Source organism: Tenrec ecaudatus, chromosome 15 (genome assembly GCF_050624435.1).
Source record: "Tenrec ecaudatus isolate mTenEca1 chromosome 15, mTenEca1.hap1, whole genome shotgun sequence".
NCBI classification, from domain to species: domain Eukaryota; kingdom Metazoa; phylum Chordata; class Mammalia; order Afrosoricida; family Tenrecidae; genus Tenrec; species Tenrec ecaudatus.
In genome coordinates, this window is record NC_134544.1 from 84,362,092 (window position 1) to 84,506,270 (window position 144,179).

The following is a 144,179-nucleotide window of genomic DNA, read 5'->3' on the forward strand; positions in this document are numbered from 1 at the left end:
AAAGGCAGCAAAAGAGGAATTCCCAAAAAGATTGATTTGCACAGTGGCTGCAACAATGAGCGCAAGCAAACAACCACTGATAGGATGGCACAAGCCTGGGCAGCATTTCTTTATATTGTGTAAAGGGTTGCTATGGACAGAAACCCACTCCAAGGCACCTGAAAATAATAACAAAAGGACTTGTGCATCTAACAATGTGCCTAACTATATCTTAAGAAAATCTCTACTTAGTTTAGAGCAGCAGTTCTGAACCTGTGGATCACGACCCCTTGGGGGGTAAAACGACCTTTTCACAGGGGTGACCCAGTTCAAAACTATAGCACAATTACTGTTACAAAGTTGCAATGAAAATAATTTTACGACTGGGGGGTCAGCAATACAGGAGGAATAGTCTGAAAAGATCATAGCATTCAGGAGGTTGAGAACTACTGCTCTAGAGAAAGAAAGAAGTCATGGTAGAGTAGAAGGTCAGCAAACATAAGGCTGTCTACAAAAGGATGGATTAGCACAGTGAATGAATTAATGAACGAAAGCAGAAGAAAACTGTGAGGATGGCATAGGATGGAACAGCATTTCATGATATTGTGCATAGAGTTGCTATGTCCAAATCCAGTCGACAGCCTCTAACAACAATAGTACTCATATGTCTAACAATATGCTGAACTAGATCATTGGAGAAACTACACATAGTTTAGAGCAGCTGTTCTCAACATGAGAGTCATGACCAATTTGGTTGATCAAATGGTCCTTTGACAAGGGTGGCCTGATCCATAACAATAGCAAAATTACAGCTATGAAATAGCAATAGAAAATATTTTATGATTTGGGGACCGCCACTACACATTGGAAAGTAAATAGAAGGGTGCTGGAAATAGGAATGTTGAGAACCACTGTCCTAGTGGAAAACACAATACAGTAGTAGGGCAGCAAAAGAGAGGAAGCCTCTGCAAGAGTGATTAACACAGTGGTAGCAACAATGAGTGCAAACAAAGAACCACTGCGAGGATGGAACAAGCCTGGGCAGTTTTCAATATAATGTGCACGGAGCTGCTATAAACCGACATCCACTTCTGGGGACCTAAAAATGATAACAACAGGACTTGTGCATCTAACAATGTTCCTAAATATACCTTATGAAATACTCCACTTAGTTTAGAGCAGCAGTTCTAAACCTGTGGGTCACGACTGCTATGGGGGCAAATGACCTTTTCGCAATGCTGGCCCAGTTCAAAACTGTAGCAAAATTACAGTTATGAAGTAGCAATGAAAATAATTTTAAACTAGGACGTCACCAATACATGAGAGCAGTCGGAAAAAGTCGTGGCTTTCAGAAGTTTGAGAACCACTTCTCTAGAGGAAGAAAGAAAGCTTGGTAGATTAGAAGGTCAGCAAACGAGAGGCAATCCCCAAGAAGATGGATTAGCACAGTGACTGCAACAATGCGCGAAAACAAATGAAAACTGTGAACATGACAGAGGACGGGACAGCATTTCATGATATCGCGCATAGAGTTGATATGAGTCAAACCCACTCGACAGCCCCTAACAACAATAAGAACAGGACTCTTGTGTCTCACAATATGCTGAACTAGACCATAGGAGAAACAACACTTAGTTTAGAATAGCGTTTCTCAACCTGTGAGTTGTAACCTCTTTGGTTGTTCAAATGACCCTTTCACAGGGGTGGCCGGATTCATAACAGTAGAACACTTACAGTTATGAAATAACAATAGAAAAAATTGATGATTTGGGGACCACCACTATACATTTCGAAGTATATGGAAGTGTCATGGAATTAGGAAGGTTGAAAACCATTGTCCTAGAGGAAGACACAAGTGCAGTAGAAGGGCAGCAAAAGAGAGGAAGACCCTATAAGATTGATTAGCACAGTGGCTGCAACAATGAGCGCAAATAAAGAACCACTGTGAGGATGGCACAGGCCTGGGCAGACTTTCATTATATTGTGCACAGGGTTCCTATGAACCGAAACTCACTCCAGGGTACCTAAAATAATAACAACAGGACTTGTACATCTAACAATGTGCCTAAGTATATCTTAAGAAGAACTCCACTTAGTTTAGAGCAGCAGTTCTGAACGTGTGGGGTGTGACCATTTGGAGGGACAAACGATCTTTTCACAGGCATGGCTCAGTCCAAAACTGTAGCAAAATTACATTCTATAGAGCAGTGAAAATAATTTTCTGACTTGGGGTTCACCAATACATGCGGAACACTCTGAAAAAACCATTGCATTCAGAAGGTTGAGAACTGCTGCTCTAGGAGAAGAAAGAAATGTGGTAGAGTAGAAGGTTAACAAACAGGAGGCAGTGCCGGAAAAGGTGGATTAGCACAGTGACTGCAACAATGAATGAAAGCAAATGAAAACTGTGAGCATGGCAGAGGACGGGACAGCATTTCATGATATTGTGCATAGAGTTCCTATGAGCCAAACCCACTCGACAGCCCCTAACAACAATAAGAACAGGACTCCTGCATCTAATAATATGCTGAACTAGACCATAGGGAAACTACTCTTAGTTTAGAGCAGCAGTTCTCAACCTGTGAGTCCTCACCAATTTGGTTTGGTCGAATGACCCTTTCACAGGGGTGGACGGATTTATAACAGTAGAAAAGTTACAGGTATGAAATAGCAATAGAAAAACACTTATGATTTGGGAACCACCACTACCCATTGGGAAGTATATGCAAGGGTCGTAGAAATAGAAAGGTTAAGAACCACTGTCCTAGAGGAAGACACAAGTACAGTAGAAGGGCATTAAAACAGAGGAAGCCCATACAAGATTGATTAGCACAGTGGCTTCAACTATGGCACAAGCAAGGAACCACTGTGAGGATGGCACAAGCCAGGGCAGCGTTTCATTATATTGTGCACAGTGGTCCTATTCACTCAAACCCACTCCAGGTCACCTAAAAAACAATAGCAACAGGACTTGTGCGTCTAACTATGTGCCTTACTATATCTTAAGAAAAACTCCATTTAGTTTAGAGCAGCAGTTCTTAACCTGTGAGTCATGACCACTTTGGTTAGTCGAACGACCTTACAGAGGGGAGTATGAATTCATAACAGTGGCAAAAATGCAGTTATGAAATAGCAATAGAAAAATTGATTATTTGGTGATGACCACTACACATTCAGAAGTATATGGAAGGGTTGTGAAAACGGAAGGTTGAGAACTACTGTTCTAGAGGAAGACACAAGTACAGTAGATGGGCAGCAAAAGAGAGGAAGCCCCAACAGATTGATTAGCACAATGGCTGCAACAATGAGCACAAGCAAAGAACCACTGTGAGGATGGCACAAGTCAGGGCAGCGTTTCATTATATTGTGCACACGATTGCTATGAACCGAAACCCAGTCCAGGTCACCTAAAATAATATCAACAAGACTTGTGCATCTAGGAACGTGCCTCAGTATATCTTAAGAAAAACTCCACTTACTTTAGAGCAACAGTTCTGAACCTGTGCCTCGTGGCACTTTTTGGGTAAAAAACCGACATTTTCAGTGTTGGTCCAGTACAGAACTGTAGCAAATTACAGTTATGAAATAGCAATGAAAATAATTTTATGACTGGGGGTTCACCAATACATGAGGAAGAGTCTGAAAAGGTCGTGACATTCAGAAGGTTGAGAAGCACTGCATTAGAGGAAGATTGATATCTCAGTAGAGTAGAAGATCAGCAAATGAGAGGCAGGACCCAAGACTATGGATTAGCACAGTGACTGCAACAATGAGAGAAAGCAAACGAAAACGGTGAGGATGGCAGAGGATGGGACAAAGTTTCATCATATTTTGTATAGAGTTGCTTAGAGCCAACCCCACTCGACAGCCCCTAACAACAATAAGAACGGCTCTTGCATTTCGCAATATGCTGAACTAGACCATAGGAGAAACTACTCTTATTTTAGAGCAGTGGTTGCCACCTGTGAGTCTAGATCACTTTGTTTGCTCGAACAACCCATTTACAGGGGTGGCCGGATTCATAGCAGTAACAAAATTACAGTTATGAAATAGAAATTGAGAAATTTTTATGTTTGGGGGACCACCACTTCTCATTGGGAAGTGTATGGAAGGGTTGTGGAAATAGGAAGGTTAAGAACCACTATCCTAGAGGAAGACAGGTAAAGTAAAAGGGCAGCAAAAGAGAGCAAGTCCCCACAAGATTGATTACCACAGTGGGGGTAACAATGAACATAAGCAAAGAACCATTGCTAGGATGTCAGAAGCAGGGGAAACATTTCATTACATTGTGCACAGGGTTGTTATGAACCAAAACCCAATCCAGGTCACCTAAAAATAATAACAGGACTTGTGCATCTAACAACGTGCCTAAATATATCATAAGAAAAACTACACTTAGTTTAGTGCGGTAGTTCTGAACTTGTGGCTTGCGACAATTTTGGAGGTAAAAATGACCTTTTCACAGGGGTTGCCCAGTACATACCTGTAGCAAAATTACAGATATGAAGTAGCAATGAAAAAAATTTATGACTGGGTGCTCACCAATACATGAGGAACAGTCTGAAAAGTTCATGTCATTCGGAAGGTTGAGAACCACTTCTCTAGAGAAAGAAAGAGACCTTGGTAGAGTAGAAGGTCCTAAAACAAGAGGCAGTCCCCAAGAAGATGGATTAGCACAGTGACTTCAACAATGAGCGAAAGCAAAAGAAAACTGTGAGGATGGCAGAGGAGAGGACAGTGTTTCATGATATTGCACATAGAGTTTCTATAAGCCAACCCTACTCGACAGCCCCTAACAGCAAAAGGAACAGGACTCTTGTGTGTCACAATATGCTGAACTAGACCATAGGAGAAACAACTCTTAGTTTAAAACAGCGGTTCTCAAGCTGTGTGTCATGACCACTTCGGGTGGTCGATTGACCCTTTCACAGGGGTGACCGGATTCATAACAGTAGCAAACTTACAGTTATGAAATAGCAATAGAAAAATATTTATGATTTGGGGACCGCCACTACATATTGGGAAGTTTATGGAAGCATCATGGAAATAGGAAGGTTGAAAATCACTGTCCTATAGGAAGTCACAAGTACAGTAGAAGGGCAGCAAAAGAGAGGAAGCCCAAACAAGATTGATTTGCACAGTGGCTGTACCAATGAGCACAAGCCAAAAACGACTGTGAGTATGGCACAAACCCAGGCAGTGTTTCATTATATCGTGCACAGAGTTATATGAACCAAAACCCATGCCAGGACACCTAAAAATTATAACAGGACTTGTGTATCTAAAAATGTGCTTAAGAAATACTGCACTTAATTTAGAGCAGCCGTTATAAAACTCTGTGTCGCGGCCCATTTGGGGGGGGGGCAAATGATCTTTTCACAGGGGTGGCCAAATTCAAAACCATAGCAAAATTAGTTACGAAGTAGCAATGAAAATAATTTTATGACTGGGGGTTCACCAATACACGAGGAACAGTCTGAAAAGGTCGTGGCATTCAGAAGGTTGAGAAGCAATGCACTAGAGGAAGAATGAAATCTCAGTAGAGTAGAAAGTCAGCAAATGAGAGGCAGTTCCCAAAAAGATGGATCAGCACAGTGATTGCAAAAATGAGTGAAAGCAAAAGAAAATAGTGAGGACAGGACAGCATTTCATGATATTGTGCATAGAGTTGCTTTGAGCCAACCCCACTTGACAGCCCCTAACAACAATAAGAACAGGTCTTGTGCGTTCCACAAAATGCTGGACTAGATCATAGGAGAAACTACACCTTTTTTGATAAACAGTTCTCAACCTGTGTGTCTAGACCACTTTGTTTGTTCGAACAACCCTTTCAAAGAGATGGCCTGATTCATAACAGTGGCAAATTTACAATTTTGAAATATCAATAGAAAAAATTATGTTTGGGGGACCAGCACTGCACATTTTGAAGGGTATGGAAGGGTTGTGGAAATAGGAAGGTTGAGAACCACTGTTCTAGAGTAAGACACGAGTACAGTAAAAGGGCAGCAAAAAAGAGCAAGCCCCTGCAAGATTTATTAGCACAGTGGCTGCAACATTGAGCATACGCAAAGAACCATTTCAAGGATGTCAGAAGCCGGGGCAACGTTTCATTATATTGTTCACAGGGTTGCTATGGACAGAAACCCAATCCAGGACACATAAAATAATAACAACAGTATTTGTGCATCTAACAATGTGTCTAATTCTATCTTAAGCAAAACTTCACTTAGTTTACAGCAGCAGTTCTGAACCTGTGGGTCGTGACCATTTTGGGGTGGACAAATGGCCTTTTCACAAGGGTGGCCAAGTTCAAAACTGTAACACAATTACTATTATGAAGTTGCAATGAAAATAAATTTATGACCGGGGTCGGCAGTACATGAGGAACCGTCTGAAAACGTCATGGCATTCAGGAGGTTGAGAACCACTGCTCTAATGGAAGAAAGAAATCTTGGTAGAATAGAAGGTCAGCAAACGACAGGGAGTCCACGAAAAGATGGGTCAGCACAGTGAGTGCAACAATGAGCAAAAGCAAAAGAAAAGTGTGAGGATGGGACAGCGTTTCATGATATTGTGCATACAGTTGCATTCAGCCAAACCTACTCGACAGCCACTAACAACAATCAGAACATGACTCGTGCATCTAACAATGTGCTGAACTACACCACATGATAAACTACTCTTCGTTTAGAGCAGCAGTTCTCAACCTGAGTCATGACCACTTTGTTGGTTGAATGACCCATTCTCAGCGGTGTCCAGATTCATACCAATTACAAAATCACAGTTATGAAGTAGCAATAGAAAATATTTTATGATTTGGGGACCACCATTACACATTGGGAAGTTTATGGAATGGTGGTGGAAAGAGGAAGGTTGAGAACCACTGTCCTAGAAGAAGAAACAAGTACAGTAGAAGGGCAGCAAGAGAGGAAGCCCCTACAAGATTGATTAGCAGAGTTACAGCAACAATGAGCAGAAGCAAAGAACTACTGTGACGATGGCACAAGCCAAAGCAACGTTTCATTATATTGTGCACAGGGTTGCGATGAACCGAAACCCACTCCTTGGCACCTAAAATTAACAACAGGACTTGTGCGTCGACCACTGTGGCTACCTATATCGTAAGAAAACTCCACTTAACTTAGAGCAGCAGTTCTAAACCTGTGGTTTGCAACCCCTTTGGGGGACAAACGACCTTGTCACAGGCGTGGCCCAGTTCAAAACTGTAGCAAAATTAAAGTAATGAAGTAGCAATGAAAATGATTTTATTACTGGGGGATCACCAATACCTGAAGTACAGTCTAAAAAGGTCGTGGCATTCGAAAGGTTGAGAACCACTGCTCTAAAGGAAGAAAGAAATCTTTGTAGAGTAGAAGGGCAGCAAACAAGAGGCAGTCCCCTAAAAGGTAGATTAGAACATTGACTGGAAAAATGAGCGACGGCAAATGAAAACTGCGAGGATGGCATAGGATGGGACAGTGTTTCATATTATTGTGCATAGAGTTGCTGTGAGCCAAACCCACTCGACAGCCCCTAACAACAATAAGAACAGGAGTTGTGCATCTAACAATATGCTGAACTAGACCATGAGATAAAGTACTCTTAGTTTAGAGCAGTGGTGCACAACCTCTGAGTCCTGACCACCAAGGTTGGTCGAAAGACGCTTTCATAACGGTGGCCGGATTCATAACAATAGAAAACTACAGTTATGAAATAGCAATAGAAAAAATTATGATTTGGGGACCACCACTACACATTGGGAAGTGTATGGAAGGATCGTGGAAATAGGAAGGTTTAGAACCACTGTTCTAGAGGAAGACACAAGTACAGTAGAAAGGCAGCAAAAGAGAGTAAGCCCAGAAAATTGATTAGCACAGTGGCTGCAACAATGAGCGCAAGCTAAGTTCCACTGCGAGGCTGTCCAAAGCCTGGACAGCATTTCATCATATTGTTCACAGGGTTGCTATGAACCAAAAACCACTCCAGGGCACCTGAAAATAATAACAACAGGCCTTGTGCATCTAACAATGTGCCTAACTAAAGCTTAAGAAAATTCCACTTAGTTTAGAGCAGTTGTTCTGAACCTGTGGGTCACGACCCCTTTGGGGACACAACCTTTTCACAGGGGTGGCCAAGTAAAAAACTGTAGCAAAATTAAAGTTATGAAGAAGCAATGAAAATAATTTTATCACTGGGGAGTCACAAATACATGAGGAACAGTCTGAAAAGGTCGTGGCATTCGGAAGGATGAGAACCACTGCTCTAGAGGAAGAAAGAAACCTTGGTAGAGTAGAAGGTCAGCAAATGAGAGTCAGTCCCCAAAAAATGGATTAGCACAGTGACTGCAACAATGAGTGAAAGCAAATGAAAACTGTGAGAATGGCAGAGGACAGGACAGTGTTTCATGATATTGTGCATAGAGTTGCTATGAGCCAAACCACTCGACAGCCCCTAACAACAATAAGAGCAGGACTCGTGCATCTAGCAATATGCTCAACTAGACCATAGGAGAAACTGCTCATAGTTTAGAGAAATAGTTATCAAGTTGTGGGTCGTGATCACTTCGGTTGGTCGATCGACCCTTTCACAGTGGTGGACGGATTCATAACAGTAGCAAAATTATAATTATGAAATAGCAGTAGAAAAAAATTATGATTTGTGGACCACCACTACACATTGGGAACTATATGGAAGGGTCATAAAAATAGGTTGAGAACCACTGTCCTAGGCGAAGACACAAGAACAGTAGACGGGCAGCCAAAGAGAGGAAGCCCCAACAAGATTGATTTGCACAATGGCTGTACCAATGATCGTAAGCAAAGAACCACTGTGAGGATGGCACAGGCCTGACCAGTGTTTCATTATATTGTGCACAGGTTTGCTGTGAAACAAAACCCACTCCAAGGCACCTAAAAATAATAACTGGATGTGTGCTTCTCAAAATGTGCTGAACTACATCTTAATAGAAACACTTCTTCTTTTAGAGCAGCAATTTTCAAACTCTGTCACAACCATTTTGGAGGTTGAACAACACTCACAGGTGTGGCCCATTCATGACAAGAGCAAAATAAGATTTATAAAGTAGCAATGAAATTACTTTTATGATTGGGGTCACCACTACATGAGGAATGGTATTAAAGGGCTCTGACATTAGGAAGGTTGATAACCTCTGCCCCAGAGAAAGACACAAAACGTGGTGCAGGAGAAGGGCAGCAAAAGAGAGGCAGTCCCCAGCAAGATGGATTAGCTCTGTGGATGCAACAGTGAACACAAGCAAGGACCACTGTGAGAATGGCGCAAGACTAGCCAGGGTTTCAATATATTGTGCATGAGCTAAAACCCACTCAATTCCCCGAACAACAATAAGGGGACTCATGCATCTAACAATATACTGAACTAGACCTTGAGAGAAACTCCTCTTAGTTTAGATCAGCGGTTCTCACCTTGTTAGTTGTAAATTCTTTGGTGGGGTCAAGTGACCCTCACATAGGCATGACCCAATTCATAACAGTAGCAAAATTACAGTTATGAAGGAGCAATGAAAATAATTTTACATTTGTGGGTCACCACTACATGAGAAACTGTATGAAGGGTTCATGGTACAGTAAAAGGGCAGCAAACGAGAGCCAGCCCGAATAAGATGGATATGCACAGTGGCTGCAATAATGAGCACCAGCAAATAAAGCACTGTGAGTATTGCAGAGGAGGGGCAGCGTTTCATTGCATTGTGCATAGAGTGGCTATGAGCAAAACCCTCTCAACAGTACCCAACAACAATAACAACAATACATGTGTTTCTAACAATATGCTGAAGTAGACTTTAAGAGAAACTCCTCTTAATTAGAGCAGTGGTCCTCAACCTGTGGGTCATGACCTTTTAGGGGGCCAAACAACCTTTTCATAGCTGTGGCCCAATTTATTACTGTAGCAAAGTTACATTGTGAAGTAGCAACAAAATAATTTTTGGTTGGGGGTCAAGACTACATGAGCAACTGTATGAAAGGGTAATGGCATTAGTAATGTTGAAAACCACAGTTCTTCAGGAAGACACAAATCTTGATGCAGTTGAAGGGCCACAAAATATAGTCAGCCCGAATTATTAGAATAGCAGTCGCTGTAATAGTGAGCACAGCTAAGGGAACACTGTGAAGATGGCACAAGATGGTCAGCATTACATTATATTGAGCATAGAGTTGCTATGAGTCAAACCCACTCGACAGCACCTAACAACAAAACAACAGGACTTGTGTTTCTTACAATATGCGGAAGTAGACCTTAAGAGAAACTCCTATTAGTTTAGCACAGCGGTTCTCAACTTGTGGGTGATGAGCCCTTTGGGGGATTAACGACCCTTTCATAGTGGTGGCCCACTCATTACAGTAGAAAAATTAGAGTTATGAAGTAGCAATGGAAATAATTTTATGATTTAGCAGTCACCACTATATGAGGTACAGTATGAAAGGGTCGTGGCAAAAGGAAGGTTGAGGACCATTGCCCTAGAGGAAGATGCAAATCTTGGTAGAGTAGAAAGGCAACAAATAAGAGCCAGCACCCCAAAATATGGTTACAATAGTGGCTCCAACAATGAGGACTAGCAAAGAACCACTGTCAGGATGGCACAGGTCTGGGCAGCATTTCATTATATTGTGCATAGAGATGCAATGAGCCAAAACCCACTCGATGGATCTTAATAACAATTACATCAGGACTTGTGTGTTTAACAATATGCTGATGTCGATCTTAAGAGAAACGCTTCTCAGTTTACACCAGGGCTCTCAACCTTGCGCCGTGAACACTTTCGGGTGGGGGAGTGTGTAGAAACACCCTGTCACAGTGATGCCCTGATTCATAACAATAGCAAAATTACAGTTATGAAATAGTAAAGAATATAATTTTATGATTGGGGTCCACTACTACACCAGGAACTGTGTGAAATGGACACGGAATTAGGATGTTTGAGAAACATTGTCCCAGAGGAAGACACAAATGTTGGTACAGCAGAAGGGCATCAAAAGTTAGGCAGCCCCTACAAGATGGAATAGATGCAGCAGTGAGCGCAAGCAAAGGACCACTGTGAAAATGGCAAAGAATGGGGCAGCGTTTCATTGTATGGCACGCAGAGTTGCTATGAGCCTAAACCCACTCGACAGCATCTAAAAACCATAACAAAATGACTTATGCGCCTAACAAAGTGCTGAACTATATCTTAAGAAAAACTCCTCTTAGTTTACAGCAGCAGTTCTCCACCTGTGGGCGGTGACCACTTTGGGGGGACTAATGATCCATTCACAAGTGCGAGCCAATTGATAACAGTAGAAAATTACAGTTAATGAGGTAGAAATGAACACAATTTTATTGTTGGGTGAGCACCACTCCATGAGGAACTGTATGAAAGGGCCGTGGAATTAGGAAGGTAGAGAACCCCTGCCCTGGAGGAAGACAGAAAGCTTGGTACAGTAGAAGGGCAGCAAAAAGGAGGCAGTCCCAATAAGATGGAATAGCACAGTGGCTGCAGCCATGAGTGCAAGCAAATGAACCACTGTGAGGATGGCAGAGGAGAGGGCAGCCTTTCATTATATTGGTTATAGAGCTGCGATGAGTAACCTCCCCCGCCCCCGACAGCACCTAACAACAACAACAAAAGAATTTGTTCTTCTAATAATATGCTGCAGAAGACCTTAAGTGAAACTCCTATTAGTTTAGAGCAGCAATTCTCAACCTGTTGGTTGCAACCTCTTTGGGGTGTCGAATGATGCTTTAACAGGGGTGGCTCATTCCTAACAGTAGGAAAATTACCGTTTTGAAGTAGCAATGAAAATAATTTAATGTTTGGGTGATCATTACTACATGAGGGTCGGTATGAAATGGTTGTTGCTTTAGGAAGATGGAGAACCCCTGCCCTAGAGGAAGACACAAATCTTGGTACTGTAGAAGGGCAACAAAAAAGTGGCAGCCCCTAGAAGATGGAATAGATCAGTGGCTGCAGCAATGAGTGCAAGCAAAGAACCACTGTGAGGGTGGCACAGGATGGGGCAGCATTTCATTATATTTTTCACAGATTTGCTATGAACTGAAACACACTGGACAGCACCTAACAGAAATAACTACAGTACATGTGCTTCTAACTATAAGCTCAAGTAGATTTTAAGAGAATCTCATCTTAGTTTAGAACAGTGGTTCTCAACCTGTGGGCCGTGACACTTTTGAGGATGCTGAAATACCTTTTCACAGTAGTGGCCAGAGTCATAACTGTGGCAGAATTACCGTTAAGAAGTAGTAATGAAAATGTTTTTATGATTGAAAATTCATCATTATATGAGGAACTGTATGAAAGCGTTTTGACATTAGGAAGGTTGAGAACCACTGCCCTAGAGGAAGACACAAAGCGTAGTACTGCAAACGGGCAGCAAATGAGAGGCAGACCCTACAAGACGGAATAGCACAGTGGCTGCAACAATGAGTGTCATCAAAGAACAATTGTGATGATGGCACATGATGTGGCAGCATTTCATTCTATTGTGCATAGAGATGCGAAAACTCCTCAACCTGTGGATCATGAACCCTTTTGGGGAGTGAGTGGGTGAACCTTTCACAAGTGTTGCTTGATTCATAAGAGTAGCAAAATTATAGCTATGAAATAGCAGCAAAGAAAGTTTTATGACTGGGGGCCCACCACTACATTGGGAACTGTATGAAAGGGTCATGGAATTAGGAAGGTTGAGAACCACTGCCCTAAAGGAAGACAGAAATATTTATAGAGTAGAAGGGCAGCAAATGAGAGGAAGACCTGAAAATGATGGATTAGCACAGTGGCTGCAACAATGAGCGCAAGCAAAGAACCACTGCGAGGATGGCACAGGTGGGGGCAGAATTTCATTATATTGTGCATTGAGTTGCTGTGAGCCAAAACCCTCTGGACAACACCTAACAACAATAACTACAGGACTTGTGCTTCTCACAATATGATGAAGTAGATCCCAAAAGAAACTCCTCAATTTAGAGAAGTGGTTCTCAACCAGTGGCTCGCGACACCATGGGGGTTTGAATAACCCTTTCACAGTGGAGGCCCAATTCATAACTGTAGCAAAATTAAAGTTATGAAGTAGCAATGAAAATTTTATGATTGGGGGGTTCATCACTACATGAGGAGATGTGTGAAAGGGTCATGGCATTCGTAAATTTGAGAACCACTGTCCTAGAGGAAGACACAAATCTTGGTACAGTAGAGGGGAAACAAAAGAGAGGCAGCCCCCCGAAAGTGGGATTAGCACATTGGCTGTAACACAGCACAAGCAAAATAACCACTGTGAGGATGGCACCAGATGGATCCTCGTTTCATTATATCTTGCATAGAGTTGCTATGAGCCAGCACACACTCAAAGGCACCAAACAATAAAAAAACAGGACTTGTGCTTCTAAGAATATTCTGAAGTAGACCTTAAGAGAAACTCCTGTTAGTTTAGACCAGTGATTCTCAAACTGTGGAGACTAACGAACCTTTCACATGGGTGGCCTGATTCATAACAGAGACAAAATTATAGTTGTGATGTAGCAATGAAAATATTTTATGCTTGGTAGTATGTCACCACTACATAGGAATGGCATGAAATGGTTGTGGCATTAGGACATTTGACAACCACTGCCCTAGAGGAAGACACAAATCTTGGTACAGTAGAAGGGCCACAAAAAAGAGGCAGCTACCCACAGTTGGATTCGCACAGTGGCTGCCACAATGAGCACAAGCAAAGAACCCCTGTGAGGAGGGCACAGGACAAGGCGGTGTTTCATTATATTGTGCACAGAGTTGCTATGAGAAGTACCTACTCGACGGCACCACCACCACCACCAACAAATGGACTTGAGCTTCTAACAGTGTGGTGACATAGATCTTAAGAAAAACTCCTCTAAATTTAGAGCAGCGGTTCTCAACATGTGGGTTTTGACCCCCTCGGGGGTGAGCTGACCCATATACAGGGGTGGCATGATTCATAACAGTAGCAAAACTAGAGTTATGAAGTAGTAACGAATATAATTTTATGGTTAGGTAGTCACAACTACATGAGGAAGTGTATGAAAGGGTCGTGGCATTAAGTAGGTTGAAAACCACTGTCCTAGAGGAAGACACAAATGTTGGTACAGTAAAAGGGCAGCAAAAAAGAGATAATCCGCAACAGGACAGAATAGTACAGTGGCTGGAGCAATCAGAGCAAGCAAAGGAACCTCTGTGAGGATGGCACAGGATGGGGCAACATTGCATTGTATTCTGTATAGAGTTGGTAAGAGTTGTTAAGAGTTGAAACCCACTCGATGGCAACTAACAACAACCAAAACAAGAATTGAGCATCTAACAATATACTGAAATATATCTTAAAAGAAACACCTCTTAGTTTAGAGCAGCAGTTCTCAACCTGTGGATCGGGACCGCTTTTGGGGGTCGAACTACCCATTCACAGGGGTCGCCTTATTCTTAATAGTTGCAAAATTACAGCTATGAAGTAGTAATGAAAATAATTTTATGGATGGATGTTCACCACAACATCAGGAACTTCATTAGTGTGCCAAGGTATTAGCAAGGTTGAGAACCACTGGTTTAGAGCATAGTACATTCTGATGAAATACTACATATTTTTAACACATATGAAGAAGGTGAAAAATAAAGGAAATTGGGAGAGGACAGTAGTAGAAAATTCCTATGAGTCAGAATTGCTCTACATCATAGAGTAGCTAAGATAATTAGAAGAAATGATGAAGTCAAAAAGCTGAAGAGAAAATTCCGTAGGACACGTGGCAACAGCTTTATGCTATTGTTAGCCCCTTGGGGCCTCCCTATCTTTTGTTGGTTTCCTTAACCCCATCCCCACCACCGTGAATAGACTTCATTAAACTCTCTTTAATTAAACCTCTGCATGGTTTGTTGTCTGCGGGACCCCTAAGATATATAATTTAATTTTCTTGATTGCAATTCATCTCTCTAGCATACAGAAATCATTCAAGAGTTTGTCTTTTGTTTGGTTTTCATCCACAATTGCATTTCCTTTCAGATTTGTTTTCCCTTGAAACATGATCAATAGTTCTTTCCTCTCCAATGAAACCCAAGCCCTACACTGCCTGTCTATGAAGTTCATGTGTGTCCTACATGGGGATCCCAACCATTCCCTAGACCAGTGGTTCTCAACCTTCCCAATGCCGTGATTTTTCATATAGTTCCTCAGTTTGTGGTCACCCTTGATCATAAAATTATTTCATTGCTAATTCATCACTGTAATTTTGCTACTGTGAAGAATCAGGCAACCCCTGTGAAAGTGTCATTCGACCCCCAAAGAAGTCACAACCCGCCGGTTGAGATCCATTACCCTAGACCAACGTATGGCCCAAGGGTTGTATATGACCCCACAAATCATCAATACCTGCCAGCATCACATATATCACCAAAGAAAAGCATTTGTAGCCATCACATTAGGGGTGAGTTCGATAAATATTTTACCTGTATGCCCCCCATGAATGATGTTATAAATCACCACATGCTCCTTGGCAGAAAAACAGGTTTCTAGCTCCCGCTCTAGACCCAACTTATTCTTCCTACTGCCCTCTTTTCAGAAAAAAAAATATTACTCAGGGCCCCCGGCAATGAAAGAATTTTGTACTATAGCCCACCATCCAGGATAAAATGTAGTTATCTGCTTTGTAGATCCCTGGATTTGTCAGTGCCCAGCAGGTGGGTGGTGTGGCCTGCTTTGGGAAACGAGACTCTAGGTAAATCAGGTGTGCTTTCACTCTCTCTGCAAGAATTTCAGTTGAGGATCAAGATCTGTCTTGAATGAAGTGCATCCAGAATGCTCCTTAGAGGAAACACTGACTAGACTTTGTCTCACATACTTAGACATCAGGAGTTATTAGAAGCAACATCATGGAGAAGGCCATCATGCTTGGTAAAGGGGCACCAAAAAGAGGAAGGTCCTCACCAAGATGGATGGACACAGTTTCTGCAACAATAGGCAAGACATAATGTGATAGTTTATTCTACCAGCCTGGCCGATAAACACAAGTAGGTTTAATTGAAGGGCGGAGAAATAAATGGCTCCGTGAGCCTCACCTTGCTAGCTCTGTGCCTCAAGTTAAAGGGTACACTACCTGTGGGACACCTAGTCTCTGGACTGTGTCACTGTAAGGTAAGGTCCCTTTAAGAACGCTCGATTGGAATGCTCATTTCTGGAGCTGGGTACTGACAGTTGGTGACAGTTGGTGATCTGCCTTGCTGTTTGCTGCCTGGGTATAAATAGCCCAACTCTCGTTACAGAAAAGAAACTGGCAGCTCTCAAGACTTAAAGGACTGCTAGTGTCTCACTGCTTTATAATTTAGAATTTAACTGTTAATTTCTTGTATTATCTATCTATCTATCTACAATATAATGGTTCATTTTCTTGTTATATATCCATCTTTATAAATATATATATAATTTATAAATATATAATATATATATAATTACTAGTAGTCTGGTTTTGTCTCTCTAGAGAACCCTGTCTAACACATATAACAATTGTGAGGATGGCACAGGAGCAGGCAGTGTTTCTTTCAGTTGTACATAGAGTCGCTATGAGTTGAAACCAACTTGACCGCATCCAACAAAACTAGATTTGGAGAAAGCATGGCCTGGTCTGTTTACAGTGATCCCACAGAAGTTCCTCATCAGTCTTTGTGCTTGAATGGGCCAGGTGCTCTCACAAACCACCTCTTCAATGGAAAACTTAGATTTTTTTCTTTCTTCCCAGGAACCATCCTGAAATTTAAAATGACTATTTGACACAGAGTTGATTGTGATTCATGGTGATTCATAGGATATTCAATGGACATAACCTTTCAGAAACAGATGGCTAGGTTTTTCTTCCAAGGTATTTCTGGGTGCGCTTGAACCTCCTAAGTTTCTGTCAATGGACAAGGGATTTAACCATTTGTGCTATCCAGGGATGACTTACATCTCTATATATCCTTAAAATTGGCATCTCTCCTCTCTTTGTAAAGTCATGACAATTGTTCTGTTTCAGTAGATTTACCTTCTTTAAATATAAGAATGGCATATAATTCGACCACCTCACAGAAAAAGCCAGAAACTTGTTGCTCTCATTTAATAGTGGTGTGGGCGATTACATATTGGGCTGCTAATCCCAAAGTCAACAATTCAAAACCACCAGCTACTCTTAGGGAAAAAAGTGAGGTTTTCCAATCCTATAAAGTTACAGTCTCAAATACCCACAGGAGCAGTTGGACCCTGTCCTATAGGGTAGAACTCAGGTCATGGTGAGTCAGAGTGGATATGATCGCAGTGAGTTTGGTTTGGTTTTTGGACTCCCCTCCTACCACAATATCTCACAATTACTAAGTGCATGTTATGTACTAGTGTTCTAAGAATTGCATGTATATTCACTCATTCCATCCCAATAGTGGTGGTGTGGGTGAAGCATTAGAACTGCTAACCAGAATGTTGGTAGTTCAAACCTACCAGCTGTTCTTCGGGATCAAGATGGGGCTGTCTGCTCTCATAAAGATTTTCAGGGTTGGACATCTGCAGGGACAGTTATTCGTTTATCCTGCTGAGCTGCTATGCATCTGGGTAAACTCAAGACCAGTGGAGTTTTGGTGGCTTTTGTGGGGCAATAGAGAAGCCCTTGACTATTTACCACAAGCTCAGAGAAACCCTCAGCAGCTTCCCATGAGAATGATGCATCAATTTGCTCCAGTACCAGGCACAGACTATGGGAACGCCTATAGAATGGATCCACTCTGTTCTACAGGCTCACTATGATTTGGAATTGACTGACCCATTGGTAGTGCATCAGCTCCCGTCTATAGGTGAGAACATGAATGCACAGAGAAGTGAAGCCGTCTGGCCCAGGAGTGACAAGGTTATCAAAGGGGGAGCTGGAATTCAAATCCCAGCAGACCAGTCTCAGAGACTACGGGCTTAGTTCCCCCCTCTGCAGAGACTACGGGCTTAGTTCCCCCCTCTGCTGATGTCTTGATTACGAGTGGTTGAATTTTGCCTCCTTTCCCCTACACATAATCTCCACCATCCCCTATCAAGCAAAATTAGCTTAAGCATTGAACAGGCACACTCCAGCCCTGCCTGATTCCACACGCACAGGTGAGAAAAGGATGGCGCGACCATTGGGTTGCTTTAGCTGCCACCTCTACTCCCACTGCCCCAACACAACCACAACGAAGTCAGAGAAAGCATTCTTGGCCTTGCCAGTGCTCCTCAGCCCTGACATGGTGGAGCCTGCCAAAGCCACTCTCTTGGAAACCCACTCGACTGCTCCCTGGGAACTTTCCCTGGAACACTTTGGGACAAAGGAGAGGGAACACACCTGCAATGTAATTAACACTGTAACAAACTTGTTTCCCCCTTGGATAATGACACCATTAGCTGCTTCAATTGTGTATGAAATATAAATTACACGACTCAGAGGTATCATGCCTGAGCAGCCATGATGCTAGGTGAAGAGGCTCTCTATAAATGGCCCCTCCACAACTAGCAGGTCCAAGAAACCCAAGCCCCAATGCCGACAGCTAAGACCAAGGCCCTGTGGTCTTTGAGTGTGCCTGCTTCACAGATCCCACAAGGGAGAATATTTCTGGTGGCCCAGGATGCCAGGCTGGAATGTTCCAGCCATCTGCTTTCATCACCCTGGATCTCCCATTTTCTTTCAATGGAGCTGAATGCTGGACAGCACTCTTTCCTCCCTATCTCTCAGAAAAGTAGAAAAAAGGGGTGGTGGCTGTGGTTGTGGTAATATCCTTCTTGCTAAGGAGCTTAGGTGATGCTGTGGGTTAAGCATCCCACTACTAATCACAAGGCAAGCAGTTCAAACCTACTAGCTGCTCTGAGAGGGAGAAAGATGAGGCCGTCTGACAATGGACAAATTTATAGTGTCAGAAACCCATAGGGTCAGTTCTACTCTTTCATCTAGGGTTGCTATGCATCTGAATTGGCTGGATTCACCAGAAGTAGGTTTTGCTTCTTGAGCGTGTATTTGTACATGTGTGTGTGCACGCCTGTGTGTGCGTGTGTCTGTATTGATGCTTGCGTGGTTTGGAAGCTCAGAGCAGGCAGCTTGAGGCTGCATTGGAAGCAGGTGGACAAGTCCACTTGAAAAGAGAGAATGGTGAGATCCATCAAGAGGCAGATCCAAACTCATTCCCCAGATTCCTTCCATATCCATCCTGCCTCCCATTCATTACTCTGTCTGGCTCAAATTACTCCGTATTCTCTCGCTGGCCAGCCCCCCACAGCTTCCTACCCCCTTTCACCACTAGATCTCTGGACACTACTCTAAATCAGCTTGAGATACTCACTGATTGATTAGCTACTGAAGGGTTGGATCACCCACCCTTCTTTGTGGCCAATGAAAGAATTTTCTAAAACCTCATGTCACAAGCAAGTACACTTGCTTTTAGAGAAGAGGCATAGGTGAATTTGTATGTTTCCACCTTGAGAGGGGCAAGCACCACCATGTACAATTAGTAGGTGACCACAAGTATGTCATTTTTGTGATCACTACTCATCTCCCTTGGGGGACCCATTTGCCCCTCTCCTAGCACCCCGTTCCCCAGTGCCATGGCTACACTGGGATGGGACATCCATGTGCTCAACCAGGAACTTCCAGGTGGAATCAGAGCCATTTCCCCCTCTGCAGAGTCTCTGTGAGGACAGGGAGTTTGGAAACATAGCCTAAAGCTGCAGGAGGAGAAATTTAGGAAATTATCATGCATTTACCCTAATGACAACTGTACAAATCCTACAACCACCCTTCAATCACCCTGCCACTGAGCAGAGCCAAAATGAGGAAGAGCCAAAACCCACATATGGGTACAGGAAGAACTCTGGAAGGTGTACCTGTGGAGGCCGGGGAAGGGGGAGCGTGGAGTTGAGGAGGCTCAGGGGCTCAGGCTCAGGCTGGGAAAGAGCCAGAGTTCCTGTCTACAAAACCCTTTAGACCAGACACAACCCTAGGAAGTTCAACTCTGTCTCTCTGCCTAACCACCCACCTCTTACCCAGTCCAGGGTAAGATTCTTTGAACAGAGTTCACAGGGTCAGAGGTGAGAGCTGTCAGCTCCTGTTACTACCCTGGCTTGGGAAACCTCCCCCACTCTGGAAATCCAAATATTTTCTTGGACATTGATCAAGACCCAGGTCAAGCCTAACCCCGCCCCGCCCTTTTCTCACAGAGGCACTTGGTCAGAATAGCAAATAGCCCTCAATTGTGCCATGCACTCCGCTTCTTCATTCCCTGTTCCCTTTGAACCATATGCTGCAAGAAATTACAAAACTACCAGATGGAGGGCAGGGCGGTGCTTCTTTTTCAGACTTCCCTCTCATTCTTTCTCTGGTTGCAGCAAACCCATTGCTGTCCAGTCAATTCCAACTTGTGGAGACCCTATGTAAATGTGTTGGACAGGGTTCTCTAGAGAGACAAACCAGATTGCTAGTAATTATATATAAATATATTTATAAAGATAGATATATAATACAAGAAATGAACCGTTAAATTATATACAGATAGATAATACAAGAAATTAACAGTTAAATTACAAAAGCAGTGAGACACTAGCAGTCCCTTAAGGCTTGAGAGCCGCCAGTTGCCAGTCCCTTCCTGTAGAGAAAGCTGGGCTATATATACCAAGGCAGCAAACAGCAAGGCAGGTCACCAACTGTCACCAACTGTCGGTCCCCAGCTCCAGAGACGAACATTCCAATTGTGTGAGATTAAAGGGACCTCAACTTACAGTGACACAGTCCACAGGCTAGGCATCCCACAGGTAGTGTGCCCCTTTAAATTGAGGCACGGAACAAGCAAGGCGAGGCTCACCGAGCCATTTATCCCTCCGCCCTTCAATTAATCCTATTTGTGTTTATCGGCCAGGCTGGCACAATAAACTATCACAGTAAGTTTTCCAAGGTTGTACAACATTATTGGAACATACAGCCTCATCATTTTCCCTTGAAACAGCTGGTGGGTTTGAACTGTCAACCTTTTAGCTAGCAGTTCAACATTTACATGACAGTGCCTTCAGAGTGGTGTGTCATAGTCTGCAGACACCGTGGGAAGGAATCATTGTTCTGGCTTATTTTCATAAGGTGGGGTTCTAGGTAGGCAGGTATGAGGTAGGTGTAAGTGGAAATCGGCTTGATGGCAACAAACAACAACACTGATGTCATTGTTTTAGGGCTGGGGGACTGAGGCCTATGAGGCATGGAGCTAAGTAACAGCTACTTCAGGTTTGTTAGGTACTTCGTTGCTGAGCTCTGTTCTAGATACTGGGAATACAGCTACAAAGAAGGTGGCATCTCTGTTCCTGGGATTGAGAGATGAGAGGGGTTGGAAAACTTCCAGTCCTGTTAGTACTGGGTGGAAACATTGTTTCTGCTGTTAGATGCCATTGAGTCAGTTCCAACTCCTAGCTACCCTATGGACAATAGAACGAAACAACACCCAGTCCTGCACCATCCTCTCAATTGTTGTTATGTTTGAGCCCCTTGTTGCAGCCACTGTGTCGATCCATTTACTGAAGGTCTACCTCATTTTCACTGCCTCTCTCTTCACCAAGCAGGATGTCCTTCCTCCTCCAGGGACTGGTCTCTCGTTAACAGTCTGTCCAAGGTAAGTGAGGGGAAGTCTCACCATCCTTGCTTCTAAGGAATATTCTGGCTGTACTTCTAACCCAAATTTGTTTGTTCTTTTGGCAGTTCATAGTAATTTCAATATTCTTCACCAGCATTGCAATATAAATGCATTGGTTCTTCTTTGATCTTCCTTTTCAATGTCTAACTTTCACGTGCATAGAAGGCCATTGAAAATATGACCAAGATGGCTTTAGTCAGGTGCACCTTAATATTCAATATAACATCCTTGCTCTGAAATACTTTGAAGAACACTTTTTAAAGAGGTCTCTGGTGCCAGCACGTGGCCCCATTAAGGGTGAGGAGGCGGGGCGCACAGGTGGAAGTCCATGGCCCCTTTAAGGCTTGGCCTACTTGGTAGCAGCTGGAGCCACTATTAAGGACAAGGCAGGAGGCCAGCCAGCATTTCCTATGGAGGCCAAGGCCTCAGAAGCTGAGCAGTCTAAGCGCTGAGTGAGCCAGCCTCTGAGCCGCACCATCTCCATGGGCCAGAATGACCTGATGGGCAAGGGTTAGGACTTCACAGACCAGGTGTGACCTGTGTGGCCTCCCTGACCCCTCCCAGACTCCTGCCCACCCGGGCCTTGCCACCATGATCCATGATGTGAGTCTGCATCCAACCTGGCACCTGCCCAGCCACCAGTACTACTGCCCTGCCCGGCCCACCCACCTGGGAGCACACTCTAGGCCCTCTGCCCCCACCCTCCCAACCCAGGGTCCAGTCCAGGCCAGGCACATGCCTAGGATCCCTGTTCCAGTCCCCTGCCCACCTGTGCCTGGGCCTGCCACAAAGACCTTGCCCCAGACCCTCTGCCTACCCAGGAAACACCCCCTGCCCAGCTTGCCCCTGGCTCATGTGGGCCCTGCCCCTGGCCCCCTGCCTGCCCAAGACCTTGTGTTAGTCTGGCTGGCTATGGGGGATGGAGAGGAGGAGGGACCCTGCCCAGGCCCCTGTACCCCATCCCACTTGGGATACCCTAGGTTGGTCCAGCTCCCAAGGCGGCTCCCCTCCCCCAAGCCAACATACCCAGAACCCTATTGGGCCCACTGGGTACCTGAGGCCTCCCCATCAAGTGCTTGCGATATGTACCCCCAGCCTGGAATGGGCTCCTAGATTGCTAGAGCCCTATCCCCCTCTTCTTAAGCCCCAACTACGTAAGATCCCTAGAAAGTGTCTGTTTGTGGGGGCCCTTGTGCGGTCACACTCTGGCTGTAAGGGGCTAGGCTGTGGCTCTTGGAACTTGTCTTCTCATTCTGAACCTTTAGGCCATTGTTCCTTCCACAGGGCAGTTCTACAGGAGTGGCAGGGAACTCTATTCTGGAGTGGAGTTCGCCAGAATTGAGTGGGGGGTGCCCTGGCAGGGATGCCAACTTGGGAGAAGAACCCGTCTCCCCTTTCTCTTTCCCAGCTACAAAAAAATTTAAAAAGGAAGAGGTCTCATAGAGCAGATTTACCCAATGCAATACGTCCCTTGAGTTCTTGACGGGCTCACATGATCATTTATTGTGGATCGGAGCAAGAAGATAGCCCGGAGCACTTCAGTCTTTTCTCCATTTATCATGATCATGTTGTAGATGACAGGGTCATAATTACGTACAATATGTCCCTGGGACCCAGCTCCTGGGGAGACCCAAACAACTTGATGAAAAGAAGACAGAGAGAAGACAAGCACTCTGAGCCCTTGTTTGGAAGGAAGTCCTTTGTGAATAGAGAGCTGCAAGGATATTGGAGTTCCTGAAGGGGGGCAAACAGTTCCACATTCGACTATTTAACAAATCATTGGCAGTTGGAACCCACCCAGGGACACCCTGGAGGAAAGGCCTGGCAAACTGCTTAAAGCCTGTAGTCTTGAAAGTCCTATGGAATGCACACATGGCGTCACCATGAGTCAGAATCAACTCTCTCGTGCCTGTTTTGGTATGGGGAGAGGAGCGATGGGGTATAATGTTGAATCCAAGAAGAGGAAGGATTTGGTCACCATTAAAGTGACTTCTGACCGAATTAATAACAATAATATGCACTTTTGTGGGAGAAAGATGAGGATTTCTACTGCTCTAAATATTTAGTGTCAGAAACCCACAGACAGTTCTACCCTGTCCGATACTGTCGCTGATTTGGTGTCAACTGGATGGCACTAAGATAGCAACTATCTGCTGAAAGGTTGCCATGTGGCAGGGCTTGTGCCAAGTCTGTTATGGTTATGCCTATGATCTTTGCGGAAGACAAAGACCCTGCTTATGATTACTGTTTCTGTTGTCAGATCACTTCATTGTCCAGTCTTGGCTCTATATCCATGTAGCTCCATGACTTTTGACAAATCATTGAAACCCTTTTGTGCTGCTGTGTGTAGAAGGGAAGTGAAAAATAGTTCTTAGCTTGAGTGTTCGAGGTTGAGATTGAATGCTAGAAATACCTTCTTGTTAGTCGCTAGCAAATCAAATTTGACTCCTTGTAACCTTACGTCTGATAGGACATATTACTGCCAGATCCTATGCAATCTTCCTGCCCATTGGCAGGTTTGAGGTCATTGTTGCGGTTATTGTGCCAGTCCGTGTCATGAAGAATTTCCACAGATCCACTACTTTACCAAACATGATGTCCTCTTCTCGCAATTGGTCTTTCCTAATGACATGTCCAAAATCAGCATGACAAAATGTTGCCATCCTCTCTTCTAGGAACATTCTTTGAAGAATGTCCTGGCTCGATTTCCTCCAAGACTGATTCCCATTCTTTTGGCCACCCACAGTATGCTCAATACACAGTCTTTGCCATCACGGTCATTCAAATGCCTCAATCCTTCTTAGAATCCTGGTCCTCACTGTTGTCCTGGTTAGAAATTCCATTTCAGATCTGCTGAAGTGGAATCTGAGTTTCTGTTAAGCCCCAAGGGCATTGCATTTGTGTGCCTGCTAGAAGCACAGATGGGGAACAACATCTGGCCAATAGTAAGTGCTATATAATTATTGCTTGTGATCAGTGTTATTATTTATAATCCCATCTAATCTTTCCAGCACACTCACATGTCAGGAAACCAAGATTCTGAGCCTGACAGTGCCTTCGCTGAGGCTACCCCTCAGGAGAGGGCAGGGGCTTTATGCAAATCGAATATAAGATCAGAACAGTTGGCCTGAGTGGAGGGACTTTCAATGCTAAAATAGAGGAACGAGTTGTTGGGTATGTGGGAGGAAAGGCATCTAAAGAAAATCAGCAGAGTGCTCTGAGGCTCTGGAGTTCTGACTACAAAGACACATAACCTTGCTCCCAAACCTCCTCTTTTCTGGCAGTGACATAAACCAAGCATTTGCTCTTTTGCCCTGTACAATCCAGTGGCCTGAAGAACATTCTAATTGATGTACAACCATCACCCCCATCTTGTTTCAGAACATTTGGATCACTCTGAATGGAGACACAGCCAGTGCTCCTTAACCAGTCACTCCCCATTGCCTTCGTCACCCAGTCCTTTTCAACCGTGACTCTGCTTGCTGTCTCAATGGATTTGCCTATGGATTCTGCATATTTCATATCAAGCTCTCATTTTGGTCTGACTTGTTTCACTCAGGTTTTCAAGGGTCCTCCATGGTGTAGCATGTTCCAAAACATCATTCCTTTTTAGAGGATGAATAATATTCCATTGTATGACTTAGATATTGTTTGGTTTATCCATTCTTCGGGCCCCAGGCATTTTTGTAACCACCACCTTTCAGCTATTGTGTGTAGTGCTGCAGTGAACTTGTATACTACTATCTCTTTGAGTCTCTGTTTGTTATTCTTTGAGGTATATACTTAGATGTAGAATTGTGAGGTGGTCAAGGATTTCCTCTTCCTTGGATCCCTGATCAACGCTCATGCAAGCAGCAATCGAGAGTTTAAAAATGCATTGCATTGTGTTCGGTATATATTCACAAGACCTCTTTAGAGTATTGAAAAGCAGGGATGTTATTTTGAGAACTAAGGTTCAGACACAAGCCATAGTATGTTCAAACACTTCCTATGCATGTAAAATTTGGATATTGAATAAGGAAGGCCAAAGAGGAATCGATGCATTTGAATTTTGGTGCTAGGGGAAAAAAAGTACCATGGACTACCAGAAGTACCAAGAAACTTGTCTTGGATGAAGCACAGGCCAAATGCTCCTTAGAAGTAAGGATGGCCCGATTTTGTCACCCTTTGGCCATGTACTTTCAACATGTTGTCAGAAGAGACCAGGCCCAGAAAAAGGACATCATGCTTGGTAAAGTGGAGGGGCAATGGAAAAGAGGAAGGCTCTCATGAGATGGAAGGACATGGGGGGTGCAGTAATGGCCTCAAACATAAGAATAATTGTGATGATGGTACCGGGGGGCATTTTGTTATGTTTTACATAGGGTTGTTATGAGTGGGAACCAACTGGACCGAACCTAAGAATAATAGTAAATCTCTGGCTGGTTAAGAAGGAACAAGCATTTTTCATTTTCTCTATGAGCCAGGCACTGAGAAGACCCTGAAGGTCCAGACAGAAACAGCGCTTGGCCCCTACCCATGATGGGTTCTCTGTCTAGGGGTGAGGCAGCAGACTCCCACTTTTGGTTGAGACCTATTGCAGCCTCCTTGGGGTGTCAGTGCATGCTGGAGAGACTCCAGTTAGAGACTTTTCATTTCTCTATACCCTCCTTTAAGGAACTGGAAGAACATTAGAAAAAAAACAATCCCCAGAGATTTCTGTTGCACAATTAGACAAAAGGAAAACAGTGGGGCCTAAAGAGAATGAATGGAGAATACAGAGCTGTGTCTGTGTCCTTGGCCATGCAGCTATCAATCAGCACAGTTGAGTTCCGGAATCAGGAAGGGAAGATCCTCAATATCTGGATCTACCAGGTGTAGAAGGAGTAGCTTCAAAGCTAAAGAAGGATAAGCCCTCTTTCACTTCTAGGAGGAACTCACCTGGGGAGAACTCACTCAGGTGGGACTGCACTGAAGCCTTAGAACTGGGAGGGTCCATAGGAGCATGTTCAATGCCAGAATGGTGGCTTCCCATTCAAGAGCTTCTAGCATATTCCAGCTCATGAATGGTCTTTGTGGAGTCGCTTGGTTCTTTTTCTGTGACTTCTGTGACATCACTCGAGCACATCATCCCCTCTAGCCAGGAGCAGTGGCAGGAAAAACCTGTTAGGGAGAATTGGGAGAGTGAACTAGGAGATATTCCCTACCCAGATTGCAGCACAGATCTGGGCTGTCTCCTTCAGCAAAGGCCCCGTGGGGTTGGGGCTTGACTTTTCTGATTCTCTCCAGTTAGAAGTCAGCATGGAGCTAAAGAAGTGTGAATGGAAGAAAGCAGGATGATGAGCTGACAGCTTTGTCATGAGGAAATAATAGCCAGAACGGCTCCAAGTGGGGATGAGCAGATGGTGGGTAAGGGGACACACATTCTGCTACCAAGGGGAGAGTGAGGAGCAAGAGACCAGCAAAGACTAGTCTCAAAGCCATCTCCAATAATATTTCCCCAACAGACTGTTTTCCTCTCTCCATTCTAAACACGTCAGCCTTCACCTGCACCAAGCACCGAACCCCTCAATGCGGCCTTTATCTGCCCATTCCTCCCACCAATTGGTCCCGGCTGCTATGGAAACTATCGGGGTGAGTAATATGATCCCGCTATTAATATAAACCTCCCTGATTTCAGCACAGATCAATCAACCCCTCCCCCAACCCCATATCTAAGGGGAAGTTCCTAGGGGAAAGTAAGGAAAAAATAAATTCAACACAGGACAAGAACAACAGTGAAAAATGAACAAAGAGAGGGAGTGATGTAATTCCAGAGTGTTAATCAATTCCTTTTGTCCGTTCAGCAACCATCCTCTCCCCCAGCTTAACTCCCTGAAGGAGGAAGGAACTCTCAGTAGGTGTCTGCCAAGGTGAGGTTTCAGGCCACTTGGGGGCTTCTGAGGGATCCCTTCCAAATTTGCCTTCCCTCCCTTCAAAAGAAAGTCACTGCAACTCACCAGCCAGAGTGGGCAAGGCTATCACTGAGTTGCACGTTTAAGGTTTATGTCTTGGGGCAGATTGTAGCTCACAAAATGCCTTCAAGGGATTGTTTCTTCCCTACAAGCTCTTCCAGAATCTTGTCATTCCGCATCCAAAGTTGGAGTCTATGTTTCCTCCCTTGAACCCATGCAGGCCTTATGGCTCTCTAGGAATAAAGTATGGCTGGTGAGGTGCGATGCGACTTCTGAGGTAATATAGCTCCCACCTGGCTCTTTCTCTGCACAAGACCCTCAGAGTCCAAACCCCTTGCTGTGAGGAAGTGTGGTGAAGAGGCCACATGCAGATGCTGACAATAGTTCCTCTTAAAGTCCCAGCGAACACTAGTGGCCATTGTCAGGTACACCAGTCGGGAAGCTGTGTGAGGTGGCTTCATCATCAGCCATTGCCGGATGGAAACTCCACAGAAGAGTCTGCTAGCTTCGTACTTCCAATCCCCAGAACCATAGGAAATAATGACTGATAAGGAAGATAATAATTGACTGCAATTTTGTTTCACACCAGAAGAAATGCACTGGGGTTATAGCTCTGGAGCCACATTCCTGACGCAGATGTATTAAATAATTTATTGATTATCTAGTGATTCTTCCTGGTCCTCACCCTTCCCAGCTTCCCTGTGCCCATCCAGTCCAAGCAGCTGCTTCATGACTTATTCTGTAAAACTATGTACGGGTAAGTCAGAAAGCATTGCTCTAAAACCACAGACACTTTATTAAACAAAAACATCCAAATGTGAAGCGACTGTTTCTAGACATAGCCTCCTTCTTGGTCTACATCCTGGGAGGCAAACTTTTGAGACAGAAGAGCCAACTTTGTCCCTCACAACAATTGAAAGATTCTTTGAGAGAGATAAAAATATATTTTTTTACAAATTCAATCACCATTATCTGAATAATAACTGTCCTTGGAAAGGTTTCCATTTTACTTCAGAGCCACATGCGTGGACCGAGAGCCCCGCAGTATATCCCTGATCCCTGCTCTATAGACTTATGTAATTATTCTCTGAGGTCTTCTCTGCTTATATACACTTCCAGTCACACGACATACCATGACCAACAGGGTCGTTTTGGTATCATTGAAGGACATGGATCACTTGCTTTGGCATGTTCTTTGATCGTACTGTGTCCCTTGAGAAATCTATCCAGATGATCCCTTTCAGATCCCCAAACCAAAACAGTCACCATCACCTTCTGAGCTGCTGTCTCTGTTTTGAATTTCACTGGCAGAGCAGATCCCTTCAGAAGCCACAGTTTTGATTAGAAGCTTTTTTTTTGGGGGGTGGGGTCACACACCTAACAAGATTAAAACAAAACAAAGAAACAACAACAAAAACCCTCACTGCCATTGATGCCAATTCATAGCAAACCGATAGGACAGTGTTAGAACTGCCTGTCCTTTGAGATTCTGAGACTAACTTTACAGCAATAGACAGCCCTGTCTTTCTCCTGCGGATTGGTTGGTGGTTTTGAACGGTTGACCTTGCAGATCAAAACTGAATACGTAGCCACTACTCCACTGGGGATCCCTCTAAGACAAGTGTACTAGGGAGCGAACTTACCCGTAGCCATCACCTGATGGCAGAGACATGTTTCCATGTGTGTTATTGGAATAAACCTGTGCATGACCAGGATCCCAGGGAGCAATATTCCCTTATTCTTGCACATACACAGCCCTGGCTGCCCTCCATAACTCCCTATCCTCATTGTTCTGGGCTCCCTGTGTCTTCCCAAGATGCCCTCCACAGTGCTGCCATGTGGGCTAACCAGAGAAACCTTTGCACTTCCGCACCCACAGAATCTTTCCATTGCTCAAGTTGGGGGTCTCAGAAGCGGATTTACTCTTCACCACCCTCTGTGGCTGAGCTACCCACCTCAACTTCTTCGTGTCCAAGGGCCATCTTCTCTTCACCAACCACATATCCACGATGTGCCACTTGCAGCACCTGGTCTAGTGGTTCTGGAACAAGACCTTGACTTGACTCTTGGTCCTGCTCAGGAAGCAGGCAAGCCAGGCACTCCTGGCTCACCAGGTGCTTGAGCTGCTCACAGGTCCCCTCCAGCCCAATGAGTTACTACTTGCCATCCGTCTCCAGGATCACCTCCCACTCCCACCCTTATATTTTATGCGCTAGGTTGGGGTGGATGGTTTTACAACAAACATAATAATAACAAACTAGAGTGATGTTGGACATTAGGAATGAGAATTTGGGCTGTAATGCACCATTTGTGGCAACAAACTCATTTTAGCTTTTCTGCCTGTGAAAACACAGAGATTCAATTGGTTTTTTTGTGTGACCTAGTTGATGGTTTATTTCATGCTGGGTACACACAGCAATCATCGGTCACCAATTTATTATAACATGCTGTGATGGAGAGAGACAGTTGACAATTTTAGCCCATGTGTTGAGGCTGTGCACCCAAAAAAATGGATGTCACATATCCAGTGGGCACTCATCTCAGCCATTTGTGGGTGGATGTCAGTCTTATCTATGTCATCTGATAAATTTTGGTTGTCTGTTCTTTGCTGTTCATAACGTTTTCAGTGGATAAGTCCTCAAAAGTGGACAGCCTATTTCTTCTATGTAGCCTGCTCTTAGTCTGGATGTTCTGTTGAAAATGTTCACCTTGGGTGACCCTGCTGCTATTTGAAATACCAATAATACAGCTTCCAGAATCCCACCAATACACAAGCCACTTCAGTATGACAAACTGACAGGTTATGAGTACCGGCTTCTGTCATATTGCTTTGTGCTCACAAACTTCTTGAAGGTTTTAGACATCAGTGGGCCTCAAACTTGAGCAGGCATCAGAATCACCTAGAGGATTTCTTAAGACAGATTTCTAGACTTTACCTTCAGACTTCTAAATTCAGTCGTTCTGGAGTGAGGCCCTAAAATGCTCTGTTTGTGCTTAACAACTTCCCAGATGATGCTGCAGGTCCACAGATAACACTTTCACTTGCCACCTCTATTCTTCTTCCCCTTCCTTTTTAACCTCTTACAATATGGTTTCCCCCTTCATAATTGTTTCTATGGGGGGGCAATGCTTTGGGAATATAGTCTAGCCTAATGACACCTGCTCATCCTTTGGCCTCCATTGACCTCTGTGTATCATTAAATGCCAAGGGACCATGCTTTCCTGTTTGCTGCTCCTTTTGCCTTGCTGCATGTCTTTTCTAGTGCTGTATGCTCCTTAGTACTCACTCACCTTGTTCCTGGCACCACGAGTGTCCAGAGGCTTTGGTAACAAATTGCCACCAGTTCACAAGAGACACTTAGTTCTCTCATAGTTCTGGAGGCTAGAAGTCTGAAGTAAAGGTGTTGGCAGGGCCACGCTTACTACCAAGGCTCTAGGGAATTTTTGGTTTCTTTTTGTAGCCTCAGGGAAATCTTAGCTGATGACAGCACAACTCCAATCTTTGCCTCTCTCTTCACTTGACAGTTTTCCATTTGAATCGGTCTGTGGATCTTCTCTTCCCATGAGGGCATCAGTCATACAGGATTTGGGTTCAGTCTAATGACCTCCTTGTATAACTAATTACACATGCAAAAATCCCACTTCCATTTGAGGTCATGTTCACAATGCTTAGCTGAGCTGCAATCCTCGAGGTCATTAGTTTGACACCACCAGATGCACTTTGGGAGAAAAACGGGGCTTTTTTAATCTTGCAAAGAATTACAGTCTTGGAAACCCACCGGGGCAGTTCTACCCTATCTTATAGGGTCTTTATGAGGTGGCATCAACTTGATGACAATGAGTTTTAAGTGGACTGGTTCTTCAACATATTTTTTATGAGGGGAAGAATACAGTTCAATCCATAACACTTCCTCATCTGAAGAGCTGACACTCTTTGGTGTTCTCTTTTTTCTGGTTCCTACTGATGAAGAAGCTCTGCATGAGGTCAAGAAAAAAAATTCAAGTCTCAAGTTGCAATCTTGAAAGATTCTATAAACAAAATAATGAATGATAAAAGAAACATCAAGAGAAGATGGAAAGACTACACAGAGTCACTGTACAAAAAAAGCACTAGTCAACATTTCACCATTTTAGGAAGTAGCATATGAACAAGAACCAATGGTGCTGACACAAGAATTTCAGACTTCACTGAAAGCATTAGCCAAGCACAAGGCTCCAGGAATTGATGGAATATCCATAGAAATATTTCAGCAAGCTGAAAAAGCACTGGAAGCACTCACTCATCAATCCTAGGGAATTTGGAAGAGAGTTACTCAGCCAACTGGCTGGAAGAGATCAATATTTGTCCCCATTCCAAAGCAAGGTGATCCAACAAAATGCTCCAACTATAGAACAATATCTTTGATATTGCACACAAGGAAAATTTTGCTAAAATCATCCAACAATGGTTGCAGCAGTATATTGACAGGGAACTGCCAGGAGTTCAGGCTGGATTCACAAGAGGATGTGGAACAAGGGATATTATTAGTGATGTCAGATGGATCTTGGCTCAAAGCAGAGAATACCAGGAAGATGTTTACTTGTGATTCATTTACTATGCAAAGGCATTCAATTGTGTGACCCATAATAAACTTTGGATAACTTTAAGGAGAATGGACTTCCAGAACACAATAAAATGTTACAAATTTGTACATGGATCAAGAGGTAGATCTGTTAACAGAGTAAGGACACATTGAATGGCTTAGAGTCAGGAAAGGTGTTAGGGTTGAATCCTCTCACCATACTTTTTCAATCTGTATGCTGAGCAAATCATCAGAGAAGCTAGATTACATGAAGAAGAATGTGGTATCAGGATTCAAGGGAAGGCTTATTAACAACCTGAGATATACAGATATTCAAAAACTTTGCTTGGTGAAAGGGAGGAGGACTTGAAGCACTTGCTGATGAAGAGCGAGGATTACAGCCTTCAGTATCGGTTACAAATCAATGTAAAGAAGACCCAAATCCTCACCACTGGACCAATAGGTAACACCATGATACATGGAGAAAATATTTTAGTCATCAAGGTCTGTGTCTTACTTGGATGCACAATCAATGTTCACGGAAGCAGCAGTTGAGAGACCAAAAGAAGTATTGCTTTAGGTAAAGCTGCTGCTCAAGACTGCTTTAGATTGAAGAGCAGACCGTGACTTGGGTCAGGCACACCTTAGTCCTCAAAGTCCCAGTCTTCTCCATTGTATCCTATACATGGGAACGTTGGACATGGAATAAGAAAGACCTTAGAAGAATAGAAGCATTTGAGTGTGGTGCTGGGGAGGAATATAGAACGTTAAATGGACTGCTAAAAAGACAAAACGATCTATCTTGGAAAAAGTAAGGTCAAGGTGCCTTACTTTGAGGCACTTACTTAGAGGGAAAGGATGGCAAGGCTTCACTTTGGACATATAGTCAGGAGAGGCCAGTCCCTGGAAGAGGACATGTTTGGTAAAGTGGAAGGGCAGTGAAAAAGAGGAAGGCTCCCCTGAGATGGATTGACACTGTAGCTACAACCATGAACTCAGGCATAGGAACAATTGTGAAGGCAGCACAGGACAGTGCAGTGTTTTGTTCTGTTGTGCATTGGGTCGCTTTGGGTCAGAGCTGACATGACCTCAAAATAACAACTGATGAAGATCAAGGATGGCAACCTTCAGTGTGGATTATAACTCAATATAAAGCAAACCAAAATACTCACAATGGGACCAATAGGTAACATCATGATAAATGGGGAAAATATTTAATTTTTCAAGGTTTTCATTTTTCTTGGCTCCACAAATAATACTCATGGAAGCTGCAATCAAGATATGAAATGAAGCATTAGGTTGGATATATTTGCTGCACAAAGTCTCTTTAAGGTTTTGAAAATAAAGATGTTACATTGAGAGCAAAGGTTCTCCTGGCCCAAGTCATGGCATTTTCAATCATCTCATATGCATGTGAAAGTTGGACATTAGATAAGGAAGATGGAAGAATAAGTGATATATTTGAATTATGGAAAAAATTTTGAAAGTACCATAGGCTGCCAGAAGAACAAACAGATCTATCTTGGGTAAAGTATACTCAAAATGCTCTTTAGAGGCAAGCATGGCAAGAGTTCGATCATGAACTTTGGACATATTGTCAGGAGAGGCAAGTCCCTGGAGGACATCACGTTTGGTAAAATAGAGGGGCAGTGAAAAAGAGGAAGGCTGTCAACATGGATTGAGACAGCGGCTGCAATAATGGGCTTAGACATAAGAACAATTGTGAGCATTGTGCAGGACTGGGTTGGGTTTTGTTCTGTTGTACATAGGGTCACAATGTGTCAGAAGTGACTCAACTGCACCTAACAAGAACAACAACTGGCATCTGTCAATGCCTTCCAAATGTATGGCTCTAGCCATAGCCTCTCTCCTGATGTCCAGGCCCACATTTCCCCCAGTCTATTGGGTGTTTCTAGCTGAGTGTCCTCCAGGTATCCATCATGGTCAGCATCATTCTCCCATCTTTCTTGGCTAATGTACTTTGTGTCCCTTAGTCCTTTATGGCTACACAAGTTAGCTACCTCGTCCTCAAATTCAAATGATTATCAGATCCTAACCATAAATGCTTCTCCAATTCCCTTCCTCCTTTCTAGTTCATCCTCACCTGGAACCTTTTGTTTGGACCCGCAGTAGCTCTTGCCTGGACCATGACCATGGCTGTCTGAGTGATTTTCTCATCCTTAGATGCATCTCCACTTTTGTGTGCCATTACCAGTTAGATTTCTGACATGGAGATAAGGCTGTATCATTCTTTGGTTTTAAAATGTCAATGACTCTTCATAACTCTGCAGATGCTCTTCTCAGACCCTCTGATGACACCAGGCTGCTTGAACAACTCCTGTGCCATAGAGTACCCAGGGGAGCCCAGAAACAGTGACTGAGGGGTGAGTAGCTACAAGTCTCTAATTCTCTTACTTCCATGGAGACCATGCTTGAGGCGTCTTTTATCCTGTCTCCAGAGTGACCCTGAAGGATTGAGCTAAATTGTCTCTCATAGAACTTGGTAGCACACTTTGACGTATTTTGTTTGCCTTATACCTTTTTCTCCCTCCCATTCTAGCTTTTCCTGGTAACACCTAATAAATCATTTCCATAAGAATCATGCTCATAGTTGGCTTCCAGGGACCTTGGTCTAAGGCAAGATTTTATAGGGTAAAATTAAAACTTATTAACTTGGAATTCAAAGCCTTTCAAAATCGGTTCTGAGCAATGTTTTTGGATCTATTATTCCTGTGTCCCATCTGACATGACAGTCACATGTAGAACCTGAATCCCCACATTTCGTGTGCTTCCACACTCCCATGGCTCTGATGAGGCATTGTGCCTGTGGGGAGTGCCAATCCAGTCCCTGCTTGGAGAACCAGCACAAATGCCACGTCTTCTGTGAAGCCTTCGGAAGTCTGTCTTCTGGCTCCACTGTCCATGTTCCCTTTGCCTTCATGTTTTATGCATTTCCGTGATTCAATATTTATTTGGATGAATGGCTCATTAGCCTGCTTCCCACATTCCATTGTGAACTCCCTAAAGGGTGACCACGTTTCCATAATTATTGTATTCTCACTGCCTGGGCGAGTATTTGATCCATAATAAGCACTCAATAAATGTTGAGTAAATGAATTTTATGTAAGGAAGTAGAATTTAACACTTACCATTTGTCGGGCTTTGTTTTAAGTCCTACACATTAAAAAAAATTTTAGGGAGGAGAGCAACAGAGGATCATCAGGGGATAGGCCTTCCGCAGGTACCATGTAGGCTCTGCCCCAGGATCCCCTTACTCTGGGATCTCACCCCTTCCCACCTGAACACGGAGACCTCTTAGTGCTGCACTCTGGCCTCTGAACGTGGCCCTAGGAAGTGAGAGAGGTATCCCTGGGAGCAGTGGGGTGAAGGCTCTGGGCCTGGAAGAATGAAAGCTGCCTGGGTGTGGGAGTGGAGGTGGTCCTAGGGAGGGGTGCAATAACTGTGGTCACCCAACAAGAGGAGCATGACTCATCGGCTTTCCAGATAGCAGACAGGCTTGGAAATAGAATAATGAGGCTGAGTGGGGGAGGGGGGCGTATGTACTACTAGAATCCTAGGCTTGGGTTGGGAGGCTAGATGCTTGGACCGGTCCTGGCAGGAGCACAGCAGCACCAGTGGGCCCACCTTGAGCCACTCCCTCTATTTCCCAGGACTGCGCAGGCCCAGAGCGAGGCTGCCCCAAAGTGTGGGGCCTGCGGAGCTGCGTGGTGGCGCACTTCGGTCCCAGGGACCACAAAGCACCAGCCACTGCCTCTTGTGAGGGCTTAATGTTCACGCAGCAGGGCTCCGACTGCTGCATCTGGGTCTGGCAGCCCATGTGCCTCTGCCTCAAGCGATGCAGAAAGGAGTCCAGCTTCACCTGCCTCTCAGAAGGCCTCACTTAGTGAAACCTCTGCCACCTAGAAGCAGAGGCGTGTTTGTGCGGCCTGTGCATCGTGCCCTTCAAGGTAGTTCTGGGCTGGCCCCCCAGCAGCCCCAGGCCTCCAGATCCTACAGTGCACTCGACCCAGGGACCACGCAGGAGCCGCCTGAGACCATAGCATGCACCAAACAAGGGAAGTCACCTGATGTGCCAGAGCCAAGCTGCAGTGCTTTTCAGCAACCCATCACAGCAGGCTGTGGCTGTTCTTGGCATGGCCAGCCTGCACTTTGAAGTCAGCGGGAGCCCCCTGCCCCCCATCACCTGGGAGCAGCAGAGTGAGCAGCCTGAGAACCTGATCCTGCGCCCGGACCAGATGTAAGGCAACATGGTGGTCACCAGCATCCGGCAGCTTGTACTGTACAATGCGCGGCCCTTGGACTCTGGGCTCTACACTTGCACTGCCCACAATGCAGCGGGCCTGCTGTGCGCAGACTTCCTGCGCTCAATGGTGCAGCAGGGCTTGCCAGACCAGGGCTCCCTGTGCAAGCTCTGGATCCCTTGCCTGCCCCATGCGCTCCGCGCCTGCTACACAGCCCTGCATGGGTCCTGCCACCCTGCGCCTGCTGTGGCATTTTGACCTGCAGCACAGCAACAGTGTCACTTTTGGGCCCGGTGGCTGCGATGAGGGTAAGTCCTGCACAATTATTAACTCCTCCAATTTACCAAATGCTAGTATGAAGCAAGTACTATTGTTATTTGACAGAAGAGGAGGTCAGGGCACGGAGAGGTCAAATGACTAGCCCAAGGTTACAGAGTGAGTCAATAGAAGAGTTAGATTTAGAAGAGTAATCTGATGTCTGAGATCTTCACTCACCACTCTGCTATTCTGGACAAAGACGGTTCTAATAGCAACTGTTGCAAAGGAGGTTCACAGCCTCTTAGGTACTTCTAGGTAGGGGATAAAACTGAGACAAAGAGGGGAAATGGCCGAGTTTCACATTGGGTTATAAACAGCCAAGGTGGCAATCGAACCTTTTTTTTCTGACTCCTAATCTAATACCCTCCTACAAAACAGCAGAGATGGGCCTTGAGAGCATCTCATGATAAATCCTCTTGTTTGAGACTCAATGCCACTAGTTTGGGTACCAGCCTGTAAAAACAGGGCAGATAGTTGTTGTCAGGGAAACCTGGTTCCTCGGTAGAAGATGCTCCGTGGCTGGTTATGGGTTAATAGTGGTAATGTACATTTTCATGCTCTGTGAGTGTAACTTCCATGACTGATGGTCATAGGTAGAATTGCTTGGACTTTAGATTTGTGAACCTGATACCCATAAACTACATTTTCATATAGAATACATGTCTGAGAAGCAGGCCTGTTTTAATCTCATGAGTTATCACCCTTCCTTTCTCTAAATCTTGAGCCAGCCTCCGATGAGTGAAGAGGTTGCTGTGGCAAGGGAAAAACCCACCCATTGCTTGGCAGCCTCCAGTTTTGGCTCCCTCGTCAGAGACCTGCATTTATTTACTCTGAAGGGGGAGGATGTTCTAAAGGGTATTTAAGGGTCCTTGCTGCCTCAGAGTGGCAAGAAGAGACGTGATGTTCACATGCAGTTTGGGTCTCTCAGTCATGATTCCCAATAACTGCTGACAGCTGAGTAGTTCAGTATTGGCTCTAGGTACAAAGGATGGTGGTGGTGGTGGCTGTGTGTTTGTATATTCCATTAAATTCAAGTCAGTTTTGCAGATCAAGTCTTTGTAATACTGGATTACTTTGGGGTTGGCCAAGTGGGAGGAAAGAATGTATGCTCCCTGGAATGTTCCAGAAGACTTGAACTAGCCTGTTGGCTAACCCAGTACATAAATAACAAGCAAGCCGGTTGTCAGGAAGTGGTGCTATTTTATAATGGGTGGTAATAGAACATTAGAGGTTGGCCCAGGTATATTTGAGATATTGAATTTACAGTGGACTATCAAAAATATGAACAATCCATCTTCAAAGAAATACAACCAGAACCCTATTAGGAAACGAAGATGACAAGACTGTGGCATGCATACTGTGGACACGTCATCACTAAGGGCCAATGGTAGAAAAAGACATCATGCTTTGCATATTGGGTAAACAAACCAGGGGAGCTCATCCATGAAACCAATGGACACAGTAGATCTCGCAAAGGACTCAAGCACACCAGTGCTCTGAAGATGGTACAGGCATGGTCAATGTTTTGTTCTTTTGTACATAAGGTCACCATGAGATGGAGCCTACTTCAGGACCATTAACAACAACCACCTAAGTCCAAAACCAACATCACTGCCAGGGAGTCCATTCTGACTCATAGCCACCCTTTAGGGCAGAGCATAACTACTCCCTGGGATTTCTGCGACTGTGAATTTTTTCAGGAGTAGCCAGGCACATTGTTCTCCAGTGGATGAACTGATGAGTGTGAACCACTGACCTTACAGTTGCCAGCCCAATGCTTACCCCACTGTCTGACCAGGACTCTGTGTAATAGCAGCAGCAGCCACAGGCACAAACCCTGGCCACTGCTGATTTGAAGGGGCCAGATAATGGGTCTGGAACTAGGTGTGATCTAAATAGAGCTAGGACAGACACATGTAGTCTGGGGCTCAAAGTGCTTCGTGGATTTGGTTAGACGCTATGGGATGCGATACCACAAGGCAGAGGAGGCTCAGGCCAGGGTAGAAAGAAGTTGCTTCATCCTACTAAGATTGAGAGGTTGATTTTGGGCAAATCAAGCTGAGGCTCTAGACATCCGCCTTAATCTCTGTTCAGATGTAGCATTGTAACTCATCAGCTGTGGGAGAGAGTTTCCAGTACACTGACAGCTTTCCACCTCCATTGCCTGAGGCTCTCTGCTTCTCTGCCATGGGCAGGCTCAGTCAAGCACAGGGGCAACCTAGTGCAACCCAGAAATGCAGAGGCCTGAATGCCCCAAGGGCAATGCTCAGCCCCAGTTCCTCTCTCCTCCTGTGGCCTGATGCTAAGAAAAGTTCCTTGGTTGCTGGGAAGCCCCCTAGGGGATTGAGTCCTAGTGACTCCCTCTTATTGGTTTCTCTCCCTTCCTGGTCTCACCGTGCTGCTCTTGCACTGTGTTTTCCAGGCCCACTTCTCAATCAAACCACCTGTGCCCAAGTGCTTCCTCATTTTGGCATCAGGAGATGCCTATACTGCTAGAGAATGAGGACTGGTTTTTTTCAATGATACTAAAAGAGCCCTCTGTGGTCCTGCCTGCCAGGTTCTTTACATGAAAATATAGAATTCCCAGTTAAATTAGAATTTCAGGTAAACAATAGAAAGACTTTTATTATATGTCATATTTGGTATAACTATGGGTGAATGTGTGTACTAAGAAAATTTCATTATTTATTTTGGATTCAGTTTTAACTGGGCAGCCTGAGTTTTACCTGACAGCCTTACACATGAACCATGGTTGCAAATAAGTCTGAATTAATTGGGAAACTGAGAATAGTGACAGAAGCAAAACCACACTTACTGCCTTAGAGTCAACTCTGATTCATAGTGACCCTGCAGGACAGAGAAGGAAACCCCAACGGGGTTTCCAAGGCTGTGGATCTTTATGGGAGCAGACAGCTTCAACTTTGTCCTAGGGAGTGGGCTGGTGGGTTTCTAGCACCAAACTTGCAGTTAGCATCCAGATGCTTAAAATTCTGCACCACTATGGTTTCTGCTTGAGTTTTAAAGCCATTCACTGCTATTAAATCTGTTCTGATATATAGTGATCAAGTGGACAGAGTAGAACTGATCCCTGGGGTTCCTGAGGCTGTAAATCTTTACAGGAGTGGAAAGACTCATCTTGGTCCTGGTGGTTTCAAACTGCTGACCATGCAGTTAGCAGGCACAAAACACTACGCCCCCAGCGCTCCTCAGTGTGAGGGCTCAACTAAAAAATTACTGCTATCAATTCAGTTCTGATGTTAGTGTCCCTATGGGACAGAGTAGAGCTGCCCCTATGGGTTTCTAAGATTTCAGATCTTTATGGAAATAGGAAGCCTCCTCTTTCTCCCAAGAAGCAGCTGGTGGTTTCAAACTGTTCACCTTACAGTTAGCAGCCCAACGTGTTATCCACTTACACATGGCTGCCGTGTGAGGACTCAAAACCAAAGTCACTGTCATCGTGACCATGTCGACTCCTAGTTACCTCTAGGATAGAGGAGAACTGCTCCTGTGGGGTGCTGAGACTAACTCCATGGGAGTAGACAGCCACAACCTTCTCCCAGGTGAGGACTGGTGGAGGAGAAATATTCCCTAAGGAGATTAACGGAAGGGTGACTAGAATCTGTCTCCTGAGGAGCAAGCCCTACTGGCCACATAGGCAATGCTCATAAAATTCTTTCCTAGGTGATAGCAACAGCAGGAACATAGTTGGTGGGACCATCTATGTAGACTAGAGCCTGCATAGGGTCACAGAACTAACAGCTGAAAAGAGAAAGCTTGAGTCACATTCCTTTCCATTGGCTTCCATCCACATGGGAACAGTGAATCATGCTACAGGAGTGAGCAAAGACCTATGGGTGAGGTGAGGGTTAGCTACCTGGCACGTGGTCACATCTCCAGGCAGACAACAGCGGCCCTATTGGTTCAAGCCTAGCAGTTGCCTCAATGTTGACCGAGACATCTGAGAAGGGTGAATCAAGGCTGCATGTAGACTTGCTGCCTAACCCAGCTGGAAGTGCATCTCCAAAACACTCACAGCCATCGAGTTGGGGTGACTCATAGTGACACCATGGGACAGGGAAGAACTGCCACTGTGCATGTTTTGGGGGCTAGAACTCTTTTCTGGGCATAGCAGACCTCTTCTTTCTCCCAAGAGGGGCTAATGGTTATGAATTTTTGACCATATGGTTAGCAGCCCCATGTGAAACCCATTCCACCTCCAGGCTCCTGAAGAGTGTTACAAGTAGGGAAAAACAAAGTGGCAATCTAGCTGACACCCACTCATGGCGACTCTATGTCTGTCATAGAATTATGCTCCTTAGGTTTCCCAGGGCTGAGAGTTTGGAAGTAGAACACCAGGCCTTTCTTCTAAGGCACCTCTGGGTGCATTCAAATAACCAGCCTTTGGTTAGCAGCCAAGCCCCGTAACCTTTAATAATCTATAAGCGTGATTAGTTTATTGAATAACTAACCACAAACTGGATGAGGTGAGAGAACTATCAACCCCATTTTACAGACAAGGAAACAGAGGTACACTAAGACACCGCTTGAGGTGGAAGAGCCATCATGCAGACCCAGGAAGTGTGATATCTAGGCAGTGAGCCCTCCTACTCAGGCATAATCAACGACTCCTCAGAACTGTTTCTGAAATCAGGATACAGTGTATGTAAAGACCCCACACAGGATCAATGTCTAGACCAGAGTCTGAAGGGATCTATATATTAAAGATATTTGCTTGTGTTTTCATCACTTTTATCCCTATCTTTCTTCTCCTACACCCTGAATTCTGTCCCAGGAGGGATGGCAACAACAGTGACCAGACTGTTCTATCTGACTTCTCCAGTAGGATACATGTACCATCTGAATAGACCCTTCAATCCGGATGTCCCTCTCACTCCCATAGACACAACTGCAGCCAGCCCGACTCCAAACCTGCAGACTAAGAGTTTTTCACAAGTCTAGAAGGAGCTGTCAATCCCTGTCCTGTCCCGTGGGAACTTCAACGTGGATCCTGGAGGAGAGAGTGGGAATTGGGGGGTGAGGGGGTATAAGAGGCATGGAGAATGAAGACAAGACAGTATCCTGATCAAGTCTTGTTTTAATGAACAAAGAGTTACAGCTTATATCAGCCAGCAAGAGGGGAAGCATCCGCTGCACATGCAAATTAGGCTACTTTGGCAACAGGCCAATCAGGGAGTTTAGGGGAGCGCACCCTGCCCGTGAGACAGTAAGGGCTTACAGTCTTCAATTAGGTATGCCACGGAGTGGCATGTTTATGCAAATCAGGCGTGGGCGAGGACAATCTTTTACCCAATCAAGGGGAGGCTGGGGTAGAAGAATACCCAGAGCTCAGGCTAATGAATTCCAAGTAATGGCCGGGCCTCATGGCTCCGGACAAATCCCCTGAAAAACTAGCCTTTAGAAGAGGAGACATAGAATCAAAAGCTCCAGGTGAGAGTAAATCAGACAACGGAGACAAAGAGAAAACACTAGAGCTTCTCAAAGTGGTTCACCCTGGTTTCCTCGTGGCCAGCATTAAGTCACATTGGCCCAAATCAGTGTCTCCACCCAAATCTGAAGTTCCCAGTACCCTGTGTCCTGCAGTCCCTGTCTTTTACCCAGCAACCCTGCTGATTCTACTTTATAGCCACCTTTTCCTTTGTTCAGTTTTTAAAATTTTCTTTCTTATTAAATGATGTGGTCTATGGAAATTTAAAAAAATTTACGCCATTATAAACTTATTTCCCTTAAAAAAAAAAGTAAGGCCAGCATTCAAGTAAATGTCTGGATAGTCTGAGTAGAAAATTATAGTGCCCAGCTCAAAGATGGCAGCCAAGCACTTGCTGCATTGAATGTGTGTCGCTCTCCACAGTGTTTGAAGTAAATTGGTGTCATGAAACAGGTTCCTGAAAGGTTCCCAAATCTCTAATTCCAGGATTTAAACCATATCTGCCCCCATTCCATTTAGTCTTCCAGATCATCAAAGCTTTAAAATAAAAAGTCTATTTCACATTCTTTTCATCAACCCACAACTGAACTGGCTCATATCAGTTCAAAGACCCAGAAAACACAATCCCTGATTTGTGCTGTATTCAAGTTATGATGAGCTGCTTTATGACCATCTGCTTTTCTTTCTTTTTTTTAATAAATCATTTTATTGGGGCTCGTACAACTCTTATCACAGTCAATACATACATCATTTGAGTAAAGCACCCCTATACATTCGCTACCCTCATTATTCTCAAAATTCGCCTTCCACCTGGGTTCCTGAAATCAGCGCATCTTCCTTTTTTCCCTCCCCCTTGAACCCTTAATAGTTTATAAATTATTATTTTACACTGCCCAGCATCTCCCCTCACCCACCTTCTCATTGCCCATCCCCCAGTAAGGAGGTTACACGCAGATCCCTGAGATCGGTTCTCCCCTTCTACACCCCCTTCCCTCCCGGTGTTGCCACTCTTACCACTGGTCCTAAGGGGATCAATCGTCCTAGATTCCCTGTGTTTCCAGATCCCTACTGCACCGCTGTACATCCTCTGGTCTAACCACGTCCGCAAGGCAGAATTGGGATTCTATAGCACATATCCCTGATGTTCTAGCTGTAAGTTTATATGCAATTTTTTCAACCCCCACAGGCTAATAAAGGTCAGATGTGTAAATAGGATAATAAAAAGCAAGAATAATGAGGTATTTCACTTCTGTCAGGACTGGTTCATGACAGAATCATCAGAATGGGACCGGTCATAACTCAGGAACTTAGTACCTGTCATCCAAACTGGTTGCTGTGGGGTTGATTCCAAGTCACGGATCTACCCTGTGTGCAGAGCCAAACTGAACCATGTTAGGTAGGGGCTTCAAGGCTGTGTGAGCGTTCAGAAGCAGGCCACCAGGTCTGTTTTCTGAGGCACCACCATATGGGTTCAGAAGTACATTTTATTTAGGAATTGAGCTCTTAACTGTTTGTGCCACCCAGGGATGCCATGGGAGGAAATTGCTTTTGTGTATTTAGTATCCTTCCCAAACTGACAAGGGTGCTAACTTGTGTCCTGGCTTTTCTTATAGTAGTTGTGCATTCTAGGTACAATAGAGAAATAAATCCACAGAAACTCATATGTATAAAAGAGAGTTATAGATAGAGGGTAAGTGCACATCAAGAAAACATCCCAACCCAGTGCTGCCCAAGCCCACAAGTCCAACATTAGCCCGTATGTCCCACACCAATATACAAAGTCCTCCTCCATCTTACCAAACACACGCAGTGATGCTGGCTGCAGAAGAAAAGCTGAATCAGTGAGCACGTAAGCATATCAGCGCTGGGAGGGGTCTCCAGGAGGATTCTCCAGCACCCAGGGCTGCATCAGGTAGGCCCATGTGGCTTCTCTTCAGGAATGTCTCGCAGTAAGTGAGCCTTGCCAGTTGAGGTAAAGAACTGCTAAGGCACACTGGTCTGACCATCAGAGAACAAGAGACCAGAGAACAAGAAAGGCGAGACTTACTGAGGCATTTATCTCCCTGCCCTTCAATTAACCCCACATGTGTTTTTTGGCCAGAATAGTTAATAAATCTTAACTATCACAGCAGGTAAAGTAGGGCCCACCTCACATTGCCTCTGTATTTAAAACTAGTCAGAGTGAAGCCTTGACACTGGAACATTTTTCCGTACACGTCGTCTAGTCTTTGCATTTGCCTTAACTGCCCAGAATGTCACTAACTGGGAAGGGATGGGCAAAGACCAGGGTGGGCCTCTCAGGAGCATATGTTTGGGCACCCTACCCTTGGTCCCACAGTGTTTTCAGGTTGACTATCAACTGGAATTAACTGCAGTCCTTTTTCAATTACATTCTAAAAATAGGAAGTGGCCACTCTTCTAGTGTAATGTACACAAAGTAATTTAACCCTCCCCACTTGTGCCCCAGCCAAACCAAGAACCCTGGCCACCAATCTTCCACCACCGGATAACATGACAGCCAAAATCTCAGTCTCCTGCCATTGAGTTGATTCCAGCTCATAATGACTCTATAGGACAAAGTAGAACTGCCCATGTGGGTTTCTGGGGTTGCTCTTTACTGGAATAGAAAGGCACCTTTTCTCCCCTGGAGCAGCTGGTGGCTTACAACCAGTGTGTAACCACTCAGCCACGAGGGCTCCATCTCCTTGTGCAGGAGAACTCAGTGATGTATGGTCTACACCAGTGCTGCTCTAAGGGTGGTACATGGACTGGTGAATAACTGTGAAATGTTTATTATCTGTCCATTTTCAGCTAGGTACACAAAGGAAGGCCAGAGGCCATGTCACTGGTATTTCCAATGTGTGAGTGTGTGAGATGGGTGTGTGCCCGCACAATTGCGTGCCCGAAAAGGATAGTTGCATTATGCACCAGCAGAGCCTAACACAGGGACACACTGGCTGTGGTGGTTTACCAAAACACAGCCAAAACCTATGTCCAGATAGACGTGCTGATACTAGAAAATGAGAAGCAACAGTGGGATGAAACAACAAGTCAAGCTACTCAGCAGGACACCCACGCTGACAAAAGTTCCTATGGACCCTCCCCAAGTGAGAAATGATTGGAGTTGCTCACCAGATATCGGTTGCCCACCGGCCCTGCCCTTGCTTGCAAGATAACCTGATCTTCATTGCAAGGCGCTGAAGCCCCCGTGGTGGTTGGAGTCCACTAAAGTAAAGCTACCTATTTTGAGGCAACTCATGCCTTGGTACAGAAAGACCCCTGGGAGTTTGATTTATGGGAACTTAGTGGAAAATAGAACAATAAATGAAAGCCCTAGAGGAACAACTTAAGAAGGAACAGAAAGAAGAGCCAAAATCTGTCAAGTAATTTTGGTGTTTGATAATGAAATGAATTAATGCTTTATTGATTTCATAGTTCGAACAATATGCCCTAGTGTGATAAAGTGTGTTCAGTTATTGTTAGAATGTTTATGTTTATCAAACTTGTGTTTGAGACAGATTTTGTTTCAAGATGTACTAATTTTTAACCAGGAATCCTGATGTGCATCTGATGGATAGTAAAGAAATGTGATTATGTAACTTGTCATGGTCTTGAGAATTTCCTCCTGTATGAACTCAAGTCGTAAGATTTTAGCTAGGAAAAGAATATACAAGTTGAAGTTTTGCATGAATAAAATTGGAACTGTCACCTGCAACCTTTGAGTTGTGTGGTTTCTCTCTCTCACTCGCCAACGCCGTGACCCACCTTGAGGGAACCGTGGACCTTGCTGCAGCTGGACTGCGGCATCAGTCCCATTCTGAGTGCCCTCCAACCCGAGGGGTCCATCTTCCCTCACTGTTTCCCACAATGTTTGCTCCAATGCACGAGGCTCTCAGTATTACACCATAATTTGGTCTAAGCTGAAGCAGATCAGGACACTGCACGTGCTTCCCTGAATGTTTCAAGTCAGCAGCAGAAGGTGACATACCTTAACCACAAAATCTAAAAAACCTTTTTCTAATCTTTAGTAGATTACTTTTGCTCCTCTCGCTCTTAACATATTTTGAAGCATATTTACATACGTACATTTACCAGAAGTCTGTCCCATTATTTGTTACTCCCAACGTTTCACCACTTGCCCTTAATTTTCACTGTAAACTTTCACGGCCTGTCTGTCATGGGACCTCAGTTTTCAAAGCCGCTTGTTGGGCGCCAAATATGGGGGTGATTAGACCAGCTATCCCCCATCAAGCAGCGTTTGAAATTAGGCGTGCGGATGACAGAAAACAAGAAATAGCAATATACAAAGCATGGGATTGGGAGGACAACAGTCTGATGGACGGAAGTACGTTCAAAGCTTGGTTTTTACACTCTTCTTACAAGGGAATGGTTACAAAACAAACATCAGAGAACTTGCTTTAAAAAACATGCCTAACCTCTAATCTATGCAAATGTTACTTAGCGAGTCACACTTTCTAAACATTTGTATAATAAGAGCACTATATTCAAGGATAAGCGCAAGGACATGCAAGGTTCAAAAGGATCTTAAGAGGTCGTAAATAACTGAGTTATCTCACACTGCTTTTAGCTGCCAGGTCAGAAAGGAATTAGGTATCTCACAATGCTTTTAGTTACAAGGTAAACAGAGGCACAGGGGACTAGTCGCACACCAAGAAACACCTGGGCCAGCTTATGGCCTACTACAACCACATCCCCTCCATGCCCTCACTCTCACAAACACGTTGACCAATTATGAACTAAACAGTAGCTAGGAACAACTCAGCCTGAGGACTGCAAACATTGGGAATTCCCCCAAAACATTCTCACTTGGAGGTACTGGGTGTGTTAAGGATTGATCCTCCTTCCCTGCTGGTGGTTTGATGCCCAATAAGCTGAGTGTATTCTGCTGTGCTCTCGCGACCCACTGACTCCTCTGTGTTGCCCATTCACCCGCTGGCTTTCACTAAAAGCTCATTGGATTTATTGTGTTGTGGCTCATTGGACTGTCTTTGAAATCAACTGGGTAAACTCTTCCCAAGGATCTGTCCATCTGCCTCTCTGCCTGTGTTTCGGCCTGTCTGTTGAAGATTCTCAGTCACTAGCTAGGCCACTCAAATGGGAATCAATTAATTGGTGGAGTTGAGAACAAAGGGACAGAATTTCCAGGAACCCGATCATGATTAGCTGTGATGGTTTCCCCTCCAACAATCACAGTTTTCTGTGGGACCAGAGTAGCAGGCAGGGGTCAGATCACCGTGATTGGAACACATAGAGAGTTGGGGCACATATGCCAAAGAGCTTACAATGTGGCACCAAAAATCTGACTGACCCAAACAGTCAGCAGATAACCCAGGCACACCGTCTTTGTGTGTGCGTGCGTGTGTGTGTGTGTGTGTGTGTGTGTTTGTGTGTGTGAGTGATAGCTCTTGCTTGAGGAGTGATATCAATTTCCATTGAGGACAGGCACACCACCCAGCCATGCCACTGTGGATTATACCACATGAGTTCTCCGTGTCCTGCCTAACACCGACCCCCCACAAGCCATCTCTTGCGTCCCGCACAAACACTCAAATTCTTACACACATTTTTGGGTTTGTTTGTTTGTTGGGGATGGGGAAAAAGATCAGGTGTTTTGCTTGTTTGTACTTTTTAAAAATCGTTTAAATTTGCATTTTAGCCACATGTCATACCATCAATACCGCCATGCTATTGTCATCCTTAAATTCTAGAACATTTTTTCTTCCCTTTAACTGTGATTGATGATGAAGGTGATGGTGATTATGATGATTATTTTCCAATCGTGGCAATACTTGACTAGACACAGCAGAACATTCTGCAATCAAAACGTTCTCTTCTGTGTTTCTTGACAAACTTTTGAGACGGAAGAGCCGATCTGCTAACTCCCTATTCCCTAAATACAGTTTTAAAAGAACTCAAGAGTCAGATGTGTGTCTATTTTTACAGACAGAAGAAATCACCATTCTCAGGGAATCTCCTTTCAAATGGATTTCCTGGAATCCAAGAGAGATAATTCCTTCAGGACCAGTGAGGATACCAGAAGGGTAGAGGAAGGGTGAGGTGGAAAATGGGAACCAATTAAAAAATATCTACATATAATCTCCTTTCTGGGGAGATGGAGAAGAAAAAGAGTGTGAAAGGAGACATTGGACAGTGTAAGTTATAACAAAATACTAATAAGTTTTAAATATCAAGGGTTCATGAGGTAGGGGGAGCTGGGAGGAAGGGGGAAAGTGAGGATCTGATTGATAGGGCTGAAGCAGAAAGCAAATGTTTTGAGAATGATAATGGCAACACATATACATATGTGCTTGATACAATGGATGGATTGATGAGTTGATGGATGGATGGATGGATGGAAGAATAGATGCGTGGATGGAATTTGATAAGAGTTGTGTGAGCCTCCAATAAAAGGATTTAAAAAAGAGATGGCTTTCCTTTGGACGTGTACATGCTCTTATCCGTAGGCATCTTCCAAGTCTCCTGTCATTTTTCTGTTCACTTCCCTGGGCTCAAGGGACTTTTGTGTGAGGCGTGACTTCCTGGGACCTTGCCTGCCCTGCCACCTTGCTGAAATTTATCAGCAGTTGTTTTTCATTCCCTTTTCTTTATTGAAACCCACATCCATTTTGTTTGTGATTGTGTTATGTTGTTAAGCTCCCTGGCGGTAATTTGAGGACGCATCAGGGTAAATGTTAACTGTCAGAAGAAGTAATCCGGATCCACACTCAGGATTACTTAACTGCTCCCTGGTCCAGCGGTTTTCTCTTCGTGCACTGTTGCTGTACGGAAGCAGAATTGGGTGGGACATCCAAAACACACACACACACACACACACACAGACATTGAAGAGGGTAACATTTGAGGATTACATTATTTCAAATCAAATCACCACTGGCCTGAACTAGATCAGTCTCCAGGGCTCTTCCTTGCCTTTTACTGTCATTTGGCAAAGTTTCTGCTGGAAACTTTTGGCCCATGGCATCAAAAAAGCCTCACTTTAGCACAAATGATGTTTTAAACCAGATAAATGTGCACCACAACCCCTGCTGCGTGCACAACCACCACCCCCTACACACACCCCAACCTGTTTTGAAATAAACATTGGCTTGAAACACTTCATTCTGAGGACGACACACAGTGGGAATTTCCCCAGTATGTTCCCACGTTGAGAAACTGCTTGTGTCAAGGATTTATGATCATTTCCTGCTAGTCGTTTGATGCCTAATAAGCTGAGCGTGTTCTGCTGTGCTCTTATGACCCACTGACTCTTCCAGTTCACCCATTCACCCAATGGCTTTCACTAAAATCTCACTTGATTGATTGTGGTGTGGCTCTTGGACTGTCTGTGAAACCAACCACGTACAACTATTCCGAAGGAGGTGTCTGTCTGCCTGCATGTTGGAGAATTCTCACTCACTAGCTAGGCCAGTCAAATGGAAATCAATGGATCGGCAGAGAGACAGCAAAGTCAGAGAATTGCCACCAAACTGATCGTGACTGGCGGAGGCAGGTTTCCACTGAAGAGATGACAGTTGCGGATGAGATCAGAGAAGCGGGCACCGGTCTGACCAATGTGAGTGGAACACCAAGAGAGATGGGATCCATGCACAGAAGAGCTTCCAAGGTAGCTCCAGAAAACTCTGTCTGTCCCAAGCAGTCTAGAGATAATGCATGACCCCTCTGTGTGTGTGTATGTATGTGTGTGTGTGTGTGTGTGTGTGTGAGAGAGAGAGAGAGAGAGAGAGACTGCCATCTATCTAGGCAAAGCATTAGACCTTTGCCATTCTACCCCCTTATCCAGTCGTCAGAGCCAAAGAGGCAAATCCACTGAAAACTGCATGTTGGATTTCCACCGTCCACACATTGCTCAGAATGGAAGCTCAAATGGAATCCATTCATTCACACGGAGACTCAAGCATAGATCTGGGGTTTTCACAGTCACCAGAGTGTGTGAAGCACAACCTTCAAGACCGTGTGTGTGATCCAACTGTCAATGTTCATCCGTTAAGTAGTCTGGGAGGCTGGGGCTCACCTGGAGGGGACTTTCACTTTGCTGGTTTGGAGGTGTATCCCAGTCACAGTCTACGAAGTCAATGTCGCTCCCCACCGTGTCCCAACAAACAACACCACACCACCACCACGCACCATAACAAAGCCAGGCTTAAGGCACTTCACAGCACAAGGTTGCTACGCTACTACATGAACTCCCACGGCAACTGCTTGATGGCTACATGCCTGAGTGTGGTCAGCTATCAAAAGCATTCAGACCTGCTTCCTGCCCCACCCTAAGTAGGCTCCACACCTTTCCATCAGGCACATAGATTAAGCCCTGTACAAGAATTCAAAGACAGCTAAGGTCAAGCCAGCTCAGAGACCAAGCTTAGGTTGTCATCTGGACTCTAGGGGTGGGCTTTCCTGTCACACGTGTGCAGCAAGAGATACATGATGTTCTCTGAACTTGAGGCTCTTGAGAGTGAAGGGATGGCCTTTAGCCTGTTAATCAGCTTGCAGCTCGATGACCTCAATTGGTGGGGCCGGGGACATGAAGAAGCTCAGTGGACACCTGACCAAGTCTATGTAGGGTTTTACTCTCTTGGGGGGAGGAAATTACAAATGATCGCCAAGGGGTCCTAAAGGGCTTCTTTGGTCCCTTTTGCGTCTTTGCAAATGTATTCCACGGTTTATGAATGGTTTTGGGGGGGTTTCAGATTTTGTATGTACTCTATGTATAAATGATCTATGATGTATAAATTATAAACGTATTATACATTAATCGTTTACATAGAATCACTTATATAATATATAAATATACATAGATATCTACTCCTTCAGGTGCCTTTTTTAGGGTATCATTGTGTTGCTGTTGTTTCTTACTGATTTCAGTGTGTTTATTATTTTCCTGGTTGTGGGGCATTAAAGGTGGTTTTAAATACGTTTCGTGTTTTCTTTAATTTTTTTTAAGCGTATAAGGTATGATTGGTGCTTTTCAGAGGGTTTTAGTGAGTCTTCCGGGCCTTCGGGGCGTTTTACAAGTCTCTTAGGTACTCCTGATAGAGCTCCTCGCTGATGGGGAATTGCAGTGGTGGCTCCCATTGCAGGCCTGCTTCCTGCTGATTCACCAATGGCTGGGCATTCTGCTGAATTTCCAGGTCGTCGAGGAGTTGGTCCAAGAAGCTGGTGCCTTGTGGAGAGGCTTGGGCAAGCAGTGGAGAGTTTTCCTGCAGCAGTGTGGCCTGCTGGTTGTGCAGGTGTGTCTCCCCAGTCAGCTGCCGCTGGGCACTCACGCTCAGGGCCAGGCCAGGCCCCCATCCCACTGGGGCTGGTGTGTGTGCAGGAGCCGGGCTCTGCCAGAACAGGTTTGGATGCTCCCACAACGAAGTGTCTTTCCACTGCGCGGTGTCCAAAAGAATGTCGTGTTCTTTGGGACCTTGGTTTCCGCAGCTGGAAAGGTCCAAGTAGTGTGTCCTTGTCTCCGGAGGCCTTGCCGCCTGGGTGAACTCCTGTGGCATTTGCCCCTGATGGGGCACCGGGCCCACAGAGGCTTGGCCTCCCATGACGCAAGCTAACGGATTGCTGTCTCCATCACCTCGGCCGCCGCCCCCGAAGCCCAGGGAGGGCGGTCTCTGGGCATCTAGGGGTGTGCTTTGCTCCAGTGGCTGCAGAAGCGGACATGGCAAGACCGGGCTGGAGGTGCATCGCTGTAGCCCGCGGTGATCCACCCGCACCCTGGTGTGCGGTGGGTGTCGGGCCCTTCTGTTCTGGAACCACGTGTCAATCCGCGCTTCCGGAAGGCCTGTGTGGCGTGCCAGCTCTTGCCTGTCTTTCACGCCAGGGAATGGCTGCTTCTGGAATGCTTGCACCAGGTGGGCTCTTTGATCTTTGCTGATGACAGTCCTCTTGCGTCTGTCTGCCTTCGGCGCTTTGGCTGCAGAAGTGGTGCGAGGCGGCACGGAGCTCAGTCGGCTCCTCCTGAGCTGTCGACTTCTGCGATTTTTGAACCACAGGAAGATTCTGTCCTCGGCCACGTCGAAGGCTCTGGCAAGTTCTTCTCTGGCCGTGAAGCCTGGATACGGGTCTCGAGCAAATGAGGCTTCTAAGATGTCAGATTGAGAAGCGGTCCAGACAGTCCTCTTTCTTCGGTCTTGGGTACGCTGAGAACGGGCAGGAGGGCCTTTCGACGCCATGCTGCAGATGGAGGAGCAGTTCTGGGGGAGAAGAGAGGGCTGTGGGCTCCGACAGGCCAGCGGAACTTGAGCTCTTCGGAGGAGAGTGCCAGCCGCCGCTCTTACATAGCTTTCCCTTCGAGCACCTGATTCGATATACAAGATGTGATTGGCGACAGGAATGAGCACAGCCAATAGGGATGAGGCACGTGTTTGCAACTGTCTGGCGTGCGCCATAGAGCATTCACCTCCTCCTCCTTCTGCATAGTTCTGGTTTCATTTCTCAAAGATATCCCTTTTATTTAAAAATGTATCCCTTTTATTTTTAAATTAAAACTGTTTATGTTTCGAAGTAATATTTAAAAACCCGGGGGACTGCGCCTTTCTGAAGCGCACAACGTGACCGTGTGAGTGTGCGTGCCTGTGTGCGTGCTTGCGCGCACATACGTGCCCGAAAAGGATAGTTGCATCATGCACCGGCAGGGCCTGACCCAGGGACACACTGGCTGAGGTGGTTTACCAAAACACAGCCAAAACCTATGTTCGGATGGACGTGCTGATACTACAAACTGAGAAGCAACAGCGGAATGAGACGACAAGTCCAGCTAGTCAGCAGGACACCCAGGCTGAAGAAAGTTCCCAAGGACCCTCCCCAAGTGAGAAATGATTGGAATTGCTCACGAGATGTCAGTTGCCCACGGGCCCTACACTTGCTTGCAAGACGCCCTGATCTTCATTGCAAGGAGCTGAAGCCCCCGTGGTGGTTGGGGTCCACTGAAGTAATGCTACCTATTGTGAGGCAACTTGACGTCCACTGATGCAAAGCTACCTATTTTGAGGCAACTCGTGTCTTGGTTCAGAAAGACCATTGGGAGTTTGATTTATGGGAACTTAGTGGAAAAGAAAACAATAAATGAAAGCCCAGAGGAACAATTTAAGAAGGAACAGAAAGGACAGCCAAAGTCTGTCAAGTCATTTTGGTGTTTGATAATGAAATGCATGAATGCTTTATTGATTTCATAGTTCGAACAATATGCCCTAGTGTGATAAAGTGTGCTCACTTATGGTTAGAAGGTTTGTGTTTTTCACACTTGTGTTTGGGACAGTTTTCCTTTCAAGATGTGCTAATTTTTAACCAGGAATCCTGATGTGCATCTGATGGAGAGTAAAGAAATGTGATTATGTAACTTGTCATGGTCTTGAGAATTTCCTGATGTATGACCTCAAGCCGTAAGATTTAAGCAAAGGAAAAGCTTCTATAATTTGAAGCTTTGCATGAATAAAATTGGAAGTGTCACCCGCAACCTTTAAGTCGTGTGGTTTCTGTCTCTCACTCGCCGACACCGTGACCCACCTTGAGGCATCCGTGGACATTGCTGCAGCTGGACTGCAGCATCAGTCCCATTCTGAGTGCCCTCCAACCCGAGGGGTCCATCTTCCCTCACTGTTTCCCACAATGTTTGCTCCAATGCACGAGGCTCTCAGTATTACACCATAATGTGGTCTAAGCTGAAGCAGATCAGGGCCCTGCACGTGCTTCCCTGAACGTTTCAAGTCAGCAGCAGAAGGTGACATACATTAACCACAAAATCTAAAAACTCTTCTAATCTTTAGTAGGTTCTTTTTGCTCCTCTCACTCTTAACATATTTTGAAGCATATCTACATACATACATTTACTAGAAGTGTGTCCCATTATTTGTTACTCCCAACGTTTCACCACTTGCCCTTAATTTTCACTGTAAACTTTCACGGCCTGTCTGTCACGGGGTCCTCAGTTTTCAAAGCTCCCATGTTGGGCGCCAAAAGTGCGGATGATTAGTCCAGCTTATCCCCCATCAAGCTGCGTCAGAAATGAGGCGTGCGGGTGAAAGAAAAAAAGATAGAGCCATATACAAAGCATGGGATTGGGAGGACAACAGTCTGATGGACTAAAATATGTTCAGAGCTTGGTTTTTACACTCTTCTTACAAGGGAATGGTTACAAAACAAACATCAGAGAACTTGCTTTAAAAAACATGCCTAACCTCTAATCTATGCAAATGTTACTTAGGGAGTCACGATTTCTAAACATTTGTATAATAAGAGCACTATATTCAAGGATAAGCGCAAGGACATGCAAGGTTCAAAAGGATCTTAAGAGGTCGTAAATAACTGAGTTATCTCACACTGCTTTTAGCTGCCAGGTCAGAAAGGAATTAGGTATCTCACAATGCTTTTAGTTACAAGGTAAACAGAGGCACAGGGGACTAGTCGCACACCAAGAAACACCTGGGCCAGCTTATGGCCTACTATAACCACATCCCCTCCATGCCCTCACTCTCACAAACACGTTGACCAATTATGAACTAAACAGTAGCTAGGAACAACTCAGCCTGAGGACTGCAAACATTGGGAATTCCCCCAAAACATTCTCACTTGGAGGTACTGGGTGTGTTAAGGATTGATCCTCCTTCCCTGCTGGTGGTTTGATGCCCAATAAGCTGAGTGTATTCTGCTGTGCTCTCGCGACCCACTGACTCCTCTGTGTTGCCCATTCACCCGCTGGCTTTCACTAAAAGCTCATTGGATTTATTGTGTTGTGGCTCATTGGACTGTCTTTGAAATCAACTGGGTAAACTCTTCCCAAGGATCTGTCCATCTGTCTATCTGCCTATCTGCTTGTCTGTCGGCCTGTCTGTTGAAGATTCTCAGTCACTAGCTTGGCCACTCAAATGGGAATCAATTAATCGGTCGAGTTGAGAACAGAGGGACAGAATTGCCACAAAACCAATCGTGACTGACTGCGATGGGTTTCCCCTCCAGAAACCACAGTTATGAATGGGACAAGAATAGGAGGCAGGGGTCAGACCACCGTGATTGGAACACATAGAGAGATGGGGCGTGTATGCCAAAGAGCTTACAATGTGGCTCTAGGAATCTGACTGACCCATGCACACCGTGTGTGTGTGTGTGTGTGTGTGTGTGCCTGTTTGTGTGTGTCTGTTTGTGTGTGTGATAGCCATTGCTAGAGGAGTGATATTGATTTCCATTGAGGACAGGCACACCACCCAGCCATGCCACTGTGGATTATACCACCTGAGTTCTCCCTGTCCTGCCTAACACCGACCCCCCCACCCATCTCTTGCCTCCCCAACAAAAACTCAGATTCTTACACACATTTTGGGGTTGGTTTGTTTGTTGGGGCTGGGGAAAAATATCAGGTGTTTTGCTTGTTTGTATATTTTTAAACCGTTTAAAGTTGCACTTCAGCCGCATGTCGTACCATCAATACCGCAATCCTATTGTCATCCTTTTAAATTGTAGAACATTGTTTTCTTCCCTTTAACTGTGATTGATGATGAAGATGGTGATGATGATGATGATGATTTTCCAATCGTGGTAATACTAGACTAGACACAATAGAACATTCTGCAATCAAAACGTTCTCTTCTGTGTCTCTTTCACAAACTTTTGAGATGGCAGAGCCGATCTCATAACTCCCTACTCCCTAAATACAGTTTCAAAAGTACTGGAGAGTCAGATGTGTTTCTATTTTTACACACAGAAGAAGTCACCATTCTCAAGTGAATCTCCTTTCAGATGGATTTCCTGGAATGCAAGAGAGATAATTCCTTCAGGACCAGTGAGGATACCAGAAGGGTAGAGGAAAGGTGAGGTGGAAAACAGGAACCAATTTACAAGTATCTACACATAATCTCCTTTCTGGGGGATGGAGGAAAAAGCGAGGGTGAAAGCAGACATTGGGCAGTGTAAGTTATAACAAAATACTAATAATTCTTAAATATTAATGGTTCATGAGGTAGGGGGAGCGGGGAGGGAGTGGGAAAATGAGGAGCTGATAGCAAGGGCTCAAGCAGAAAGCAAATATTTTGAGAATGATGATGGCAACACTGGTACAGATGTGCTTGACACATCTGATGGATTGAAGGATTTTGATAAGAGTTGTACGAACTTCCAATAATATATATATATTTTTTTTTTAAAGAAGGCTTTCCTTTAGACTTGGATGTTCTTTTATCTTCTGGAGGTCTTCCAGGTGTCCTGTCCTTTTCTGCTCACTTCCCAGGGCTGAAGGACCTTTTTATGTGAGGACTGACTTCCTTGGATTTTGCTAAACCTGCCACCTTGCTGTATCTGATGAGAGTTTTTTTTCCTTTTCCTTTCCATTTTGAAACCCATTGCCATCATTTCCATGATTGAGTTATATGGTTATGTTCCCTGGCGGTTATCCCGAAGCTCGTTTTGGTAAATGTTAACTGTTAGAAGCAATAATCCTGGGACACTTTTAGGGTTGCACTTCAGAGAAGTCTGTTCTTTGCTCCTAGGTCCAGCATTGTTCTCAGCCTTCATTGTCACCAAATGGGAGCCGAACTGGGTGGGAAATTCAAAATCGCATGTCTAAAAAGCACATGCACACACACAAACAGTGATAGAGTGTAACCTGGGAGGATTATATTGTAGCAAAGCAAATCACCTCAGATTTATCCCTAGATTAGTCCCCAGTGCCTTGCCTGTCCTTTACTGTCATTTGGAAAACAATTTTCCTTGGAAACTTTTTGCACATAGCTTAAAAAAAAGTCTCACATTAGCACAGAGGGAGTTTTAGCCCAGATAAATGTGTGCCAATTCCCCCGCAGTGCTCAAACATTCACACACCCAAGGCCCAGTTTTGAAATAATCGGTGGCTAGAAACAGCTCAGCCTGAAGCCTGAAGACATTGGGAATTCCCCCCTAAAGATCCGACTTCGAGGAATTGCATGGGTCCATGATTGGTCATGCATCCATACTGGTGGTTTGCAATCTAATAAGCTGAGTGTGTTCTGCTGTGCTCTCAGAACCCACTGACTCTTACAGTTCACCCATTCACCCACTGGATTTCACTAAAAGCTCTTTTGATTGATTGTGGTGTGGCTCTTTCAGCGGGTACAGCTCTTCCCAAGGATCTGTTGTCCGTGTGTCAGTCTGCCTGTGCCTGCCTGTTTGTCTGCCTGTTTGTTGAAGAATTCACTGTCAATAGTTAGGCCACTCACATGGGAATCAATCGATCAGTGGAGAGAGAGCAATGGGGCAGAATTGCCATCAACTGATAGCGACTGGCAGCAGCAGGTTTCCACTGGAGTGACCGCAGGAGCTGGTAGGAGCAGACAAGCGCTAATGGGTGTGACCACTGTGATCAGAACAAAAAGTGAGGCGGGTTGCATATGGAGACGTGGTTACAAGGTGGCTACAGGAACCACTGACCCACCCAAGGAGTCATGAGAACACGCATGACCACCCTGTGTGTGTTTGGGTGCGTGTGATAGATTTTCCTTGAGGAGTGATGATCGATTTCCACTTAAGGCAGGCACACCACCCAGGGAAGCCACTGCGGACTTTGTCACCTGGATTCTCCCTACCCTACCTAACACCCAGCCATCACCTATCCACCCCACAAAGCAATCCAATTCTTACACAAACTTTTTGAATTTTTTGTTTGTTGAGGATGGCGGAGAAAATCAAGTTTTTGTCTTTTTACTTTTGTTTTGTTTTGCTGTTTTGACCATTTAAACTTTCATTTTAGCTGCTTGTCATATCCTTCATACCGCCATTTATTTTCATCCTTTTTGATTCTAGAATAGTTTCTTCTTCCCTGGAGCTGACGTTGATGACGATGATGATGAATTTCTAATCATGGCAATGCTAGACATGACACACAAAAAAAATGTGCAACCACAATGCTCTGTCTCTTTGGCAATGTCTTCAGACAGAAGAGCCAATCTCATAACTCCCCACTCCCTAAAAACAGTTTTTAAAGTACTTGAGAGTCAGTCGTAGTCTATTTTTCTGGACTGAGGAAATCACCATTCTCAGATGAATCTCCTTGCAGATGGTTTCCAGGAATCCAGGAGAGATGATCCCTTCAGGACCAGTGCTGATGCCCAGAGGGTAGAGGGACGGAGGAATGGAAAGGGGGAGCCTATCTACAAGGATCTACATATAACCTCCTCCCTGGGGGGATGGACTACAGAAAACTTGGTGAAGGGTGACATCGGACAATGTAAAATATGACCAAATATTAATAATTTTAAATTTTCAAGGGTTCATTAGGAGAGCTGTGGAGGGAGTGAGGGGAAAGTGAGCACCTGATACTAAGGGATCAAGCAGAAAGCAAATGTTTTGAGAATGGTGATGGCAACACATGTACAAATGTGCTTGGCATAGTGGATGGATGGATAGATGAATGGATTTTGTAAGAGTTGTGTGAGCCTCCAATAAAATGATTTTTTTTTAATTTTAGAAGGCTTTCCTTTCGACTTGGATGTGCTCTTATCTACCGGAGGTCTTCCAGGTGTCTTGTCCTTTTCTGCTCACTCCCCAAGGCCAACGGACTTTTGTGTGAGGACTGACTTCCTCAGACCTGCCTGCGCAGTCACCTTGCAGAATCTAATCAGCAATTTTTCCTTTTTCTTTTCTTTTCATTTCTTTTCTGAAACACATTGCCATCATGTTCCTGATTGAGTTATTTGATTAAGCTCGCTGGCGGTAATCCTGATGTAGCTCGGGGTAAATGTTAACTGACAAAATCTGTAATCCCGAGGCAAACTTGGAGTTGCACTGCCTAGAAGCATCTTAACTGCTCTCTAGTCCAGTGGTGTTCTTTGCCTGCAGTGTCGCCACACAGGGGCGGAACTGGGCAGGAAATTAAAAACTGCACATCTAAAGGACACGCACACACACAAACAGGCGCACGCACACGCCCACAAACACTTATACAGTGTAACTTGTGGGGATTACATTGTATCAAAGCATAAAACCTCAGACTTCTCCCTAGATAAATCTCCAGTGCCCTGCATGCCCTTTTACTGACATTTTGAAAAATTTTCAAGGATTTTTTTTGTCTATGGCATCAAAAACACTCACTTTAGCAGAGGAGGAGTTTTAGACCAAATATATACGTGTCACATCCCCTGAGGGTGCATACGCAGAAGGGCTTACAAGGTGGCTCCAGGAACCTCTGACTGATCCAAGCAGTCAGGAGATGAGGCATGACCACCGTGTGTATGTGTGTGTGTGTGTGTGTGTGTACGAGGAGTGATGATTGATTTCCAATCATGGCAGGCACAGCACACACGAAAGCCACTGAGGACTATGCCACTGGGTTCTCCCTATTCTACCTAACATCCACCCTCCCACATTGCAATGCAATGCAATTTTTATACAAACTTTTAGTTTGTTTGTTTGTTGTGGGTGGGGGGAAAGATCAGATGGGTTCTTTTTTTTTGTTTTGTGTTGCTTTTTTGAAACGTTTAAACTTGCACTTCAGCCTGATGTCATACCATTCATACAGCCATTTATTTTCACCCGTTTTGATTCTAGAATATTTTCTTCTTTCCTGTACCTGTGACCGATGATGATGGTGGTGGTGGTGGTGGTGATGATGATGATGATTTTCTAATCGTGCCAATACTTGACTTGACACACAAATCATGAAATCACAACTTTCTTTTCTGTGTCTCTTTGCCAACCTTTTGATATGGAAGAGCCGAACTCATAAACTCCTATTCCCTATAATCAGTTTTAAAAGTACTCCAGAGCCAAATGTGTGTCAATTTTTAAACATAGATGAAATCACCATTCTTGGATGAATCTCCTTTCAGATGGCTTTCCGGGAATCCAGGAGAGATGGTCCCTTCAGGACCAGTGGTGATACCGGGAGAGTGGAAGGAGGGTCGGATGGAAATGGGAACTTATTTACAAGGTTCTACGTATAACTCCATCCCTGGGGAGATAGACTACAGAAAAGAGGGGAAAGTGAGACATCAGATAGAGTAAGACATGTAAAAGTACTAATAATTGTAAATTATCAAGGTTTCATGAGGAAGGGGCAGTGGGGAAAGAGGGGGGAAATGAGGACCTGATACCAAGGGCTCAAGCAGAACGCAAAAGTTTTGAGAATGATGATGGCAACACATATACATATGTGCTTGATACAATGGGTTGGTGAATGGATGGATGGATGGATGGATGGATGGATGGATGGAAGGATGGATGGATGGATGGAAGAATAGATGCATGTATGGAATTTGTTAAGGGTTGTGTGAGCCTCCAATAAAAGGATTAAAAAACAGATGGCTTTTTTTGGACTTGGCCATGCTCTTATCCGTAGGCACCTTCCAAAAGTCCTGTCTTTATTGTGCTCACTTCCCTGGGCTCAAGGGTCTTTTGTGTGAGGAGTGACTTCCTGGGACCTTGCTTGCCCTGCCACCTTGCTGAAATTTATCAGCAGTTGTTTTGCATTACCTTTTCTTTATTGAAATACATAGCCATTGTGTTTGTGATTGTGTTACATTGTTAAACTCCCTGGGGGTAATCCCGAGGGTGCCTCAGGGTAAATGTTAACTGTCAGAAGCAGTAATCCGGACCCACACTCGGGATTACTTAACTGCTCCCTGGTCCAGCAGTTTTCTCTCCATGCAGTGTTGCTGCACGGAAGCAGAATTGGGTGGGATGTCCAAACACAGACACACACACACGGACGCACACACACACACATACATACACACACACACACACACACACACTTACATTGATGAGGGTAACCTGTGAGGATTACATTATTTCAAAACAAATCACCAATGACTTGCCCTAGATCAGTCTCCAGGGCTCTTCCTTACCTTTTACTGTTATTTGGCAAAGTTTTTGCCTGGAAACTTTTTGCCCATGGCATCCAAAAATCCTCACATTAGCACAAACGGAGTTTTAAACCAGATAAATAAGCAGCACATCCCCTGCCGCGTGCACAACCACCCCCCCTACACACACCCCGACCTGTTTTGAAATAAACATTGGCTTGGAACACTTCATCCTGCGGACTGCACACAGTGGGAATTCCCCCAGAATGTTCCCACTTGGAGGAACTGCTCATGTCAAGGATTGATGATACTTTCCTGCTAGCCATTTGACGCCTAATAAGCTGAGTGTGTTCTACTGTGCTCCTGTGACCCACTGACTCTTCCAGTTAACCCATTCACCCAATGGCTTTCACTAAAATCTCACTTGATTGATTGCGGTGTGGCTCTTTGGACTGTCTGTGAAACCAACCACGTACAACTCTTCAGAAGGAGGTGTCTGTCTGCATGCATGTTGGAGAATTCTCACTCACTAGCTAGGCCAGTCAAATGAAAATCAATGGATCGGCGGAGAGACAGCAAAGTCAGAGAATTGCCACCAAACTGATCGTGACTGGCGGAGGCAGGTTTCCACTCAAGAGATCACAGTTGTGGGTGGGATCAGAGAAACGGGCACGGGTCTGACCACTGTAAATGGAACACATAGAGAGATGGGATTCATGCGCAGAAGAGCTTCCAAGGTGTCTCCAGGAAATTCGGACTGACCCAAGCAGTCAGGAGATAATGCATGACCCTCTGTTTGTGTGTGTGGATGTGGGTGTGGGTGTGTGGGAGAGAAGAGAGAGAACCAGAGAGAGAGTGACTGCCATCTAGCTGGGCAAAGGCTTAGACCTTTGCCAATCTACCCCCTTATCCAGTCGTCAGAGCCACAGAGGCAAATCCACTGAGAAGTGCATGTTGGTCTTCCACCGTCCACGCAGTGCTCCGAATGGAAGCTCAAATGGAATCCATTCATTCACACGGAGACTCAAGCATAGATCTGGGGTTTTCACAGTCCCCAGAGTGTGTGAAACACAACCTACAAGACCATGTGTGTGAACCAACTGTCAATGTTCATCTGTTAAATAGTCTTAGAGGGTGAGGTTTCCCTGGAGGGTACCTTCACTTTCCTGGTTTGGAGGTTTATCCCAGTCACCGTCTACGAAGTCAATGTCGCTCCCCACCGTGTCCCCTCCTCCACCACCACCACACCACCACACCACCACCTCCACACACCATAACAATGCCAGTCTGAAGGCACTTCACAGCACAAGGTTGCTAAGCTACTACATGAACTCCCAGGGCAACTGCTTGATGACTACATGCCTGAGTGTGGTCAGCTATCAAAAGCATTCAGACCTGCTTCCTGCCCCACCCTAAGTAGGCTCCACACCCTTTCCATCAGGCACATAGATTAAGCCCTGTACAAGAATTCAAAGACAACTAAGGTCAAGCCAGCTCAGAGACCAAGCTTAGGTTGTCATCTGGACTCTAGGGGTGGGCTTTCCTGTCACACGTGTGCAGCAAGAGATACATGATGTTCTCTGAACTTGAGGCTCTTGAGAGTGAAGGGATGGCCTTTAGCCTGTTAATCAGCTTGCAGCTCGATGACCTCAATTGGTGGGGCCGGGGACATGAAGAAGCTCAGTGGACACCTGACCAAGTCTATGTAGGGTTTTACTCTCTTGGGGGGAGGAAATTACAAATGATCGCCAAGGGGTCCTAAAGGGCTTCTTTGGTCCCTTTGGGTCTTTGCAAATGTATTCCACGGTTTATGAATGGTTTTGGGGGGGTTTCAGATTTTGTATGTACTCTATGTATAAATGATCTATGATGTATAAATTATAAACGTATTATACATTAATCGTTTACATAGAATCACTTATATAATATATAAATATACATAGATATCTACTCCTTCAGGTGCCTTTTTTAGGGTATCATTGTGTTGCTGTTGTTTCTTACTGATTTCAGTGTGTTTATTATTTTCCTGGTTGTGGGGCATTAAAGGTGGTTTTAAATACGTTTCGTGTTTTCTTTAATTTTTTTTAAGCGTATAAGGTATGATTGGTGCTTTTCAGAGGGTTTTAGTGAGTCTTCCGGGCCTTCGGGGCGTTTTACAAGTCTCTTAGGTACTCCTGATAGAGCTCCTCGCTGATGGGGAATTGCAGTGGTGGCTCCCATTGCAGGCCTGCTTCCTGCTGATTCACCAATGGCTGGGCATTCTGCTGAATTTCCAGGTCGTCGAGGAGTTGGTCCAAGAAGCTGGTGCCTTGTGGAGAGGCTTGGGCAAGCAGTGGAGAGTTTTCCTGCAGCAGTGTGGCCTGCTGGTTGTGCAGGTGTGTCTCCCCAGTCAGCTGCCGCTGGGCACTCACGCTCAGGGCCAGGCCAGGCCCCCATCCCACTGGGGCTGGTGTGTGTGCAGGAGCCGGGCTCTGCCAGAACAGGTTTGGATGCTCCCACAACGAAGTGTCTTTCCACTGCGCGGCGTCCGAAAGAATGTCGTGTTGTTTGGGACCTTGGTTTCCGCAGCTGGAAAGGTCCAAGTAGTGTGTCCTTGTCTCCGGAAGCCTTGCCGCCTGGGTGAACTCCTGTGGCATTTGCCCCTGATGGGGCACCGGGCCCACAGAGGCTTGGCCTCCCATGACGCAAGCTAACGGATTGCTGTCTCCATCACCTCGGCCGCCGCCCCCGAAGCCCAGGGAGGGCGGTCTCTGGGCATCTAGGGGTGTGCTTTGCTCCAGTGGCTGCAGAAGCAGACATGGGAAGACCGGGCTGGATCTGCATTGCTGTAGCCCGCGGTGATCCAGCTGCACCCTGTTGTGCGGTGGGTGTCGGGCCCTTCTGTTCTGGAACCACGTGTCAATCTGCGCTTCCGGAAGGCCTGTGTGGCGTGCCAGCTCTTGCCTGTCTTTCACGCCAGGGAATGGCTGCTTCTGGTATGCTTGCACCAGGTGGGCTCTTTGATCTTTGCTGATGACAGTCCTCTTGCGTCTGTCTGCCTTCGGCGCTTTGGCTGCAGAAGTGGTGCGAGGCGGCACGGAGCTCAGTCGGCTCCTCCTGAGCTGTCGACTTCTGCGATTTTTGAACCAAAGGAAGATTCTGTCCTCGGCCACGTCGAAGGCTCTGGCAAGTTCTTCTCTGGCCGTGAAGCCTGGATACGGGTCTCGAGCAAATGAGGCTTCTAAGATGTCAGATTGAGAAGCGGTCCAGACAGTCCTCTTTCTTCGGTCTTGGGTACGCTGAGAACGGGCAGGAGGGCCTTTCGACGCCATGCTGCAGATGGAGGAGCAGTTCTGGGGGAGAAGAGAGGGCTGTGGGCTCCGACAGGCCAGCGGAACTTGGGAGGAGAGTGCCAGCCGCCGCTCTTACATAGCTTTCCCTTCGAGCACCTGATTCGATATACAAGATGTGATTGACGACAGGAATGAGCACAGCCAATAGGGATGAGGCACGTGTTTGCAACTGTCTGGCGAGCGCCATAGAGCATTCACCTCCTCCTCCTTCTGCATAGTTCTGGTTTCTGTTTTCATTTCTCAAAGATATCCCTTTTATTTAAAAATGTATCCCTTTTATTTTTAAATTAAAACTGTTTATGTTTCGAAGTAATATTTAAAAACCCGGGGGACTGCGCCTTTACGAAGCGCACAAAGTGACCGTGTGAGTGTGCGTGCCTCTGTGTGGCGCTGGGTGTGTGCTTGCGCGCACATACGTGCCCGAAAAGGATAGTTGCATCATGCACCGGCAGGGCCTGACCCAGGGACACACTGGCTGAGGTGGTTTACCAAAACACAGCCAAAACCTATGTTCGGATGGACGTGCTGATACTACAAACTGAGAAGCAACAGCGGAATGAGACGACAAGTCCAGCTAGTAAGCCGGACACCCAGGCTGACGAAAGTTCCCAAGGACCCTCCCCAAGTGAGAAATGATTGGAATTGCTCACGAGATGTCAGTTGCCCACGGGCCCTACACTTGCTTGCAAGACGCCCTGATCTTCATTGCAAGGAGCTGAAGCCCCCGTGGTGGTTGGAGTCCACTGAAATAATGCTACCTATTGTGAGGCAACTTGACGTCCACTGATGCAAAGCTACCTATTTTGAGGCAACTCGTGTCTTGGTTCAGAAAGACCATTGGGAGTTTGATTTATGGGAACTTAGTGGAAAAGAAAACAATAAATGAAAGCCCAGAGGAACAATTTAAGAAGGAACAGAAAGGACAGCCAAAGTCTGTCAAGTCATTTTGGTGTTTGATAATGAAATGCATGGATGCTTTATTGATTTCATAGTTCGAACAATATGCCCTAGTGTGATAAAGTGTGCTCTCTTATGGTTAGAAGGTTTGTGTTTTTCACACTTGTGTTTGGGACAGTTTTCCTTTCAAGATGTGCTAATTTTTAACCAGGAATCCTGATGTGCATCTGATGGAGAGTAAAGAAATGTGATTATGTAACTTGTCATGGTCTTGAGAATTTCCTCCTGTATGAACTCAAGCCGTAAGATTTAAGCAAAGGAAAAGCATCTATAATTTGAAGCTTTGCATGAATAAAATTGGAAGTGTCACCCGCAACCTTTAAGTCGTGTGGTTTCTGTCTCTCACTCGCCGACGCCGTGACCCACCTTGAGGCATCCGTGGACATTGCTGCAGCTGGATTGCGGCATCAGTCCCATTCTGAGTGCCCTCCAACCCGAGGGGTCCATCTTCCCTCACTGTTTCCCACAATGTTTGCTCCAATGCACGAGGCTCTCAGTATTACACCATAATTTGGTCTAAGCTGAAGCAGATCAGGGCCCTGCACGTGCTTCCCTGAACGTTTCAAGTCAGCAGCAGAAGGTGACATACATTAACCACAAAATCTAAAAACTCTTCTAATCTTTAGTAGGTTCCTTTTGCTCCTCTCGCTCTTAACATATTTTGAAGCATATTTACATACATACATTTACTACAAGTGTGTCCCATTATTTGTTACTCCCAACGTTTCACCACTTGCCCTTAATTTTCACTGTAAACTTTCACGGCCTGTCTGTCACGGGGTCCTCAGTTTTCAAAGCTCCCATGTTGGGCGCCAAAAATGCGGGTGATTAGTCCAGCTTATCCCCCATCAAGCTGCGTCAGAAATGAGGCGTGCGGGTGAAAGAAAAAAAGATAGAGCCATATACAAAGCATGGGATTGGGAGGACAACAGTCTGATGGACTAAAATATGTTCAGAGCTTGGTTTTTACACTCTTCTTACAAGGGAATGGTTACAAAACAAACATCAGAGAACTTGCTTTAAAAAACATGCCTAACCTCTAATCTATGCAAATGTTACTTAGCTAGTCACGCTTTCTAAACATTTGTATAATAAGAGCACTATATTCAAGGATAAGCGCAAGGACATGCAAGGTTCAAAAGGATCTTAAGAGGTCGTAAATAACTGAGTTATCTCACACTGCTTTTAGCTGCCAGGTCAGAAAGGAATTAGGTATCTCACAATGCTTTTAGTTACAAGGTAAACAGAGGCACAGGGGACTAGTCACACACCAAGAAACACCTGGGCCAGCTTATGGCCTACTACAACCACATCCCCTCCATGCCCTCACTCTCACAAACACGTTGACCAATTATGAACTAAACAGTAGCTAGGAACACCTCAGCCTGAGGACTGCAAACATTGGGAATTCCCCCAAAACATTCTCACTTGGAGGTACTGGGTGTGTTAAGGATTGATCCTTCTTCCCTGCTGGTGGTTTGATGCCCAATAAGCTGAGTGTATTCTGCTGTGCTCTCGCGACCCACTGATTCCTCTGTGTTGCCCATTCACCCACTGGCTTTCACTAAAAGCTCATTGGATTTATTGTCTTGTGGCTCATTGGACTGTCTTTGAAATCAACTGGGTAAACTCTTCCCAAGTATCTGTCCATCTGTCTATCTGCCTATCTGCTTGTCTGTCGGCCTGTCTGTTGAAGATTCTCAGTCACTAGCTTGGCCACTCAAATGGGAATCAATTAATCGGTCGAGTTGAGAACAGAGGGACAGAATTGCCACAAAACCAATCGTGACTGACTGTGATGGGTATCCCCTCCAGAAACCACAGTTATGAATGGGACAAGAATAGGAGGCAGGGGTCAGACCACCGTGATTGGAACACATAGAGAGATGGGGCGTGTATGCCAAAGAGCTTACAATGTGGCTCTAGGAATCTGACTGACCCATGCACACCGTGTTTGTGTGTGTGTGTGTCTGTTTGTGTGTGTCTGTTTGTGTGTGTGATAGCCCTTGCTAGAAGAGTGATATTGATTTCTATTGAGGACAGGCACACCACCCAGCCATGCCACTGTGGATTATACCACCTGAGTTCTCCCTGTCCTGCCTAACACCGACCCCCCACCCATCTCTTGCCTCCCCAACAAAAACTCAGATTCTTACACACATTTTGGGGTTGGTTTGTTTGTTGGGGATGGGGAAAAAGATCAGGTGTTTTGCTTGTTTGTATATTTTTAAACCGTTTAAAGTTGCACTTCAGCCGCATGTCGTACCATCAATACCGCAATCCTATTGACATCCTTTTAAATTGTAGAACATTGTTTTCTTCCCTTTAACTGTGATTGATGATGAAGGTGGTGATGATGATGATGATGATTTTCCAATCGTGGTAATACTAGACTAGACACAACAGAACATTCTGCAATCAAAACGTTCTCTTCTGTGTCTCTTTCACAAACTTTTGAGATGGCAGAGCCGATCTCATAACTCCCTACTCCCTAAATACTGTTTCAAAAGTACTGGAGAGCCAGATGTGTTTCTATTTTTACACACAGAAGAAATCACCATTCTCAAGTGAATCTCCTTTCAGATGGATTTCCTGGAATGCAAAAGAGATAATTCCATCAGGACCAGTGAGGATACCAGAAGGGTAGAGGAAAGGTGAGGTGGAAAACAGGAACCAATTTACAAGTATCTACATATAATCTCCTTTCTGGGGGATGGAGGAAAAAGCGAGGGTGAAAGCAGACATTGGACAGTGTAAGTTATAACAAAATACTAATAATTCTTAAATATTAAAGGTTCATGAGGTAGGGGGAGCGGGGAGGGAGTGGGAAAATGAGGAGCTGATAGCAAGGGCTCAAGCAGAGCAAATATTTTGAGAATGATGATGGCAACACTGGTACAGATGTGCTTGACACATCTGATGGATTGAAGGATTTTGATAAGAGTTGTATGAACTTCCAATAATATATATATATATTTTTTAAAGAAGGCTTTCCTTTAGACTTGGATGTTCTCTTATCTTCTGGAGGTCTTCCAGGTGTCCTGTCCTTTTCTGCTCACTTCCCAGGGCTGAAGGAACATTTTATGTGAGGACTGACTTCCTTGGATTTTGCTAGCCCTGCCACCTTGCTGTATCTGATGAGAGTTTTTTTTTCCTTTTCCTTTCCATTTTGAAACCCATTGCCATCATTTCCATGATTGAGTTATATGGTTATGTTCCCTGGCGGTTATCCCGAAGCTCGTTTGCGATAAATGTTAACTGTTAGAAGCAATAATCCTGGGACACTTTTAGGGTTGCACTGCAGAGAAGTCTGTTCTTTGCTCCTAGGTCCAGCATTGTTCTCAGCCTTCAGTGTCATCAAATGGGAGCCGAACTGGGTGGGAAATTCAAAATCGCATGTCTAAAAAGCACATGCACACACACAAACAGTGATAGAGTGCAACCTGGGAGGATTATATTGTATCAAAGCAAATCACCTCAGATTTATCCCTAGATTAGTCCCCAGTGCCTTGCCTGTCCTTTACTGTCATTTGGAAAACAATTTTCCTTGGAAACTTTTTGCACATGGCTTCAAAAAAAGTCTCACTTTAGCACAGAGGGAGTTTTAGCCCAGATAAATGTGCGCCAATTCCCCCGCAGTGCTCAAACATTCACACACCCAAGGCCCAGTTTTGAAATAATCGGTGGCTAGAAACACCTCAGACTGAAGTCTGAAGACACTGGGAATTCCCCCCTAAAGATCCCACTTCGAGGAATTGCATGGGTCCATGATTGGTCATGCATCCATACTGGTGGTTTGCAATCTAATAAGCTGAGTGTGTTCTGCTGTGCTCTCAGAACCCACTGACTCTTACAGTTCACCCATTCACCCACTGGATTTCACTAAAAGCTCTTTTGATTGATTGTGGTGTGGCTCTTTCAGCGGGTACAGCTCTTCCCAAGGATCTGTTGTCCGTGTGTCAGTCTGCCTGTGCCTGTCTGTTTGTCTGCCTGTTTGTTGAAGAATTCTCAGTCAATAGTTAGGCCACTCACATGGGAATCAATCGATCAGTGGAGAGAGAGCAATGGGGCATAATCGCCATCAACTGATAGCGACTGGCAGCAGCAGGTTTCCACTGGAGTGACTGCAGGTGCTGGTAGGAGCAGACAAGCGCTAATGGGTGTGACCACTGTGATCAGAACAAAAAGTGAGGCGGGGTGCATATGGAGAAGTGGTTACAAGGTGGCTACAGGAACCACTGACCCACCCAAGGAGTCATGAGAACACGCATGACCACCCTGTGTGTGTTTGTGTGCGTGTGATAGATTTTCCTTGAGGAGTGATGATCGATTTCCATTGAAGGCAGGCACACCACCCAGGGAAGCCACTGCGGACTTTGTCACCTGGATTCTCCCTACCCTACCTAACACCCAGCCATCACCTATCCACCCCACAAAGCAATCCAATTCTTACACAAACTTTTTGAATTTTTTGTTTCTTGAGGGTGGCGGAGAAAATCAAGTTTTTGTCTTTTTAATTTTGTTTTGTTTTGCTTTTTTGACCATTTAAACTTTCACTTTAGCTGCTTGTCATATCCTTCATACCGCCATTTATTTTCATCCTTTTTGATTCTAGAATAGTTTCTTCTTCCCTGGAGCTGAGGTTGATGATGATGATGATGATGAATTTCTAATCGTGGCAATGCTAGACATGACACACAAAAAACTGTGCAATCACAACGCTCTGTCTCTTTGGCAATGTCTTCAGACAGAAGAGCCGATCTCATAACTCCCCACTCCCTAAAAACAGTTTTTAAAGTACTTGAGAGTCAGTCGTAGTCTATTTTTCTGGACAGAGGAAATCACCATTCTCAGATGAATCTCCTTGCAGATGGTTTCCGGGAATCCAGGAGAGATGATCCCTTCAGGACCAGTGCTGATGCCCAGAGGGTAGAGGGACGGAGGAATGGAAAGGGGGAGCCTATCTACAAGGATCTACATATAACCTCCTCCCTGGGGGGATGGACTACAGAAAACTTGGTGAAGGGTGACATCGGACAATGTAAAATATGACCAAATATTAATAATTTTAAATTTTCAAGGGTTCATTAGGAGAGCTGTGGAGGGAGTGAGGGGAAAGTGAGGACCTGATACTAAGGGATCAAGCAGAAAGCAAATGTTTTGAGAATGGCGATGGCAACACATGTACAAATGTGCTTGGCATAGTGGATGGATGGATAGATGAATGGATTTTGATAAGAGTTGTGTGAGCCTCCAATAAAATGATTTTTTAAAATATTAGACGGCTTTCCTTTCGACTTGGATGTGCTCTTATCTACCGGAGGTCTTCCAGGTGTCTTGTCCTTTTCTGCTCACTCCCCAAGGCCAACGGACTTTTGTGTGAGGACTGACTTCCTCAGACCTGCCTGCGCAGTCACCTTGCAGAATCTAATCAGCAATTTTTCCTTTTTCTTTTCTTTTCATTTCTTTTCTGAAACACATTGCCATCATGTTCCTGATTGAGTTATTTGATTAAGCTCGCTGGCGGTAATCCCGATGTAGCTCAGGGTAAATGTTAACTGACAAAATCTGTAATCCCGAGGCAAACTTGGAGTTGCACTGCCTAGAAGCATCTTAACTGCTCTCTAGCCAAGTGGTGTTCTCTGCCTGCAGTGTCGCCACACAGGGGCGGAACTGGGCAGGAAATTAAAAACTGCAAATCTAAAGGACACGCACACACACAAACAGGCGCACGCACACGCCCACAAACACTTATACAGTGTAACTTGTGGGGATTACATTGTATCAAAGCATAAAACCTCAGACTTCTCCCTAAATAAATCTCCAGTGCCCTGCATGCCCTTTTACTGACATTTTGAAAATTTTTCAAGGAATTTTTTTGTCTATGGCATCAAAAACACTCACTTTAGCAGAGGAGGAGTTTTAGACCAAATATATATGTGCCACATCCCCTGAGGGTGCATACGCAGAAGGGCTTACAAGGTGGCTCCAGGAACCTCTGACTGCTCCAAGCAGTAAGGAGAGGAGGCATGACCACCGTGTGTGTGTGTGTGTGTGTGTGTGTGTGTGTGTGTGTATATGAGGAGTGATGATTGATTTCCAATCATGGCAGGCACAGCACACACGAAAGCCACTGAGGACTATGCCACTGGGTTCTCCCTATTCTACCTAACATACACCCTCCCACATTGCAATGCAATGCAATTTTTATACAAACTTTTGGTTTGTTTGTTTGTTGTGGGTGGGGGGAAAGATCAGATGGGTTCTTTTTTTGTTTGTTTTGTGTTGCTTTTTTGAAACGTTTAAACTTGCACTTCAGCCTGATGTCATACCATTCATACAGCCATTTATTTTCACCCGTTTTGATTCTAGAATATTTTCTTCTTTCCTGTACCTGTGACTGATGATGATGGTGGTGGTGGTGGTGGTGATGATGATGATGATTTTCTAATCGTGCCTATACTTGACTTGACACACAAAACATGAAATCACAACTTTCTTTTCTGTGTCTCTTTGCCAACCTTTTGATATGGAAGAGCCGAACTCATAAACTCCTATTCCCTATAATCAGTTTTAAAAATACTCCAGAGCCAAATGTGTGTCAATTTTTAAACATAGATGAAATCACCATTCTTGGATGAATCTCCTTTCAGATGGCTTTCCGGGAATCCAGGAGAGATGGTCCCTTCAGGACCAGTGGTGATACCGGGAGAGTGGAAGGAGGGTGGGATGGAAATGGGAACTTATTTACAAGGTTCTACGTATAACTCCATCCCTGGGGAGATAGACTACAGAAAAGAGGGGAAAGTGAGACATCAGATAGAGTAAGACATGTAAAAGTACTAATAATTGTAAATTATCAAGGGTTCATGAGAAAGGGGCAGTGGGGAAGGAGGGGGGAAATGAGGACCTGATACCAAGGGCTCAAGCAGAACGCAAAAGTTTTGAGAATGATGATGGCAACACATATACATATGTGCTTGATACAATGGGTTGGTGAATGGATGGATGGATGGATGGATGGATGGATGGATGGATGGAAGAATAGATGCGTGTATGGAATTTGTTAAGGGTTGTGTGAGCCTCCAATAAAAGGATTAAAAAACAGATGGCTTTTTTGGACTTGGCCATGCTCTTATCCGTAGGCACCTTCCAAAAGTCCTGTCTTTATTGTGCTCACTTCCCTGGGCTCAAGGGTCTTTTGTGTGAGGAGTGACTTCCTGGTACCTTGCTTGCCCTGCCACCTTGCTGAAATTTATCAGCAGTTGTTTTTCATTCCCTTTTCTTTATTGAAATACATAGCCATTGTGTTTGTGATTGTGTTACATTGTTAAACTCCCTGGGAGTAATCCCAAGGGTGCCTCAGGGTAAATGTTAACTGTCAGAAGCAGTAATCCGGACCCACACTCGGGATTACTTAACTGCTCCCTGGTCCAGCGGTTTTCTCTCCGTGCAGTGTTGCTGCAGGGAAGCAGAATTGGGTGGGATGTCCAAAAACACACACACACACACGGACGCACACACACACACATACACACACACACACACACTTACATTGATGAGGGTAACCTGTGAGGATTATATTATTTCAAAACAAATCACCAATGACTTGCCCTAGATCAGTCTGCAGGGCTCTTCCTTACCTTTTACTGTTATTTGGCAAAGTTTTTGCCTAGAAACTTTTTGCCCATGGCATCCAAAAATCCTCACTTTAGCACAAACGGAGTTTTAAACCAGATAAATGTGCAGCACATCCCCTGCCGCGTGCACAACCACCCCCCCTACACACACCCCGACCTGTTTTGAAATAATCATTGGCTTGGAACACTTCATCCTGCGGACTGCACACAGTGGGAATTCCCCCAGAATGTTCCCACTTGGAGGAACTGCTCATGTCAATGATTGATGATCCTTTCCTGCTAGCCGTTTGACGCCTAATAACCTGAGTGTGTTCTACTGTGCTCTTGTGACCCACTGACTCTTCCAGTTCACCCATTCACCCAATGGCTTTCACTAAAATCTCACTTGATTGATTGCGGTGTGGCTCTTTGGACTGTCTGTGAAACCAACCACGTACAACACTTCAGAAGGAGGTGTCTGTCTGCATGCATGTTGAAGAATTCTCAGTCACTAGCTAGGCCAGTCAAATGGAAATCAATGGATCGGCGGAGAGACAGCAAAGTCAGAGAATTGCCACCAAACTGATCGTGACTGGCGGAGGCAGGTTTCCACTCAAGAGATCACAGTTGCAGGTGGGATCAGAGAAACGGGCACGGGTCTGACCACTGTAAATGGAACACATAGAGAGATGGGATTCATGCGGAGAAGAGCTTCCAAGGTGTCTCCAGGAAATTCGGACTGACCCAAGCAGTCAGGAGATAATGCATGACCCTCTGTTTGTGTGTGTGGATGTGGGTGTGGGTGTGTGGGAGAGAAGAGAGAGAACCAGAGAGAGAGTGACTGCCATCTAGCTGGGCAAAGGCTTAGACCTTTGCCAATCTACCCCCTTATCCAGTCGTCAGAGCCACAGAGTCAAATCCACTGAAAAGTGCATGTTGGTCATCCACCGTCCACGCAGTGCTCCAAATGGAAGCTCAAATGGAATCCATTCATTCACACGGAGACTCAAGCATAGATCTGGGGTTTTCACAGTCCCCAGAGTGTGTGAAACACAACCTACAGGACCATGTGTGTGAACAAACTGTCAATGTCCATCTGTTAAGTAGTCTGAGAGGTTGGGGCTTCCCTGGAGGGTACCTTCACTTTCCTGGTTTGGAGGTTTATCCCAGTCACCGTCTACGAAGTCAATGTCGCTCCCCACCGTGTCTCCTCCTCCACCACCACCACACCACCACACCACCACCTCCACACACCATAACAATGCCAGTCTGAAGGCACTTCACAGCACAAGGTTGCTACGCTACTACATGAACTCCCAGGGCAACTGCTTGATGACTACATGCCTGAGTGTGGTCAGCTATCAAAAGCATTCAGACCTGCTTCCTGCCCCACCCTAAGTAGGCTCCACACCCTTTCCATCAGGCACATAGATTAAGCCCTGTACAAGAATTCAAAGACAACTAAGGTCAAGCCAGCTCAGAGACCAAGCTTAGGTTGTCATCTGGACTCTAGGGGTGGGCTTTCCTGTCACACGTGTGCAGCAAGAGATACATGATGTTCTCTGAACTTGAGGCTCTTGAGAGTGAAGGGATGGCCTTTAGCCTGTTAATCAGCTTGCAGCTCGATGACCTCAATTGGTGGGGCCGGGGACATGAAGAAGCTCAGTGGACACCTGACCAAGTCTATGTAGGGTTTTACTCTCTTGGGGGGAGGAAATTACAAATGATCGCCAAGGGGTCCTAAAGGGCTTCTTTGGTCCCTTTGGGTCTTTGCAAATGTATTCCACGGTTTATGAATGGTTTTGGGGGGGTTTCAGATTTTGTATGTACTCTATGTATAAATGATCTATGATGTATAAATTATAAACATATTATACATTAATCGTTTACATAGAATCATTTATATAATATATAAATATACATAGATATCTACTCCTTCAGGTGCCTTTTTTAGGGTATCATTGTGTTGCTGTTGTTTCTTACTGATTTCAGTGTGTTTATTATTTTCCTGGTTGTGGGGCATTAAAGGTGGTTTTAAATACGTTTCGTGTTTTCTTTAATTTTTTTTAAGCGTATGAGGTATGATTGGTGCTTTTCAGAGGGTTTTAGTGAGTCTTCCGGGCCTTCGGGGCGTTTTACAAGTCTCTTAGGTACTCCTGATAGAGCTCCTCGCTGATGGGGAATTGCAGTGGTGGCTCCCATTGCAGGCCTGCTTCCTGCTGATTCACCAATGGCTGGGCATTCTGCTGAATTTCCAGGTCGTCGAGGAGTTGGTCCAAGAAGCTGGTGCCTTGTGGAGAGGCTTGGGCAAGCAGTGGAGAGTTTTCCTGCAGCAGTGCGGCCTGCTGGTTGTGCAGGTGTGTCTCCCCAGTCAGCTGCCGCTGGGCACTCACGCTCAGGGCCAGGCCAGGCCCCCATCCCACTGGGGCTGGTGTGTGTGCAGGAGCCGGGCTCTGCCAGAACAGGTTTGGATGCTCCCACAACGAAGTGTCTTTCCACTGCGCGGCGTCCGAAAGAATGTCGTGTTGTTTGGGACCTTGGTTTCCGCAGCTGGAAAGGTCCAAGTAGTGTGTCCTTGTCTCCGGAGGCCTTGCCGCCTGGGTGAACTCCTGTGGCATTTGCCCCTGATGGGGCACCGGGCCCACAGAGGCTTGGCCTCCCATGACGCAAGCTAACGGATTGCTGTCTCCATCACCTCGGCCGCCGCCCTCGAAGCCCAGGGAGGGCGGTCCCTGGGCATCTAGGGGTGTACTTTGCTCCAGTGGCTGCAGAAGCGGACATGGGAAGACCGGGCTGGAGCTGCATCGCTGGAGCCCGCGGTGATCCAGCTGCACCCTGGTGTGCGGTGGGTGTCGGGCCCTTCTGTTCTGGAACCACGTGTCAATCCGCGCTTCCGGAAGGCCTGTGTGGCGTGCCAGCTCTTGCCTGTCTTTCACGCCAGGGAATGGCTGCTTCTGGAATGCTTGCACCAGGTGGGCTCTTTGATCTTTGCTGATGACAGTCCTCTTGCGTCTGTCTGCCTTCGGCGCTTTGGCTGCAGAAGTGGTGCGAGGCGACACGGAGCTCAGTCGGCTCCTCCTGAGCTGTCGACTTCTGCGATTTTTGAACCACAGGAAGATTCTGTCCTCGGCCACGTCGAAGGCTCTGGCAAGTTCTTCTCTGGCCGTGAAGCCTGGATACGGGTCTCGAGCAAATGAGGCTTCTAAGATGTCAGATTGAGAAGCGGTCCAGACAGTCCTCTTTCTTCGGTCTTGGGTACGCTGAGAACGGGCGGGAGGGCCTTTCGACGCCATGCTGCGGATGGAGGAGCAGTTCTGGGGGAGAAGAGAGGGCTGTGGGCTCCGACAGGCCTGCGGAACTTGAGCTCTTCGGAGGAGAGTGCCATTCGCCGCTCTTACATAGCATTCCCTTCGAGCACCTGATTCGATATACAAGATGTGATTGGCGACAGGAATGAGCACAGCCAATAGGGATGAGGCACGTGTTTGCAACTGTCTGGCGAGCGCCATAGAGCATTCACCTCCTCCTCCTTCTGCATAGTTCTGGTTTCTGGTTTCATTTCTCAAAGATATCCCTTTTATTTAAAAATGTATCCCTTTTATTTTTAAATTAAAACTGTTTATGTTTCGAAGTAATATTTAAAAACCCGGGGGACTGCGCCTTTACGAAGCGCACAACGTGACCGTGTGAGTGTGCGTGCCTGTGTGTGGCGCTGGGTGTGTGCTTGCGCGCACATACGTGCCCGAAAAGGATAGTTGCATCATGCACCGGCAGGGCCTGACCCAGGGACACACTGGCTGAGGTGGTTTACCAAAACACAGCCAAAACCTATGTTCGGATGGACGTGCTGATACTACAAACTGAGAAGCAACAGCGGAATGAGACGACAAGTCCAGCTAGTCAGCAGGACACCCAGGCTGACGAAAGTTCCCAAGGACCCTCCCCAAGTGAGAAATGATTGGAATTGCTCACGAGATGTCAGTTGCCCACGGGCCCTACACTTGCTTGCAAGACGCCCTGATCTTCATTGCAAGGAGCTGAAGCCCCCGTGGTGGTTGGAGTCCACTGAAGTAATGCTACCTATTGTGAGGCAACTTGACGTCCACTGATGCAAAGCTACCTATTTTGAGGCAACTCGTGTCTTGGTTCAGAAAGACCATTGGGAGTTTGATTTATGGGAACTTAGTGGAAAAGAAAACAATAAATGAAAGCCCAGAGGAACAATTTAAGAAGGAACAGAAAGGACAGCCAAAGTCTGTCAAGTCATTTTGGTGTTTGATAATGAAATGCATGAATGCTTTATTGATTTCATAGTTCGAACAATATGCCCTAGTGTGATAAAGTGTGCTCTCTTATGGTTAGAAGGTTTGTGTTTTTCACACTTGTGTTTGGGACAGTTTTCCTTTCAAGATGTGCTAATTTTTAACCAGGAATCCTGATGTGCATCTGATGGAGAGTAAAGAAATGTGATTATGTAACTTGTCATGGTCTTGAGAATTTCCTGATGTATGACCTCAAGCCGTAAGATTTAAGCAAAGGAAAAGCATCTATAATTTGAAGCTTTGCATGAATAAAATTGGAAGTGTCACCCGCAACCTTTGAGTCGTGTGGTTTCTGTCTCTCACTCGCCGACGCCGTGACCCACCTTGAGGCATCCGTGGACATTGCTGCAGCTGGACTGCGGCAGCAGTCCCATTCGGAGTGCCCTCCAACCCGAGGGGTCCATCTTCCCTCACTGTTTCCCACAATGTTTGCTCCAATGCACGAGGCTCTCAGTATTACACCATAATGTGGTCTAAGCTGAAGCAGATCAGGGCCCTGCACGTGCTTCCCTGAACGTTTCAAGTCAGCAGCAGAAGGTGACATACATTAACCACAAAATCTAAAAACTCTTCTAATCTTTAGTAGGTTCCTTTTGCTCCTCTCGCTCTTAACATATTTTGAAGCATATTTACATACATACATTTACTACAAGTGTGTCCCATTATTTGTTACTCCCAACGTTTCACCACTTGCCCTTAATTTTCACTGTAAACTTTCACGGCCTGTCTGTCACGGGGTCCTCAGTTTTCAAAGCTCCCATGTTGGGCGCCAAAAATGCGGGTGATTAGTCCAGCTTATCCCCCATCAAGCTGCGTCTGAAATAAGGCGTGCGGGTGAAAGAAAAAAAGATAGAGCCATATACAAAGCATGGGATTGGGAGGACAACAGTCTGATGGACTAAAATATGTTCAGAGCTTGGTTTTTACACTCTTCTTACAAGGGAATGGTTACAAAACAAACATCAGAGAACTTGCTTTAAAAAACATGCCTAACCTCTAATCTATGCAAATGTTACTTAGCTAGTCATGCTTTCTAAACATTTGTATAATAAGAGCACTATAATCAAGGATAAGCGCAAGGACATGCAAGGTTCAAAAGGATCTTAAGAGGTCGTAAATAACTGAGTTATCTCACACTGCTTTTAGCTGCCAGGTCAGAAAGGAATTAGGTATCTCACAATGCTTTTAGTTACAAGGTAAACAGAGGCACAGGGGACAAGTCGCACACCAAGAAACACCTGGGCCAGCTTATGGCCTACTACAACCACATCCCCTCCATGCCCTCACTCTCACAAACACGTTGACCAATTATGAACTAAACAGTAGCTAGGAACACCTCAGCCTGAGGACTGCAAACATTGGGAATTCCCCCAAAACATTCTCACTTGGAGGTACTGGGTGTGTTAAGGATTGATCCTCCTTCCCTGCTGGTGGTTTGATGCCCAATAAGCTGAGTGTATTCTGCTGTGCTCTCGCGACCCACTGATTCCTCTGTGTTGCCCATTCACCCACTGGCTTTCACTAAAAGCTCATTGGATTTATTGTGTTGTGGCTCATTGGACTGTCTTTGAAATCAACTGGGTAAACTCTTCCCAAGGATCTGTCCATCTGTCTATCTGCCTATCTGCTTGTCTGTCGGCCTGTCTGTTGAAGATTCTCAGTAACTAGCTTGGCCACTCAAATGGGAATCAATTAATCGGTCGAGTTGAGAACAGAGGGGCAGAATTGCCACAAAACCAATCGTGACTGACTGTGATGGGTTTCCCCTCCAGAAACCACAGTTATGAATGGGACCAGAATAGGAGGCAGTGGTCAGACCACCGTGATTGGAACACATAGAGAGATGGGGCGTGTATGTCAAAGAGCTTACATTGTGGCTCTAGGAATCTGACTGACCCATGCACACCGTCTGTGTGTGTGTGTGTGTGTGTGTGTGTCTTTTAGTGTGTGTCTGTTTGTGTATGTGATAGCCCTTGCTAGAGGAGTGATATTGATTTCCATTGAGGACAGGCACACCACCCAGCCATGCCACTGTGGATTATACCACCTGAGTTCTCCCTGTCCTGCCTAACACCGACCCCCCACCCATCTCTTGCCTCCCCAACAAAAACTCAGATTCTTACACACATTTTGGGGTTGGTTTGTTTGTTGGGGATGGGGAAAAAGATCAGGTGTTTTGCTTGTTTGTATATTTTTAAACCGTTTAAAGTTGCACTTCAGCCGCATGTCGTACCATCAATACCGCAATCCTATTGTCATCTTTTAAATTGTAGAACATTGTTTTCTTCCCTTTAACTGTGATTGATGATGAAGGTGGTGATGATGATGATGATGATTTTCCAATCGTGGTAATACTAGACTAGACACAACAGAACATTCTGCAATCAAAACGTTCTCTTCTGTGTCTCTTTCACAAACTTTTGAGATGGCAGAGCCGATCTCATAACTCCCTACTCCCTAAATACAGTTTCAAAAGTACTGGAGAGCCAGATGTGTTTCTATTTTTACACACAGAAGAAGTCACTATTCTCAAGTGAAACTCCTTTCAGATGGATTTCCTGGAATGCAAGAGAGATAATTCCTTCAGGACCAGTGAGGATACCAGAAGGGTAGAGGAAAGGAGAGGTGGAAAACAGGAACCAATTTACAAGTATCTACATATAATCTCCTTTCTGAGGGGATGGAGGAAAAAGCGAGGGTGAAAGCAGACATTGGACCGTGTAAGTTATAACAAAATACTAATAATTCTTAAATATTAAAGGTTCATGAGGTAGGGGGAGCGGGGAGGGAGTGGGAAAATGAGGAGCTGATAGCAAGGGCTCAAGCAGAAAGCAAATATTTTGAGAATGATGATGGCAACACTGGTACAGATGTGCTTGACACATCTGATGGATTGAAGGATTTTGATAAGAGTTGTACGAACTTCCAATAATATATATATATATTTTTTTTAAAGAAGGCTTTCCTTTAGATTTGGATGTTCTCTTATCTTCTGGAGGTCTTCCAGGTGTCCTGTCCTTTTCTGCTCACTTCCCAGGGCTGAAGGACCTTTTTATGTGAGGACTGACTTCCTTGGATTTTGCTAGCCCTGCCACCTTGCTGTATCTGATGAGAGTTTTTTTTTTCCTTTTCCTTTCCATTTTGAAACCCATTGCCATCATTTCCATGATTGAGTTATATGGTTATGTTCCCTGGCGGTTATCCCGAAGCTCGCTTGCGGTAAATGTTAACTGTTAGAAGCAATAATCCTGGGACACTTTTAGGGTTGCACTGCAGAGAAGTCTGTTCTTTGCTCCTAGGTGCAGCATTGTTCTCAGCCTTCAGTGTCACCAAATGGGAACCGAACTGGGTGGGAAATTCAAAATCGCATGTCTAAAAAGCACATGCACACACACAAACAGTGATAGAGTGCAACCTGGGAGGATTATATTGTATCAAAGCAAATCACCTCAGATTTATCCCTAGATTAGTCCCCAGTGCCTTGCCTGTCCTTTACTGTCATTTGGAAAACAATTTTCCTTGGAAACTTTTTGCACATGGCTTCAAAAAAAGTCTCACTTTAGCACAGAGGGAGTTTTAGCCCAGATAAATGTGCGCCAATTCCCCCGCAGTGCTCAAACATTCACACACCCAAGGCCCAGTTTTGAAATAATCGGTGGCTAGAAACACCTCAGCCTGAAGTCTGAAGATACAGGGAATTCCCCCCTAAAGATCCCACTTCGAGGAATTGCATGGGTCCATGATTGGTCATGCATCCATACTGGTGGTTTGCAATCTAATAAGCTGAGTGTGTTCTGCTGTGCTCTCAGAACCCACTGACTCTTACAGTTCACCCATTCACCCACTGGATTTCACTAAAAGCTCTTTTGATTGATGGTGGTGTGGCTCTTTCAGTGGGTACAGCTCTTCCCAAGGATCTGTTGTCCGTGTGTCAGTCTGCCTGTGCCTGCCTGTTTGTCTGCCTGTTTGTTGAAGAATTCTCTGTCAATAGTTAGGCCACTCACATGGGAATCAATTGATCAGTGGAGAGAGAGCAATGGGGTGGAATTGCCATCAACTGATAGTGACTGGCAGCAGCAGGTTTCCACTGGAGTGACCGCAGGTGCTGGTAGGAGCAGACAAGCGCTAATGGGTGTGACCACTGTGATCAGAACAAAAAGTGAGGCGGGGTGCATATGGAGAAGTGGTTACAAGGTGGCTACAGGAACCACTGACCCACCCAAGGTGTCATGAGAACACGCATGGCCACCCTGTGTGTGTTTGGGTGCGTGTGATAGATTTTCCTTGAGGAGTGATGATCGATTTCCACTTAAGGCAGGCACACCACCCAGGGAAGCCACTGCGGACTTTGTCACCTGGATTCTCCCTACCCTACCTAACACCCAGCCATCACCTATCCACCCCACAAAGCAATCCAATTCTTACACAAACTTTTTGAATTTTTTGTTTGTTGAGGATGGCGGAGAAAATCAAGTTTTTGTCTTTTTAACTTTTGTTTTGTTTTGCTTTTTTGACCATTTAAACTTTCACTTTAGCTGCTTGTCATATCCTTCATACCGCCATTTATTTTCATCCTTTTTGATTCTAGAATAGTTTCTTCTTCCCTGGAGCTGAGGTTGATGATGATGATGATGAATTTCTAATCGTGGCAATGCTGGACATGACACACAAAAAATTGTGCAATCACAACGCTCTGTCTCTTTGGCAATGTCTTCAGACAGAAGAGCCGATCTCATAACTCCCCACTCCCTAAAAACAGTTTTTAAAGTACTTGAGAGTCAGTCGTAGTCTATTTTTCTGGACAGAGGAAATCACCATTCTCAGATGAATCTCCTTGCAGATGGTTTCCGGGAATCCAGGAGAGATGATCCCTTCAGGACCAGTGCTGATGCCCAGAGGGTAGAGGGACGGAGGAATGGAAAGGGGGAGCCTATCTACAAGGATCTACATATAACCTCCTCCCTGGGGGGATGGACTACAGAAAACTTGGTGAAGGGTGACATCGGACAATGTAAAATATGACCAAATATTAATAATTTTAAATTTTCAAGGGTTCATTAGGAGAGCTGTGGAGGGAGTGAGGGGAAAGTGAGGACCTGATACTAAGGGATCAAGCAGAAAGCAAATGTTTTGAGAATGGTGATGGCAACACATGTACAAATGTGCTTGGCATAGTGGATGGATGGATAGATGAATGGATTTTGATAAGAGTTGTGTCAGCCTCCAATAAAGTGATTTTTTAAAATTTTAGACGGCTTTCCTTTTGACTTGGATGTGCTCTTATCTACCGGAGGTCTTCCAGGTGTCTTGTCCTTTTCTGCTCACTCCCCAGGGCCAACGGACTTTTGTGTGAGGACTGACTTCCTCAGACCTGCCTGCGCAGTCACCTTGCAGAATCTAATCAGCAATTTTTCCTTTTTCTTTTCTTTTCATTTCTTTTCTGAAACACATTGCCATCATGTTCCTGATTGAGTTATTTGATTAAGCTCGCTGGCGGTAATCCCGATGTAGCTTGGGGTAAATGTTAACTGACAAAATCTGTAATCCCGAGGCAAAATTGGAGTTGCACTGCCTAGAAGCATCTTAACTGCTCTCTAGTCCAGTGGTGTTCTCTGCCTGCAGTGTCGCCACACAGGGGCGGAACTGGGCAGGAAATTAAAAACTGCAAATCTAAAGGACACGCACACACACAAACAGGCGCGCGCACACGCCCACAAACACTTATACAGTGTAACTTGTGGGGATTACATTGTATCAAAGCATAAAACCTCAGACTTCTCCTTAGATAAATCTCCAGTGCCCTGCATGACCTTTTACTGACATTTTGAAAATTTTTCAAGGAATTTTTTTGTCTATGGCATCAAAAACACTCACTTTAGCAGAGGAGGAGTTTTAGACCAAATATATACGTGCCACATCCCCTGAGGGTGCATACGCAGAAGGGCTTACAAGGTGGCTCCAGGAACCTCTGACTGATCCAAGCAGTCAGGAGAGGAGGCATGACCACCGTGTGTGTGTGTGTGTGTGTGTGTGTGTGTGTGTGTGTACGAGGATTGATGACTGATTTCCAATCATGGCAGGCACAGCACACATGAAAGCCACTGAGGACTATGCCACTGGGTTCTCCCTATTCTACCTAACATCCACCCTCCCACATTGCAATGCAATGCAATTTTTATACAAACTTTTGGTTTGTTTGTTTGTTGAGGGTGGGGGGAAAGATCAGATGGGTTCTTTTTTTTTTGTTTTGTGTTGCTTTTTTGAAACTTTTAAACTTGCAATTCAGCCTGATGTCATACCATTCATACAGCCATTTATTTTCACCCGTTTTGATTCTAGAATATTTTCTTCTTTCCTGTACCTGTGACCGATGATGATGGTGGTGGTGGTGATGATGATGATGATTTTCTAATCGTGCCAATACTTGACTTGACACACAAAACATGAAATCACAACTTTCTTTTTTGTGTCTCTTTGCCAACCTTTTGATATGGAAGAGCCGAACTCATAAACTCCTATTCCTTATAATCAGTTTTAAAAGTACTCCAGAGCCAAATGTGTGTCAATTTTTAAACATAGATGAAATCACCATTCTTGGATGAATCTCCTTTCAGATGGCTTTCCGGGAACCCAGGAGAGATGGTCCCTTCAGGACCAGTGGTGATACCGGGAGATTGGAAGGAGGGTGGGATGGAAATGGGAACTTGTTTACAAGGTTCTACATATAACTCCATTCCTGGGGAGATAGACTACAGAAAAGAGGGGAATGTGAGACATCAGATAGAGTAAGACATGTAAAAGTACTAATAATTTTAAATTATCAAGGGTTCATGAGAAAGGGGCAGTGGCGAAGGAGGGGGGAAATGAGGACCTGATACCAAGGGCTCAAGCAGAACGCAAAAGTTTTGAGAATGATGATGGCAACACATATACATATGTGCTTGATAAAATGGGTTGGTGAATGGATGGATGGATGGATGGATGGATGGATGGATGGATGGAAGAATAGATGCGTGTATGGAATTTGTTAAGGGTTGTGTGAGCCTCCAATAAAAGGATTAAAAAACAGATGGCTTTTTTTGGACTTGGCCATGCTCTTATCCGTAGGAACCTTCCAAAAGTCCTGTCTTTATTGTGCTCACTTCCCTGGGCTCAAGGGTCTTTTGTGTGAGGAGTGACTTCCTGGGACCTTGCTTGCCCTGCCACCTTGCTGAAATTTATCAGCAGTTGTTTTTCATTCCCTTTTCTTTATTGAAATACATAGCCATTGTGTTTGTGATTGTGTTACATTGTTAAACTCCCTGGGGGTAATCCCGAGGGTGCCTCAGGGTAAATGTTAACTGTCAGAAGCAGTAATCCGGACCCACACTCGGGATTACTTAACTGCTCCCTGGTCCAGCGGTTTTCTCTCCGTGGAGTGTTGCTGCACGGAAGCAGAATTGGGTGGGATGTCCAAAAACACACACACACACACACGGACGCACACACACACACATACACACACACAAACACACACACACACACACACACACTTACATTGATGAGGGTAACCTGTGAGGATTACATTATTTCAAAACAAATCACCAATGACTTGCCCTAGATCAGTCTCCAGGGCTCTTCCTTACCTTTTACTGTTATTTGGCAAAGTTTTTGCCTAGAAACTTTTTGCCCATGGCATCCAAAAATCCTCACTTTAGCACAAACGGAGTTTTAAACCAGATAAATGTGCAGCACATCCCCTGCCGCGTGCACAACCACCCCCCCTACCCACACCCCGACCTGTTTTGAAATAATCATTGGCTTGGAACACTTCATCCTGAGGACTGCACACAGTGGGAATTCCCCCAGAATGTTCCCACTTGGAGGAACTGCTCATGTCAAGGATAGATGATCCTTTCCTGCTAGCCGTTTGACGCCTAATAAGCTGAGTGTGTTCTACTGTGCTCTTGTGACCCACTGACTCTTCCAGTTCACACATTCACCCAATGGCTTTCACTAAAATCTCACTTGATTGATTGCGGTGTGGCTCTTTGGACTGTCTGTGAAACCAACCACGTACAACTCTTCCGAAGGAGGTGTCTGTCTGCATGCATGTTGAAGAATTCTCAGTCACTAGCTAGGCCAGTCAAATGGAAATCAATGGATCGGCGGAGAGACAGCAAAGTCAGAGAATTGCCACCAAACTGATCGTGACTGGCGGAGGCAGGTTTCCACTAAGAGATCACAGTTGCGGGTGGGATCAGAGAAACGGGCACGGATCTGACCACTGTAAATGGAACACATAGAGAGATGGGATTCATGCGCAGAAGAGCTTCCAAGGTGTCTCCAGGAAATTTGGACTGACCCAAGCAGTCAGGAGATAATGCATGACCCTCTGTTTGTGTGTGTGGATGTGGGTGTGGGTGTGTGGGAGAGAAGAGAGAGAACCAGAGAGAGAGTGACTGCCATCTAGCTGGGCAAAGGCTTAGACCTTTGCCAATCTACCCCCTTATCCAGTCGTCAGAGCCACAGAGGCAAATCCACTGAAAAGTGCATGTTGGTCTTCCACCGTCCACGCAGTGCTCCGAATGGAAGCTCAAATGGAATCCATTCATTCACACGGAGACTCAAGCATAGATCTGGGGTTTTCACAGTCCCCAGAGTGTGTGAAACACAACCTACAGGACCATGTGTGTGAACCAACTGTCAATGTCCATCTGTTAAGTAGTCTGAGAGGGTGGGGCTTCCCTGGAGGGTACCTTCACTTTCCTGGTTTGGAGGTGTATCCCAGTCACCGTCTACGAAGTCAATGTCGCTCCCCACCGTGTCTCCTCCTCCACCACCACCACACCACCACACCACCACCTCCACACACCATAACAATGCCAGTCTGAAGGCACTTCACAGCACAAGGTTGCTAAGCTACTACATGAACTCCCAGGGCAACTGCTTGATGACTACATGCCTGAGTGTGGTCAGCTATCAAAAGCATTCAGACCTGCTTCCTGCCCCACCCTAAATAGTCTCCACACCCTTTCCATCAGGCACATAGATTAAGCCCTGTACAAGAATTCAAAGACAACTAAGGTCAAGCCAGCTCAGAGACCAAGCTTAGGTTGTCATCTGGACTCTAGGGGTGGGCTTTCCTGTCACACGTGTGCAGCAAGAGATACATGATGTTCTCTGAACTTGAGGCTCTTGAGAGTGAAGGGATGGCCTTTAGCCTGTTAATCAGCTTTCAGCTCGATGACCTCAATTGGTGGGGCCGGGGACATGAAGAAGCTCAGTGGACACCTGACCAAGTCTATGTAGGGTTTTACTCTCTTGGGGGGAGGAAATTAAAAATGATCTCCAAGGGGTCCTAAAGGGCTTCTTTGGTCCCTTTGGGTCTTTGCAAATGTATTCCACGGTTTATGAATGGTTTTGGGGGGGGGTTTCAGATTTTGTATGTACTCTATGTATAAATGATCTATGATGTATAAATTATAAACGTATTATACATTAATCGTTTACATAGAATCACTTATATAATATATAAATATACATAGATATCTACTCCTTCAGGTGCCTTTTTTAGGGTATCATTGTGTTGCTGTTGTTTCTTACTGATTTCAGTGTGTTTATTATTTTCCTGGTTGTGGGGCATTAAGGTGGTTTTAAATACGTTTCGTGTTTTCTTTAATTTTTTTTAAGCGTATAAGGTATGATTGGTGCTTTTCAGAGGGTTTTAGTGAGTCTTCCGGGCCTTCGGGGCGTTTTACAAGTCTCTTAGGTACTCCTGATAGAGCTCCTCGCTGATGGGGAATTGCAGTGGTGGCTCCCATTGCAGGCCTGCTTCCTGCTGATTCACCAATGGCTGGGCATATTGCTGAATTTCCAGGTCGTCGAGGAGTTGGTCCAAGAAGCTGGTGCCTTGTGAAGAGGCTTGGGCAAGCAGTGGAGAGTTTTCCTGCAGCAGTGTGGCCTGCTGGTTGTGCAGGTGTGTCTCCCCAGTCAGCTGCCGCTGGGCACTCACGCTCAGGGCCAGGCCAGGCCCCCATCCCACTGGGGCTGGTGTGTGTGCAGGAGCCGGGCTCTGCCAGAACAGGTTTGGATGCTCCCACAACGAAGTGTCTTTCCACTGCGCGGCGTCCGAAAGAATGTCGTGTTCTTTGGGACCTTGGTTTCCGCAGCTGGAAAGGTCCAAGTAGTGTGTCCTTGTCTCCGGAGGCCTTGCCGCCTGGGTGAACTCCTGTGGCATTTGCCCCTGATGGGGCACCGGGCCCACAGAGGCTTGGCCTCCCATGACGCAAGCTAACGGGTTGCTGTCTCCATCACCTCGGCCGCCGCCCCCGAAGCCCAGGGAGGGCGGTCCCTGGGCATCTAGGGGTGTGCTTTGCTCCAGTGGCTGCAGAAGCGGACATGGGAAGACCGGGCTGGAGCTGCATCGCTGGAGCCCGCGGTGATCCAGCTGCACCCTGGTGTGCGGTGGGTGTCGGGCCCTTCTGTTCTGGAACCACGTGTCAATCCGCGCTTCCGGAAGGCCTGTGTGGCGTGCCAGCTCTTGCCTGTCTTTCACGCCAGGGAATGGCTGCTTCTGGAATGCTTGCACCAGGTGGGCTCTTTGATCTTTGCTGATGACAGTCCTCTTGCGTCTGTCTGCCTTCGGCGCTTTGGCTGCAGAAGTGGTGCGAGGCGGCACGGAGCTCAGTCGGCTCCTCCTGAGCTGTCGACTTCTGCGATTTTTGAACCACAGGAAGATTCTGTCCTCGGCCACGTCGAAGGCTCTGGCAAGTTCTTCTCTGGCCGTGAAGCCTGGATACGGGTCTCGAGCAAATGAGGCTTCTAAGATGTCAGATTGAGAAGCGGTCCAGACAGTCCTCTTTCTTCGGTCTTGGGTACGCTGAGAACGGGCAGGAGGGCCTTTCGACGCCATGCTGCGGATGGAGGAGCAGTTCTGGGGGAGAAGAGAGGGCTGTGGGCTCCGACAGGCCAGCGGAACTTGAGCTCTTCGGAGGAGAGTGCCAGCCGCCGCTCTTACATAGCTTTCCCTTCGAGCACCTGATTCGATATACAAGATGTGATTGGCGACAGGAATGAGCACAGTCAATAGGGATGAGGCACGTGTTTGCAACTGTCTGGCAAGCGCAATAGAGCATTCACCTCCTCCTCCTTCTGCATAGTTCTGGTTTCTGGTTTCATTTCTCAAAGATATCCCTTTTATTTAAAAATGTATCCCTTTTATTTTTAAATTAAAACTGTTTATGTTTCGAAGTAATATTTAAAAACCCGGGGGACTGCGCCTTTACGAAGCGCACAACGTGACCGTGTGAGTGTGCGTGCCTGTGTGTGGCGCTGGGTGTGTGCTTGCGCGCACATACGTGCCCGAAAAGGATAGTTGCATCATGCACCGGCAGGGCCTGACCCAGGGACACACTGGCTGAGGTGGTTTACCAAAACACAGTCAAAACCTATGTTCGGATGGACGTGCTGATACTACAAACTGAGAAGCAACAGCGGAATGAGACGACAAGTCCAGCTAGTCAGCAGGACACCCAGGCTGACGAAAGTTCCCAAGGACCCTCCCCAAGTGAGAAATGATTGGAATTGCTCACGAGATGTCAGTTGCCCACGGGCCCTACACTTGCTTGCAAGACGCCCTGATCTTCATTGCAAGGAGCTGAAGCCCCCGTGGTGGTTGGAGTCCACTGAAGTAATGCTACCTATTGTGAGGCAACTTGACGTCCACTGATGCAAAGCTACCTATTTTGAGGCAACTCGTGTCTTGGTTCAGAAAAACCATTGGGAGTTTGATTTATGGGAACTTAGTGGAAAAGAAAACAATAAATGAAAGCCCAGAGGAACAATTTAAGAAGGAACAGAAAGGACAGCCAAAGTCTGTCAAGTCATTTTGGTGTTTGATAATGAAATGCATGAATGCTTTATTGATTTCATAGTTCGAACAATATGCCCTAGTGTGATAAAGTGTGCTCTCTTATGGTTAGAAGGTTTGTGTTTTTCACACTTGTGTTTGGGACAGTTTTCCTTTCAAGATGTGCTAATTTTTAACCAGGAATCCTGATGTGCATCTGATGGAGAGTAAAGAAATGTGATTATGTAACTTGTCATGGTCTTGAGAATTTCCTGATGTATGACCTCAAGCCGTAAGATTTAAGCAAAGGAAAAGCATCTATAATTTGAAGCTTTGCATGAATAAAATTGGAAGTGTCACCCGCAACCTTTGAGTCGTGTGGTTTCTGTCTCTCACTCGCCGACGCCGTGACCCACCTTGAGGCATCCGTGGACATTGCTGCAGCTGGACTGCGGCATCAGTCCCATTCGGAGTGCCCTCCAACCCGAGGGGTCCATCTTCCCTCACTGTTTCCCACAATGTTTGCTCCAATGCACGAGGCTCTCAGTATTACACCATAATGTGGTCTAAGCTGAAGCAGATCAGGGCCCTGCACGTGCTTCCCTGAACGTTTCAAGTCAGCAGCAGAAGGTGACATACATTAACCACAAAATCTAAAAACTCTTCTAATCTTTAGTAGGTTCCTTTTGCTCCTCTCGCTCTTAACATATTTTGAAGCATATTTACATACATACATTTACTACAAGTGTGTCCCATTATTTGTTACTCCCAACGTTTCACCACTTGCCCTTAATTTTCACTGTAAACTTTCACGGCCTGTCTGTCACGGGGTCCTCAGTTTTCAAAGCTCCCATGTTGGGCGCCAAAAATGCGGGTGATTAGTCCAGCTTATCCCCCATCAAGCTGCGTCTGAAATAAGGCGTGCGGGTGAAAGAAAAAAAGATAGAGCCATATACAAAGCATGGGATTGGGAGGACAACAGTCTGATGGACTAAAATATGTTCAGAGCTTGGTTTTTACACTCTTCTTACAAGGGAATGGTTACAAAACAAACATCAGAGAACTTGCTTTAAAAAACATGCCTAACCTCTAATCTATGCAAATGTTACTTAGCTAGTCACGCTTTCTAAACATTTGTATAATAAGAGCACTATAATCAAGGATAAGCGCAAGGACATGCAAGGTTCAAAAGGATCTTAAGAGGTCGTAAATAACTGAGTTATCTCACACTGCTTTTAGCTGCCAGGTCAGAAAGGAATTAGGTATCTCACAATGCTTTTAGTTACAAGGTAAACAGAGGCACAGGGGACAAGTCGCACACCAAGAAACACCTGGGCCAGCTTATGGCCTACTACAACCACATCCCCTCCATGCCCTCACTCTCACAAACACGTTGACCAATTATGAACTAAACAGTAGCTAGGAACACCTCAGCCTGAGGACTGCAAACATTGGGAATTCCCCCAAAACATTCTCACTTGGAGGTACTGGGTGTGTTAAGGATTGATCCTCCTTCCCTGCTGGTGGTTTGATGCCCAATAAGCTGAGTGTATTCTGCTGTGCTCTCGCGACCCACTGATTCCTCTGTGTTGCCCATTCACCCACTGGCTTTCACTAAAAGCTCATTGGATTTATTGTGTTGTGGCTCATTGGACTGTCTTTGAAATCAACTGGGTAAACTCTTCCCAAGGATCTGTCCATCTGTCTATCTGCCTATCTGCTTGTCTGTCGGCCTGTCTGTTGAAGATTCTCAGTAACTAGCTTGGCCACTCAAATGGGAATCAATTAATCGGTCGAGTTGAGAACAGAGGGACAGAATTGCCACAAAACCAATCGTGACTGACTGTGATGGGTTTCCCCTCCAGAAACCACAGTTATGAATGGGACCAGAATAGGAGGCAGTGGTCAGACCACCGTGATTGGAACACATAGAGAGATGGGGCGTGTATGTCAAAGAGCTTACATTGTGGCTCTAGGAATCTGACTGACCCATGCACACCGTCTGTGTGTGTGTGTGTGTGTGTGTCTTTTAGTGTGTGTCTGTTTGTGTATGTGATAGCCCTTGCTAGAGGAGTGATATTGATTTCCATTGAGGACAGGCACACCACCCAGCCATGCCACTGTGGATTATACCACCTGAGTTCTCCCTGTCCTGCCTAACACCGACCCCCCACCCATCTCTTGCCTCCCCAACAAAAACTCAGATTCTTACACACATTTTGGGGTTGGTTTGTTTGTTGGGGATGGGGAAAAAGATCAGGTGTTTTGCTTGTTTGTATATTTTTAAACCGTTTAAAGTTGCACTTCAGCCGCATGTCGTACCATCAATACGGCAATCCTATTGTCATCCTTTTAAATTGTAGAACATTGTTTTCTTCCCTTTAACTGTGATTGATGATGAAGGTGGTGATGATGATGATGATGATTTTCCAATCGTGGTAATACTAGACTAGACACAACAGAACATTCTGCAATCAAAACGTTCTCTTCTGTGTCTCTTTCACAAACTTTTGAGATGGCAGAGCCGATCTCATAACTCCCTACTCCCTAAATACAGTTTCAAAAGTACTGGAGAGCCAGATGTGTTTCTATTTTTACACACAGAAGAAGTCACCATTCTCAAGTGAAACTCCTTTCAGATGGATTTCCTGGAATGCAAGAGAGATAATTCCTTCAGGACCAGTGAGGATACCAGAAGGGTAGAGGAAAGGTGAGGTGGAAAACAGGAACCAATTTACAAGTATCTACATATAATCTCCTTTCTGAGGGGATGGAGGAAAAAGCAAGGGTGAAAGCAGACATTGGACAGTGTAAGTTATAACAATATACTAATAATTCTTAAATATTAAAGGTTCATGAGGTAGGGGGAGCGGGGAGGGAGTGGGAAAATGAGGAGCTGATAGCAAGGGCTCAAGCAGAAAGCAAATATTTTGAGAATGATGATGGCAACACTGGTATAGATGTGCTTGACACATCTGATGGATTGAAGGATTTTGATAAGAGTTGTACGAACTTCCAATAATATATATATTTTTTTTTTAAAGAAGGCTTTCCTTTAGACTTGGATGTTCTTTTATCTTCTGGAGGTCTTCCAGGTGTCCTGTCCTTTTCTGCTCACTTCCCAGGGCTGAAGGACCTTTTTATGTGAGGACTGACTTCCTTGGATTTTGCTAGCCCTGCCACCTTGCTGTATCTGATGAGAGTTTTTTTTTTCCTTTTCCTTTCCATTGTGAAACCCATTGCCATCATTTCCATGATTGAGTTATATGGTTATGTTCCCTGGCGGTTATCCCGAAGCTCACTTGGGGTAAATGTTAACTGTTAGAAGCAATAATCCTGGGACACTTTTAGGGTTGCACTGCAGAGAAGTCTGTTCTTTGCTCCTAGGTGCAGCATTGTTCTCAGCCTTCAGTGTCACCAAATGGGAACCGAACTGGGTGGGAAATTCAAAATCGCATGTCTAAAAAGCACATGCACACACACAAACAGTGATAGAGTGCAACCTGGGAGGATTATATTGTATCAAAGCAAATCACCTCAGATTTATCCCTAGATTAGTCCCCAGTGCCTTGCCTGTCCTTTACTGTCATTTGGAAAACAATTTTCCTTGGAAACTTTTTGCACATGGCTTCAAAAAAAAGTCTCACTTTAGCACAGAGGGAGTTTTAGCCCAGATAAATGTGCGCCAATTCCCCCGCAGTGCTCAAACATTCACACACCCAAGGCCCAGTTTTGAAATAATCGGTGGCTAGAAACACCTCAGCCTGAAGTCTGAAGATACTGGGAATTCCCCCCTAAAGATCCCACTTCGAGGAATTGCATGGGTCCATGATTGGTCATCCTTCCATACTGGTGGTTTGCAATCTAATAAGCTGAGTGTGTTCTGCTGTGCTCTCAGAACCCACTGACTCTTACAGTTCACCCATTCACCCACTGGATTTCACTAAAAGCTCTTTTGATTGATGGTGGTGTGGCTCTTTCAGTGGGTACAGCTCTTCCCAAGGATCTGTTGTCCGTGTGTCAGTCTGCCTGTGCCTGCCTGTTTGTCTGCCTGTTTGTTGAAGAATTCTCTGTCAATAGTTAGGCCACTCACATGGGAATCAATCGATCAGTGGAGAGAGAGCAATGGGGCAGAATTGCCATCAACTGATAGTGACTGGCAGCAGTAGGTTTCCACTGGAGTGACCGCAGGTGCTGGTAGGAGCAGACAAGCGCTAATGGGTGTGACCACTGTGATCAGAACAAAAAGTGAGGCGGGGTGCATATGGAGAAGTGGTTACAAGGTGGCTACAGGAACCACTGACCCACCCAAGGAGTCATGAGAACACGCATGACCACCCTGTGTGTGTTTGGGTGCGTGTGATAGATTTTCCTTGAGGAGTGATGATCGATTTCCACTTAAGGCAGGCACACCACCCAGGGAAGCCACTGCGGACTTTGTCACCTGGATTCTCCCTACCCTACCTAACACCCAGCCATCACCTATCCACCCCACAAAGCAATCCAATTCTTACACAAACTTTTTGAATTTTTTGTTTGTTGAGGATGGCGGAGAAAATCAAGTTTTTGTCTTTTTAACTTTTGTTTTGTTTTGCTTTTTTGACCATTTAAACTTTCACTTTAGCTGCTTGTCATATCCTTCATACCGCCATTTATTTTCATCCTTTTTGATTCTAGAATAGTTTCTTCTTCCCTGGAGCTGACGTTGATGACGATGATGATGAATTTCTAATCGTGGCAATGCTGGACATGACACACAAAAAATTGTGCAATCACAACGCTCTGTCTCTTTGGCAATGTCTTCAGACAGAAGAGCCGATCTCATAACTCCCCACTCCCTAAAAACAGTTTTTAAAGTACTTGAGAGTCAGTCGTAGTCTATTTTTCTGGACAGAGGAAATCACCATTCTCAGATGAATCTCCTTGCAGATGGTTTCCGGGAATCCAGGAGAGATGATCCCTTCAGGACCAGTGCTGATGCCCAGAGGGTAGAGGGACAGAGGAATGGAAAGGGGGAGCCTATCTACAAGGATCTACATATAACCTCCTCCCTGGGGGGATGGACTACAGAAAACTTGGTGAAGGGTGACATCGGACAATGTAAAATATGACCAAATATTAATAATTTTAAATTTTCAAGGGTTCATTAGGAGAGCTGTGGAGGGAGTGAGGGGAAAGTGAGCACCTGATACTAAGGGATCAAGCAGAAAGCAAATGTTTTGAGAATGGTGATGGCAACACATGTACAAATGTGCTTGGCATAGTGGATGGATGGATAGATGAATGGATTTTGATAAGAGTTGTGTGAGCCTCCAATAAAATGATTTTTTAAAATATTAGACGGCTTTCCTTTCGACTTGGATGTGCTCTTATCTACCGGAGGTCTTCCAGGTGTCTTGTCCTTTTCTGCTCACTCCCCAGGGCCAACGGACTTTTGTGTGAGGACTGACTTCCTCAGACCTGCCTGCGCAGTCACCTTGCAGAATCTAATCAGCAATTTTTCCTTTTTCTTTTCTTTTCATTTCTTTTCTGAAACACATTGCCATCATGTTCCTGATTGAGTTATTTGATTAAGCTCGCTGGCGGTAATCCCGATGTAGCTCGGGGTAAATGTTAACTGACAAAATCTGTAATCCCGAGGCAAACTTGGAGTTGCACTGCCTAGAAGCATCTTAACTGCTCTCTAGTCCAGTGGTGTTCTCTGCCTGCATTGTCGCCACACAGGGGCGGAACTGGGCAGGAAATTAAAAACTGCAAATCTAAAGGACACGCACACACACAAACAGGCGCGCGCACACGCCCACAAACACTTATACAGTGTAAATTGTGGGGATTACATTGTATCAAAGCATAAAACCTCAGACTTCTCCCTAGATAAATCTCCAGTGCCCTGCATGCCCTTTTACTGACATTTTGAAAAATTTTCAAAGAATTTTTTTGTCTATGGCATCAAAAACACTCACTTTAGCAGAGGAGGAGTTTTAGACCAAATATATATGGGCCACATCCCCTGAGGGTGCATACGCAGAAGGGCTTACAAGGTGGCTCCAGGAACCTCTGACTGATCGAAGCAGTCAGGAGAGGAGGCATGACCACCGTGTGTGTGTGTGTGTGTGTGTGTGTGTGTGTGTATGTGCGTGTGTGTGTGTGTGTGTGTGTACGAGGAGTGATGATTGATTTCCAATCATGGCAGGCACAGCACACACGAAAGCCACTGAGGTCTATGCCACTGGGTTCTACCTATTCTACCTAACATCCACCCTCCCACATTGCAATGCAATGCAATTTTTATACAAACATTTGGCTTGTTTGTTTGTTGTGGGTGGGGGGAAAGATCAGATGGGTTCTTTTTTTGTTTGTTTTGTGTTGCTTTTTTGAAACGTTTAAACTTGCACTTCAGCCTGATGTCATACCATTCATACAGCCATTTATTTTCACCCGTTTTGATTCTAGAATATTTTCTTCTTTCCTGTACCTGTGACCGATGATGATGGTGGTGGTGGTGATGATGATGATGATTTTCTAATCGTACCAATACTTGACTTGACACACAAAACATGAAATCACAACTTTCTTTTCTGTGTCTCTTTGCCAACCTTTTGATATGGAAGAGCCGAACTCATAAACTCCTATTCCCTATAATCAGTTTTAAAAGTACTCCAGAGCCAAATGTGTGTCAATTTTTAAACATAGATGAAATCACCATTCTTGGATGAATCTCCTTTCAGATGGCTTTCCGGGAATCCAGGAGAGATGGTCCCTTCAGGACCAGTGGTGATACCGGGAGAGTGGAAGGAGGGTGGGATGGAAATGGGAACTTATTTACAAGGTTCTACATATAACTCCATCCCTGGGGAGATAGACTACAGAAAAGAGGGGAAAGTGAGACATCAGATAGAGTAAGACATGTAAAAGTACTAATAATTTTAAATTATCAAGGGTTCATGAGAAAGGGGCAGTGGGGAAGGAGGGGGGAAATGAGGACCTGATACCAAGGGCTCAAGCAGAACGCAAAAGTTTTGAGAATGATGATGGCAACACATATACATATGTGCTTGATACAATGGGTTGGTGAATGGATGGATGGATGGATGGATGGATGGATGGATGGAAGAATAGATGCGTGTATGGAATTTGTTAAGGGTTGTGTGAGCCTCCAATAAAAGGATTAAAAAACAGATGGCTTTTTTTGGACTTGGCCATGCTCTTATCCGTAGGCACCTTCCAAAAGTCCTGTCTTTATTGTGCTCACTTCCCTGGGCTCAAGGGTCTTTTGTGTGAGGAGTGACTTCCTGGGACCTTGCTTGCCCTGCCACCTTGCTGAAATTTATCAGCAGTTGTTTTGCATTACCTTTTCTTTATTGAAATACATAGCCATTGTGTTTGTGATTGTGTTACATTGTTAAACTCCCTGGGGGTAATCCCGAGGGTGCCTCAGGGTAAATGTTAACTGTCAGAAGCAGTTATCCGGACCCACACTCGGGATTACTTAACTGCTCCCTGGTCCAGCGGTTTTCTCTCCGTGCAGTGTTGCTGCACGGAAGCAGAATTGGGTGGGATGTCCAAAAAAAAACACACACACACACGGACGCACACACACACACACACACACACTTACATTGATGAGGGTAACCTGTGAGGATTACATTATTTCAAAACAAATCACAAATGACTTGCCCTAGATCAGTCTCCAGGGCTCTTCCTTACCTTTTACTGTTATTTGGCAAAATTTTTGCGTAGAAACTTTTTGCCTATGGCATCCAAAAATCCTCACTTTAGCAAAAACGGAGTTTTAAACCAGATAAATGTGCAGCACATCCCCTGCCGCGTGCACAACCACCCCCCCTGTACACACCCCGACCTCTTTTGAAACAAACATTGGCTTGGAACACTTCATCCCGAGGACTGCACACAGTGGGAATTCCCCCAGAATGTTCCCACTTGGAGGAACTGCTCATGTCAAGGATTGATGATCCTTTCCTGCTAGCCGTTTGACGCCTAATAAGCTGAGTGTGTTCCACTGTGCTCTTGTGACCCACTGACTCTTCCAGTTCACCCATTCACCCAATGGCTTTCACTAAAATCTCACTTGATTGATTGCGGTGTGGCTCTTTGGACTGTCTGTGAAACCAACCATGTACAACTCTTCGGAAGGAGGTGTCTGTCTGCATGCATGTTGAAGAATTCTCAGTCACTAGCTAGGCCAGTCAAATGAAAATCAATGGATCGGCGGAGAGACAGCAAAGTCAGAGAATTGCCACCAAACTGATCGTGACTGGCGGAGGCAGGTTTCCACTCAAGAGATCACAGTTGCTGGTGGGATCAGAGAAGCGGGCACGGGTCTGACCACTGTAAATGGAACACATAGAGAGATGGGATTCATGCGCAGAAGAGCTTCCAAGGTGTCTCCAGGAAATTCGGACTGACCCAAGCAGTCAGGAGATAATGCATGACCCTCTGTTTGTGTGTGTGGATGTGGGTGTGGGTGTGTGGGAGAGAAGAGAGAGAACCAGAGAGAGAGTGACTGCCATCTAGCTGGGCAAAGGCTTAGACCTTTGCCAATCTACCCCCTTATCCAGTCGTCAGAGCCACAGAGGCAAATCCACTGAAAAGTGCATGTTGGTCTTCCACCGTCCACGCAGTGCTCCGAATGGAAGCTCAAATGGAATCCATTCATTCACACGGAGACTCAAGCATAGATCTGGGGTTTTCACAGTCCCCAGAGTGTGTGAAACACAACCTACAAGACCATGTGTGTGAACCAACTGTCAATGTTCATCTGTTAAGTAGTCTGAGAGGGTGGGGCTTCCCTGGAGGGTACCTTCACTTTCCTGGTTTGGAGGTGTATCCCAGTCACCGTCTACGAAGTCAATGTCGCTCCCCACCGTGTCTCCTCCTCCACCACCACCACACCACCACACCACCACCTCCACACACCATAACAATGCCAGTCTGAAGGCACTTCACAGCACAAGGTTGCTACGCTACTACATGAACTCCCAGGGCAACTGCTTGATGACTACATGCCTGAGTGTGGTCAGCTATCAAAAGCATTCAGACCTGCTTCCTGCCCCACCCTAAGTAGGCTCCACACCCTTTCCATCAGGCACATAGATTAAGCCCTGTACAAGAATTCAAAGACAACTAAGGTCAAGCCAGCTCAGAGACCAAGCTTAGGTTGTCATCTGGACTCTAGGGGTGGGCTTTCCTGTCACACGTGTGCAGCAAGAGATACATGATGTTCTCTGAACTTGAGGCTCTTGAGAGTGAAGGGATGGCCTTTAGCCTGTTAATCAGCTTGCAGCTCGATGACCTCAATTGGTGGGGCCGGGGACATGATGAAGCTCAGTGGACACCTGACCAAGTCTATGTAGGGTTTTACTCTCTTGGGGGGAGGAAATTACAAATGATCTCCAAGGGGTCCTAAAGGGCTTCTTTGGTCCCTTTGGGTCTTTGCAAATGTATTCCACGGTTTATGAATGGTTTTGGGGGGGTTTCAGATTTTGTATCTACTCTATGTATAAATGATCTATGATGTATAAATTATAAACGTATTATACATTAATCGTTTACATAGAATCATTTATATAATATATAAATATACATAGATATCTACTCCTTCAGGTGCCTTTTTTAGGGTATCATTGTGTTGCTGTTGTTTCTTACTGATTTCAGTGTGTTTATTATTTTCCTGGTTGTGGGGCATTAAAGGTGGTTTTAAATACGTTTCGTGTTTTCTTTAATTTTTTTAAGCGTATAAGGTATGATTGGTGCTTTTCAGAGTGTTTTAGTGAGTCTTCCGGGCCTTCGGGGCGTTTTACAAGTCTCTTAGGTACTCCTGATAGAGCTCCTCGCTGATGGGGAATTGCAGTGGTGGCTCCCATTGCAGGCCTGCTTCCTGCTGATTCACCAATGGCTGGGCATTCTGCTGAATTTCCAGGTCGTCGAGGAGTTGGTCCAAGAAGCTGGTGCCTTGTGGAGAGGCTTGGGCAAGCAGTGGAGAGTTTTCCTGCAGCAGTGTGGCCTGCTGGTTGTGCAGGTGTGTCTCCCCAGTCAGCTGCCGCTGGGCACTCACGCTCAGGGCCAGGCCAGGCCCCCATCCCACTGGGGCTGGTGTGTGTGCAGGAGCCGGGCTCTGCCAGAACAGGTTTGGATGCTCCCACAACGAAGTGTCTTTCCACTGCGCGGCGTCCGAAAGAATGTCGTGTTCTTTGGGCCCTTGGTTTCCGCAGCTGGAAAGGTCCAAGTAGTGTGTCCTTGTCTCCGGAAGCCTTGCCGCCTGGGTGAACTCCTGTGGCATTTGCCCCTGATGGGGCACCGGGCCCACAGAGGCTTGGCCTCCCATGACGCAAGCTAACGGGTTGCTGTCTCCATCACCTCGGCCGCCGCCCCCGAAGCCCAGGGAGGGCGGTCTCTGGGCATCTACGGGTGTGCTTTGCTCCAGTGGCTGCAGAAGCGGACATGGGAAGACCCGGCTGGAGCTGCATCGCTGGAGCCCGCGGTGATCCACCCGCACCCTGGTGTGCGGTGGGTGTCGGGCCCTTCTGTTCTGGAACCACGTGTCAATCCGCGCTTCCGGAAGGCCTGTGTGGCGTGCCAGCTCTTGCCTGTCTTTCACGCCAGGGAATGGCTGCTTCTGGAATGCTTGCACCAGGTGGGCTCTTTGATCTTTGCTGATGACAGTCCTCTTGCGTCTGTCTGCCTTCGGCGCTTTGGCTGCAGAAGTGGTGCGAGGCGGCACGGAGCTCAGTCGGCTCCTCCTGAGCTGTCGACTTCTGCGATTTTTGAACCACAGGAAGATTCTGTCCTCGGCCACGTCGAAGGCTCTGGCAAGTTCTTCTCTGGCCGTGAAGCCTGGATACGGGTCTCGAGCAAATGAGGCTTCTAAGATGTCAGATTGAGAAGCGGTCCAGACAGTCCTCTTTCTTCGGTCTTGGGTACGCTGAGAACGGGCAGGAGGGCCTTTCGACGCCATGCTGCGGATGGAGGAGCAGTTCTGGGGGAGAAGAGAGGGCTGTGGGCTCCGACAGGCCAGCGGAACTTGAGCTCTTCGGAGGAGAGTGCCAGCCGCCGCTCTTACATAGCTTTCCCTTCGAGCACCTGATTCGATATACAAGATGTGATTGGCGACAGGAATGAGCACAGCCAATAGGGATGAGGCACGTGTTTGCAACTGTCTGGCGAGCGCCATAGAGCATTCACCTCCTCCTCCTTCTGCATAGTTCTGGTTTCTGGTTTCATTTCTCAAAGATATCCCTTTTATTTAAAAATGTATCCCTTTTATTTTTAAATTAAAACTGTTTATGTTTCGAAGTAATATTTAAAAACCCGGGGGACTGCGCCTTTACGAAGCGCACAACGTGACCGTGTGAGTGTGCGTGCCTGTGTGTGGCGCTGGGTGTGTGCTTGCGCGCACATACGTGCCCGAAAAGGATAGTTGCATCATGCACCGGCAGGGCCTGACCCAGGGACACACTGGCTGAGGTGGTTTACCAAAACACAGCCAAAACCCATGTTCAGATGGACGTGCTGATACTACAAACTGAGAAGCAACAGCGGAATGAGACGACAAGTCCAGCTAGTCAGCAGGACACCCAGGCTGACGAAAGTTCCCAAGGACCCTCCCCAAGTGAGAAATGATTGGAATTGCTCACGAGATGTCAGTTGCCCACGGGCCCTACACTTGCTTGCAAGACGCCCTGATCTTCATTGCAAGGAGCTGAAGCCCCGTGGTGGTTGGAGTCCACTGAAGTAATGCTACCTATTGTGAGGCAACTTGACGTCCACTGATGCAAAGCTACCTATTTTGAGGCAACTCGTGTCTTGGTTCAGAAAAACCATTGGGAGTTTGATTTATGGGAACTTAGTGGAAAAGAAACAATAAATGAAAGCCCAGAGGAACAATTTAAGAAGGAACAGAAAGGACAGCCAAAGTCTGTCAAGTCATTTTGGTGTTTGATAATGAAATGCATGAATGCTTTATTGATTTCATAGTTCGAACAATATGCCCTAGTGTGATAAAGTGTGCTCACTTATGGTTAGAAGGTTTGTGTTTTTCACACTTGTGTTTGGGACAGTTTTCCTTTCAAGATGTGCTAATTTTTAACCAGGAATCCTGATGTGCATCTGATGGAGAGTAAAGAAATGTGATTATGTAACTTGTCATGGTCTTGAGAATTTCCAGATGTATGACCTCAAGCCGTAAGATTTAAGCAAAGGAAAAGCATCTATAATTTGAAGCTTTGCATGAATAAAATTGGAAGTGTCACCCGCAACCTTTGAGTCGTGTGGTTTCTGTCTCTCACTCGCTGACGCTGTGACCCACCTTGAGGCATCCGTGGACATTGCTGCAGCTGGACTGCGGCATCAGTCCCATTCTGAGTGCCCTCCAACCCGAGGGGTCCATCTTCCCTCACTGTTTCCCACAATGTTTGCTCCAATGCACGAGGCTCTCAGTATTACACCATAATGTGGTCTAAGCTGAAGCAGATCAGGGCCCTGCACGTGCTTCCCTGAACGTTTCAAGTCAGCAGCAGAAGGTGACATACATTAACCACAAAATCTAAAAACTCTTCTAATCTTTAGTAGGTTCCTTTTGCTCCTCTCGCTCTTAACATATTTTGAAGCATATTTACATACATACATTTACTAGAAGTGTGTCCCATTATTTGTTACTCCCAACGTTTCACCACTTGCCCTTAATTTTCACTGTAAACTTTCACGGCCTGTCTGTCACGGGGTCCTCAGTTTTCAAAGCTCCCATGTTGGGCGCCAAAAGTGCAGGTGATTAGTCCAGCTTATCCCCCATCAAGCTGCGTCTGAAATGACGCGTGCGGGTGAAAGAAAAAAAGATAGAGCCATATACAAAGCATGGGATTGGGAGGACAACAGTCTGATGGACTAAAATATGTTCAGAGCTTGGTTTTTACACTCTTCTTACAAGGGAATGGTTACAAAACAAACATCAGAGAACTTGCTTTAAAAAACATGCCTAACCTCTAATCTATGCAAATGTTACTTAGCGAGTCACACTTTCTAAACATTTGTATAATAAGAGCACTATATTCAAGGATAAGCGCAAGGACATGCAAGGTTCAAAAGGATCTTAAGAGGTCGTAAATAACTGAGTTATCTCACACTGCTTTTAGCTGCCAGGTCAGAAAGGAATTAGGTATCTCACAATGCTTTTAGTTACAAGGTAAACAGAGGCACAGGGGACTAGTCGCACACCAAGAAACACCTGGGCCAGCTTATGGCCTACTACAACCACATCCCCTCCATGCCCTCACTCTCACAAACACGTTGACCAATTATGAACTAAACAGTAGCTAGGAACACCTCAGCCTGAGGACTGCAAACACTGGGAATTCCCCCAAAACATTCTCACTTGGAGGTACTGGGTGTGTTAAGGATTGATCCTCCTTCCTGCTGGTGGTTTGATGCCCAATAAGCTGAGTGTATTCTGCTGTGCTCTCGCGACCCACTGATTCCTCTGTGTTGCCCATTCACCCACTGGCTTTCACTAAAAGCTCATTGGATTTATTTGTTGTGGCTCATTGGACTGTCTTTGAAATCAACTGGGTAAACTCTTCCCAAGGATCTGTCCATCTGTCTATCTGCCTATCTGCTTGTCTGTCGGCCTGTCTGTTGAAGATTCTCAGTCACTAGCTAGGCCACTCAAATGGGAATCAATTAGTCGGTGGAGTTGAGGACAAAGGGACAGAATTGCCACAAAACCAATTGTGGCTCACTGCGATGGGTTTCCCCTCCAGAAACCACAGTTATGAATGGACCAGAATAAGAGGCAGGAACACAGAGAGATGTGGCACGTATGCCAAAGACCTTACAATGTGACTCTAGGAATCTGACTGACCCATGCATACCGTGTGTGTGTGTGTGTGTGTGTGTGTGTGTGTGTCTGTGTGTATGTGTGATAGCCCTTGCTTACGGAGTGATATCGATTTCCATTGAGGACTGGCACACCACCCAGCCATGCCACTGTGGATAACACCACCTGAGTTCTCCCTGTCCTGCCTAACACCAACCCCCCACCCATCTCTTGCCTCCCCAACAAAAACTCATATTCTTACACACACTTTTGGGTTGGTTGGTTTGTTAGGGATGGGGAAAAAGATCAGGTGTTTTGCTTATTTGTATATTTTTAAAACCGTTTAAAGTTGCACTTTAACCGCATGTTGTACCATCAATATCGCAATCCTATTGTTATCCTATTAAAATGTAGAATTTTTTTTTCTTCCCTTTCACTGTGATCGAGGATGAAGGTGGTGGTGATGATGATGATGATTTTCCAATCGTGGTAATACTCGACTAGACACAACAGAACATTCTGCAATCAAAACGCTCTCTTCTGTGTCTCTTTCACAAACTTTTGAGATGGCAGAGCCGATCTTATAACTCCCTACTCCCTAAATACAGTTCCAAAAGTACTCGAGAGCCAGATGTGTGTCTATTTTTACACACAGAAGAAATCACCATTCTCAGGTGAATCTCCTTTCAGATGGATTTCCTGGAAAGCAAGACAGATAATTCCTTCAGGACCAGTGAGGATACCAGAAGGGTAGCCGAAGGGTGAGGTGGAAAACGGGTACCAATTTACAGGTATCTACATATGATCTCCTCTCTAGGGGGTTGGGGGAAAAAGAGAGCATGAAAGCAGACATTGGACAGTGTAAGTTATAACAAAATACTAATAATTTTTAAATATTAAGGGTTCATGAGGTAGGGGGGAGCAGGGTGGGAGTGGGAAAATGAGAAGCTGATAGCAAGGGCTCAAGTAGAAAGCCAATATTTTGAGAATGATAATGGCAACACTGGTACAGATGTGCTTGACACATTTGATGGATGGAAGGATTTTGATAAGAGTTATACGAGCTTCCAATAATATATATATATATATATATATATATATATATATATATATATATTTTAAAGATGGCTTTCCTTTAGACTTGGATGTTCTCTTATCTTCTGGAGGTCTTCCAAGTGTCCTGTCCTTTTCTGCTCACTTCCCAGGGCTGAAGGACCTTTTGTGTGAGGACTGACTTCCTTGGATTTTGCTTGCGCTGCCACCTTGCTGAATCTGATGAGAGTTTTTTCCCTTTTCCTTTCCTTTTGGAAACCCATTGCCATCATTTCCATGATTGAGTAATTTGGTTATGTTCCCTGGCGGTTATCCCGAAGCTCACTTGGGGTAAATGTTAACTGTTAGAAGCAATAATCCTGGGACACTTTTAGGGTTGCACTGCAGAGAAGTCTGTTCTTTGCTCCTAGGTCCAGCATAGTTCTCAGCCTGCAGTTTCACCAAATGGGGCCTGAACTGGGTTCGAAATTCAAAATTGCATGTCTAAAAGGGACATGCACACACACAAAGAGTGACCGAGTTTAACCTGTGAGGATTATACTGTATCAAAGCAAATTACCTCATTTTTTCCCTACATCAGTCTCCAGTGCCCTGCCTGCCCTTTTACTGTCATTTGGTAAAAAAAAAAAAAATTTTCCCTGGAAATTTCTTGCCAATGGCTTCAAAAAAAGTCTCTCTTTAGCACAGAGGGAGTTTTAGACCAGATAAATGCGCGCCAATTCCCCCGCAGTGCTCAAACATTCACACATCCAAGGCCCAGTTTGGAAATAATCAGTGGCTAGAAACACCTCAGCCTGAGGCCAGCAAACATTGGGAATTCCCCCCAAAAGATCCCACTTCGAGGAATTGCGTGGGTCCATGATTGGTCATCATTCCCTGCTGGTGGTTTGCAATCTAATAATCTGAGTGTGTTCTGCTGTGCTCTCAGAGCCCATTGACTCTTACAGTTCACCCATTCACCCACTGGATTTCACTAAAAGTTCTTTTGATTGATTGTGGTGTGGCTCTTTCGATGGATACAGCTCTTCCCAAGGTTCTGTTGTCCGTGTGTCAGTCTACCTTTGCCTGACTGTTTGTCTGCCTGTCTGTTGAAGAATTCTCAGTCAATAGGCCACTCACATGGGAATCAATCGATCAGTGGAGAGAGAGCAATGGGGCAGAATTGCCATCAACTGATAGCGACTGGCAGCAGCAGGTTTCCACTGGAGTGACCGCAGGTGCTGGTAGGAGCAGAGAAGCGCAATTGGGTGTGACCACTGTGATCAGAGCAAAAAGTGAGGCGGGGTGCATATGCAGAAGAGCTTACAAGGTGGCTACAGGAACCACTGACCCACCCAAGGAGTCATGAGTACACACATGACCACCCTGTGTGTGTGTGTGTGTGTGTGTGTGTGTGTGTGATAGACTTTCCTTGAGGAGTAATGATTGATTTCCATTTAAGGCAGGCACACCAGCCAGGGAAGCCACTGAGGATTGTGTTACCTGGATTCTCACTACCCTACCTAACACCCAGCCATCACCTATCCACCCCACAAAGCAATCCAATACTTACACAAACTTTTTGGGTTTTTGTTTGTTGATGGTGGCAGAGAATCTCAGACCAGGGTTTGAGGGCCTTCTGCTTTTTTAAACGTTTAATGTAAAGCATCAGTTAAGCAGCTTAAAATTTGGCTGGATTTTCGTCAGGCTTTTGAGTGATTTTCAGATTATCAAAATTGACTCCTATATGGGAAATGGCCTGAAGCCAAGTCAGGGCACACTCAAGCATTTTTTTTCAGCAGGCATGTCTGTCCCCACCTGCTTGATTGTTAATTTGATCATTTAAACCAGGTTTTTGTCTGGAAACAACCTAGATCAAGGTCGGTTAAGTGAACCTGATTTGGGTGCTGCTGATCAGCGAGAAAAATGCATTCCCTCTTATCTGCAGTTATGGGGGAGGAAAGGATGACAAAAATATCATGCCACGACAAATCATAAGCTTGGGTTAAATACTGAAACTCCTTAATATAGGTGGTGGTATTATTATAGAGATAAAGGAGCCAGAACCCTTTTCAACCCAAGATAAATCAGTGAGAGAAAAGGGAACATGAACTGGACCACACTCTCAGTCCTGGCCACTTCCCAGAGTGGACAAATGACAAGGGGGTTCTTTGAGCGCATGTGCTTGCTAACCAGGCCAGGTGAGTGCAGACTCAGCTTCCTCAAGCGAGACAGATAGATCAGAAGAAGAAGACGTGGGGGGCTCTGGGTGGCCAGAATAGGGAGAAGGTACGTATGAGGGGAGACAAGGTGTTCAGGCAGGTCTGAAAAGGCAGACACCAGAGGTGGGTCCAGAAGCAGGAGAGGAGGAATTTTCTTTAGTCAAGAGGACTTGGGAAGGTGATCAGGAAATACAGAGAAAAGAACAGGAGCTCAGGGGAAAGGCGGCCTGGACGTACTGAATCTCGACTATTTTTTTGCTGCTGATCTCCGCCCTAAATGCCTGGTCTTTTTCTGTAACCAAGTTTGGCCTCAATGCCAATTGAAGAATAAGTTATACTAGCCAGAAAAAATAGTACTTTCAATTTTAAGGTTCCCCTCAACGTCAACAATTTTTGTCAACAAACTCACAAATAATCAAAAGTTTCATATGCTCAGGTCTTTTTCTTTCTTCCCTCCTGCCCCTCTCTACTACCTGTTACCCTGCTCAAGATCTCTTAGCCAAACACTCTCTTAATCAGGCCCAGGCAGTACTCCCCTTTCCTCTTTCTCCAACCCCCCTGACTTCTTATCTGCGCCCCCAGTAAGGCTTCCTCCATATTCTGGGTACCCCTCCCCATCATTCCTCCATTACCCCCTCAACTCCAAAAGGCTGAGACACTGTGCCCCCGACACCCACCCCCACCACAAGCCAGAACCCTCAGACTGCCTAGAGTCTCTCTCTCTCTCTCTCTCTCTCTCTCTCTCTCTCTCTCTCTCTCTCTCTCTCTTCTTTCTCCCCTTCCTGGCTCCTTCCCTGCTCAGCCTCCACTTAGCCAACACTTCAAGCCACTGACAGACCTCCCAGATAGGGAAGCAGAACACAAATCAATGGTCTCCACCCTGAAACTGGCAGGAGGGAGGGGTCAGAAAGCTCCAGAAAGTAACAACTTTAATCGCTGCATTTTTTATGTCAATGTCCTCTGAAATCTTGACAATTTCTGCCAGTAAACTCACAAATAGTCTGAGAAGCTATTTCTGATTCTGCTCTCCCTTGTCCTGTCAGTTATGTCTGTCTTCCTGCTCCTCAGTTCCACTTTACAGTCACTATGAGGCAGAATTGACTCAACAGCACTGAGTTCGGGTTCTGTACATTAATATATTTTAGTGACACATGTCCTCAAGGTCATTACTTTTTTGTTGTTTTATTTTATTTTCACAGTGACATAGAAATTTAATCAGTCATTTATCAGTTATCCTAGTACAGCAGCTCTCAACCTGTGGATTATGACCCTTTCAGGGGTCAAATGACCCTTTCAGAAGGTCACCTGAGACAATGGGAAACACATATTTTCGGTGGTCTTAGGAACCGAGACACTGCTCCTCTGTCCCCAGGCAGGTCCACCCATATGCAGATGCGTGCACATATGAGTACCCCAAGGTGAAGACTGTTACCATGATTCAAGACAAAATTTCATTTATTTGTAATCAGAAATAAATATTTCACAATATATAATTATATATTGCTTTGTGATTAATCACTATGCTTTAATTATGGTCAATTTGTAGCAAGGAAAATACATACTGCATACTAGATAATTACATTACAATTAACAGTATGATAATTATAATTATGACGTAGCAATGGAAATAATTTTATGGTTGGGGGTCACCACAACTTGAGGAAGTATATGAAAGTTCCAAATATATATATATATATATATATATATATATATATATATATATATATATATATATATATATATAGCTGCTTCTTTTTCAATTTGTTTGATTTTACTGTGTAGAACTATGTCTCAGTGTTAGACCCTCATTTTAAAATATTGTGTTTTAATTGTTCCTAGTACAAGCAACATCCAGATGTATAGTTCTCAAACATAGTAAGATATCACTTATTTAAAAGAGGTGACCATTTTCTCTGCCCCACTGCATGGTAGTACTTACATTTTCTAACCTTTTATCGAGTGTTTTTGATAGAAGGCTTGTTTTCTTCGCCGTTTTATTATTCTTGGGTGCACTCCAGTGCATTCTGTTAGTGATGCCATGGGGCCTTAACCTTTTCCTTATGGTTTTTAGACTATAATCTATATGTGAACAGATTGTCACGTTATGGGACTCAACTGCTTTCATCTTACAGAGCTGCCAATCATTTAACCACCGGAGCAGTAGGGCTTCTTCACTAACTAATTGAGATTTGCCAAGCTGACATGTTTTGCATTATAGACATGCTGATTCTTTTTTAAAAATCATAATTATTATTATTTAAATCAGTTTATTGGGGGCCCATACAACTCTTATTGTAATCCATATATACATCCATTGCATCAAGCACATTTTGTATATTTGGTGCCCCATCATTCTGACATGGTGATTCTTAATGAGAATTATTTTTCTGTTTTTGTGCACAGAAATTTTTTGTTTTAGTTCATTCATTCATCAGTATATGAGGAGCTTCAATGCTATAGAAAACTATGGGACTCTAAATCCATGAATGTCCCCACAAAATGGGTGGAAACAAATTCCGTATTTTGGGGTCTTAATCTGAATAATTTTGCACTTTTGATCATGCTGTGTTTTCTTTAATCATGTTTAACAGACCTGTTTTATTCATCAAGACAACTCTGTTGCCATTGTGTGCCCATCTCTTCAGTTTGGCATTAGCGTTTTTCCGGATTATTCCACATTCATTGTCTTCCAGTCAGTACACACACATCTTCACTGTTTGAAAGGTGTTAACACCTGTTAAGGAACCTCCATAAAGCTGAAGATTATTTCTTGTGACATTGCTGTAGGACAGTAACATTTCCCCTATTACAAATGGTATATTCACAGCTAGGAGAGATAGGAACAGAATTATAAGACAAGTTCAGCACTTCTCTAAGGCAGCTACTTTTCTAGGGTCTGTTTACAACCTAAGTGAGGTCACTCCCTTCAGACTTGCAGTAAGCACCGTCTTTTCTGGTCATCGATTTCTATACTTTCTCTTAAATGAAAACTGATTCTGACCAAAGTGAACATTTTTGAAGGCAAATAGTTTACACATAAATTATTTTAACATCTAAGTAGGCCTGATACTTGAATTCTTAGATCTCAGGGCTTTGGAACATAATAATACAAATAGAGATGTTTTCTTGGGGCAAACTATGAAACTGAGAATTCTGAGACTACAACAGGAAAGCCACCCAGACAACACATCTCTACCTGCCTCAGAGCCTGGTTCTTTTGCTAACTTGATCATAAGCACCCCCTGTGCTTGAAGGCAAACAAGCATCCATCTCGCTCAGAAGCAACAAAGCCCACAGAGAAGAAGCACACAGCCTAAACGAATACAAGGTGTTGAATGGACCAGGTAGCAGACACCAAGGAACAAAAACAATCAATGTATGGTCACATTCCTCACATAAACGCTGAAGACTAATGTGTGCATAAGCAAGTGTGGTGAAGAAGGCTGATGGTGCCCGGCTACTGAGAGCTATAGTGTCTGGGGACTTAAAGGCTTGAAAGCAAACAAGCGGCCATCTAGCCCAGATGCAACAAAGCCCACACGGAAGCAGCACATCAACATGGGTGATCGTGAAGGGCAGAGGAGACCAGGTCTCAAACAACAAAGGCGGCGGGGGTGGGGAGAGGGAATTCACATCACCGTGAATGAGGCGGAGTGCGTGACAGGGACCCAATGCCCATCTGTAGACAGCTGGACATCCCTTGCAGAGGGGTAGTGGGGAGGAGATGAGTCACAGAGGGTTCAGTGTAGCAAAAATGAAACTCAAAACCTTCCTCTAGTTGTTGAATGCTTCCTCCCCTCCCAATTATCATGATCCCAATTCTACCTTGAGGACCTGGTTAGACCAGAATATGTACAGCGGTGCAGTAGGAATCTGGAAACACAGGGAATCTAGGATGGATGAACCCCTCAGGACCAGCGGTGGGAGTGGGGACACCGGGAAGGAAGGGGGTGTAGAAAGGGAGAACCGATTTTGGAGATCTATATGTAACCTCCTTTCTGGTAGATGGGCAATGGGAAGGTGGGTGAGGGGAGATGCCTGGCAGTGTAAGATAAGATAAAATAATCATTTATAACCTATTAAGAGTGCAGGGGGAAGGGGGAGTAGTGAGGGAGGGGGAAGAAAAAAAAGGAAACCAAGCTGATTCCAGGAACCCAACTGGAAGGCAAATTTTGAGAATGACGAGGGCAATGAATATATAAGGGTGCTTTGCTCAATTGATGTATATATGGATTGTGTTAAGAGTTGTATGAGCCCCAATAAAAAGATTTATTAATTAAAAAAAGCACCCACTGTAGCCCATTCCTGAATGTGAGTTTTATTCACACTGACTTCCCTCACTGTGTCTCCCATAGTAATAGCTGGTCATGTCCCACATTCCAGCTATGGATTTACAGATATAGCTCATCCTTGTTACCTTCTCTATAGATGACTAATCAGGTCTCCCATGAGGTCTGCATATTCTTAGCACAGCATCAGGTTATATTGGGCAATCCACTGCAAGCCCCAGGATGGCTGTACCAATAAGGATAAATTATATTGATGTATTGATCATGCTAAAGTACTTTTGGGTGATTACCACTTAATCTGTGTCTAGCCTCCCCTTTATTTCCCAGTTTGAGCTCAGACCAAGGATATCCTGGAGGCAGATTATTCAACGTGGTGAAATTCGTTCAGATGTGGATCTCAGATCAGACTATGCTGTGGGGAAGGATAGTGGATCATTCTTTGTTGGATGGTTCATGCTTCCTGGAAGGTAAGAGACCCTGGAACCTCACCCAGTAGGTATGTATGACAGGCTCAGGGAGGAACACTGCATTTTGCATCTGGAAGCCCCTGAGGTGGAGCCCAAAGGTATTCATCCCTGTGCTATCATCCTGATGATGAAGCATTCACTAATGACTTCTGTTAATTTGTCCACCCCAAGGCCTCACTTTGATTCCAGAGTTTATTGAGATGTCCACGTGCCACGGGTGTCCAGTCAGCATTTCACAGGTTAGGTCCGAGGAGTGTTGGCCCACAGTTGTTATCATGAGTGACTCTTTGAGGACTTTCTTCTTCATGAGTGGCGAACCCCAGTGTGCTCTGACATCGAGTTCCTGGCACTGGACACACAAGGTGTACATAGGATTGACATGTTTCCAGTTTTGAGGGAAGATACAGCCCCACCAAATATGTCTTGTGAGGTTAATTTGTTGGCTCACGCAGATCTAAAGGATGCCTGGAGCCAAATATTTTAGGGTTGTCAGCGCACACTTGTAGAGGGAGTATACAAAATCATTCTCTGAGCCCTTTCCCTAGGTCTGAGTAAAAGGCCAATGTTAGATTTGAAAAATGGATACAATGGTACAAAGATACAAAATGGTATGTACCTTTAATTTTCTGCCTCTTGCATCTTTTGTGATGTGTCTTCTGGGTTGAGGGCAGGGAAGGGGTTGTTGAAAGCCATTAAGATTCAGCCTTGAAATGGCTGAGAATCTCATGACCTATGTGTCAGTGTTTGCTGATTTCTTCTGCAGCTTTACGTTTTGAACAGACTATTAAGAACAAGAAAGTATGCAAGGTCGGGGAAAACAGGTTGTTTAATTTTCTCAAGGATATCTGGCTTGGAGGAAGACAGAGTTGCTATGTGTATTAAATGTGCTGGCTTGAATATGAGATAATTAACTCCTGGTTGTTTCTGCATGGATAAAAGGATTATGTAGAATAAACTTGGGGCTTCAGTATTGACTGTTGCCTTCCCACCTTCCCAATACTTTCTGTCTCTCTTTCTTCCCCTTTAATCCTAACTCCCTCTTTCAGGACTGTTCAACTCGTTGGCTGGCTCCGATGACAAAATAACCAGTAATTAATATGACTTATTTAACATGGGTTTCGCTACATCTTTGAGGAAGAAGCCAGATGAAATTGGGGTTTACAAATTAGTAAATCAGTACAATTGAGCCCTCAGGCACCTTGCTTATTGAATAACACATCACTGCATATGTCAAATAGCAGAAAAGATTCCTTGAGACCAGGACACAGGAGAGGGAGACCCACAAGAGACCTGTGATATGGACATGATGTTGTTTATCATATATAAACATTTATAAACCACTTTATTTTGCCACTGCCATGTATCAGATGCAAATGATTTAATAGTTTACTGGAAATGTGCCTGTGATTCCTGGTTTTTTCTGTCTACCTACCTTAGTTCCTTCATTTAGGTAAAGTCTGAGAGAAAAGACAGCACCACATACTTAATTAGCAATGGGAGTTTCTTGATGGGTTAGATTTGGGTTCACTTCAGGGTTGTAGGGTGTTAGAGTCAGAGTCTGTACCTTAGATTGGAATGTAGGTCTTGGGATTAATGTTCCCTGTTCAAGAACAAGGGTTAATGAATAGAAACAGAACCTAAGTGTCAGGACTTAAGAGTCAGATGTTAGTGGACAGATTAAAGGGCTTGATGTTTAGAATGTGTCCTTCCTAACAGCTTATGTTTACAGTTGCTTAGGTCTTATGTATTATGGTATAAAGATGTACAGTTATGATTTAAACAGTACCATTTTGGAAGTTGGTTTCTGAATTTGAGACTTCTAAGTTGTGCTCATGATTTTAAAAATTGGGATAAATGAATTAGGCTAATTTTTAACAAATTGGTTATGGGTATCAGGCAATGCTCAGGGTGTTAATAGCCATTCTGGATGGTGAGGGGCTTTTCAGGTAGTTAGGGGTTCAGTGTTTGAGGAAATGATCAGTGTGTTGTAAGGATGCCCAGTATATTAAGTTGTAAGGGTTAATAGTTTGGGAGATGTTGTTTAGCAATTAATGGTTTGTGAACTAAGTATCAAAAGTTATTTTTGCATGTTGAAATGTAGCCTACACCATTTTTATATTTGTTAGCTATTTATGTCATATCTTGAATCTAGTATAGATATGATTATTAATTTATGATTAGAAGAATTTTAATTTCTCTTTGGAAGCCTCTGTTCTTTCTTAACCAATCTTATTCTGATTGCTGCAGTTTTAATATACAGTCCGTTTTTAGTATCAGTTGTGAAAGTGGATATTCTCATACTTTTTCTGAGGTGGGGTGATGTTGTTTCTCATTCCTCTAATGACATTTCTCATTCCTCTAATGATATTTTGACTTTCACCCCCCCCTTAGGAATGTTCATTAGCATACTAACATGTTGAACTATATCTGTTCTATTTTAGATTTTAGAGGGTTTTTTCCCTTAACATTAGAGACTTTGAATTTAGTATGTTTTCTGTGTCTATTTAGAGAATTATTTATTTTTTACATTAATTGCTATATTGCAGTATTTCTTTTTCTTATATTAAAATTCAACTCGAGGACAGATTTCAATTAATCGTGGTATATAATTAATTTAATGTGTTGTCTGACTCAGTTCCCAATATTATAAACAACTTTTTCATGTAGATCCATTATCAATACTAGGGTACACTTTACTTGCAATATCATTATCTGACCTTGATATCAGGTTATTACTGGTCTCATAGAAAATGTTACTAAGTATACTCTCACAAACATTGTTATGTCTGCTCCCAATAACTTGAACTTGAAAACAAAACATAAGGTGTTTATTCAGACTGTGTGAATACACTGTTGTCATGCTGTCAGAATCTTCAACTTTAATCTGTCTTCCAGTTAGCCTTGAAGTTTTTCACGGAATGTAATTTTGATTCAGTTGATTATAGACCTTCTGAGCATCCTGAAATCCACTCAACTCTCACAGATCTAGCTGTGCCTAGATCCTCTGGTCTTGCAGCTGACCCCTCAGTGTAGAGGACTTTGTGATTTATGCTCCCCTTGACAGAAAAATGGTCACTCACACCTTAGTGCCTGTGTGCTCACCTCACACTAGAGCCCAAGTTTGGGAAGTAATTGGCCAGAAGACATGCTGGGTGGATCTTAGAGAATTTCCTTCAGCTCACCTCAAGGAGAATTGTCTAAATCAATGAGGGGCAGGAATTCCTGTTATGTTGTCATTGCTTTGTTACACACACACACACAGAGAGGAAACTCATTCCTTCTTTTAAGTAAGAGAACTTATGTTCCACTAAATGTCACATGAAAGGTCCGGCATCTGTTACCACGGAAATAACTTTTGTAAACATAACTAACACACTGGTATTTTGTGCATGTCTGGGGTACTGATTAGTGGTTTCTGAGGTTGTTGTTGTTGTTGTTTTTGTTAGATGTCATTGAGTTGATTCCACATCATGGGGATCCAGTACACAACAGAAGGTAACAATGCTTTCTCCTCTTCTAGACTCAAAATTTAGGATGAACCCATTGTTGCCATCATTGTGTCAGTCCATTTAGTTGGGGATTCCTATTTGTCCCTGCCCTTCTACTTTGCCACATACACTATGAACTGCTCCCTTCTGACAACATTGTCCGAAGTACATAATATGAATCTCACTATCTTTACCTCTAACTAGCACTCTGAGCTTAATTCTTCAAAGCCAGATTGGTTTGTGCTTTTGGAGACCAATATTATTTCAGTATCCTTCACCGGAATTACAATTCAAACAAATTGATTCTTCTTCAGTCTTCCTTATTCAGTGTTCAACTTCCACATACATATGAGACAATTGAAATTGCCATAGTTTGGGTGAGGTGAACCTAGTCATCACAGTAAGATCCCTGATCTCCAACACTCTAAACAAGCCTAATAAGGCATATCTTTCCAATACAATGTGTCTATTGATCTCTTGGCTGTTACTATCACCATTCTGGGTTTTTTTTGCATATTTTTTCAAAAGTTAAAAGTATTTCTGGAAGGAGTTAAAATTTAGTCAAGCTTGAATTAAGAATGTTGCTCTAGGCGGGGCCTGGAAACCAACTTTACTCCGGAACCAACCAATGTAAGAGCCCTGAGTTTAAGCCTGTTTTTAAGACAGTGAGCCTTATATTCAAGGTATGCTTGATGACTGGTATACATGAGAGAGTCTAAAACAAATTGTGCTTCTCTCTGTAGCCTGACTTTCTGATTAGTTTTAGAGGAGCACTAGTCTACACCCCTTATCCTATAACTGCAACCTCACACAGCCCTGCCTTCAGAGACACCATGGGGGTTGTAAAAGGGCAGTGACAATGATATCCAACTAGCCACTCAGGCTAATGCCGCTCTACTTTATCACAGCACAGCCTCTTCCCAGCACATGAATTTTGTTTTCCTGCCAAACTAGCTTCCTGGTGGAACATGTTTCACAAGCTCAAGCCTAGGCACTAGTTTTTGCCCTTTCCCTAGAAGACCAAGACTATGGATGGCACATCCCAAAACCCAAGCTAATAAGCCCTCTCCTATGGTGTGTGTTGTCTGACATCTGTCAGAATTACCTAGAGTTTGGAATCCAGAATCTAGGCCAAGATGACACAAGGCTTGATCAGTCGTCTCTTTCCTGGATCCATCTTGTATTTTTAAGCTTCTGCCCTCACTTTGGCTCTTGTCATGACCCATTTACCTACCCCTTGATATTCCTTGACTATACGCTGCAGTCTTTCACAAAGGCGTTAAAATTGGACGTCCATAAACATAAGAGCTTTAAAGAGTAGGAAATAAGTATTCCCCTGGCTTGTTTCCTTGTATAGAACATCTCTGTCTTGGCCAAGGTACCTCTAGGATGTCCTATTGGTGTCTCTCTGTCTCTTGTTGTCCACCTGCACAACTTTCTCTAGGTACCACACTGTTGTGAATACATGGACTACTCAACCATAGGCATTTCTTCATGCACAATACATATTGTAATGAATACCCAGGATGAAAAGGGATTGAGGCAGGTTAAATTTGATGAAAAGCTCAGCCTGTGTTGGAGTGGCATATTTGAGCATGATTCAGCTTGATCACTTTCCCCAGATATGTTAAGGATTATGGTCTGAGGTGCTTTAAGGGCTTGTAATGAACGTTCTTCATAAAATATTCATTTCTTCATTTAGATTGCTGGTGAAAAGATGATATTTACCTTCAGTGGAGCTTGAAAATTTTGAGGCATTAAATCTACTTTATTCTAAAATAAATATTATATAGATAGGATGTGGATTCAAAGTTGAAAATGATATGATAAATTAGTAAACTTGCTCTGTAAAGATAGAGTGGGTTCTTGTTTAATGCAAATACCCTCATATTGGAGCATGGTTTCGATCCCGGGGCGGGGGGTGTTACTATTTAGCACAAGAAGTGCAGGCCAAGAACCTGACATGCCTTTCTCAACAATGACTCCTCTTCTGGTTCAGAACAAAGAAATATGGTCTAGTCTAGGGAGTTAGAAAACTCTTACTACTCTCTTGCACAGTGAGGCATCACAAGGAAGGATTTCATCTTCAGACTGGTATATGACCCAAATCCATTCACCTAACTCCAAACAGGGTGATCCCCTCTGGAGTTCCTGGGGACAGCCCCGGCTGAGGAGCTAGAGGGGAAACAGGAGGGATCTGTGTTTCCTGAAGTCTGACCCTAGGAGAGCTCCAGTGTACAAGGGCCCAGGCTGTCCTGATGGCCAGGTTCCGAGGTCTCTACTCATGTCCCTGAATGATAGAATTCACTGGGTAAGTAACTGATATAATTGTATTTGAAGTTAAGTTCTGAATACTCCAACTTACAAAAGGCTCATGGAGTAGTGGTTACACATTGGGCTGTTAACTGCAAGGTCAGCGGAGCAGAAGTATGTCACACCTGGGGTGAAAGACAGGGTGTCTACTCTTGTAAAGAGTTAGTCTTTGAAAACCACGAAGGGCAGTTCCATCCTCTCCTAAAGGATCACTATAATCGGAAGCCATTCGATGGCATTGAGTGGGGCTTTAGGTTTTGGTTGCTTATAACAGTGACAAACTCAGTGTCTATTTGCTGTGTCACAACTTTGATTAAGCCGCCATTAAATACTCTCTGATCATTAACCAAGCACGTAGATCATCTTCCCCCTGGAGGAGAATGCCTTTGAAGTAGATTGCCTGCACTCCTTTCCAGCCAGCCCCTTTCCACTTGACTGCCTAGGTGTTATCCTTGATGGAGGTCAACTTTCTGAGGACAGGACAGGGGCCATTGCCATGAGTCTTGCCTCAACTGGCTTTGTGTGAACGCTCTGAACCTATCTTGTAAGTGCCTCTATCTAATAATGTGCATGTCCTAATCATGGTCCAATTCCTGCTGCTGCAGTCCCATTTGTACCTGTCATGTATTAATCTGCCACCAATCCTGATCTGTGACATGCCTTTTGTTCTATGCCATTTACTCAGGGTTCCAACTGAATTCTCAGTTGTTCTTTTGACCTCGTGCTAATGGCCTCCCTAAAATATATGATGTGTATGTGTGTGTGCCTGTTTCTTTTGCTATCTCTTAAGTTTAATAGATGTTCCCCTTAAATAATAATGGCATAATGGTCACTTTTCTACCTTAATACACAATTTAGGATCATAAATGAATCAAGCTACTGTTCTTTCAGACAGAATCTTGACAGACATAAATGCAGGTAAAGTCAAGCCCTGCAGCCTCCTGGTTTCTATCTTGAATGGGCAAATGTTACAAAGGTTTTTTACTCTGCAGATAAATGCTCATTCTACCCCCTAGCCTCAGACAAAATACACTCAACTCTGTATAGGTTGCCAAATCTAGTTCCCCAGATAAGTTCTCATATTTACACCACTTCTCCTACTAACCTTCTGCACAAAGGCACTGAGTTTTCTTGTTCTGTGGCCTGGCAATTCCACTACTCTGTCTCAGTGTCGTGATACCACTGCCACCATGTCTGCTTCTGCTTCTTCCCAACGCTTTCTCTCTTGTGTCACAGTTCTCTGTCTTCTGAGTTGAAGAGTATCAATACAAGAATCGACTTTGCAAAGGCCCCTATTTTTAGCTATTCTTTCTAGATGGTAGTGAGATCCTAATTTGTTTCTGAAATGGCTCAATTAAGCCTAACGTGATGTCCAATGTGACTAATTGCCAGGTTGGGTTTTTAGACATCATATTTGCATAGCTACAAGGGTACCAATCTATTGTTGGGCAAGCTGCCCACTCCTCTTAAACCAGAAAATCCAACCTCAATACTATCAAGTTAACACTGACTTATAGAGAACTTATAGGACAGGGTAGAACTGCCTCTGTAGGTTTCAAAGACTGTATCTCTTTAGCAGGGTAGAGAGCCGTGTCACTCTAGGGAGGAGAAAGTGCCATCTTTCTTTTTAGGAGAAATATGTGGGTTCCAACTGTTGACCTTGGGGATAGCATCCCAATAGTAACCACTGTGCCACCAGAACTCATTTCTTTCATACACTTTGGCGGATGCCAAACCCACGTAAATATTTGGAAGGATTTAAGGGGCCATAGCTAGAAAAACTGTATACTTGCATAGGCCAAATAACAAATTATATTAAGTACTACAAATAATGCTACATTAAAAACATTGTTTACCTTGGGATTGAAAAATGCACTCATTATGGGCGAATGTATACTTCATTTAAAAAACAAACACACATATATATATATATATATATATATATATATACACACACACACATAGGCTTCAATCTAATATGATACATAAGTGCTTATTTTGGAGCCCTGGCTTTGACATGTAGTAAGAGTTGTACTTCTAACCTCATGATCAGAGGCAAAAATCCCATTAGCTGCCTGTTGTGGCTCTAGAGGTGCAGAAACTCTGCACAGCAGTTTTATTGTGTCCTAAAGGGTGCTGACATGTCTAACGCTACTTGATGGTGTGTTTTAAAGGGTTTCTAAAGTGATGTTGTAATTTATAGTTCCCCTAGAAAATAATTTTAAATCTATAACAGCTTTGTATATAGCTCATTTGAAATGTTTCCAGATGCTTTAATTAACAATCATCTTTAAAGTTCATTGACTTGTCATTCTCCTTGTGTCACACAGTAAGGAATTGATAATTCTGTATTCTGTGAGGTAGGGATCAAGCTCTTTTGTTTCTTCCTTTTGACATGTATATTTGATTGTCCAATCTCCATTTGTTATAAAGACATCCTATATTCACATGTCTGAAAATTGTGAATTTTAGATTTTATTGCTCAGGGTATAAGCATATTTTCTGTCACTCAGTAAAGAGACCATTACCAGTATTGGGGACTTTGTGTGTTAAGAAGTGCGAAGAATAGTAACAGCATCTGGACCTACGTGTTATGCATTACATTGTATTCTCCCATCAGTCTCCAGATTGTGCATCACCAGCATCTTAGAGGAAAGAGGAAGAAGTACTTTGTTTGACTATTATTATTTCTGGGGTGGCATCATGAGAGATTCAAATTTGTGAACATCAATAGAGCTGATCCAGATAAGACAAAAATAAGAGCATCTCATTTGCCGGCAGTTCTAAGGACCAAAGAAAATGACCAATGCTCAGGTGATACTGATGTATTTTATCCTTTTCTGTATGTCCTACTGGAATTGTAGGAGCCTGTGTATTATTGATTCAGTTCATTGGAAAAGTGGAAATTTGAAATAGAAGTTAGAGATGAACTTTTATTCTGATTTCAACATTGGGCTGGAGAAGATTACGAATATATTGATCATAGGGATAACACTAAACTATTGACATTGAGCATAATATGTCGCTAAGGATTTTTGGATGATGGTATCTTTCAACTCATAATTCATTATTCTATGGCCAACCCATGAGAATCATTCAAATTAAATGCTATGCCTTGTTTTCAGTGAGAAATAAGATCATGTCTTTTGGAGAGTTCAGTATTCCATGGGATTTTTGTCTGGGTTTCTTTAATGTTTCTTTCTGAAGGTGATGTGTTATGTAATTTCCCAAATATCAACATTCTCTTTAATGCATCTAAAATGGGCCTTGTAGCAATAGTGGTTTAAAAATGGTTGACAGTTTCTAACATCCTCTAACTATAGATGTAGGAGAGGGAATCAACCATCAGCATCAGCTATGATTCCTATATGAGAGAGCTTAAACATACCTGTCCCCTTCAATGGCTTTCCAGTTCTGACAGCAGTTATCTCTACCTTAGTTTTCTCCTTCTAAGTTTCAGAATTCTTTCCAGTGGCCATATACCAATTATAGTATGGAGTCATAGGTTCAAGTTTTTTAAACAACAGAATGTAACTTGGTATCAGAATCAATGTGCTACACATTGGGATTCCTACTAAGGAAACATGGAGGCAAAATTTGCTCTTGTTCAGGGCAGGCCTGTTTTCTCTTTCTGCTATCAGACATTTTCTCTTCTAAAGATAGGCTCATTTCTTACTTCCATCTGTATAGGCTCCTCTCAGTTCCTTGAGGATATCTTCCTCTTGATCTTGCCTACTATCTTGGCTGAAATGCGCCTACCCCACTATCTTGGCTGAAATGCCCTTTATGGACCTGTCACCATTGGCTCTGTTGCTGTGTCTTTTCTGCCATGGTCATTATCTCCATTGGTACAGCTCTTGACACATGAATAGTACAGTTCATTTTGCAGGAACATCAGACCAGTCCCTATGAGGTAGAGGTTTAAGCTGTTCTGTGATTTGCTATGCAGTATCTCACAAAAGTAAATAGCTATCAAGTAAATAACTCTTCAGGTTTTGGAAACTGGTGAGTGCCAAATCCATAGTTCATGTATCAGTCTGGAGGGTTCTCCTCATTAATGTGTTTGTAAATGGTGATGAACCAGATCCTCAGATAGACAATAGTTCACTGTCTCACAAGTTGAAGTTGTTGAATCTGGTCAGATAAGTTAGGGGATGGTGAGGAACCCAAATGGGAAAGTCACACATTGTTGGCTTATAGTGGTGGAAACTCTCAAATCAGGTCACACATGTGGCCCCTCAATTGCAGGGATGTCAAGGAAATGGTTAATGTATTTCTGGAAGTTGGCAAATCCCCAAACCATGGGTTCATTCTGAACTATGTGCATAAAATTGCAGATGGCTTTGACAGCACCAAACAAAGTGGCACATAAGAACATGGCAATGACAGTAACAACACCAACAAGCTAACAAACAAGCCACTGACATACAAAATTTAAAAGGAGAAAAAGACAATAAATTAATAGATAGATAGATAAATAAACAAATAAATAAATAAATAAATAAAATCCAGGGGGGAAAAAAGCGTGGTAATAGTTTAAGATCTGTTTGTTGACCTCCAAGGGTGTTTTCCAGATGAGTCTGATGGGGTGCAATGTCCTGGCCCCAAAGTCTTTCCTTTATACTCCCTCGGGACCTCCTTGCTCTGCTTCCCCCACTGCTACATTGCACGCCCCCAGTGTTTTGCCTCAGTGTGGTGGGGTCAGCTCAGTCATATATCCCACACTATGTCTCCAGTGTTGTCCTGTGTAGGGCCATGTGTCAGTGCAGGATGTCGCATCTCACAATGGGGCCAGCTATATGATCCTCTCTGTACATTGGGCCCTCCGAGCCGGGCTATCTTCCTCTGAGCTTGGTGGGCCCAGGTCTGCTCCACTCCATTCTTCCTCCTTCCTTTGCTTCAGCTTCCTTATGGGTGTGGTCAGTTCCTTTCCCACACTAGATGATCTATTTTCATTTTCTGTGGCACTCCCTTCCATGATGGGGGTCAGGCTGATTCTGGTTAGGGCCGGCATAGGGGTGTTTTTGTGGATTCCTCTGTGCGTTACATTGCCCTCCTGGTTTGGCATGTCATGGTGGGGTCTGTATGCACTTTCTAGTTCTGTGGGGACACAACCAATACTCTCCCCCTGGGTGAGTTAGTGCCCTGTTTCCCCTGTGCCATGAACTCAGTTTCTCCCCACTCCAATTCTCCCTTCCCTTATTTATGTTGGATTCTAATGTACCTCCCTAGGTGTGGCCTGCTCTCAATCCAACTATCAATGCTTCCACCTGTTTATTGCGAGATAAGCGTTTATTCTTCTATTCCTGGCATTCTAATTGTACTTACCTCAGGGAACTCATGTTATACCTGGCCTTTTGAATTTGGCTTAACTCGCTTAATATGATTCCTTGCAGCTCTTCCCATGAAACGACATGTTTCACGTGATCATCCGTGCTTTTCAGTGCTGCACAGTACTCCATTGTGTGTATGTGCCAGAGTTTACTAATCCATTCATCTATCGATGGAAACTCAGGCTGTTTCCAAGAGTTTGAGATTGTGAATTGTGCCATAATAAACATGGAAGCACAGATGACTGGTCGTGTTTTATTTGTTGTTTCCACTGGGTATATGTCCAGTAGAGGGATGACTGGGTCATAAGGTAGATCAATTTCCATTTTCTTTAAGTATCTCCAGATCGCTTTCCACAGTGCCTGTACAAATCTACACAACCACCAGCAGTGGAGGAGGGTTCCTACTTCACCACAGCCCCTCCAACACTTGTTGCTCTCTGATTTGGGCTAGCCTCAGGGGTGTTAGGTGGTATCTCATGGTTGTTTTGATATGCATTTCTCTTATGGCTAATGACCTGGAACAATTTCTCATATTCTTATTGGCCATATGGGTCTTCTCCCTAGTGAAAGTTCATTTCAGTTCTTTGGCCCATTTCCTTAGGGGGTTAACTGTTTTCCTCTTTTTGCAGGTCATGATGGTGTTGTAGATTTTATAAATGAGCCCTTTGTCTGGTGTGTCATTACTAAAAATCCTCGCCTAGTCTGTGGGTTGTCTTGTCACCCTCTTGGTGAAGTCTTTCGAAGTGCACAGGTACTTTATTCTTATTAAATCCCATTTGTTGATTTCCAGTTCACCTGTGTGTGTACCCTTCTCTATTGCAGTGAGCCTATGAGTTCCCTGGGTCAGTGCTCTGAGTTTACTCCCAATTCCTTCCTTGATGGTCCTTATGGTTTGGAGTTTAACTTCTAGGTCTGTGATCCACCTTGAGTTTATTCTTGTGCATGAGGTGAGGTAAACGTCTTGCTTCATCTTTCTACATGTAGAAATCCATTGTTCCCAGCACCACTTGTTAAAAAGGGCATTGCTTCCCATTTGATGGTTTGGAGATCCTTATCGAAGATCAGTTTTCTATATGCTGATGGTTTTAGTTTTGGGGTATCTATTCTGGAAGATGTCAATCTTACCCAAAGCACTTTATAAGTTTAATGCTATCCTGATTAAAATACCAATAATCTTATTCAAAGAACTGGCCACAAATTTTATATGGAGAGGGCAGAAACCCAACATTAGCAGAGAAGTCCTCAAGAAGAAAGACAGAGGGTTTGGTGAGCAAACAATGCCACAGACAGGGGAACAACTATAGAATTAAAATCAACAACAACATAGAGATTCTATGGATGTTGGAGCAACAGCAATCTGAGAGGAAGTACTAAGAGGTGGAAGAAGGGGGAATGTGATGGTGGGGCAGGAGGAAGACAAAAGGAAACAGAGGAAGGCTCTGGAAAGCAAAGCTATTGATAGAGGTACAGGCAGAAGTGTATACTTAAGTAAATACATTAATCCATAAAAATAGAGGGATTGGCCTATGCACACATTTATCAGGCAATACACTGTGGACAGACCTTGGGGCTCAGCTCACACACACCCTAACACAAAAATACTTTGTTTTAACAAACTGGCATTTGGTGATGGTCACCCCACAAACACACACACACACACACACACACGCAAAATTGTTGAAGGCTGAATGGCTGCACAAGCAAATGTGGTGTAGAAAGATGGTTCCCAGCTATTAAAAGATACAGCGTCTGGGGTCTCTTAAAAACTTGAAGTTAAGCAAGCAATCATGCAACAGTGAAGAAGCAAACCCACATGGGAGAAGTACACCAGCCAGGGTTATCATGAGGTGTCATCAGGACTGTAACAGGTATCAGAAGATTCATAACAAAGAAACAAAAACACATTGTTGAGAATGAAGGAGGTTGCAGCAGAGACCCTTAGGCTATCTGTAAACAATGGAACATCCCAGTCCCAGAGGGGTCACAGGGAAGGCATGAGTCAACCAGGGTGCAGTAGAGCATCAATGGATCACACAATATTGTTCTGGTTCCTTAAGGCTTCCTCAAGGCTTCCTCACTCCCCACTGTCATGACCCTACTGCTGTTTCTCACTCTGCACTGGACTGGGGCAGGTACACAGGTATTGATAAGAGATAAAGTTCATGACACATGGGATGAGAATAGCAATACCAAAAGGGTAGGGGGAAGGTGGGGAGAGGAGGGAAGGATGGAAGGACCAATCGTGATGACTGGCACATAAGCACATATACCCCTCCAGGAATAATAACAGCAGAAACCATTGGGGAAAGAAGACAACGATGGGTGTGAGATATGAAAATAATAACAATTTATAATCTATCAAGGGGCCACAAGGGTGGCGAGAGGGATGTAAAACAAGAGGAGCTGATACCAAGGGCTCAATAAGAAGTAAATGTTTAAAAAAGAATGAAGTCAACATATGTACAAATATGCCTAATCTAATTGATGTATGGATTGTAATAAAAGTTGTAAGAGCCCCCAATAGAATTCTTTCAATTAAAAAAAAAAGTTAAGATGAAAGAGTTGTAGAGGATAGCGTGTCAGGGCTGATATAGCATGGTGGGAGAGCAGGTTACATAAATGATGAGAGGATTTAATATGCATGTTCTGGCCAAAAGTAATTTTTGAGCTTTCTTGGGCTAGGAGAGCAGCTTCTGCCATGCCCCATAAGCTTGGAGGCCACCCCTGTACTTCTGGATCTAACTGTATAGGTAAATAGGCTGCTAGAGCAAAAGTAGATCCTATTTCCTGACATTGGACTCCCACAGCCACCAGTTTCTTGAACATATAGAATGAAGGGGTTAAACCAGGAGGGAAAAGTGCAGGAGCTGATAGCTAGGCACATTTAAGTGCTTTGTATGGTTTATCAATGAATGTTGTTGGTTCTAAAGATTCAGGGCTTGTCCCTTAGCTGCTTCATAGAGGTTTGGCTAACCCACTAAAACTGGGAATCCACAGCCTTAGCTGTGAATCAAGCCTAGAAAGGAGAGCATTTCAGTAGAGGGAGTTGGGAGATGAGGAAGAAGCTGTTTTCTATCAACTGTATTATCTATGGAATTCTTTCTGAGTCGGACTTCCAGATACATTGCAGTGGTGAGAGAAAGCTGTACCTTGGTGGGAGACACTCCGTACTCCTTATCTGCCAGGAAGTTTAAAAGACCATTGGTATGATTTGGGGAATCTGAAATGGAAGGATATCAACAACGTGTTGTTTGTTATGACTTTTTTAAATCATATTATTGGGGGCTCGTACAACTCTTACCACAATCCATCCATCCATCCAGCGTGTCAAGCTTATTTCTACATTTGTTGCCATCATTTTCAAAACATTTTTTCTACATGAGCCCTTGGTATCAGTTTCTCCCTTTTCCCCTCCCTCATGAACCTTTGATAATATATAAATTATTATTATTTCATAGCTTACACTAACTGATGTCTTCCTTCACCCACTTTTCTGTTGTCCATCACCTTGGGAGTAAATTATAGGTAGATCATTGTGATCAGTTCCCGTATCTCCCGTCACCTTCCCCTTCCCTTCCCCCTCCTGGTATGACTATTCTCAATAGTGTTTCCAGCTCTTATCTGTACCTGTATACAGATGCTCTGGCTAGATTTGTAAGGTAGAATTAGGGTCATTGATAGGGGGGTGCATTAAAGAATTAGAGGAAAGTTGTATGTTATGAATCTTCTGATGCCTGTCACCTACATAGTGGAGGATGAAGCTGAGGAAAAGGTCTAGGGACAGGAAGTCAATCGTCAGGGTTTGACTAAAAAAGTGGCTCCTATTTAAATAACCCTGGAGCAAAACGCCCCAACAGAGTTGTTGAGAATGTATGAATGAACTGCTCAGGTAAAGGTGAAGAGGTCTTTGGACCATTCACCAGAGGGATAGTAATGGAGGCAACCGTGTATGTTTAGTATTATGCGGAATGGTAGAGAACAGAGTGTTAAGGGTTGGGCACCAGGGAATGAATAAGCAGGGCAGCAGCATTAATGGCCCTAAGGTCTTGGATAAATCTGTAACTTCCATTGGGTTTAATAACTGGCATGATAGGCATGTGGTAAAGAGAGTGGGTTGGCCTTAACAGGCCTGCTGTAAGTAGTTTTGAGATTATAGTTTTGAGGCCTTGTAAGTGTCGGAGGATACTAGATAATGGGGCACATTAGGAAATTTTGAAGGGTCTTTTAACTTGATGTAAACAGGCTGATGATGCCTAGCAACTGAAGGATGAGTGACATCCAATACTTGTGAGTAAACTAGATCAGGTGGTAAAGGGAAAGACCCGGCAGGGGGTGTGGTGACACTAGAGTCATTTAGGGAGGAAGTGAAGACAGGCAAGTGTCTGGCACTGCTTATAAGAGAAGCAATAGGTCTGGGACTGGTGGGGCCTCTGGTAAAAGCAAACTTACCACTGCTCTGAATTTTAGCAAGAATATCTTTTCCCAGTAAAGAAATAGGACAATTTTGGAGGACTAGAAATTGATGTGTAAATTGCACATTATACAGACTACATAAAAGTGGTTGTGTGATAAGTGGTTGTGGAGTTGTACCAAAGACTCCCACAATAGTGGTGCATGCTAATTATGTTTACCTGCCTGTTCGGGTAAGAGTAAGTGACCCCTACGTCTAAAAGGAAAGAAAGGCTCTCTTGAGTTGGGTGATCTTCAAAGGGGTCTTACACCCTGGGTATCGATTCTTCAAGGCCAAGCCAAGCAGCTCTAACACGGAGGCATCTTGAGCAAGTTGCTCTGGAGGGCTAATGGGATAAACTATCCCTCCCACTCTGAGAGTGGGGCAGTCATTTCCCCAGGGACCTTTCTGTTCATAGTATGGCTTTCTTGGAGGTCACAGATTAGGGCATACATTTATTTGCCCACTGCCCTGATTGGGAGCATTTGAAGCAGGGTCATCATGGCACACTCATGTGTGGCCCGATAACTAGTTTAGACACACCCACTCTGGCCTGGAGGGCACTGGCTAACATTTGACATTTAACCTTATCTCTTTCTAACTTATATAACTTGTCCTGATCCTCCCTATTGTTGAAAACTTTGAAGGCTGCACTGAGATCTTGCTGTGAAGTCTGGGGTCCATAGTCTAACCTTTTAAATGGTCTTTTAATATCTGGAGCTGATAGTGAGATGAAATTTGAGTGAAATACAATCATCCCTTCCAGTGTAGTAGGGTCTACTTTGGTACATTTAAACCTCCTGAAAGATGTGAGAGAAATGTGGCAGAATTTTCTTTTGGTTCCTGAAAGATTTCCTTAACTTTGTCGTAACTGACTGCCTTAGTTGAGGTTTTTGGCAAGCCCTCAATGAGATACAAATAAAATAATCTTGAAGAATACAGTCCTCATGATCGTCTGATAATTCCAATTAGGGTTCTTCTGGGGACTGCCTTGAAGTCCACGGGCTTATCCCAGTTCTGGGCATTCCCTTCATCACTTCTCTTTATGCAGCTGTCCAGATTATCTCCCTTTCTTCAGAAGTCAAGGTAGTTGTTAACATCATATGGACGACATGACAGGTAACATATGTCTGAGTGAGTTATTTAAATTCTTTAATATAAGTGTCTGGCTCTGATGTATAACATCCAAGACATTTCCCTAAGACTGATATATAATTTAACAAGAAAGGGATATGAACTTTTACTAGCCTTTCTGCTCCTGCGACTTCAAAGAGGGGGATGAGGGTGGCAGGATTTAGGAATGGATCCTTTGGGTTTCATGGAGCTGTCTTTGTGGTGGAGAGAGCTGAACACAAAAGGCTGGGAGGAGAAGATGGTGCTGGCAGAAGGGGACAGGTATAAGATGTCTTAGAACATGGCAACCGTGGGAGGAAACTGGTGACAGAGGAGAGGTGGGAGGAATAGACAATCATGGTATGGGCAAGGGAGAAGATTGGGTAGAAATTATATGATGTAATAGGGGAGAGGTAGGCTTGGAGTTGGTGGGACCAGGTTGAGACAAGGCAGGAGTGGGAGTGGTGGTGAAGAGCAAGGCTGAAGAAGAATGGGACACTCTAGCAGGAGATATAGGTTTACACTCTGGCAACTGGGAGAATGCAGCAGTATCCACGGGTGGTTGGAGGGACATGAAGTGGTTTGCAAGGGGTGGGGGAGAAAGAAGGCACAGAAGCAGTTTTCTCAGAGACAATAGGCACTGAAATTGGCGGCAAAGCGAGATCAGAAGGATCAATGACTGATTCTTAGTCTGAGAGAGGAACACTTTCCTGAACGAGTAGGATTTTCATAGTGGAACAATTCGGACATAAATGAGGTTGAGCATGGAGAGAGAAAACTTGGATATATGGAAAATGAGAATGTATTTTGTAGATTAAAAAGAAATTATTGAGAACTTGAATAATTTTAAATCAAATATAATACCTGGTGGCCATCCTGAGTTATTGTCCAATTTGTGCTGCGGCCACACATTACTACATAGGAAAATATTATTTCCCCTTTGAATAACTGATTTAAGACCCAGATAATTGAGGCTTGCCAGTAAACAAACTAGAGGTGTGTTATGCCCATTGCTTACTGTGGTAGTTATATAATCAGTTGTCAATTTGTCAAGTAAAAGTGAAGAGGTGGAGTCCAGTTGGTCAACCATGATTCCTGAATTCCCTCTTTGGAGGCAGGAGACAGACTCTCTCTTTCTCTCTCTTTCAACTCACTCCCTTGGAGACACTCTACTGACCAGAAACATGGCACTACGCTGATAGACCCCATTCCCTGAGAACTGGAAAAGCCACATGTAAACCCCTGCCAATGCTGAGATGCTTACCCCACCACTGGATCCAATGACTCTCTATGCACTGGCCTGTGATCATCCTGCATTCAGCGTCACTGCATGTGTATTGGACATATGGGCTAATATCAGACTTAGGGGATTGGATTGGATTTGGTGGGATGCTTTCTTAATGTACAATTACCCTTTATATAAATCTCTCTCTTATACACATATGAATTTCTATGGATTTGTTTCTCGAGCTTACCTGGACTAACATACTTGGAATCCTTACAACCCATTTTAAAAGGCTGAGAGAAAATTTGAGCTCTCTTAAATGAGGTAGCAAAACAGGAGAGCATCCTTCCACTGAATAATTACCACCTAAGCCCCTGGGGTGAAAAGGCCATCTGACTTAGCAAGATTACTTGTATGTGGACATTTTCAGAATGGCCATGGGAAAATGAACAGATGACGATGGAGTAGGGAGCTTTGGATTTAACATTCACCCTCACCGATGCATTGTCAGAGGGTCTTTAGCCAATGAAGTGGAGATCTCTTTGCTAGGCTCGCTCGAAGAGGTCCAGAAAGGCGCTGGGGACTTTAGTGGCTAGGGAAAGGAAAGTGCCACTCCATTCTAACATAGACAGACTCTTTGTACCGGCCATCATGTATTAGGTCTTAGGGAGACAAGAGACAAAGACCTTTAATTTTAGAATTATTGAGGGAGTTTAGGTTTGTAGGGAACAGGATATCAAAGGAAAATAGGTGAAAGGGGTTAAGGATAGTAAGATTAAGAAAGGTTAGAGCTGGCCCTTCATCTAAAGCAGAGAATTAGCCACACGAGTATATACTAGTGTATAAGCCGAGTTTCTCAGCACATTTTTTATGCTGACAAAGCCCCGCCCCCCCCTGGCTTATACTGAAGTGAGGGTCCCACTTATCTATTCTCTGGTGCAACCTGATTTCTCCTGCTCATCTGAGAGTGCCTACAGCCTCTGTGGGTGGTCCATGACTGCGAATATCACAGTTCTTTTCTCCTGCATGCCAGAAGCCTGTGTTTTCTGTGCCATACTGGGCATGAACCTGCCCACTTCTGTGTGCTGGTACCAGAGGCGCACTGCATCCTTGTCATATGAATGCTGGATACGGCCGCTCTTCTTCTCCCACTCTTCTCCAGGGCTTGACCAACGATGTAGCCTTTACAGTCTTACCCGTGCTTTGTCACGCCCCTTTGCTCCATTCAAGCATTGCTGACTACAAGTACTAGAAGCTCTCTGGTCTTGGATATACACTATGATTATTTACAGTACTTATTTTATTTTTCACTTTCTTATTAACCCCTAGCTGGACCCAGTGTTGACTATGCTCGCATAGAGCAGCCTGTGTTAGGGCTCATAATATACACGCTGCATTGTGTACGCACTGTGTTACTGCATGTGGTGCATTAGCACTTCCCATGCCTAGGGGGCGACGCTGTGTATGCAGTAGCACAGCACATGCAGTAACACAGGGCATACGCAGTGTGTGTTTATTATGAGCCCTAACACAGGCTGCTGTATGAAAACAGTCATGTCATCTTATTCTGGAAGATCATCCGTCTGCATTAGGCCTCAAGCTTTACAAGCTGTCTTATGTACATGCAGTACTGTAGCGCATGCAGTAACTCAGCGTGTACAGTTATTACTCATAACATATGGTTTTTGTTCACCCTCTTTTCCACTTAGAGCTAGTTTACTATTTTTCTTTGAAATATTCATAAACATCTAACCTGCTGATGCCTCAACTGATTTCATTGGTATCTATTTTTATTTTTGAATTTATCATAACTGTTGCATTTCCTAGCCTAGGGTTATACTGGAGTCAAGAAGTTTGCCCAGTTTTTGTGGAAAAAATAGGTGCCTAAGTTTATTTTCAGGTCGACTGATACTCAAGTATATAGGGTAAATTTAAAAGTGTAAAGTCCATTAGACCTGCTATTTCATAAAGGAAGAAAACATCAGGTTTAATAAAGACCCACGAACTAAAGCAGAATTTTTTCGAGGAAGGGGTTACACAGCTCTAATGTCTGCTGCAGAACCAGCAGAAAGAGTGTAAGTGGGAGGGAGAGCCAGACTTAGGGGTAGAGAGGGGTGGGGGTGGTGAGAGGCAAGATAAGTCAGAGCAGCAGGAGGGTAGAAGGTGCCCAGCCAAGTGAGCAAAGTATCAATTCAGGTATTTAACTCTGTGGGATGTCTCTAATGCTTAGACAGGAGGGTTCCCCCACATCTTTCTGGTTGATGTGGATAACTCCAATGGGCTGGATGCTGGCTTCTGTGGGCTGACATCTCTTTATTGGGCAGGAAGATGGGCAGAGTTAGCTTTGTAAAGAAGAAACATCTATGATATCCTTAGTAAATGCTTCCAACAGACCCTAGAAGGGGGTCTCGCCCTTCCACAGAGACCTGTAAGCTTTCCCAAAGAAAGACTGGACATCCCTTTGGCTGAGTTCAAGGTTGAACCTCACTTTTTAAAGCTGGGCCTGTCTCTTCTTTGACTTTCCAGCTGTCAGGCCACACACCAGATGACGCAAAGAGCCAGGGAGGTTCTAGACCTGGACCTGGGGTTCTCACCCTGTCTGGCTCCCGGCACACAGCTGACAAGACTTAGCAAATCTCCGGAGGAAGCCCTAACATTTGTGCACCAGCTGCAGCCACTCGCTTCCTGAGAAGCGTTCTCTTCTTCGTAGTGAGAGAAACAACAGACTCGGGGGCTCACCTTTGAGCTGACGAGGTACAAGGAGTCTCCGGGAGAAGGCACCGCTGTGCGGAAAGGAAACAATGGAGGGGGCTTAGCAGAAACCCACAAAAAAACTATCCTGGAAACCCCGAAGACAAGAACACCCAGCCTGGGTTTACCCCTTCTCCAACAGGGATTCCTACCATGAGCCCAAATCAATCCAAAGCTGGGGGATGGGATCAACCTCCTGGAGCACACACAAACCTTTCACCACGAGAAGAGCGACGCATGGGAGAAGAGGAGGAGGAGAGAAAGGGGGCTTGCACCCCAGCAGGGGTGCTGGGTGCTCCAAAGTGGCCGCTGGCCACAAACAAGTCCCTGGAGAAGAGCGTCCCTCACCTGGGAGCACTGGCTACATGGTGCTCAGGTTGCGGGCGCTTCTCTGCACCCACTTACAATGCACAGTAAGTAGGACTCACTCAATGAGCCACAGTTCCGGCTAGGACACCACCACTTCCGCCCCCTCTCAGAGCGACCCGGGGTGGGAGGAGCCGGCGGGGTTAGGGTGTCTGTCTTCTTTTCATCTTTGAGGTGGCATCTTTGAGGTGGCATCTTTGAGGTGGCGGTGCTGTTTGGGCAGGGGGCGGAGCTTGGGCGGGACCTGGGGCAGCGCGGGAAGGAGGAAGGGAGAGGGAGGTCAGGCAACAATGGGCCCTCAGCCCTGGCTAAGGCTGCAGCTGCAAAGGCTCAGGTAATGATGGCTGAGGCACCTGCGGGCAGAAATGGTACTTTCCCCAGCACCGAGAGCATTCGTGGGGGACATAAAATGACGTACAATGTAAATGGTGTGGGTTTGTGATCAGACTCCCCGGATGGGGCATCCTCCTAACTACCGGGAACCATCCAGCCATCCAACCCTGCCACAGTGTTAATGCGGCTGAAGCAAGAACCGAAACTAATGACCTTTGAGGCGAAGGACCACTCTGCGGCTCAAAGTAGGGACACATATGACTGCCTTTAGGAAAAGAGAAGTATCTGGCATCATATGGTCTAGGTAAATTATGTCTGCGTAACAAAATTTAAAAATGAAACTTAAGCAGGATAGGAACCCTAAAAAGTGATGGGAGGGGGTGGGTGTTGGTTGTTAAGCTTGACTATTCTTAGAGTTGGAGTTTGTATTTTGATCTTGTTTTATTTTGCTTGAATGCTATTGAGGCAGTTAAACATGATAGTTCAGTTCAATGATGCTTATCATGATTTCTACACTCTGCTAATTTATCACTCACCAGAGGTTCTATCAATCTAATGGTTTCAAGTGCATGGGCACAATGTTCATAGAGACTCTTCCAAATTGAGAGGTGTGAAATTTAAATTTACTTCCTCCTAGTAACTCTTGGCGGGTGGGTCTCTCAGAACAAGTGCTGATGGGACAGCTCAAAGTGAAGTGTTTCCCTATGAATTTGCAATCATAAGGATTATGCTTCTTTTATGTCTGATACATTAGAAAATTCCTTTATGAAAGTTCTAGTCAGATTCCAAAGTTGCTTTTGAAAATGGAGATATGATAATTGCAACACTTTATTACATTTTCCAATATGGTCAGATAGTTCCACAGACGATACGGAAAACTCTGTGTCATTTATCAACAAATAATTACTGATTTATGTTCCCAGTTCTGGTGGAGCCACCTTATCCTTAGATCTTGGGAAACAGAGGCTAGATTTTGCAACTAAAAGGGGACTTCTCTTAAAATACCTACCCTGTTACACTGGGTAGGCTAGAGAAACAAATGCAGGGACACTCAATGTGTAAGGAGGAGCTTTATATCAAAGAGTAATTGGATATCAAGAAAACATACCAGCCCAGCCCAGATGAAGACCATAAGACTAAGATTTTTTCCCCCGATGGATAAATCATGAGTTGTATAAATAAATAAATAAATAAAAACAAGCAAACAAAAAACCAACCCACTACAGTCAAGTCAATGTGAACTCAGTGATGCTGTAGGACAGGGTACAGTCCCCCTGTGAGTTTCCAAGACTAAATCTTTGCTGAAGTAAAAAGCTCCATCTTTTCCCGTGGCGTGAATGGTGCTAGTCGTACAGTTAGCAGCCCAACTCGTAAGCACTACACAAACAAGGCCTCTTATCTATGAATGTAGCTCTACCCCTGATAGCATGCAAGTAGAGTCCAAAAGGTCCCCTCAGGTATGCAAGCTACTTTCCATTGAATTGTTAACCTAATGTTAGTGATTTATCAGAACCAGATGTGCCCAACTACCACTACCAAGGGCTCGAAAAGGAATCCCATTAGAAGATCATAGATAGAGTAGGAGGAAAATGTGGGCCAAAAGTCAAATCACCAAAGAGACCCTCAACACAAGGGTCTTTAGTCACCTTTCAAGTCCAATCTTTGTGTAAACAAGCCTGTGACAATCACTGGTTTTGTAGTTGAAATTGTATGGCTATGATATACAAAGAGCATAGTAAAGTCCTAGAAGATAGGAGAGAGAAAATAAAATAAAGGACTCAGACACATGTTATGGTAGCAAGCTTACCTCTGGGACAGCCATGATCTCAGCAGCCAGGTCTACGCAGAGAAAGGGAGGAAGAGAGAGTCAATCTTTACTGTCTTGGGATATTTGTAGGTAGCCATAATACATGCATATTCAGTACTTACATACATCACAAGGTGGGTGGTAACCACAGTAAAGTCTCTGAGCTCACAGGTGAGGAAACCTAATACCTGCACTGGGGAAAGTCCTGAGGTGGGATGGGTTCTGCAGTGGGAGGAGACAACAAGAATGTTTACTTCTATATAGAGATAGAAGCTCCTTTAAGTCAGCATAGCTGTTAGGGGAGAATCTGTGAGAATGATATTTAAAGCAGGATAATGTACTTGGACTTTATCTCTAACATACCGAAGTGGTGACTTTCCTACTGTGGAATACTAGCTTCCAAATTCCCTCTGTGATGATATAGGGAATATAGTCCTGGTCATATTTCTGTAAGTCTTATTTTCCCACAGTCCGGAACTGAACTCACCCTGTTGATAGACTAACCATCCGTGTAATTAAGATCAAAAGGACAGTACACACCCAAGGAGAGATTTAGGAAATGTGGAGGAACAGAAACAGGAAAGCCTTGACGAGATAGGGATGAGTGATCATATGTTGTTGCTGTTGATAGATTCCCTCAATTAGGTTCCAACTCCCAGAGAACCCATGTACAACAGAATGAAACACTGCCAAGTCCTGCTCCATCTCACAGTAGTTTTTCTGTTCATGCTCATTGTTGCAGTCAATGATTCAATCTCTCACAAGGGTCTTCCTCTTTTTCACTGCCCTTCTACTTTCCCAAGCATGATATGCTTTTCCAGGGACTGGTTTCTCCTGATAACCCATCCAAAGCACATGAGAAAACATCTCACCATGCTCACTTTTCAGGAGCATTCACGTTGTACTTCTTCTGAGACAGATTTGTTAATTCTTCTTGAAGTCCATAGTTCTTTCAATCTTCTTCACGAAACAATAATTCAAATGATGCAGGAGGTATCAAAAGAGGATGGAAGGAATACACAAAGCAAGAGGTAGCTTATGATCAAGAACCAGTGGTACTGAAGGAAGAAATCCAAAGGGTACTGAAGATATTAGCAAAAAATAAGGCTCCAGGAGTGTAGTATGAGGTAGGGGGGCAGCCCCCCACCACTAGTCGTGGGTTCAGTAAGCACAATTGTACGGTTGAGATAAATACATAAAGTCATCGAGAGCATGAGATAGAAGAGGCATAGGGGATATTGCAATAAAAGGGTCAGACACATTTCATGGTAACATTGCTCACCTCAGCCCCACTTGGTGGGCCACGTGGAAAGAGGGGGAAGGGAAAGAGGAAAGGGGGAAAGGGAAACAAGGGAGAAGAGGGAGCCAAGGAGAGAGGTGGGGAGAGACCAGAGAGCTAACCCAGGCCTATATAACTTTTGGAGGCATGCAAGCCCCTGATTACAGGTAAAGACATACGTCACAGGAAGGGGTTGCACTATAGGTTATACAGTAATGGGAGGGGGTGGTCTAGGGGCATACATGCAACAGGAAAAGGAGGGATAGGGACTATACATGTGATAAGATGGGCAGATCCTAGAGTCAGGATGGCAGCTTAACTTTGACCTGTTCTCTGGATCTCCATAGGAACCTTTATCCATAGGGTATAAACCCCACCTAGAGGAACCAAGCTAATGGTTGTAAGTTTCAGGGAGAAGTAACCCATTGTCTCCAACAGCAGGGAGCAGGCCCATCCTGTGGTGTGGGGAGACAGCAGTCTGCCTCCAGGGAGCATGTCTAAGAAGCTGACCTCCCTCCACAAGTCCCCCTTTGTTTTATATAAAAAATTCAAAAGCCACATGGGCTATATAGTTACTTTCTATACATTAAGTTGTCCAGACAAAACTTAATGGTCCAATTAATATAGCCAAAAATTCAGGCTTACAGCTAACATTTTGAATCCAGGCACTGGGGGTAATGCCCCCTAATGCCCTTCTGCTGTTGGAGGAAGGTATGATAGAGGCTGGATATCATGGCGGGAAGAAAACGAGCAAATAGGAATGTCTACTTCCATAGGGAGAATGAATCAACCATGTGCTCACTTTAAGACAGCACAGCTTTAAGGGAGAAACTATGGAAATGATAGACAACCGCAGGAACATGTACCTGGACCATATCTCCAACTACCCGAGTGGCGGTCTTCCAGCCATGGAATACTAGTCTTCCAGATTCCCTCCACACCAGTCAGGGAGTAAGTCCTGTTAGGTAGCTTAGCCTAGGGAATTGGGAAGTCCATTTACACATGCCCAGGTGGGCCTGCAAAGGACAAAAGCTAGATTTTCCTGCCGGTGGGCCCTGATGAGCGTTACACCTGGAGCAGCCCACCTGGGCCAGGTGACTGCAATTCTGCCAATGGGATCAACCTGGGGTCGTTCACCACACCTCCCCTGGGAGCCCTTGAAAAGGCAGGGACTGGAAGGGAGAGGGGCTTTTTGGTCTGGTCTTCCTGGGAGGAGAGAGATCCTTGCATGACCTGGGGCAGTCTCTGCCAGGCCACATGGTCAAAGGAATCCTAATAGATGCCGCGTAAAACCTGATGCTTCTTTGAACTTTCATTAAATTCTCTTGGATCACGAGCCCGGCTTCAGCGTGAAATATTTCTCGCGTGGAGCCAAGGACTGAGGTTGGGATCTAGTCCTGGAGAGAGAAACCTAACAGTCCCAGTTTTATTTCCCTACAGTGCTAGTATCCCACATTTCCCCTGTCTGCATTATGTTTGAGATTTAATAGTGTCACCGAAGCAACATGGTCTCTCTTCATATCTCTTAGCTTCCTATAGAAGCAGCACGAAACTGCAAGCATAAAAAAATATGATGAGTAAATAATACAGTCAGACTGGAACTTAAGCTATGTGAGATACATTGAGCCCAAGATGGAGAATCCAACCCTCCCATGCCACTCACCAACTGCTTAATCACATCAGAGTCAGGAGATGCCTTGAGTCTGTCTTTGAATGTATAGAAAATATCCTCTTTAAGCTGATCAACATCTAATGAAATGTTTCCCTTAAACCCTTGCTAATGTTTCTTAATCAAATCCTTGTCACGCAATGTTACATTATATAGGTAGGGAGTTACACAGAAATCAGTTACATTCCAATCACATTATAACATTAATTCACAAGTCCAAAATCTTGATCTTTCAGCAAAACAACAGTCTGGAGTAATAGTCCAGTCAATATTGTATATAATGTTCCTCTTTGATGAGAGTCTCAGAGTTTCTCTTAGACAGCATCAGCAATGGAAGAAATGTCTCAGCAGTCAGCAATCGCCATTCTCAGGAATCTGCCAAGTCTTCTTGACATTTTGGATAACTTCAGTAACAGGAGAGGGAGGTCAGGTCACCCACCAGCTTCACTGCTTTCTTCTGGGCCTTGCTGGTTGAAGAGAAATTCACCTATCCCCTTGGCCTGTGAAAATATAAACAAATAGCCCCTCTCTTCAGGGTGTCAGTGACCTGGAAAAAGAATTATGATTAAGCTTTGGGGTTCCTTCGTGTCCTTCATGTCCATCTTTCTCCCAACGTGGTTGCGTCCTTCTGAGGGGAGCCCATCAGCTTTATTCTGCAGAAACATAAATGCACAGCCCTTTCTCTGGGTGAGAGATGAACCCGGATCCCAAACGCGGTTTCCATCATCTTGGGATTTCTTAGGATCAGTTTTCTCTGCAGAAGTGAAAATATGTTTCTCTGCCCTACCTTTGTTTCAAACTTTAAGTAAGGAGAACTTTTTTTGTTAAATTGACCAAATGAAATTTGTTGCACATAAGATTCCTCTTCTCCTCCTTCTGTTTTAACAATGCAGCCTTTAAAGTATTGCTGGCAATCTCAGTTACCTTGCTTGGTCTTGATCCAGTAAAACAACTAGTTAGATAGCCTTCATTGTTATGAAAATACTGGCTCCCAGCCCTCAGAGAATTAAGAGAACTGACTAATTACCATACTTTCAAAGACTGAAAAACTTCTCAATAAATTTATTCAGCTGTTCCTGACGTAACTTACTAATCAGACATTTTTTCCTCCAAGTTCACCGGTAAGGTTACAGGCTCAATTAAGCCCTTTGCTCTTCAGGCTTCTCACACTGTATGATTTTACCATCTTGCTATCGTCTCTCTTACTTAACTTCACTCATTCCCTTCACGCTGACTTTAGTGGAAGTTAATGGGACAGTTTTAGGCCCTCCTGACTGCACTAAAGAAATGACCCCCCATCCAAAGTTTAAAAGCCTTTCGCTTCAATTTCTAATTCCATGTGGTGGCGCTATTGTTTCACCACAAGAGCATTCCAGAAGACCCCTTGATTTAAACCATGGTCAGATTTCTCAAGCACTCTTTCCTGCCAACCATAACTTTTAACTCTAAAAATGCAAGGAAGCAAAAATTGGCTTAAGCGATCTTCCCTTTTTTTAAGTTTTTGGCTCTCCATTATATTTTGATCATAGATTTTTATAATTTATTATTTTAAAATATTTTTAAATTGTTTTATTAGGGGCTCATAGAACTCCTATCACAATTCATATATACATCAATTGTGTAAAGCACATCTTTGCATTCATTGCCTTCATCATTCTTAATACATTTGCTCTCCACTTAATCCCCTCCCTCATGAGCCCTTGATGACTTATAAATTATTATTTTGTCATATCTTGCACTGCCTGATGTCTCCCTTCATCCACTTTCCCATTGTCACATGTAGATCCTTGTAATCAGTTTCCTCTTTTCAAACCACTCTCCCTCTACCCTCCCAGTATCACCACTCACACCACTGGTCTTAACGATATCATCCACCCTGGATTCCCTGTGCTTCCAGTTCCTGTCTGTACCAGTGTACACCCTCTGAACTAGCCAAACTTGCAAGGTAGAATTCAGATCATGACAGTGGGGGGTGGGGAGAAAGCATTTAAGAACTAGAGGAAAATTGTATTTTTCATCGATGCTACATTGCACCTTGATTGGCTCATATCCTCCCCTAGAGGGGATCTCCAGTGGCTGACATATGGGCTTTGGGTCTTCACTCTGCAAACCATGGTATATCAGAATAAATCACTGCCTTAATTTCTTCTTCATAATCTTGACCAATAACTCCAGCAACACCTTGAGAATTTAGGTTGGACTTTCCTAATAAACATCTTATTTTGTTGTACATGAGCCAGATAAGAATAACTGAGATGTGAGATTGAAAGAAATAAAAGTTTTGGGGAGAGGGGGAAGATGGCCGACAGGGACACCCGCATACTCTGAGAGCTCCTCCAAACAAAGCGGGATTGGTGACCAGGTAGCTGAATAGTAAGAGTCTGGTGAGTGAAATATCCCCCTGGGTCAGCACCCCAGTCCTACCCCACGTATTTGTCCGGAGCAGGGGTCTAGGTGAAAGAGGACTGGACTAGTGGGACATCTCTGGCCACTAAGCTGCCGTGAGCTCACTGGCGACCGGCTTAGGCTCCATCCCCAAACCCGACGCCAGCCCAGAGCCGCTTGCCTGCCCTGCCTACTCCAGCGGCCCACTCCCCACTCCCTATCGCGGATCCCCACTGGGAGAGAAGCTTTCCTCTCCCGCAGTTCCCCTCTCCCCACAGCGCAGCGATCTGCCCTCGGGCCCGCGTCCCTCCCTCCATTCGTCCAAGCTCAGGGGAGCGGACCCGCGGGTTGTCTGGCGACCCCCACGGGGGACCATCCACCCGCACCGCTGCCGCAGACCTCTCCACCTGCCCTCCGTGCGCTGGCCTCCCATCCCCGCCAGCCCCTGGCAGCCTAGCACCAGCTCCACTCCTGGCGGGGACCCTGCGCTGAGCACTTCCCGCCAACAGGAGCCATAGCCCAACCCGCGCCTGTCCCGGACCCTGAGCTTCCGCGGAGCGCCGCGCCCCGCGCTGCTGAGTCTGCCCACCAAGGGCCCCCCCCCCTGCGCAAGGCACAAGAGTAGGTGCCCTCCCCAGGGTGCTGCGGGGACCCCGGCGGCCGCGACTCTGAGCCTGAGCAGAGGAAGGGCGCCATTGCCTCCTGCGGTTTCGCGCCAAGCCTCCTTTGCCGGCGCCATTACCCCCTGCGGTTTCGCACCAAAAGGGCGGAGAGCGAACACCATTGTTCCCTGCAGTGTCCCGCAGCTGCCTGCGCAGCTATCCAAGGGGCCTCCCCGCGCCCGCTCACAGCCCGGGCAGATCAAACACTCCACCTGCAGTGGAGCCTGGGTCTCGGCTTTGCAGTCCCTGAGGAGCCGTCAGTGAGCTCCAGCCAGCTCTCACCACCTGGGGCCCTGTTGGGTCCCCAGTGCCAGCCCTAAGCCTGCCGCAGCCCGCCCCAGCCACCCCAGGAGACGGCACAGTGGCCTGAGCCTCCACACAATAAGGTTACTCCTGTCTCCCAGAAGCATGGGGCCTATTAAAGGATCAAGGAAAAATCAACAGACCACATCACTCCCAACAAAAAAATCAGAAAAACGAGGCACTTTAACAGACCTAACGTCACTCATAGAAGAAACAGATATAGATCAGCCACAAAAGGAAATCTTCAGAACTCTGCTTGCAGTAATACAGGAGCTAAGAGAAGCAAACCAAAATAAGGATGCAACGATAGAAGGGATGAAATGCACAATAGAGGGGATGAAGTCCACAATAGAGGGGATGAATACTATCCACCAAAAGGAACTGCAGAAACTAACAGAGGAGGTAGCAGAGGCCACACAAAAGGTCACAGAAGCTATATCTAGGCTTGAGGAGGCTGAGAACCGTATCAGTGAACTCGAGGACGCTCAAACCAAACGAAGCAAGCGAGAAAAACAATCAGATAGGAAAATTAAAGAAACAGAAGACAGCCTGAGATCAATGACAGATGCTATGAAGAGGAATAATATTCGAATAATCGGTCTACCGGAACACAACATAACACACAAATCGACCGCCAAGATAGCAAAGGAATTCCTGGAAGAAAATTTCCCCAACCTAACAAAGGAGAATCCGACTCTCATACAGGAAGCAGAGAGGACGCCGGCTAAGCTAAACACCAAGAAGAACACGCCAAGGCATATAATTGTAAAATTATCCAACTTAGAGGAAAAAGAGAAAATTCTACGAGCATCAAGAGAAAGGAAGACAGTCACATACAAAGGAGCGCAGGTAAGGTTATGCTCAGACTTATCAGCAGCAACCATGAAGAGGAGGAGAGAATGGAGCAACATCTTCCAAAAACTGAAAGATGAAAATGCCTCCCCCAGAATCCTATACCCTGCCAAGTTATCCATTAAGATAAAGGGTAAGATAAGGGTCTTCCAGGACAAGGAAGAACTCAAAAAATATACTGCAAGTCACCCGACCCTGCAGAACATACTGGCTGACTCACTATGGCCAGAAGATCAAGCTCCAACTAGAACCACCAGGAGACCACCATATAGCCCATCTCCATCTAGAAGCCAACATGCCAGCAACACGTACCAGGACAACACGGTCTCAGATGGAAAAGAGGACAGGATAGAAACCCTCCACTCAAACGCAGTACACTGATATGAAGGAAGATAGGCAAAGACCCAAAACACAAAACAGAATATGGCCACCATGAAGCCAGAGATTGTAATAATCACTTTGAATACAAATGGGCTCAATTCATATGTTAAAAGAAAGAGGCTGGAAGATTGGATTAGAAAACATAACCCATCAATCTGCTGCCTGCAAGAGACACACCTTAAGCAAACAGACAAGCATATGCTGAGAATAAAGGGCTGGCAGAAAGTTTACCAAGCAAATGGTAACTCCAAGAAGGCAGGAGTGGCTATCTTAATCTCCGACAAAATGGATCTCAAGATCCAAAACATAAAAAGAGACAAAGAGGGACATTACATAATGCTCAAAGGCTCAGTAAACCAGGAAGCAATAAGCATACTGAATATTTACGCACCTAATAATGGTGCGGCAAATTTCGTCAAACAAACTATTAAAAAAATGACAGAAGAAATCACGGAAACAACAATAATAGTGGGGGACTTCAACACTCCACTATCAGAGAAAGACAGGTCACAGGGAAAGAAGCTCAGCAAAGAGGCCAGAGAGCTAAACAATGTAATTAGGTAACAGGGCCTGATAGACATCTATAGAGCCTTTCATCCAAAAGCAAAAGGTTTCACATTCTTCTCCAATCCACACGGATCTTTCTCAAGAATAGATCACATGCTGGGGCACAAGGCCAGCCTGAGTAAATTCAAACACATAGATATTATCCAGACGTCTTTCTCAGACCACCATGCCATAAAGCTGGAGATTAATAGAAGGGCACCCAGAAAAGCAAGGGCCACCAATTGGAGAATAAACAACGATCTCCTGCGACATGAATGGGTTAAGGTCCAGATCAGAGAGGATATCAGGAAATTTCTAGAAACTAATGAGAACGAGCATACAACATATCAAAACTTATGGGACACTGCAAAGGCAGTTATCAGAGGTAGCTTGATATCACTGAATGCATACATGAAAAAAGAAGAAAGGCGTATGACAGATATGTTAACACAAAACCTCCAACAACTAGAACAGAGTCAACAGAACTACCCCTCCAATAGCAAGAGAAAAGAAATAATAAAAATCAGGGCGGAGTTAAACCAGTGGGAAGACAAAAGAACAATGCAAAGGATTAACAATGCAAAGGATTCGTTTTATGAACGAATTAATAAAATTGACACTCCCCTGGCAAAGCTTACCAAAGATAGAAAGGAACAATCATCAATAGCCAGGATGAGGGATGAATCGGGGGCAATAACAACAGACCCCAATGAGATAAAAAGGATAATCACAAAGTACTATGAAGGTTTGTATTCTAATGAATTCAGAAACCTGGAAGACATGGATAAATATTTAGAAAAACAATCTATCCCTAGATTATCTGAGACAGAGATCAAGAACCTCAACAAACCCATAGCGAAGGAAGAAATAGAGAGTGTCATCAAAAACCTACCAAGGAAAAAGGCCCCAGGGCCAGATGGCTACACAGCAGAATTTTACCAAACATTCAGGGAAGAGCTGACACCGATCCTCCACAAAGTATTCCATAACATAGAAAAGAACGGCAAGCTCCCAAACTCATTTTACGAAGCCAGCATTACTTTGATACCCAAACAGGGAAAAGACCCCACAGGTGTAGAGAATTATAGACCAATATCTCTAATGAACATAGATGCAAAAATCCTTAACAAAATATTGGCCAATAGAATACAAAGGAACATCAAACATATCATTCACCACGACCAAGTAGGATTCATCCCAGCGATGCAGGGATGGTTTAACATCCGAAAATCCATCAATATCATACACCACATCGAGAAGAAAAAGGATAAAAACCATATGATAATATCCATAGATGCAGAAAAAGCATTTGACAACATCCAGCATCCATTCCTAATCAAAACACTCATGAAGAGAGGATTGGAAGGTAAGTTCCTCAAGCTCATACAAGCTATCTATGAAAGACCAACAGCCAACATCATAGTCAATGGAGAAAAGACAAGAACAATACCACTGAAAAAGGGTACAAGACAAGGATGCCCCCTGTCCCCTCTTCTATTCAATATCGTTTTGGAGGTTCTGGCTAACAACATAAGACAGTGGAAGGACATCAAAGGGATCCAGTTGGGAGAGGAGGAGGTGAAACTATCGTTATTTGCAGATGACATGATCCTATACATTGAAGACCCCCAAAACTCCACAGTTGGAATACTTACAGCAATAGAGGAATACGGAAGAGTAGCAGGATACAAGATCAATAAACAGAAGTCGGTAGGGTTTCTATACACATCAGACAGGGCCATGGAAGAGGCGATTAAGAGGGAAGTACCCTTCACAGTAGCCAAGAACAAACTGAAATACCTAGGAATATACTTAACAAAAAATACTAAAGACCTATATAAGCATAATTATAAAACCCTATTACAGGAAACCAAAAGTGACCTTCACAAATGGATGAAGCTCCCCTGCTCATGGTTAGGTAGGCTGAACATAGTAAAGATGACAGTTCTTCCTAAAGCACTCTACAAGTTCAATGCTATACCAATCCAATTACCATCAACCTTCTTCAAAGAATTGGAAAAACTGACCACCAACTTCATATGGAGAGGG